General features: G+C 30.7%; 15 protein-coding genes across 19 annotated transcripts; 11 read left to right on the top strand and 4 right to left on the bottom strand.

Annotated features, from left to right (window-relative positions):
• The first annotated feature begins 17,643 nt into the window (after positions 1-17,643).
• On the top strand, positions 17,644-18,963 carry LOC123222973 (UPF0481 protein At3g47200-like). Its single transcript, XM_044646047.1, has 3 exons — positions 17,644-17,647; positions 17,774-18,303; positions 18,399-18,963. The coding sequence occupies exons 1-3, from the start codon at positions 17,644-17,646 to the stop codon at positions 18,954-18,956; spliced, it is 1,092 nt and encodes a 363-aa protein (XP_044501982.1). The 3' UTR covers positions 18,957-18,963.
• A 13,840-nt stretch (positions 18,964-32,803) lies between these two features.
• LOC123222886 (UPF0481 protein At3g47200-like) lies at positions 32,804-33,961 on the top strand. Its single transcript, XM_044645934.1, has one exon. The coding sequence runs from the start codon at positions 32,804-32,806 to the stop codon at positions 33,953-33,955; it is 1,152 nt and encodes a 383-aa protein (XP_044501869.1). The 3' UTR covers positions 33,956-33,961.
• A 6,165-nt stretch (positions 33,962-40,126) lies between these two features.
• Positions 40,127-40,582, bottom strand: LOC123222734 (secreted RxLR effector protein 161-like). The gene has a single exon (XM_044645701.1). It carries the CDS (start codon positions 40,580-40,582, stop codon positions 40,127-40,129), a length of 456 nt encoding a protein of 151 aa, XP_044501636.1.
• A 3,442-nt stretch (positions 40,583-44,024) lies between these two features.
• On the top strand, positions 44,025-44,732 carry LOC123222661. The gene has a single exon (XM_044645586.1). The coding sequence runs from the start codon at positions 44,025-44,027 to the stop codon at positions 44,730-44,732; it is 708 nt and encodes a 235-aa protein (XP_044501521.1).
• A 3,737-nt stretch (positions 44,733-48,469) lies between these two features.
• LOC123194187 (UPF0481 protein At3g47200-like) lies at positions 48,470-49,844 on the top strand. Its single transcript, XM_044607349.1, has one exon. The coding sequence runs from the start codon at positions 48,622-48,624 to the stop codon at positions 49,510-49,512; it is 891 nt and encodes a 296-aa protein (XP_044463284.1). The 5' UTR covers positions 48,470-48,621; the 3' UTR covers positions 49,513-49,844.
• A 6,780-nt stretch (positions 49,845-56,624) lies between these two features.
• Positions 56,625-60,197, top strand: LOC123215106 (UPF0481 protein At3g47200-like). Of its 4 annotated transcripts, none has more exons than XM_044635168.1 (3): positions 56,625-56,751; positions 56,836-56,881; positions 58,756-60,197. In XM_044635168.1, exons 1-3 carry the CDS (start codon positions 56,748-56,750, stop codon positions 60,044-60,046), a joined length of 1,341 nt encoding a protein of 446 aa, XP_044491103.1. In that variant the 5' UTR covers positions 56,625-56,747; the 3' UTR covers positions 60,047-60,197. The 4 variants fall into 4 exon arrangements, with proteins under 4 accessions (XP_044491103.1, XP_044491128.1, XP_044491119.1 ...); XM_044635193.1 differs by having other exon boundaries at positions 56,678-56,751; positions 58,761-60,197; XM_044635184.1 differs by lacking the exons at positions 56,625-56,751; positions 56,836-56,881 and adding an exon at positions 57,419-57,920.
• Positions 60,198-67,177: 6,980 nt separating this feature from the next.
• On the bottom strand, positions 67,178-68,799 carry LOC123214823 (probable aspartyl protease At4g16563). The gene has a single exon (XM_044634823.1). It carries the CDS (start codon positions 68,712-68,714, stop codon positions 67,302-67,304), a length of 1,413 nt encoding a protein of 470 aa, XP_044490758.1. The 5' UTR covers positions 68,715-68,799; the 3' UTR covers positions 67,178-67,301.
• Positions 68,800-78,531: 9,732 nt separating this feature from the next.
• LOC123222587 (UPF0481 protein At3g47200-like) lies at positions 78,532-79,098 on the top strand. Its single transcript, XM_044645467.1, has one exon. It carries the CDS (start codon positions 78,532-78,534, stop codon positions 79,096-79,098), a length of 567 nt encoding a protein of 188 aa, XP_044501402.1.
• An 8,710-nt stretch (positions 79,099-87,808) lies between these two features.
• LOC123222509 (UPF0481 protein At3g47200-like) lies at positions 87,809-89,176 on the top strand. The gene has a single exon (XM_044645367.1). It carries the CDS (start codon positions 87,809-87,811, stop codon positions 89,174-89,176), a length of 1,368 nt encoding a protein of 455 aa, XP_044501302.1.
• Positions 89,177-104,196: 15,020 nt separating this feature from the next.
• On the top strand, positions 104,197-106,004 carry LOC123222441 (UPF0481 protein At3g47200-like). Its single transcript, XM_044645243.1, has one exon. It carries the CDS (start codon positions 104,510-104,512, stop codon positions 105,809-105,811), a length of 1,302 nt encoding a protein of 433 aa, XP_044501178.1. The 5' UTR covers positions 104,197-104,509; the 3' UTR covers positions 105,812-106,004.
• An 8,142-nt stretch (positions 106,005-114,146) lies between these two features.
• Positions 114,147-115,594, top strand: LOC123195189 (UPF0481 protein At3g47200-like). The gene has a single exon (XM_044608840.1). It carries the CDS (start codon positions 114,166-114,168, stop codon positions 115,453-115,455), a length of 1,290 nt encoding a protein of 429 aa, XP_044464775.1. The 5' UTR covers positions 114,147-114,165; the 3' UTR covers positions 115,456-115,594.
• A 2,771-nt stretch (positions 115,595-118,365) lies between these two features.
• LOC123194135 (cytokinin riboside 5'-monophosphate phosphoribohydrolase LOG7-like) lies at positions 118,366-121,388 on the top strand. Its single transcript, XM_044607305.1, has 7 exons — positions 118,366-118,537; positions 119,228-119,325; positions 119,841-119,871; positions 120,278-120,377; positions 120,500-120,570; positions 120,842-120,985; positions 121,087-121,388. Exons 1-7 carry the CDS (start codon positions 118,403-118,405, stop codon positions 121,189-121,191), a joined length of 684 nt encoding a protein of 227 aa, XP_044463240.1. The 5' UTR covers positions 118,366-118,402; the 3' UTR covers positions 121,192-121,388.
• Positions 121,389-124,422: 3,034 nt separating this feature from the next.
• Positions 124,423-128,126, bottom strand: LOC123223522 (2-Cys peroxiredoxin BAS1, chloroplastic). The gene is made up of 7 exons (XM_044646703.1): positions 127,782-128,126; positions 127,077-127,151; positions 126,810-126,891; positions 126,639-126,718; positions 125,575-125,700; positions 124,824-124,937; positions 124,423-124,737 (listed from the first exon to the last, which is right to left on the bottom strand). The coding sequence occupies exons 1-7, from the start codon at positions 127,989-127,991 to the stop codon at positions 124,621-124,623; spliced, it is 804 nt and encodes a 267-aa protein (XP_044502638.1). The 5' UTR covers positions 127,992-128,126; the 3' UTR covers positions 124,423-124,620.
• Positions 128,127-128,261: 135 nt separating this feature from the next.
• LOC123223516 (transcription termination factor MTEF1, chloroplastic) lies at positions 128,262-129,418 on the top strand. The gene has a single exon (XM_044646690.1). The coding sequence runs from the start codon at positions 128,404-128,406 to the stop codon at positions 129,397-129,399; it is 996 nt and encodes a 331-aa protein (XP_044502625.1). The 5' UTR covers positions 128,262-128,403; the 3' UTR covers positions 129,400-129,418.
• Positions 129,419-135,385: 5,967 nt separating this feature from the next.
• LOC123210563 (putative HVA22-like protein g) lies at positions 135,386-138,027 on the bottom strand. 2 transcript variants are annotated; one of them, XM_044629014.1, is made up of 7 exons: positions 137,807-138,027; positions 137,652-137,707; positions 137,454-137,552; positions 137,023-137,079; positions 136,887-136,950; positions 136,580-136,783; positions 135,386-136,403 (listed from the first exon to the last, which is right to left on the bottom strand). In XM_044629014.1, exons 2-7 carry the CDS (start codon positions 137,681-137,683, stop codon positions 136,155-136,157), a joined length of 705 nt encoding a protein of 234 aa, XP_044484949.1. In that variant the 5' UTR covers positions 137,684-137,707; positions 137,807-138,027; the 3' UTR covers positions 135,386-136,154. The 2 variants fall into 2 exon arrangements, with proteins under 2 accessions (XP_044484949.1, XP_044484941.1); XM_044629006.1 differs by having other exon boundaries at positions 137,817-138,026.
• Between the last annotated feature and the right edge of the window lie 6,152 nt (positions 138,028-144,179).

Here is a 144,179-nt window from a genome sequence, read left to right as displayed (position 1 = left end):
GCAAGAAGAATGTCTGCCAGTGTCATCTAGGTCAATGTACTGGGAGCCAATTTGCCTTTTTTTTTAGACCTCATGATGTGTTTATAAGAGGAAACTCTAATGAATACTTTATGGTATACACTAGCCTCCAAGTCTCGTCTCTTTGATTGGCATAACTTTTTTATCAATCTTGAGTCTGTTTCATCCTCTGTTTAATCAATCGAATGTCTTCAATCATTTTCTAAGTTAATTACAGTTTAAGTAACTATACCAAATAATCTTTCTTGCCCAACTCATCCCAATGTAGAGGAGAACAACACATTTTACCATATAATGTCTCACAGGTCGTTATCCGAATCGTTGTATGATAATTGTTATTATAGTTGAACTCTACTAACAACAACATCTCAACTTAGCTAACCCTATGATCTAAACATCATGCTCACAACATATCTTTTAGCACATGGTTGGCCCTCTAGAACTTATGGGTCACACATAATAAAGAGTTGCATGCTATGACTTAAAATGTTTGACTTTATTACATATATAGAGTGGATCACCTCGAGTTTCCATGAACATGATGTATTTAGATGTCTATTAGCGTGTCTTGATATTTAGGAATAAATATAAGACACTTTGTTGTGCCTAATTGAGAGAAACTAAAATTTTGGGGCTGAAATTTAATGACCTAAAATTTAGAGGCATGGAATGTAACATGTGTGTCTAAGGTTATGAGAATGTTTCATATAAATTGAATACATTCTCATAACTCATAAAGTTTTGTCGAATTTATGAGAGAGAAGAAAAATTCATTGTCTTTTCTTCAATCCAAAAAGAATATATACTCAACTGAGATATCTCCAACTCTTTCCCATTGTTCATGGTGTCGTAGTACCTTCATGTGGATGAGTGGGAGCTTTGTCAACTTATGAAGAAAATGTAAAACACATCCGGGGCAAAATCTTGCTTGGTGGAGCCTTCAAATGCAGATATCGAGTGTTAAACTTGAAAAGTCATATGTATAATGTCCCCTTAATCCTAAGGGATAAATTATCAATCTCATTTTTATGTTTTAAAATTGCTTCCACTACTATTTTTATTGAATAATTGAGATCACACACACTTTCACTATAAATATTTCTAGAATTGCCAGTATATATGTGCATATGATTCTTATGATCAAGACACACATTGATTTCCTCATCACAATCTATTATTTCAAAAATATTCATCTTGAAATATAAAATATATGTAAAGCATGTGACGAAGAAGTGTCATTATTATTAGTTATAAACATAACATTGTGTATACAAGCAATACAAATACATTAGCCAAAATAATTGGCTTAGAGCACCCACTTCATAAGCTACAAATTTAACATTTCGAATAACTCATTGCTTCTCTAGACTTAAGTTTTTGAAATACAACCATACTCTTTTCTTTTTACAAGAAGTACACTGCAGTTGAAAAACTTAGTCTTCTCAGTTTACTTAGCAGGCTTTTGCTATTAGCATGGCTACAAAACCAACTCACTCCTTGTCGCCAGCCCATTCCTTTTCTATTAATAGTGCAAGCTGTCAATTTTTTAATCCATATAGTCTTAGAGAAACAACCTTCAAAGAACAGATGAGGAATATTTTCACTAGCTTGATTACGAAGTACACATTTATCATCATCAACAACTTCCACTTTGACAACCTACTTTGGTTTAAACCTCGTTACGCTTGAAGTCAACTACGAGATGAAGCTACGTTTGGGATAAAAGCATTACCCCAAGATAGCTTAGCCCAAGCTGCCATAGCTGAACCTATACTAAGCCTATCCCAAGCCAAAGCTACTGAGAAACGACCACTCTTTTGACCCTTCCATTGGATTTCATCACTCGCATTAGTATCAACTTTAAAGTTATTTTGTATGTAGTTCTATGTTTGTCAGGTATGGTCATCCATTGGGTGTGGCAAATGCCATCTCCCATTCCTCCACACATCATAAACAAGTGCAGTATCTCTAATATAAAAATCATGTATGAAATCATTTGGGAATCTATCAACCACTTTTTGACCTTAAATTCATGGTCAAACCAAAACGAGAAGCGCCTTCCATCTCCCAACTAATGCTCATAACACCTCTTAACTTTCACTACTAAATTTTTACTGATGTCTCCAACTTTAGCCCTAAGATAAAGAATGAAATTATGTGTTCAAACAATTTGTACAAATTAAGGTGATAGTTTGTGATTGGGTGATGAGATTACTTATTTTATATTTCACTTCAAAATCATTCAATAAAATGTTATCATATCAGATTGTATAAATAATTTATTTATATATATAGTATTACTATACAATGTTTTGAAAACTTGACTGGATCAGTTGGTTCACCCATTTCAACCAGAAATTGATCCACAATCCGATCGGATTCTCATAAATATATGGATTGGTTAAAAACTTAGTCAAACTCAATCAAAATCAGTGAACTAGATAAATTGATCAAAATTAGTAAAACCAGGTTTGACCAAACTTTTACCCATTTTTTAGTTTTTGCAAGAGTAGGAGATAAAAAATCCAACCCATCACTTGATTAAGATGTCATCTCTCTCTTTAATCTCGATCCCTCTATATTTTAATTTTTTTACATAATTTTGTTTTATAACTTTTGTCTCATATATAGTAGATCATTATTTTGTATTGAATGAAAGTTTAAAAAATCAAAATTTAATCTTAAAATATCAATTTAAAATATAAAATTTAATACCCTGATTACCTTCCTTCCTTCCTTCAATTCTATTGCAAAGGAAGTCGTGAAAATCAAAATAAAGTGCGAAAGATTTAATTAACATATTTAAAATTGTTTTTTAAAGTTATTTTTATTTTGATGAATTGAAATTTGTATTTCAAATAAACATATATACTTATTTATTATTGATAATCATACAAAGTTGTTTCTAATAAACTTCACATAGTTTATGTTTAAAAATTGTATTAAATGGTTAATATTATTTAATAAATTCATAATAATGTGATAATAGATTCAATTGACCAATTGAACCAACCAAACTATAAACCAATGGGATAATTGATTTTAACACTAATTCAATTTTAAAAATATTATTACTATAAGATAAAAGATGCGTCATTCCCATAAACTCAGAAAGTTGAGTATATATTCCAACTGATCCCCTTAGCCCATAAAGAACTTCTTTCAATTACAAGCCCGCATATGTGCTTTGCCATGGCAACTTTGTTCTAGATTATGATGTCTTTAATGCCAAGACCACTCTCAGTTTTTTCCCTACAAACAACTTTGGGACTGTTAACACATTTAATTTGATAATGTTGATGGAGCATTATTCCAACGAAGTTATTTGAGTATCGGCGTATTTGGGAAGAACAATATTTTCTCACCCAAGTTACCAATTTGGAAATTAATAACTTAGATGTCTATCTCTAGTTGAAAAAACCAAAACCTTAACCGATGCTAATCCAGTTTCGTTGGAATCGTATCATATTAGGTGTGATCTAGGTGGATCACTCCATTACGGGTGCGATTTTGGTCAAATCACACGATTTTAGGTGTAATATAGTCAAGTTCTCACCTAACTAGTTTATTGGCCATGAATATCATTGATAATTAACTTTTTATAATTATTAATATTATTTTTTTTATAATTATTAATCCTAAAAAAATATAAGCCTAGGGTGAAAAACACATTTAATAAATTTTTTGGGATCAACTGTTATTAAATTTTAGTAAAAATTACAATGCCGGAAAAGATGTTTTCATCTTTTTAATAAATTTATTTTTTCAATTAACAAATTTTATTGTCAATCGTAACTTGACAATAGATGAGAAATTAATTTTCTATAATTTTTGGGTGGGAAAATGTAAATGCAAACCTTAAGTCTCTTTTTGTAAATTATCAAACCTAAAGATTTTAGTGAGTCCATGTCTTCCATACCACGGCAAATTATTTTTATAGTAAAACAATTTTAAGCATGGTTCACATTTTAGTCTTTCAAACATATACTTTTATTTTTATGATAAAACACCTTACCTTATGATTTGATTAAATAATGTTTAGCATAGTAAACATCTCCGTTATAACGGGGCGTTGGCCTCTTTTTATTTGACATTGAGTAAATAATATTTTCTCATCCAAAGTTTGGCTTTTGTTTAAAAATACTTTTCTATTTTTAGTTGACAAATAATATTTTTTGGCCTAAACTTAAGCGTTGCTAAAAAATTAATGACATAAAAATAAAATAATAATTTTATTATCTATTAATTTTAAAAATTAAAAAACAACAATTTTTTATTCAATCCAAACATTTTAAACATAACAATTTAGACCTTACTAAACTTTGTTGCACTTTATTTAATTATTTACAATGTAACTGTCATTTTAAAATGACTAGAGGGCAAACTAATAGTTCAAAAATTTTTCAAAGACCCTCAAACTTTTTTCAAATTTCTAGTAACCCCTTAAAATTTTCATGAAGACTCTTAATATTTTTAAAAATTATAGTTTACCTGAAAATATGCAATTATATAACAAAAGACATTAACATTTATAAGAAAGGAGAAATGATGAAGGTGAAAAAAAAGAAATAAAAAGTTTTTTATATAAATTAGATATTTAAAAGGGTTATTTTTAATTTTTGTTAATTTAGTGTTATATAATCATTTTGAAAAAAGAATTAGTAGAGATAAAATAGTAAATTTATTCCTTAATATTGTTGTTTCATTAATATGTTTTAATTTTGGATGAAAAAAATTTATTTATAAATGATTTTGGGTCGAAAAATGTTATTTATACTAATTAAAAGGTAGAAAAGTGTTTTAAAACTAAATCTTTGGTGGAAAAATATAATTCACTTTGGCATTATTATGTGAAAAGAAAAGGAATAATATTATGTGTACAATTTTTGTATATAAATAATAATGTATTATTATATGATTAAATAGTTTAAAATTAAAAATAAAATAATATTATTTTTTATATATAAAAATTCTACATATAATTTTATTGAAATTAAAAAAAATCATATCTACATTTTATTTTAAGGGTAAGTTAGTAGTTTATTTAAATTTCATGGTCAATCAATTTCTTGCCTAAGCGGTGGCAAATGGTTTTAGCCGTTGTCACCTAGAAACAATTCTCTGAGGTCGAGTACAGTGTATTTAGGAGAAAAATTCACCTCCCTTTCGGTCCACCAAAATTCAATCGCCGCCTGATAATCATTCAGAAGGAGAAAATGGTGGGAACTTAGCATGAAATTATGGGAATAATGATGGTTTGTTTGTTTGTTTGTTTGACCCAATGAAGCGCAGTTGATTAGCAATCGAGCACGTGAACAACACGTGTAGTTAACGTTATGAAATTGAACGAGCCTAAATTTTGTAACAGAAGAAGCATAGGGATAAGAAAATATATTGTATTTTAGCAAATTATGTTGAAATGGATACCATAAATATATTATTCTTTTAATAGGGATACTAAATTAGGTTAATTTTTTTTTTTGTATAATCAGGATACCTAATCTAGTTTGTCGACCAGTAAACGTTAAAGCATAATTATTAGATCTACAATCATTACTTGCACTAGATTCATTTGAGTTCGTCTTGCATAGTAATTATTCAATCTCAAACTAATCAGTCTAAGTTTCTTTCACATGAATATCTTTCTTTACTCATATTATTCGAATTCTGACCTTTTACTATGATGTCTTTTACTTCTACCACTAAAACTAGTTTTTTATGTCAGAAACTTAAATCTATTAATTTGGGAGGCAGAGTGAGGGCTTCAAATTCTAGGAAAAAATTCATATGTTTTTAATCAAATAAATTATAATAATAATTTAATATATAAAAAAATTTATGAAATTTCTTTGCATCAATATCCGGAATGTTTTTTCATTTTTTAATGTATAATGAACATTTTAATTATCCCATGCAAAAAATAATTTATTCTTCTGCTGGTGTTCATAAGTTAATGAATCAGCATGGCAAACAACTATTTTTAACTTTCATACAAATTATTGAATTAAAATAAATCATTGATTAAAATTTTTATACAATTTATTGATTTTTTTTTGTTTTTAATAAGTTTTGCATGTAATCTTAACCTACATGTTAAAAATGTGAAATAAATAATTTTTTTATAAATCAAATAAGCAAAATACTAGATTTAATTTTTAATCATTTTCTTTATTTTTGAGAGTTTTTTGCGAAACCACAAAATGCTTGAGTTATTCATTTTCTTTATTTTCATTTTGAGAATATTGTTATATCTTTAAGATTTATTGGAAAAAATTAACAATCATTTCCTAGGCAGACATTTTTGTTTTGATTGACTAACTGTTCACAGTAAAAATTAGCTTCTATTTATTCCTGAAATGCCAAAATTTGAAAGACAATTATATGTCAATATTAGAATAAAATACAAAAAATAATTATAAATTACATTTATTTTAATTTTAATTTAGCATACCACATCATGGAGCGTGGGCCATCAATTCGCGATGTAACCCAGAAAGCCGAAACAAAAAATTGGAGCCGAGCCCATATATAGTTATATGTATTTTATAATATATATATATATATATATATATATATTATATATATATATATATATATATATATATTATATAATATAATATAATATAGAAGAATAATAATACGTATAATAAAATATAACATAATTAATATAATATAGTAGACGTATCATACGATTTAATATATATCTTATGATATGATATATATTTCTAATATAAATTGATATATTTTTTAGAGAAAATGATGATATAATAAAAGTATATATGAAAAATTTTAAATTTTTAAAAATATTTATCATATTACTCAAAATGATAATGTATCAATTATATTTTTAGATTATTTAATTATTATTTTATTTTTAAAAATTATATAATATAATATAATATTCGATATACAATATATAAAATTAGATTTTTAATATATAATATAATATATAATTCAACTATTATAACCACGTATACACTAGTGATGATATTAGTGCAACGGATGTTTTCGAATTTGTATTGATTTAACAATTGGTATTGAAAATGACAGAAAATAATATCAATTGACTAAAATTTTATTTAATAAATACATATAAATAATAATATATATTTTTATTAAATAAAAATATTAATATGAATAAGAAAGGAAGCCTGAGCTTAAAATTAAAGAGACATGCGGCCACATATTGTACTAATGCCAAAATGTTTTTCCCATCCTGTCGTTATAAACAGTACTATAAAAATCTCACTTTAATTTTCAATTAATTATCATAACGCTAAAATAATTTTTTTTTTTTAAATCTCTAGCCTCTCCATTGATCACATCAAGTTTATATTCATAACAACAATAAATTTTTTTTCATATAATTGTTTTTATACCAGATTGATTTTTTTTTTATCGGACTCAACTCTTCATATTCGTTATTCTTAAAATAAGTAAACTTTCATTGTTTTTTCTTTTAATTGTTTGTAATTTTGTCATATTTATAATTTTTTAATATTTGATATATGAATAGATGTGAAACATCGATTATTTATTAATCTTGTTGCATATTCATTTGATGGTTTAATGATTGAATATAATGTATTATGTTATATTAGCCTTAATAATCAATTAAATATTTTACATTTGAATTATTATATTTATTTTAACTATGGATCCATGAAATGTGTTAAAATTATTATTTATATTATTATAGTTTTATAAAAGTATTATTGACAATGTACCATATTAAGCTCACATATATGCGCTCTGAATTTTTTTCCTATACAAATTTTATGACCCTTTTTTATAAACGTATTTTTTATCATTCATCGTATCATACTCGTATAATTTCCATACCCTTTTTTTCTTATACTCGTATTTACTAACTAAGAGTATAATTACTGCAAGATAATCACCAATCTTATAGTGTCCAAGTTGTATGAGAATTTTTAGAATGTTGTGTAATTTGATTTGTGTGTTGTGATGTACTGTGTCATTTGAGTGAACTTGATGCAATACATTTAGAAGTTACAAGTTAGAACTTCTAAATGGAAATAGAAGTTCTATGTAGTATGGAATTAGAAATATGGAAACATAAACACGGAAACATATTTTTTAAAAGATATAAGAAACGGAAATGTGAAAAAATCTATAAATATAAAAAAATATTTGAGTTATTTTATAAATACTAACTTCTTATTAAAAAAAGGAAAAGAAAATTGAAGAAGGATAAACACCAACAGAACTAGCAGATTTTTTTTTTTTAATCCAGTATCAATTGGAGCTGCAATTCTCCCTAACTTAAACCCTAACACTAGATTTGCGATACAAAGGGAAAATAAGAGCCTGCTTGTCCTCATGATCATAATGAGAATTACGAAGCTCTTGAACTGTGTGTGAAAGTGCAGAACTGTAGAGAAGAAGAGCAAAAACAGAGATACCTAGAGAACGAAGACTAACCACTTTGCATGAAGACTTAGCCAATGAAAGGAGAACCACAAAAAAGCAAATGAAGTAGTGGGAGTAGTATTAAAAGGTTAAAGGAATTTTCTACCAATAGGCCCGAGAGCAAGTATTGAATACTAATGAAGTTTGAAGAGGAGACTTAAAGCCGCTGGAGAGGAAAGGAGTTGGAACGTTGGATGCCGCACTGGAGTCGGAGATGGAGAGGAGTCCAGACGCTTAGGACTGGAGAGGAAGATTATTACTGGCGCATGAAATTGGGAATCTTTAACATATGAAACATGTTAATGGAAAAGAACGCATTTCATATTTCTTTGAAATAACCGAAATGGCCCTAAAATGTTTCATATCAGTTTTAGGTCATTTCAAAAACTGAAACGTTTCAGAGACATTGAAACGCAACATCTTGTGCGTTTCCATGCTTCCTTGAACAGAATGGGTATTATTCCAATTGTGACAGAAGACCAAAACAAGTTGTTTTAGAGATTGTCTCAAAAGTACCCAGGTTTAAAATGTGTGTTCATTCAAACAAACGATCATCCCATTACAAAATTTTATAAATCTCAAAACTTTCAAGTTTTAGGTTTAATTTTTCTGTCTCTTTTTGATTACTTCATTTCTAGGCTTTTCTAAGACTATTTAAAGGATTATTTAACTTTAAAAACATAGAATTTGATGAATTTTTATTCTTGATTGATTCTCTTATAATAAAGTTAACCAAAGGATTCTTTTATTTATCCAATATTCAAATCTAGATACAAATTGATAGTGGTTTATTGTATCATTCATTTTATAGATTGTTCAATCATCTTTTGTTAATGGTCCAAAATTTGAGCCTGAGACGTAAGAAACAAACTGTGAAAAAGCTTCTCAGAGAGAAGAACACAAAATTAGAGATGTTGGGAATGTTATGTTTGTCACATAAATTTAGGTGACTTGGTGGATAGCAAGATGTCTAATTCCAAAGCTTATTTTAAATTTGAGGACAAATCTCTTTTTAGCAGGAGAGAATGATGCAATAAATTTGGAATGAGTGTTCTACTTGTGACAAAAGACTAAAATGGGTTATTCTATAGATTATTCTAAAAACATCTTTAGTAGTTTTTACTTAGAACGTATATTCCTTTGAATGAACGACCAATTCATCAAATTAATAAATTTGAAATGTGTGATTTTTGTTATTGATATACGTATAAACACCCTTTTTCGTTTTGAAATGTATATTATGTCTCATAGAATTATACGTATATTAATATCAAAAATTACAAATTTCAGATTATAAATCCAAATTAAAAATTAAAATAATCACATTCTACATTACAAATAGAAGTTAATAGGCACATTACACATTTGGAAATCTAAATAAATAATTAGTTAAAATTTTAGTGTTTTGTGTAAGTAATTTTTCATTTGTCTAAAAGGGGTACTTTTGTTATTTCATTACAAATTTAAAAGCTAACTAGCTCTTCAAGATCTCGGCTATCCCATAACCCATTCAATCATAATTTTCTATTTCGGAGCTAGCGAAATGGTCAAATATTTAAGTATCCGGGGAAATAAAAGCTATGGCCCATGCATGCTTTGTCAATGGCTTGATTAAGACAAAGTTTAAGAATTTATAGGCTTTTTCTGTGACCATCATGCGTAACGTTACATACACTCAATAATTTTTGGTTAAGCATAAACTAAGGGCTACTTTATGCCTTATGAGATGAAAACAAAGCTTAGAAACATAGATCATATTGCATCTTTTCTTTTTCCTTTTTCATGCTTCGAAATTAATGCTGAAGCTTTTTGGTACTTTATTTGCTTGACATGAGATTTAGGAATATATACATATATCGGCAATTGTACATTGTACACGCCGTTAGTTTTCAATGAATGTTTTATTTTATTTTGGTCAAAGGATTATTTCCCACTCAAGTTTAATACAAAGATAAATACATATCGGCAGAGTTTTAAAAACTCAAATACCTACTTATGAGTCATTTTCTATTAAAATTTTCAATTATGATTAAGGGTAAAATTATTATTTTAATAGTAATATTAAAAATATATAATTTTATCTCATTTTCACTTTAAGATTTTAGAAACTAACAACTTTACTCCTGCCTAAATATTTTTAGTTTGGAACAGTGTCATTTTTCCCCCACCCCTAGTTTTTCTTTTCTTCCCTCTTCGGTCACCACCAATCTCTGGTGACTCCTCCTTTTTCCTCTATTCAGTCGGTTGTCTCTCACCATCAAAATGGTTGGTCGGTGCACTAGGTGTAATGAAGAGACACGAGACGAAAAGATCTTTGGGACAATGCGCGACGAGGAGAAATAGTGTCGCATCGTCATTAGGTAGCTTCAATGCTAGATAGAAGCAAAGGTCGACATCTATTCAATCGACGTAGGGAGAGTTCACCAGATTTTTAAGTAGTTTGAAATTGAAGAGGGGGGTCAAATTAAAGTTTTCAAAAGTTTGGGCGGACGACTAAAATAGGAAAAAGATGAAAACCATAGGTTTGGGGGGGGTAAATGTGACTTTTTAAAGTTAAAAAACTTTAGATAGGGATGAAGTTAGTTTTTAATACTTAGAGAAAAAATGTAATGAATTATATATATTTTTAATATTATTGTTAACATAATGATTTTACTCTTACCTTAACTAAAAATTTTAACAAAAATTGACTAATGGGTGAATGTTTAGGTTTTTGAAACTTTATAAGTATACATTTGTCTTTGCATTAAAACTTGGGTGGAAAATAGTACTTTGGCTTTATTTTTCTACCATCCTTTTCTTTTAATAAACATATATATTTCTCATCAAACCAGTAGACAAAAAAAAGTCTCTGTCATTATATGGGGAATACTTCAGCTTTTGAGTTGGACCAATGAAATTAATGGCTTCCAAGGTGTTAAATTTGGGGCAAAAATTTGAAGTGCCGATTGAGAATCTAGAGAAACAAAACAAAACAATTTATACTTTTTTAGGACTACCTGTAGAAGAAAGGAATGATCAGTTCTATTTAAGGGTCAGATTTAGTTAACTAGTTCATAATGTCCTGAGGTCAAAGAAAAAAATACTTCTTATAAGAGATATGAAGCAGTTGGCCATCGAAACACTTTGAGTACACAATTGTTTTATTTTCCTCCTATTCTAGGTAAAGATCAGGATGGAGGTTTCGATAGATATCCAAGGAGTTGAGCAAGACAGTACCCGCATGTAAGTACATTTTGATGATAAATATTTATGAAATTAAAAAAAAAAAAAAGTTTACCGTTTATTTGAAAACCGCACTATAGGAAATAGTATTTAGTATATAAGTTGGTTTAGAAAACAATCGAGATAAATGTCATAATTCTGAAATCCATGATAATTAAATGGAAAAAATAAAACAACTGTGAAGCTTCTTAATTAAATTAAGTTTGCTATAAATTATGCTACCTCGTTATAGAAGGGGTTTAGAGGTTAAATATATAGTATCACTGGGTTGCCATTAGATTATATTTATGTTAGCATTTTTTAATGTTTTATTTGATTTACGCATGCACAGTAGTAAACTTTGGTGCCCGCTAGATATTGGAGTTAATGTTAAAAATGCTTCAGATAATGTATCATATATAGTAGAGAAATTATATATTCACAAAAGATTCATATTAATACGAATCCAAATTAACGTTACTATTATTACTTATCATATTTTGGCGTAATATCGTTGATATAAATGTCAGCTAGCGTTTAATATAATTATTTTTCCTGTCATTGAAGTTGAATATAAAATTTATCATACCGAGTTAATTGTTTACCATGTTGGAATTAATCGGTAGGGAAGAACAATCAAAATCTTCGAGGACGCCGTGGACACATTTGGAAAAGAAGCTAAATGAAATGCCAAAATTGACCTCATCCTCAAATTGTTGCATCTACAGAGCATCGAAGCATCTGCGCCAACAAAATGAAAAAGCTTATTGTTAGAACTAATTAGGATTTGTTAAGAATATTCTTGTAGATTATTCAGATTACCAAGTAACCAAACAGAACAATCCAGAATACGAAATCAACAAGAACAGGAACAAAGAACACAAGAAATACTTGGTTCGAGTTTCGATTTGAAACCCTACATCCAAGGCAGAGACAAGTCTCTAGTCGAATCCACTATAGAACACAAGCGATTACAGCTTACAGAATACCCTCCGATGAACCTCTCACGATATCAATACACCGCAAGATAATGCCTCCTAACAAGCCTTCTACCAGACTCAAGACAAATACACAATCAGAGAAAACAAGGAGATTTCTCCTTCGGCTCAACTAAATCAGAGAACCAGAACAGCAAACCCTAATCGCAAACCAGAGCAGAGCAAACCAGGGAGCCGACTCACATCAATCAAATGAGCGCTCACCTTAATATAGTTAGGGTTACATTTCAGTATAAGACCATACTGCCCTCAATGTACAAAATGACATTAATAACCCTAATAAGTCCTATAATGACCAAACTCTCCTTAATACGTTTTTAAGCCATATTCCACATAACTCCACCTTGGCTTAAATTTGGAGATGAAATGCATTCCACTAGAAAACCTTCTCTGCAGTTTTATTTCTGTCATAGCTTTTGACAGATATTTAGAGAGTTCAAGGCTTCCTTGAACTTGCTCACAGGAACTGCTTTAGTCAAAATATCTGCTGGATTCACACTAGTCATGATTTTCTCAATCAATATTTGCTTGCTGGACAGCACATCTCTGATGAAATGAAGTCTCACATCAATATGCTTAGTCCTCTCATGATATGCACTGTTTTTAGAAAGATGAATGGCACTCTGTGAATCACTGTAAATCACAGGAATATCTGAACTCAAACCCAGTTCAGATGTGATTCCCTTCAGCCACATAGCCTCCTTCACAGCTTCTGTCAAGGCAATATACTCTGCTTCAGTGGTGGATAAAGCCACAATAGACTGCAAATTGCATTTCCAGCTCACAATATTTCCACCATAGGTGAAAATATAGCCAGTTAAAGATCTTCTTTTATCCAAATCAGCTGCAAAATCTGAATCACAAAATCCTTTTACAAGTAAACTGTTAGTAGGATCAGATGTGAACAATAACCCAAGGTCTGCAGTACCTTTGAGATATTTCATTAACCATTTTACAGCATACCAATGATCTTTGCAAGGATTGCTCATGAATCTACTTACTAAGCTAATAGCATAGGCAATATCAGGTCTTGAACCAATCATTGCATACATCAAGCTACCTACTGCATTTGAATAGGGTATTTTATTCATGAATTCAGATTCAATAGTAGATAGGCTGACAGTAGATTTTAATCTAAAATGAGCACCCATAGGAATACTAACAGGCTTAGATTCAGACATATTATATATGCTTAAAATCCTTTTAATGTATCCTATTTGTGATAAAAATAAAGATCTTTTTGTTCTATCTCTTTCAATATCCATACCTAATATTCTTTTTGCTGACCCTAAGTCTTTCATAACAAATTCACTTTTCAGCATTTGTTTCAAGGTTATCAAAGCAGACATATCTTTGGAAGCTAGAAGCATATCATCAACATATAAAAGCAAGTAAACATAGCATCCAGCATCAGACTTTAAATAATACACACAATGGTCATAATTGCATCTTAAAAAACCAATAGACAGAACAAACTCATCAAACCTCTTGTACCATTGTCTAGGAGACTGCTTTAGCCCATACAGAGATTTGTGAAGTAGGCAGACTTTGTTTTCAGCTCCAGGTTTTACAAAGCCTTCAGGTTGCTCCATCAGAATTTGTTCTTCCAAATTTCCATGCAGGAATGCTGTTGTAACATCCATCTGTTCCAGTTCCATATCAAATAACACAACAGCAGATAATATGAGTCTTATAGAGGTATGCTTCACAACAGGGGAAAATACTTCATGGTAGTCTATCCCTTCTCTTTGTGAGAAGCCTTTTGCCACTACCCTTGCTTTAAATCTTGGCTGTTCTACTCCTGGAATACCTGGCTTCCTTTTAAAGACCCACTTACATCCAATTACCTTTTTCTTCAGAGGTCTATCAACCAGAGTCCAGGTGTTATTCCTTTTCAGAGATTCTATCTCACTTTCCATTGCTCTTAACCAATCTGAGCTATATTTACTTTCACAGGCTTGGGTGTAATTCAAGGGTTCACTCATCTCAATCAAGTCTCCAATTTGAAAAGCATAAGAGATGAGATCAGCATGAGCATATCTAGAGGGTGGTCTTATTTCTCTTCTTGGCCTATCTCTAGCTAATTTATAGTTAGAGAGATTTTGTTCTCCTGGGCTATGAGGACATTGAACTTGACTTTGAGGTGAGAGTTGCTGATTCAAGTCTGAGATTTCGTACTTTGAAGTACGAATTGAATCTAAACCCAAATCAGGTCCCTCACCAGACTCTATAGACTGAGATGCAGACTCTATAGCACTATGATGTCTAGACACAGGTGTCTCCACCTCAAACTGAACCTGCCCAGTTTTCCTTTCTGAAGAGAAAAGATCTTTGTAGAATTTTAATTCATTAAAAGTAACATTTCTACTCACAACACACTTATGCTCTTCTAACAGCCATAGTTTATAGCCCTTAGTGCCTGTGGGATAGCCTAGAAAGACAGCTTTTAAAGCTCTTGGGTTCAGCTTACCTTGACTAACATGCACATAGGCAAGGCATCCAAAAGGTTTCAAGTGATGTAAGGAAGGTGGTCTTTTTGACCACATTTCAATTGGAGTCTTAAACCCAACTGCTGATGATGGTGACCTATTTATTAGATAGCAGGCAGTTGCCACAGCTTCAGCCCAAAATTTCTTGTCTAATCCAGAATCAGCTAGAATGCACCTAACCTTATTTAGGATAGTCCTATTCATTCTCTCAGCCAGGCCATTTTGCTGTGGTGTTTCACTACATGTTCTGTGCCTAAGAATTCCATGTTTCTTACAAAAATCATAAAAAAGTTTGTTGCAATATTCAAGGCCATTGTCAGTTCTAAGCACTTTAATTTTCTTGTTAGTTTGATTTTCAACTAGATTTTTCCAGTCTTTAAAGCACTCAAAAGCCTCATCTTTTTGTTTTAGGAAATAAACCCATACTCTCCTAGAGTAATCATCAATGAGTGTCATAAAGTAGTGTGCATGAGATAATGAATCAGGAACATGAGGAGAACCCCACAAATCAGAATGCACATACTCAAGTATATCATTTGATCTACATGTGGCAGTAGAAAACTTTAACTTATGAGATTTACCAAGCACACAGTTTTCACAGAACTTCAAATCAGAAAGCTTATTTTGATCAATAAGTTTTTGTTTACACAATTCATTTAAGCCTGCCATACTAATATGCCCAAGTCTTTTATGCCACAAGATTGTTTCATCAAAATTATCATGAGCAGAATGCATATTATCAGACACCACACTACCATCTAATATATATAACCTATTTGATAATTTTCCTTTCATTACAACTAAGGAACCTTTCATGATTTTTAAAACTCCTTTTTCAGATTTATATGAAAAACCATTCAAATCAAGTGAACCAAGAGAAATCAGATTTCTTCTTAACTTAGGCACTAGCCTGACATTTTCAAGAGTTTTTATAGAACCATCAAACATTTGGAATTTGACATTACCAATAGCAGTCACATCACAGGAGTCATCATTCCCCATCAAAACTTTCCCACCATTTATGTATTTTAAATCAGTAAGCCATTCTTTCTTAGGAGTCATATGAAAAGTACAACCTGAGTCCATTACCCACTCTTCATCTAACCCTATTTCAGAAAGAACTAACACTTCTGCACTTTCATACCCCTCAAGAAAATTTGCTAGTTCTAGATTTTCAGTTTTATTAGAAAGGACCTTCTTTTTCTCTGGACAATTTCTTTTGAAGTGACCCTCCTTATGACATAACCAGCAAGTTTTCTTAAATCTAGATTTTGACCTAGATGTCTTCTTGTTAATAGCATTATTCCTCTTTTCTTGTCTGCCCCTAATCTGAAGACCCTCCCCAATGGATTTCCTCTCAAATTTTATTTCTAAGTCTTTAGACCTTAGGGCTCCTAGGACTTCATCCAATGACAAGGAATCCCTCCCATATTTAATAGCAGCCTTAACATCCCTAAAAGATTCAGGTAAAGCATTCAAAATTATTATTGCCTGATTTTCATCTGATATTTTTTCATCAATACTGTTCAGATCAATAACAATTCTGTGAAACTCATCAAGATTATCATCTAAAGACTTAGAGGGGTCCATTTTAAAACCAAACAACTGTTCTTTCAAATATATTTTGTTTATCAATGATTTAGTCATATATAGGGATTCAAGTTTTAACCATATTTTTGCAGCAGTATCAGCATCATCAATTTTCCGCAACACATTATCAGACAGATGCAAAATTAATAGACTATAGGCTGTTTCCATTACCTCAGCTATTTCAACATCAGTCATACCTTCCGGGAACTCAGATGGTTTTCCCAATGCCTTCGCACATTTCTGATGCACCAGTACCGCATACATCTTCTTTTTCCACATGTTGAAATCGCCTTTGCCATCAAATTTATCGACATCGATTCTGGTTGAACCCATTCTTCCTGTCTAACAATTTACTTTACAATCTTTAGGCAAGAAGCAAGATTAGTAATATCAGAAAGATTATATTAAAGCAAAAAATTCAAAGATATCACCAGAAATCGATCACCAGAACATTCACAACATAAAACCCTAACTAGCTCTGATACCACTTGTTAGAACTAATTAGGATTTGTTAAGAATATTCTTGTAGATTATTCAGATTACCAAGTAACCAAACAGAACAATCCAGAATACGAAATCAACAAGAACAGGAACAAAGAACACAAGAAATACTTGGTTCGGGTTTCGATTTGAAACCCTACATCCAAGGCAGAGACAAGTCTCTAGTCGAATCCACTATAGAACACAAGCGATTACAGCTTACAGAATACCCTCCGATGAACCTCTCACGATATCAATACACCGCAAGATAATGCCTCCTAACAAACCTTCTACCAGACTCAAGACAAATACACAATCAGAGAAAACAAGGAGATTTCTCCTTCGGCTCAACTAAATCAGAGAACCAGAACAGCAAACCCTAATCGCAAACCAGAGCAGAGCAAACCAGGGAGCCGACTCACATCAATCAAATGAGCGCTCACCTTAATATAGTTAGGGTTACATTTCAGTATAAGACCATACTGCCCTCAATGTACAAAATGACATTAATAACCCTAATAAGTCCTATAATGACCAAACTCTCCTTAATACGTTTTTAAGCCATATTCCACACTTATACACCTCAATTAGTCTCCATTGGCCCTCTTCACCATGGGGAACCACACTTGGAATTTCTGGAAGAAGAAAAACGAAGATACCTGCAAGACTTTCTTGAGCGAACTCGTTTAAGTGTCGAAGAACTTTATAAGTTGATAAGGGGGAAGGAAGACACATTACGTAGTTGTTATGATGAAACAATCAAATTTCATAGCGATGCATTTGTGGAAATAATTCTGGTGGACGCCGCCTTCATCGTTGAACTCTTTTTGAGAGGTAGTTTCGTAGAAATGAGAAAGACAGAAGACCGTATATTTAGGCGCTCATATTTGTCTTTATTTATACGGTTCGACATGTGGTTGCTTGAGAATCAAATTCCATTTTTCATTCTTGAGGAAATTTTTAACCTACAAAAAGTGAGTAGCATATTTCGGGCGTCGAAGCCACAGTTCATCAAGCTTACATACAAATTTTTCGAGGTTTTTCAGGGAGTAAATGGGCAATTAGGGAAATTTAATGGTCCTACAAAGAAGGTAAAAGTTAAACATTTACTTGATTTCATAAGAATTTGCCATCTACCATCCGATGTGCAGGAAAAAGTGAAAGAGTTTAATCAAGAATCTAAAAGAACACAAGAAAAGCTGTGATTGCACCGAGTGTGATCCAACTCCATAATGCGGGAGCCAACTTCAAACCGAGCGAAAGGAAAGACTCATTTCACATAAATTTCAAGAAGGGGACTTTGGAAATTCTACCACTGACGCCACAGTATCATACTGGATCGTTGTTTCGAAATTTGATTGCTTTCGAGCAATGTCATTGCTCCGATAATTACATAAATGATTATGTTTTTATCATTCATCATCTTGCCAACACTCCCAAGGATGTTGAGTTGCTTGTTGAGAAACAAATTATCGAAAATTGGCTGCCGGATAAAGAAGGAGCATCAACTCTTTTGAATGACCTCTCAAATGTGACAACTTTGAATCCTGATCATTTTTATTTCTCAGATCTTTGTGAAGAAATGGAAAATTACCGTGCAAAAAGCTGCAACAAGTGGAGAGCGATATTGATACAGAATTATTTCAGCACTCCATGGGCTACCCTTTCCCTGTTCGCCGCTGTTTTTCTGATTCTACTTACAGTCATTCAAGCTGTGACTTCTGTTCTCCAAGTGACGAATTAACAAAATGCCGGCTCTACCACCAAGGGTAGCTTAAACCCTTGAGTGGTAAAAGAGGAAATTTTATTAAAAAGAGAATCCGAGTTTCAGTTTTGGTGAAGTTCTTCCATAAGAAAAATGCCAGACTCTTGGACTCATTATATTCCCTCTGTTTTCTTCGTTGTTTCGTTTGTTTGTTTGCTTTTTTTTTTGGATATTTTAACATGGCTTTGTTTATTTTTAATTTTACCTCGTGAGTTGTTTTAAAGCGTTTTAATTTGTGTTTTTGTGGGTTTTTCCTTGTATTGCCTGATGTTCAATTAATTAATAATTATAGCTATTTCATTCACATTTATGATAGGATTTTTAATTTAAATAACCATAGAGATGGGGTTTTTATGCAAATAATAAAAACTTGGGCCCTCTAGAAATTAATTTCTTCAGTTAAATATTATTTTACAAGCATTCTTTGTTGGAAATTTGTCTAATTGTGAGCTAAAAATATTTTATTTTGATTTAATCTAATTAGATAAGAATATGATTCCGGGTTTATTGTGATCTTTAAAAAAACTCAATACACTTTTTATTTACTGGTCTCGATTTTTGTGTGCATCATCCTGACTCCTGAGTCATGTTTTTATCTTCTTCTTTTTTTTTTTTTGCTGAAAATTGAATTTCTGATTTTTATATATACTCAAGTTTAATTTTTGGACACTTTTATTATTTATTTGGAAATTTATATTGATTTTACGTAGGTAATTAATTAAACAAAATATTTTTGGAATTTAGTGTAAGAATTCTAGTGATGGTATTCACTCTCCCTTTAAATTGATTAAACAGTCTTTGACATATAATTTTTAGTAATTTTGCATTAAACTTTAGTGATTGTTGCTTGATAAATGCAATAGTATTTTTTTCGTAATCTTTGGAGGAAATTAAAAGTGGAACCTCATTTAGTTTTTCCCCTTTTTGATTTTTTGTGATCACATGTAAATATTTTTTTAAATGAATAAAATTATGTGTAATTTATTTATACAAATTAAAGTAGTAGGATTTGATTGGATAATATGATTGTTTTTATTTTCTTTTACTTCAAAATCATTTAATCGTATGTTATCATATTAAATTGTATAAACATGTTATTAAGATTTGTTTGTACATATAATATTATTATGAATGAATTTCGGACAATTTTAACTCTTGAATTGATATAGACTGAGTGAGATAGTTGTGAAATTTTGTTTAAATATAGTAATTGTTAAAACATTATCCAAACTATAGTAATTATTTATATCTAATAATCTTTTAAGTAATATATCTTTAAGGTAATCTTTCAATTTTAGTAATAAAAAATTATCTAAACTAAACGCCCTTTAAAAGATAGTAATTGTTTATACTCAATAATCTTTTAAATAATTTATCTTCAAGGTAATTTTTCAATTTTAATAATAAAACATTATACAAACTAAACGCTCTTTAAAACATTTGAACAAATTTTATTAAATATAGTAATTGTTTATATCTAATAATCTTTTAAGTAATTTATCAAATTTTATTAAATATAGTAATTATTTATATCCAATAATCTTTTAAGTAATTTATCTTTAATTGAATATTTCAATTTTAGTAATAAAACATTATCTAAACTAAACGTCCCTTAAAAGATAGAACTAGTTAACACTACAAATGAGTCAAGTCACTCGTAAATTACTTAGCTCCACTCAGTTATTAACAAGTCAAGTTTGAGCTCAAGCTCGAGTGACTCAAGTATTATACTTGGGTTGAACTCGATCTCATTGTTTTTCTACTCAATGATTCACAAGCTCATGGTTCGCTCAAGTATAATATAAATAAACTTTAAAATTTATATATATTTGTATGGTAACTCTTTAAGTTAAAATTCGTATATACAACTCAACTCAACATTGAACCTTGGATATAAGGGGTAATTAATAAATGAATAAGCAACATGATTTAATTATATTTCTCAAATCAAGTTTGAGTCAATAGCTCTTATCTCAAGCTTAAGCTACAAACTCTATTAAGCTTGAGTTTGAACATTACATAAACTTAATCAACTTAAGCATGAACCAGTAACATTCAATTCAGCTTAACATGATGCATGACCATTCATGACATTTGGAATGCCTAAAATCTATTGTTTTCAAAGGCTAATCATTACCAAACAATCTATAATACTTAAGTGTATAATTTAACAAGATTTTTCATAACAAAGCATGTCAAAACACATTATCAATCAACATATATCTTATGAAACTTTAGGGGATAAATTTCAAGCCCTAGTTATGTTTCTAAACATTCGATATCCAACCAAATCATACTCATCATCCCACATATAAATAACTCAAAGAAAACTCATTCAATGTACTTGTGACCTGTTATAGGTGCTACATAAAGAGACACACGCACACATACACACATATACACACATAGAGAAATATCATCATAATTTATATTTACACACACACACACACACATAGAGACATATCATCATAATTTAAATAAGCAAAACACCACTCAATCAACAACGAAACAATCATTATCACCATCATATAATACTTACACACTTAACAACTTATCAGAAACCTTAGGTGAAGTTCCTACTTACCTCTTTGTAGAACTCGTCCCCTCTTTATATGATTTTCCCCTTCAAACCTTGCTGGAAACGTCACTTATAGATAGAATTTGCAAAGTTAAATTTCTTCTCTCAAGCACACCCTAAAGTTTTATCTTGATGCGTTTTTATATTTTGGTGTTATCCCCCAAAATCACAACAACATGCATAATTTAAACACAGTTTTCATAATCAAATGAATAAATGTTTAACCTACAAGAGAACGGTTGTTCATCATGTTTAAAATTGCAAAGATGGCTTTTATCCTTTATGCTAATATGGAAGGCTACAATCGATTGTCCATGGACCTATGAATGGTTGTTTATAGGTTGAAATTGAATTATTATTTAATTTCAACTTATTTCAGTTCACAATCAATATTAGCCAATATTTAATATTATAAATGACTATTTTACCTCTAATCATACATGTCGATGTGATAATAAAGTAGACAATAGTCATTCCAATAGGCAAAACTCCCATTCTAGTGAACTAACCCAAGAGAGGCTAAGGATGCTATGAGCTATGTGCAAAAATTTAATATTTGTTTAAAGAATAAGTCGTATAAATGCACGAATAGTGACTATGGTGTAAGTTGAGAATATGAGAGCTAAATGTTGTCAGGTTTTGACTCGACTTGGTTTAAGTAAGTCATATGTGTGATCTATAGTAAGAGTTGTAAGTATGCATGTTATAAAATAATTCTCTAGACGAATACTCTACAAAGAAAATATGCATTCAAAGTAGAGATGGCAATGGGTTGGGTCGGGTTGGCTCTAGCTCGACCCATTGGGTTAATGGGTCGGGTCTGAGGCCCAAACAGTAATGGGCCTTTGGACCGGGTCAGCCTATTGAAATATAAAGGTCCAAAGCCTGACCCATATAATAATGAGCCTTAATTGGGTTGAGTTGGGCTTTAATCAGGTCGGTTCAACCCATTTAATCAATATTTTTAAAAAACTTTAATTAAAATTTTTAAACACAAATTATTTTTCAATTATTAAAATCGAGGATAGTACTCCGAATATTTTATTTATAATCCCTCACTTGTGGTGGAGAAATACTGTAGTTACATGATGAAAAAGACCAAATGACTATTTCCCACCCAAGGTTTGATGTTTTCTCAAATGTCCCCCCTTTAACTATGGAAACACCAAACACCCACCTATGGCCTGTTAAATTTAACAGAACCCTAATGCCTGAAAATTTTATCTCTTTTTGCCGCCCTAATGTTTGAAAACTAAAATTTTCTCTCAGCCTAAGTTTTAAAAAATGATAGTTTCACCATAGGGTTTGGTTTTGAAATCTCCGGCGACCTCTCCTGCTCCGTTGCCAACGACCTCTCCCTCCCGAAGAATCCTCTCCTTTGGGTGATCCCTTTCCTCCAATTTGGAGGTCCGATCAACGTCAGAGACGCCTTGGGAGATGAGACGAAGTTCTTCGTCTTCTCGTCTTCCCAGATGAAGACGAAGCCGTCGTCTTCTTCTGGGAAGATGGTTGTCTTCCTAGAGGTCTTCTTCTGGGAAAGGGATCACCAGAAAGAGAGGATTCTTTGGGAGGGAGAGGTCATCGGCAACGAAGCTGGAGAGGTCATCGGCAACGAAGCCGGAGAGGTCGTCGGAGATTTCAAAACCAAACCCTAAAGTGAAACTGCCATTTTTTAAAACTTAGGCTGGGGAAAAATTTTAGTTTTCAAACTTTAGGGGGGAAAAATAGATTATATTTTAGTTTATTTTTTAATATTATAGAGAAAATGACAATTTTACCCTTACCCCCGTTAATTTTAACTACTCATGGGTGAGTGTTTGGTGTTTCTATAGTTAAAGGGGGTACATTTGAGAAAACATCAAACCTTGGGTGGGAAATAGTCGTTTGGCCGATGAAAAATATTATAAATTGATAACATAGTACAAATAAATTAATTTACATATTGTATAAATTATAAAACATAAATAAAATATATCTATTATATAACATTTATCTACTCATCTTCTACATCTAAATCTCTGAATTCTTCAAAAACATCTTCTGCCACATGATTCTGTAATTTGAAATCAGCTTTAACCCAATCCTTCATACACATTATCACTTCGACATATTTGAATGTAAATTAGATCGTCTATCATCTAGCACGCATCCACATGTACTAAAAGCGTATTTTGATGCTACAGTTGACATCAGAGGTATTAGTAGATCTCAGGCCATGGCTACAAGCACAGGAAAAGTTTCTGTCTTGTCTTTCCATCATGCCAAAACATTTAGTTTTTCAGCATTATATCTTTGAACAATTTCAGGATAATGGTCAATATTGATATAATTATAAAATTGACTATAATTTATATTTTGACTATCAGTTTGTTTACCTTTACACAACAGAGACTATATGCGTGACTTTTTTTTACCTGAACTTACATCTGGTGTAGAATTTTGTCCAGTTTTTCCATATTTTTGTTCATAAATACTATACATATCAAGTAAAAAATCTTAAACATATTCAACATAATTTATATTGCTATTAATTGACAAATTTTTATTAACAACATCAAATAAATTTTGTAATCCATTAGTTTTTGCCCTAATATCTAAAATAGTAGCTGCAAAATAAAGTAAAAGAATTTCACTCCAATATTTTTAAAATTTTTGTTCTATTTGCATACATATATTTTAAAAAGTATGATGAGAGTGATGATACCTATATTCTTTAAAAATATCACTTATTTCTACCATAATATATATTATAGAACAAGTTGTTGGATAATATACACTTGAGCAATGATCTATGACTGTCTTCAATGGCTCTAACAAGTTCATTAAAGCCATAGCTATTTCCCAATCTTGATCTGTAAAAAAAAATAGGATCTTGCAAATCTTTTAGTTGGGTATTGAAGTATCATGTTATAGGAACTTCATACCTTTCATATGCTTTCAATATGAGATATGTTGAATTTCATCTAGTTCTAATATCTATTTTTAATTTTTTTCGAAACCGCTTAGACCTCCTACTGAAGTGGCACCTGGACCAATGGATCGCGATCTGGTGAATGCAATTTGTTTTTGTCCTCTAAGCTCACGTGAAATTTTTTTACAGTAATCAGTAACATGTTGGCAAAGATGTCTCGTCCCACTTGTGCTTACACATGTTAAACAAGAACCATAATGTTTACATACTGCTCGATGAATTAATTTTTCGTTTATTGTTTCCTCTATTCTATCGAAGTGCTCTCATACCATTAACGTTTGTTTTCTTTTTCTCTCTATTGAATAATGCGAACCTGTACCTGTACCACTTTCACCCGTTGGTGTTCCATCTATTCCACCTTGTGCATCATCAATAATATCATCAGCACTAACATGATAATATTCAAATGGATTGAATTCATTTGACATTGGATTCATTTGTAATATTTTGTAATGATAAAATTAAAATAAAATAAGATTAAAAATATAATAAAATAATTAAGATTGAGAGTTTGAGAAATTTGTAATTGTAATTAAAAGTGAAAATGAAAAATTGAATAGGTTTTTATAGAGAAAAAATAAATTAATTAAAAATTTAAAAAAAAAAATTAAGCAACGACTTCTATCATTTGGTAGAAGCAACTTCTGCTAAGTGGCAAAATGGTAGAAGCAAGAAAAAAAATAAAAAAATTTATTTTTATTTTATGAACAGTGTCAAGTCAGGTCAGGTCGGGTTAACCCATGGGTCTAATATTAAAGTCTTAAGCCCGACTTGATAGGTCCATGGACCTGGCCTAACACTCTATAGCGTCGTGCCAAGTTTTATCATGCCCGGGCTTTTTTTTGTGCTTCGAGCCAGACCTCCATTTGGCTCGACCCAATTGACGTGTCTAATTCAAAGAGAACCACACTATAGCTGGATTCGAGTCGAGTCGAGCTCGAGCTCGGCTTGGTTTACATATAGCCGAGCTTGAGTTCAAGCTTGAGCTCGTTGAACTCGTGAAAACTAAGCTCAAACTCGATTCAAATTCGGTTCGACTTGTTGTTCGTTATTAAAACGATGTCGTTTTAATACATATTAGTCAAAACGACGTTGTTTTATATCAAATTTTTTAATTAGAAAATTTAGTGAGTAGCTCGAGTTTGATCAAGCTCGGCTAGGGTTGATTCATTTCGGGCTTGTTCAAACCAAGCTCGAGCTGACTCAGTTCGAGTCTAGCCCTAAACCACGCTAGCTTACTTTACAAATCATGTAATTAAAAAAAATCATAACATACCAAATATAAAAGAAATCCAAACTTTTAATTAAGCATTGATTAAACTTTATAAACGTACGTGCAAAATGTGTCAATACACAAACACTTGAATCATGTTCTCATAAAAATAATAAATATGCAAATACATTATGACATAAATAAATAAATTAGACCAAATCAGATCTTTTTAATTTGCATATTTTTGCAAACTAAAGTTAATAAAACTCTTCTCTTGACCCATCCTAAGATGATTAAATACACTAATCATATTCTTAACTTCTTATGAAAGCATGGTTATTCTTTTTTATCACAAACACTTTACTGTGCTTATTTTGTTTTTTCAACCAGACTAGGCTGTAAAATAGGTAGACGCCCTAACCACATGTGCTAATTTTGTCCTACATGAAACTAATGACTATGTGAGTATAAAACCCAACCAATTGGTTATATTTAAACAGACCCTAATTTGTGATTATCTTAATTGATATCCCATAAAATTATACTTATATTAATAACAAAAATTACAATTTCACATTCTAAATCCAAATTAAAAAATAAAAAAATCACATTATACATTACAAATGGAAGTTAATAAGCACACTACACATTTGGAAATCTAAGTAAATAAATTAGTTAAAATTTTAGTGTGTTGTGTAAGTAATTTTTAATTTTTCTAGAAGAGATATTTTTGTTACTTCGTTACAAATTCAAAAGCTAACTAGCACTTCAAGATCTTGGCTACTCTCCCAAAAACCCATTCAAAGATAATTGCCTATTTCGGTGCTAGCGAAATGGTAAATTATTTAAATATCCGGGGAAATAAAAGCTACGTGTGGCCCATGCATGCTTTGTCAATAGATTGCTTAAGACAAAGGTTAAGAATTCATTGGCATTTCCGTGATCATCATGTATAACGTGACACATTATAATAATTTTTTGGTTAGGCATAAACTAAGGGTTACTTTGTGCTTTATGCGATGAACGCAGAACTTAAAAGGCCAAGTGACAAGGTCCCACCCAAGGTTTGGTGCAAACTCACTTTTCATCCGTTAACTATTGAAAATTCAAATACATACCTATCTATTAAATTTTACTGTTATTATTAAAGATAAAATTATTATTTAACAAAAATATTTAAAAAAATTAAAAATTTATCACATTTCCACCCTCCAAATTTAAAAACTAACTTCCCCCACCCAAAATTTGAAAAACTTACATTTTTCCCCTAAAGTTTTTCTAGCACGTTGTCAACAGTTAGAGATGATGACGTTCTCCCTCCCTCCTAGCTTCTCCCTCAATCCTGTTTCATTTTCGACTGTCACTGACTGAGGAAACCAGTTGACAAAGACTATTTTTGGTCTCCAGATGAAGACGCGATTCGTTTTCGTCCTAACAAAGACAAGTCTCTCAGATGAAAACAAATTACATCTTTGTCTGGAGACGAACAATTCATCTTCATTGAAAGATGATGATTGAAAATGAAGCGCAACTAAAAGAGAAGTCAAGAGAGAGGCAAAATATCGTCGTTGCCGTCTTCGATCTCTTGTAATGGTGGTTGGAAAAACTTTAAAGGGAAATATTGATTTTTCAAACCTTGGGTGGAAAAAATTTGTTAATTTTTAAACTTAGAGGAAAAAGTGTGATAAATTTTTAGTTTTTTAAATATTTTAATAAATAACAATTTTACCCCTAACAATAATAGTGAAATTTAACAATTGGGTGAGTTTTTAGATTTTTAATAACTAACATATGAGAAATTGAATTTGCACCAAATCTTGGGTGGGAAATAGTCATTTGGCCAGCTTAGAAATATATATCATATGCATCTTTTCTTTTTCTTTTCAATGCGTCAAAATCAATGCTGAAGCTTTTTTTGGTGCTTTATATATATATATATATATATATATATATTACCAGATCGAACTAACTGAATATCCATGGAAATGTTTTATTTATTTTATTTTTTTATCCTTTTCTTTTAATAAACAAATATAATTATAAGTCATTATGTCGGGGAATACTTCAGCTTTTGACTTGGACAGATAAAATTAATGGCTGCCTAGGTTTTAAACATCTCGAGTTAATAAAACAAAAGAATTTATACTTGTTTAGCACTACTTGTAGAGGAAAGGGAAATTCTATTTAAGGGTCAAAATTGGTTTACTAGTTCATAATATCCTAATTCCTAAGAAAAAAAAAAAATACTTCTTGTAAGAGACCAGAAGCAGTCGGCCATCGAGACACTATGAGTATGCAATTACTTTATTTTGCTTTTTTTTTTTTTTCATTGTTTATCTTTACTTGAAAATACATACTAAATTTCTCCGAATCCAGGAAAAGATCAGGAAGTTTGATAGATATCCCAGATAGTACCCACATGTAAGTATGCATTCTCATTCTCATCTCATTTGTCAAAATTTTTTTACATTTTTATTATATAAATTTAATTAAGTTTGCTATAAATTATGCTACCTTGCTAGCTAGAGAAGGGTTTTAGAGCTTAAATATATAGTATAACTAGGTTGCCATTGTTGTGCAGCGGAAATACAAAACACAACTTCTATACCATTGAATATAATAAATAATTAAAGCAGAAAATAAAATGCAGAAAAATAAAAGAAAGAGAACACAGGAATTTACGAGGTTCGATAAATGTACCTACGTCCTCGGCGCCGCTGACTACTTTCACTATCTTCAAAGAATAGTTACAAAGGAAAAATAAACTATTAGAGATCCCTAAATAATAGGATTCTCTCGATACAATTGTGTTTGACTACAACTGTCTTAGGGATGATTTTGAACTAAAATTAAAATCTCTATTTATAGCCTTTAGTAAAATACAAAGAGATTAAATTAATAGATGTGCGACATAAAGAGCCACTTATTTCAACAATCTCCACCTTGGCGATTTAGCGAGTCCCACCAAATTTCCTTTATACTTTCTTCTTCAGCGATGACTTCAAATGCGCCTTTCGGCGCAATTTAAGCTTGCAGGATATTGATCAAGTTCAAACAATGATTGAACTTGATCGTTGTTACCACCTTAGTCATCATATCTATAGGATTCTCAGCAGTCTCAACATACAATAATAGATAAATGAAAAACTCATCTTGTAGCCTGCGAAAATATACACAATTATCATACTTGCTTCTTGTGTACCTATGCTCCATCATAAATTGATCAAATCGCATGTACCATTGTCTTGGTGACTGTTTCAGTCCATAAAGCGATCTCTTCAATTTGCAAACCCAATTCTCTTTATCAGCAACCTTAAATCCTTCAAACTGAGTCATGTAGATTTCCTCTTCCAAATTACCATGTAGAAATACAGTTTTCATATCAAGTTGAACTAGTTCAAGATTCAATTATGCTACCAAGGCCAACAAAATTCTAATAGAGGAATGCTTAACAACTGGAGAAAATACCTCATCAATCCCTTCCTTTTGAGCATAGCCTTTTGCTACCAACCTTGCCTTGTAGCGAATATCTTCTTTGTTAGGAAACCCATCTTTTCTTGCATACACCCACTTGCACTCAATTGTCTTCTTGTTCTCTGGCAATTGAACTAATTGCCAAGTTTCATTCTTCTGAAGGGATTGTAATTCCTCATCCATGGCTTTCTTCCACTTTTCAGCTTCTAGACTTTTGACTGCTTCTTTATAAGTGGAAGAAATATCATCATCTACAATTGGAAGTGCATAGGCCACCATATCAGCAAATCGAGCAGGCTTACGTATTTCTCGTTTTGGCCTATGTGATGCAATTGATTCTTGTTGTTGTTGAGGTTCTTAGGTTGAAACCTCTTCATCTTCACTTTCTACCTCTGCCACTGGAGTATCACTATCATTTTCAACAACTCTAACTGGGTTTATTGTTGTGATTGTCTTAAACTCCACCTGTTGCGAAATACACTCCACCTGTTGTTGAGTATCATCGATCTTCTTTGTTACCTTTTTTAATATGACAGATTCATCAAAGGTAACATCCCTACTGTGAATGATTTTCTTCAACTTTGGACACCACAGACGATATCCTTTCACTCCAGAACTAATCCCCATAAAGATTGCTTTCTTTGCTCTTGGATCTAATTTAGACTCCCTTGTATGATAATAGGCAGTCGAACCAAACACACGTAAGGAATCATAGTCATTAGCAGGTTTTCCAGACCATACCTTAAGGGGTGTTTTCCCTTCAATTGCAGTGGATGGTAAACGATTAATGAGATGACATGCATATGTAACAGGCTCAGCCTAACATGGTTTGCCCAACCCAATATTGGACAACATACATCTAACCTTCTCCAACAAGGTTCGATTCATGCATTCAGCCACCCCATTATGTTGTGGTGTTCCTTGAACTGAGAAATGACGTACAATACCTTCAGCCTGACAAACTTCAAAAAACGGATCACTAGTGTACTCACCACCATTATCAGTTCTTAGTCGTTTGATCTTTCTGCCAGTCTGAGTTTCAACCATCTTTTTCCATTTCAGGAAAACACCTAATACGTCATTCTTCTTCTTTAAAGTGTACACCCATGTCCTTCTAGAAAAGTCATCAACAAAAGTAACAAAGTAGTGTCTACCTCCCAAAGAAGCTGTTTTAGTAGGTCCTCACATATCAGAGTAAACATAATCCAAAATACCTTCAGTATTATGAATTATAGTACCAAATCTTATTTTTGTTTGTTTTCCCAAGACACAATGCTCACAAAAATCTAACTTGTAGGTCTTTGCTCCTTTCAATAAGCCTTGTTTCACCAAACTAAATAAGGCTTTTTCCCCTGCATGTCCCAAACGCATATGCCAAAGTCAAGTTGCTTCATCATCTACGTTTTTTTCAGATACTACAACTGCTGATTCAAAATTTGTACCACCATTATAATAATACAAGTTATTTCTTCTTGTACCTTTCATCACTACAAGAGCACCAGAAATAACTTTCAAGACTCCATCTTACATTGACACCTTGAAGCCTTTGGATTCCAAAACTCCCAAAGAAATGAGATTTTTCTTCAACTGTGGTACATGTCGAACGTTTGTCAGAACTCTAGTTGATCCATTATGATTCTTTAAACGGATTGAACCTATCTCCTCAGTTTTGCAAGGATTATCATTACCCATGAAAACAACTCCACCATATAGTTTTTCATAATTGAAGAACCATTCCTTGTGTGGACACATATGATACGTGCAACTTGAATCTAGAAGCCATTCATCATACTGAGATGTCGTTGGTAGACTTACTAGAGCAAAATCTGACTCATCTTCTTCAATTTCAGCTACACAAGAAGCAACTTTGGGCTTCCCTTTATCTTTCCTTTGTAACTTCGGACAATCTTTCTTCCAATGTCCCTTCTCTCGACAAAAAACACATTCATCTTTACTAAGTCTTTTCTGAGATCTACCCCTTCTTTCTTGCTTTCAACTTTGACTTCGTCCTCTTGCAGTAAGGGCTTCAATAGTTGTTTCTTTATTCTCTTGTTGATCTTTCTTTCGAATTTCATTATTACTCAAAGCAGCACATACCTCATCGTAAGTCACTTTCTACTTTCCATGAAGTAATGTAATACTTAGGTGATCTAATTCTTCAGGTAGAGATCCTAGTAGAAGCATTGTTTTATCTTCATCTTTGAAAGTTTCATCCAGGTTCAGTAAATCAGCTATCAATTGGTTAAAAGTATTAATATGATCACTTATACTTGTACCAGGTTTCAATTGAAGACGGAACAGTCTTTTCTTCAAATAAAGTCTATTCTCATTGCTCTTTTTCATATACTTGTTCTCTAATGTCTTCCACATTTTACTTGCAAACGTCTATTTCATGAATGGATATTTCTGCTCTCTACAAAGACACGTACGAATTGTACCACAAGCTTGACGGTTGATCCTCACCCATTCTTTGTCATCCATCTTCTCTAGTTTTTCCTCCTCCAGAGCTATATCAAGATTTTCTTGACATAGGGCGTCCATCACCTCATATTGCCACAAGCCAAAATTGTTGCGGCCATCAAATTTTTCCACATCAATTTTTGCGGTTGTCACAATTGTCTTTGTTGATGTCGATGTCATTTTCTGCTGACTATGATTTACTTGGTAGATAGTTTTTCAAATAACCAAGTTTCACAAATTTATATTCAATAGCTAAAACACAATTACTATAACCTAGGATAGTAGTAAGTGTCCAAAAATGATAATATATGCACCAAGAAAGTACCCAGGAAAGATTGGTGGGGACAAAGCCTCCTTAAAAATCAATCTCCTTAGACAGTATTTTCCTATACATGCACATAACCATATAAATAGCTACTCACTGTCATAAACCTAGGCTCTAATACCACTTGTTGTGTAGCAGAAATACAAAACACAACTTCTATGCTATTAAATATAATAAATAATTAAAGCAGAAAATAAAATGCAGAAAAATAAAAGAAAGAGAACACAAGAATTTACGAGGTTCGGTAAATGCACCTACGTCTTCGGCGCCGCTGACTACTTTCACTATCTTCAAAGAATAGTTACAAAGGAAAAATAAACTATTAGAGATCCCTAAATAATAGGATTCTCTCAATACAATTGTATTTGACTACAACTGTCTTAGGGATGATTTTGAACTAAAACTAAAACCTCTATTTATAGCCTTTAGTAAAATACAAAGAGATTAAATTAATAGATGTGAGACATAAAGAGCCTCTTATTTCAACAGCCATTTGATTATATTTATGTTATCATTTTTTTAATGTTTTATTTGATTTACGCATGCACAGTAGTAAACTTATGCTGAAAATAATGTAAAAAATGCTTCAAATAATGTATCATATATAGTAGAGAAATTATGTATTCACAAAAGATTCATATTAGTACAAATCCAAATTAACGATAAAATATCGTTGATATAGATATCAGTTAGCGTTTAATATAGTTATTTTTTCTCTCATTTATCTTCAATATAATATTCACCGAGTTAATTGTTTACCATGTTGGAATTAATTGGTTGGGAAGAACAATCAAAACCTTCAAGGATGCCGTGGACACATTTGGAAGAGAAGCTAAATGAAATGCCAAAATTGACCTCGTCCTCAAATTGTTGCATCTACAGAGCATCGAAGCGTCTGCGCCAACAAAATGAAAAAGCTTATACACCTCAAATAGTCTCCATTAGTCCTCTTCACCATGGGGAACCACACTTGGAATTCCTGGAAGAAGAAAAACGAAGATACCTGCAAGAGTTTCTTCAGCGAACCCGTTTAAGTGTCGAAGAGCTTTATAATTTGATAAGGACAAAGGAAGACACATTACGTAGTTGTTATGCTGAAAAAATCAAATTTGATAGCAATGCATTTGTGGAAATTATTCTGGTGGACGTCGTCTTCATTGTTGAACTCTTCTTGAGATATAGTTTAAGTTATCTGCGAATGAGAGAAGACCGTATATTTGGACAGCCATATTTGATTCAAGATATATGGTACGACATGCGGTTGCATGAGAATCAAATTCCATTTTTCATTCTTGAGGAAATTTTTAACCTAGAAAAAGTGCAAGCCGCTGTCCCAGACGGACCTCGGTTCATCGAGCTTACAAAATCCAAAACGATGAAAAGAAAAGTTGTGACTGCATCTGCACCGAGTGTGACGCAACTACTTAATGCTGGAGCTAAGTTCAAATTGAGCGACAGCAACGACTCATTCCACATAAATTTCGAGAAGGGGACTTTGGAAATTCCACCATTGAAACTACAGCTTGAAACTGAATCGTTGTTTCGAAATTTGATTGCTTTCGAGCAACGTCATTACTCCGAAACTTACATAAACGACTATGCTTATATCGTTCATCGTCTTGCCGACACTCCCAAAGATATTGAGTTACTTGTTGAGAAGCATATTGTTGAAAACTGGCTGCCGGATAAAGAAGAAGCATCAACTGTTTTGCATAACCTCTCAAGTGGAACAACTTTAAATCCCGATAGTTTTTATTTTTCAATTCTTTGTGAAGATATGGAAAATTACCGGGGAAAAAGCTACAACACCTGGAGGGCAATATTGACACAGAATTATTTTTGCACTCCATGGACTACACTTTCCGTGGTTGCTGCTGTTTTCGTGATTCTACTTACAGTCATTCAAGCAGTGTTTTCTGTTCTCCAAGTGACGAATCAACAAAATACCTGCTCTTAGATTCATTATATCCCCTCTGTTTTTTTCTCATACTTTGTACTTTTTTTCGTGTTGTTATAACAAGGCTTTGTTTGTTTTTGATTTTACCTCTTGAGGTGTTTCAAAGCGTTTTAGTTTGTGTTTTTGTGGGTTTTTCCTTGTATTGCCTGATGTTCAAGTAATTAATAATTATAGCTAATTCATTTACATTTATGAAAGGATTTTCCATAGTTATATATTCTCGATCGATAGTTACATTTATGAAAAATTTTATTTCTTAATTACCTAAAAGTTTAGAAAATATAAAAATTGAAACTAAAAAGATTTAATACGGACACCCGTGGGTATACCTGTACCCACAAAGATTTAACCCAATCCGACTCCCCACTTGCCACTTCTACAGAGAACATTTCCAGTAACAGAATTCACGTCTTTCCCATCAATCCCGCTCTTTGTTTTCTCCAATTTATTTGTCTCAGTCAGCCAAACTCTGACGGTTGTTTTTGGAAAAGCCAAGAGACAACTCAAGCCTTTCTACGCTTTCTCTTTGTGGCAGGAGAAGAGGATGCTTCATATTCTCGTTCTCTTCTATTCTTCTTGTCTTCGTAGAATTACTAGCGTGCTTGGGCGAATCCTATTCTGAACCTTCCATTCGCAGCCATTCACAGCCAATTCAATGAGCACAAGGACAGACTAAAAGAAAGAAATTGGGTCGTCTCCATTTATAAACATTTGAATTATCTATCTATAAATTTCTATGAAACTTTTCTTTATTTATCTACAAACAAAAGAGGTTCGCCAACATCCTTACAGAATTATTCAGTTTGAGGATTTACTTTTTGTTTCGGACTACATTGAATCTTGCTGGAGCTTGTTTGCTGTGTTTAATCAGTTGATTTTTGGAGTTGATTTGAGGATTTGTTTGTGATTGTGATTGGGTGTTGGAATTGGAGTTCTGTGCACACAAGGTGTTTGTGGAAAATCCAAACGGTCTCCAATTGGGTTGATTTTTGTATAGAGGGATATGAATGACAAAATTTTTAAATTTTATCCCTATTATAAAAAATTATATTAATTTTAAATGTTGTTTAATTTAGTTCTTTCTGGAGCTCTAATTTTTAAATAACATATTTTAATTAAAATTATATTAATTTATGAAGTCATTTTTGTTAAGGGTAAATTAATAATTTAAAATAAAATTAACAAAATTGGATAGGTGGGTATTCAAATTTTCTAAACTTAACGGGTTAGAGTTGGGCAATAGAATAAGCTTTGGGTACGACAAGTCTTTTGGCCTTTTATAAATGCAAGTAATTTTTTTAGTAATCTCTGGAGCAAATTAAAAGTGGACTTCATTTAGTTTATGATTACATGTAAATATTTTTTTGGAAGTATAAAATTATATATATAAATAAATATTATTCTGTAACACCCCAAATTTTAAACCTATTTAACTAGAGTACTACTTATTTGAGTTTTATTTGACTTCTCTTAACCAATCTAAAAAATCTATTTTGCAAAATGATGGAAACAAAAAATGGGTTGTCAGCTCAATAAATAAAAATAAACATAATATATAACTTTTTTTATAAACGTCCTATCAAAAGAACTTTTTACTTTCAAAAATTTAGTCATCAAGAAAGGCAATAATAAAACTTTTTATATTCCCCAATCATAATGCAAATAAAACATTTTTATATTTATAGATTATAAGAAAAATAGTGTAAATAACTTCATATTTATTATCACGAGGAAAAGCAATCATAAACATTTCATATTTATCAATCATAATGACAAAACAAAATTCTTCATTTTTCGTAAAAATAATCTTAAAAGAATCCATATCTATTATTTGTAAAATATAAAATTTATAAGCTCACAAATAGAAAACATAAAATTTGTATTTAATCTTTGTCATGTAGTATCATATGTATCCCTATTAACCTAATCGTATTTATCTTAAGTCTGTTGATTTTTCATCATTCATATTCATACTCTTATAAGTTCACAAACCATTCATCATATTCATATTTGTATTCATATTCATAACAAGTTCGTAGACCCTTTATCGTATTCATATTTATATAGATCCGCAGACCTTTCATTATTTATATTCATAATTGGTTTGTGGACCTTTTATCATTCAATATATGTTCTTGGATGTTTTATGATCCTGTCATATATATTGATTTATAAATCCGTCAATTTCTCATCTTTCTACGGACATTCACCAAAAAGAATTTTATAAAAATTTTCTTATATGTCGGTTTTAATTTTTCCAAATTTTGTGAATTTATGATGAGTGACTAATTTATTAAAAATAATGTAATTACAAATGTCTAAGGAAGAGTTCATATATGCACAATAGGTTTTGATGGAATGTATTATGATTTAACACTAAGATTATGATTTGTAAGATTTAAAGACTATTAGATGATACTTATAAAATTAAGATTTAATAGTATTAAGTTTGATATAATTTAAATAAGGAGACAATTATCATCACCATCATAGTACTTACACACACACACACTCTTAACAACTTACCAAAAATCCTAAACAAAATTCCTACTTATCTCTTTGTTTTAGTTATTTCATTGATTGTTTAGATTGTTCAAAGACATCTTTAGTCATTTCAAAGACATGGACAATTTTTTTTTCTAACAAGAGAGAATGATGCAACAAATTTGGAACGAGTGTCCTAGTTGTGAGGGGAAACCAAAATGGATTGTTCTATAGATTGTTCAAAGACATCTTTAGTCATTTCAAAAGCATCCAAACTTAGAATAAACATTCATTTGAACGAATGACCATTCTATCAAATTAATAAATTTGAATTATGTAATTTTTGTTATTAATATACAAATAAACACCCTCTGTGATTTTGAAATGCATATTAGGTCCATAAAATTAGAGAAATGCTATGTATATACATTTTTGATACATAATTATATTATCATATGATTGAATGTTATTTTATTATTAATTCAAAATCATTTAATCACGTCATGATATATTTATGTGTACATATTTGTGTATAAAAAATATATACATATAATTGTATTCATAAAATTTTACGTATATTAATAACAAAAATTACAAATTTCAGATTATAAATTCAAATTAAAAATTAAAATAATCACATTATACATTATAAATAGAAGTTAATAGGCACATTACACATTTGGAAATCTAAATAAATAAATTAGTAAGAATTTATTGTGTTGTGTAAGTAATTTATAATTTTTCTTAAAATAGGTATTTTTGTTTGTTTTATTACAAATTTAAAAGCTAATTAGCACTTCAAGATCTTGGCTACTGTCCCATAAACCCATTCAATCATAATTGCTTATTTCGTTGCTAGAGAAATGGTTGAATATTTAGATATCCGGGGAAATAAAAGCTATGGTCCCATTCATGCTTTGTCAATAGCTTGATTTAGACAAAGGTTAAGAATTTATAGGCTTTTCTGTGACCACCATGTGTAACGTTACATATACTATAATATTTTTTTCGGTTGGGCATAAACAAAGGGCTACTTTGTGCTTTGTGAGATGAAAACAAAGCTTAGAAACATATATCATAGTGCATCTTTTCTTTTTCTTTTTTCATGCTTCGACAATAATGTTGAAGCATTTTTTGGTGCTTTATTTTATATATATATATATCAGAAATTCTACATTGTATATTTTGGTTGTCTTGATGATCTTATATATTACTAAATCGAACTACCAGAAAATTGATGATCTTATACATTATGAACTAACAAAATAGTAGATATAATTTTTAATTATTTTCTTTATTTTTTAGATTTTTTTTTTGTGAAACCACAAAATACTTGAATTATTCATTTAATACCAAAATAATTATATATACATATATAACTATTTTTATTTCGAGAATATTGTTTAAATCTTTAAGATTAATTAAAAAAAAATTAGCAATCATTTCCTAGACGGACATTTTTGTTTTGATGGATTAATTGTTAACAGCTAAAATTTGAGACAATTATATGTCAATATTAGAATAAAACATAAAAAATAATTATAAATTACATTTTATTTAATTTAAATTTAGCCTACCACACCATGGAGTATACCAGTAATGATATCAATGCTACGGATGTTACCGAATGTGTATTGATTTAGCCATTGGTGTTGGAAATGGCAGAAAATAATATCAATTGGCCAAATTTTTATTTAATAAATACTTATAAATAATAATATATATTTATGGGAAATTATAATAAATGTCCAAAACTAGAGGGTGTTAAGCGAAATTATCCAAAACTCTAAGGTTTAAGCAAAAATGCCCTTAATTTGGGAAATGACCAAACTGTCTTAATATATAAACCCCACATTTCCCACGGATTTATTGTTCAAAATCAGAGAAAATTCAAATCTTCCACGGGTCTCCCACGGACGCAACGGGTTTTCATCTTTTCTGTCAACTTTTCGTATTTTTTGACAACTAAAAATGACAAATAAAGATAGTACATCATCCCACTTCTTGTTTGAATCAATTTATTGTTAGAATTATTGAGATTTGAGGGAGATTTTGAGGTTTGAATGTTTAGGGTTTCGATTTTGAACAATATATAAAATATTTTGATTCTTGGTTGTTTTGCTTGAATTTCTTGAAGAGTTTTGTGTTATTGGTGTGTAGATTTGATTTATGTTGAAATTAGAGGTTGAAATGATGATTTTTGATTGGAAAATAGGTTAGATCTGCCAGTGCTGCGATAATCTCTCATGGGCACCCGTGGGGTGGGGGGGAGGGAAATTTAACGTTTTCAAAATTTTAGGGGGAGGGGGAGGGGGAGGGGGAGGGGGAGGGGGAGGGGGAAGAGGGGAAGATCCATGGGGGTCCGTGGGAAATTTTACATTGAACCATGGGGCAGTCCATGAAAACCGTGGGTTGGGTGAAAATTAACTTTTTTAAAACTATAGGGCTCATATGAGACAGACTTTAAACGATCATAACTTTTGATCCGAGAGGAGTTATAAGGCCTGTAATATATCATCGCGAAGCTCATTTTGAGCTCTATAAAACAACCAGCTGTGTTGGTTGTGCCAAATTTGGAGGCCAAAAAAAAACTGTTTCAGTGTGTATTATGCAGTTTTTTTGTTTTATCAAATTTAGGATTTTCAGTTTTTATAATTTTGAGCTTGTTTGTAACCGGGCTAGACTTTTTGGATATATAGTTTTCAAATTTGACATTTTTAATTATGATGTGCTTTTCTAAACACGTTTTACGATGTAATTACGAAATTTCATATCAATTTTTCGATTTTTTCGTTCATAAGCTATTTGAACGTGTAGTTTTTAAAATTCAGATATGTTTTTCACATTTTCGAGTGATTTTTTAATTATTGACATTATAGGATATTTCAATATATTTATTTATTCTTAACATGTTATTTTTAATGTAGTTTTCACGAATTAATTTTTTTCAATTCGAATTTCTTCCTTCTGAATTAACCCATAGTAATTGATATTAAGTAAAAATAAGAGTGAGAATGAGTGTTTAAATGATATAAGAAGTGTATGTAATGAGAGTGAGAGTGAGAGGGTTTATATAAATGTGATGAAGGATAATTTTGATATTTAAAAAAAAAATTAGGACATTTTTGCTTAGGAATAGGAGAAATGGGCATTTTTGCTTAAAAATAGGAGAAATGGGCATTTTTGATTAATAAAAGGGTAAAATGGGTATTTAATATAATTTCCCATTTATTTTAATTAAATAAAAAATTAGTATGAATAAGAAAGTAAGCCTGGGCTTAAAATTAAAGAGAAATGCAGGTACATATTGTCCTAATGCCAAACAAAATTTTCCTTTGTGTAATTATAAATATTACAATAGTGGCCCCAAGATACAACCCAAAAACTCTAAGCACCTCTTCTCGATGGGTATAATTTTTGAAAGATACTTATCAAGTCTTATAATGTCAAAGTTGTATAAGAATATTTAGAGTGTTTTGTAATTTGAGTTGTGTTTTGTGTTGTATCGTGTTTATTTGAGTGAATTTGATGCAATACATTTAGATGTTGCAACCAAATCTTTGATGAAATGGAGGTGAATATCAATATGCTTTGTTCTCTTATGGAAAGTTGGATTTCTGGTTATCGCAATTGTTCCCTTGTTGTCATAAAAAATGCCAGTTGCAGTTCCTTCCTTTTGATGAAGATCTACAAGAATTCTTTAAGCCAGACTGCTTGACAGGCTGCTGAAGATGTTGTAACATACTCCACTTCTGAAGAAGACAACGTTATTGTATCTTGCTTCCGTGAACTCCATGTGATTGCTCCCAACCCAAGATTGAAGACACTTGATGAAGTACTTTTTCTATCATCCAACAAACTTGCCCAATAACTATCTGTGAAACCACACAAGCTGAAGTTGGAAACCTGTGTATACCAAATTCCATAATTTGTAGTTCCAACAATATATCGTAGGATCCTTTTTGTTGCTCCCAAATGATGTTTTGTGGGACTTTGCATAAACCTGGAAATTATGCCAACAGAAAATGCAATATCTGGCCTAATTTCAGTTAAATAAATTAAACCTTCTACTAAGCTTCTAAAACTTTTTGCATTGGCCTCCTCTATACCATCTTCAAGTTGTAGCTTCTCGTTCATATTCATTGGTGTAGCAATTGGTTTGCAATTGAGCAAATTTATTGCTTGAGAAGATCAATTGCATATTTCCTTTATGAGATAAAAATCCCATTAACTCCTTACTTCACCTTAAGACCAAGAAAATGATGCAACAATCCCATGTCTGACATCTCAAATTTCTTCATCATATTAGACTTGAATTCAGATATGAGAAAATCGAAAGAGCCCATATATATAATATCATTAATATAAAGGCTGACTATAATAAAATCATCTCTACCTTGTGTCTTCACATAAAGGGTAGACTCATTTTTACTTCTTGTGAAACCATTTTGACAAAAGTAACCATCAATCTTGTTGTAACCTGCATGCGTAGCTTGTTTTAGCCCGTAAAGTGCCTTCCTCAGCTTGTACACCTTCATCTACTTGCCTTCTACCACAAACCCTGTAGATTGATTGACATAAACATCTTCTTCCAAGTCTCCATTTAAAAATGCAGACTTGACATTGAATTGATAAACAAGCTAATGTAATTGTATAGCCAAAGTTAAAACAATTTTCATCATTTCAAATCTAGTAATCGGAGAGAATGTTTCTTCATAATCAATACCTTGTTGCTGCGAGTAACCTTTAGCAACGAGCCGAGCTTTGTGTTTTTGTATGGTTCCATTGGCATGGTATTTGGTTTTGAACACCTATCTGAGGCCAATTGCATTCTTGCCTTTAGGTAGATCTACCATCTCCCACGTTTCATTCTTTTGAATTGCCATTAACTTTTCTTTCATTGCATTTTGCCATTCTTTTTTTGTTGTTGTTTCTTCAAATGTTGTAGGATCTAAAACAGAAAGAGTAAATTGACAAGACTCATAAATCTCTTACAAGGATCTAACCTTTCTCAGAGGAGTTTCATCAGAGGATTCTTCTAAGGAAGATGAGTTATTACCTCTTAAAGTTGCAGGAGAAAAGTTTGAAGCTAGAGAATTCATAGGAATTAGATCAACTTCTTTAATTGGTGACATATCACTTTTAAATGGACTCTACCCTTGAATAGCTTCATTGTTGCTATTCCAATCCTAACTTGCATTTTCATTGAAAATTACATTTCTACTTATAATTATTTTTCCACTAAGAGGGTCATATAATTTATATGCTTTGGATTAAGTACAATACCCAACAAAAATACATTTTTTAGATTTCTCTTCAAGTTTATGACGCACTTGAAAGTTTACCAAAGCATAGGAAATACAACCAAAAACTCTTAAGTGGCTTACCAATGGCTTTGTACCTCTCCAAGCTTCATGTGATGTTTGATTCAAGAAGGCCTTTGTTGGAGAAAGATTCAACAAGTAAACTAATGTTGCTATTGCTTTAGCCCAAAAAAGATTTGGTAGTCCTCTAGCTTGTAGCTAACTTCTAGCCGTTTCCACAACCGTGCGATTATTTTGTTTTGCTACACCGTTTTGCTCCAAGGTGTAAGATGCAGTCAGCTCCTTATGAATGCCATTTTCTTTACAAAAAAGATTGAATTCGTTAGATAAAAATTCTCTACCATGGTTTGTGCATAGTGTCTTTATACTAGCACCACTTTGCTTTTCCATAAGAGCCTTGAATTTTTTGAAATTCCCAAAAGTCTCTAACTTGGTTAGAAAATACACCTAACTCATTCGACTACAATCATCACTAAAGAGCAAAAAGTACTTACTCCTACCAAGTGATGTAGTTTTCATAGGCCCACATAAATTAGTGTGCATCAACTCAAGGCATTTAAAGGCTCTCCATGATTGCCCACTAGGAAAGGATTGTCTTGCTTATTTTCCATAAATACATCCTTCACATAAATCAAGTGAACCAATTTGAGGCAAGTCATGAACCATACCTTTTTGACTTAATGGCTTCAAGCCTTTTATATTGAGATGCCCATATCGTAAATACTATAATTTCAACTCGATCTTTTTGCTAACAACAAGAGCTTGATTTTCCATATTAGAAATTTTGAGTGGAAACATCTTGTTATTAGTCATAGGTAAATTCACCATAGGCTACCCATATTTATCTTTAATAATACACTCTCAATTGTTAAACAAAATTGCATATCCATCAACCATTAATTGTCCTACACTCAACAACCTATGTGTCAAGTTACGAACAAAGAAAACATCAACAAATAATTTTACTTTATCATAGCTTGTCTCCATTGCAACTGTGTCTTTCCTTTCAACTTGCATGGGCTTATTATCTCCAAGTCTAACTTGCAACTTCTATGACTCATCAGGATCTTTAAACAATGATCTATTGCCAGTCATATGATTCGAGCACCCACTATCAACAAACCAAACATCACTTGGAACTTTGTTAGTATGAAAATGAGCCATAAATAACTTACTTTCTTGATTTTCTTCCTCCACATAGCTTGCTTGATTCCAACAGTCTGTCTTCACATGCCCAAACTTTTTGCAATTAAAGCATTGGACAATATTCTTGTTCCATTTTTACTCTCCCATGGGTTACCTTTCTTGCCCTTGGAAACGACCTCTACCTTGTCCTTTACCGCGAAAGTCGCCTCTTCCAGATCCTCTGCCAGCGGGCACATCTTTTTTGTTTTCCTCCCCCTTCACCAAAAATGCCTTTTCTTCACTCTTCTCTAATGATCTATTTAGCCTTGCCTCATGAGTTTGCAAAGAACCCATTAGTTCATCAAAGGAAAAAATGGACAGATCCTTAGATTCCTTAATTGCAGCTACAACATGATCAAACTTAGGAGTTGAACTCCTCAAAAACTTCGCAACGATAGTTTGATTAGTTATTTGGTCTCCATATGACCTCATTTGACTAATAGTTGCTGTAACTCTAGACAAAAAATCCTGGACTGATTCATTGCCTTTCATGATTAAAGTTTCAAACTCATGCCTAAGAGTTTGGAGTTTCACGAGTACTACCTTCGATGAGCCTTGAAACTCAGTTTGCAAAATTGTCCATGCTTGCTTTGAAGTGGTAGTTGCTGCAATTCTTGAGAAAACAGTCTCATGAACTGCTTGTTGGATGAAGAACAATGCCTTTGAGTCCCTCCTTCAATTGATTCTCTTCATCTAGATCAGCAAACCCATTCTTTACTAAGTCCCTCAGGTCTTGAGACTTAAATAGAGTCTTCATTTTGATGATCCATAACTCATAACTCTCTCCTCTAAAAATGGGGATGATAGGCTGTAAAAATGGGGACTCAACTACATGGAGAATTACTAGGCACGTAAATAACAGAAATCTCACATAATGTCGACCACATTCAGTTACATAACAAACTAAAGAAATACTAGCACATGATAAATAAAATCTTAAAGACCAGTTCAAACAACATTAACATGTAATTTTGGATCACTCTTCAACATTGTTGAGATATAGTGTCAGAGAACTGCAATTGAGAGAAGACCGTATATTTAGACAGCCATATTTGATTCGAGTTATATGGTACGACATGTGGTTGCTTGAGAATCAAATTCCATTTTTCATTCTTGAGGAAATTTTTAACGTAGAAAAAGTGAGTGACGCTATCACATTCAGGCTTCTGAAGCCGAAGCCACGGTTCATCGAGCCTACAAACGAATATTTCAAGAGTTTAGAGGCAGTAAATGGCAAATTAGAGAAATTCAAGGATGCAACAACTGGGGTAAAAGTTAAACATTTCACTAATTTCTTAAGAATTTGCCATCTACCATCCGAAAAGCAAGACTATGAGATAACTCACAGGTTATTTTTTAATTTCGTAAGATCCAAAACGAAGAAAAGAAAAGTTGTGATTGCACTGAGTGTGATGCAACTCCATCATGCAGGAGCCAAGTTCAAGTTGAGCGAAAGCAATGACTCATTCGACATAAATTTCAAGAAGGGGACTTTGGAAATGCCACCACTGATACTACAGCTTGAAACTAAATCGTTGTTTCGAAATTTGATTGCTTTCGAGCAACGTCATTACCCTGATAATTACATAAACCATTTTGTTTTAATCATTCATCATCTCGCCAAGACTCCCAAAGACATTGAGTTGCTTGTTAAGGAACAAATTATTGACAGTTTGCTGCCGGATCAAGAAAAGTTATCAACTCTTTTGCATAACCTTGCAAGTGGGACAACTTTGGATCCTGATAATTTTTATTTTTCTTATATTTGTAATAAAATTAGATAGTAATATAATTCAATGCGATTCTATTGGGTTTAATGTGATCTTTAAAAGAAACTTAATACACCTTTTATTTACTGGTCTCGACTTTGGTGTATATGGTGCGTGTGCATGATAATCCGGTTAGGCATAAACCAAGGGCTTCTTTGTGCTTTATGAGATGAAAACAGAACTTAAAAATATATATCATATTGCATCTTTTCTTTTTCTTTTTAATGCTTCAAAATTAATGCCTAAGCTTTTTTTTGGTGCTTCATTCGCTTGAGATGAGGTTTAGGAACATACATACATACATACATACATACATATATATATATATATATATATATATATATTATTTTTTTATCCTTTTCTTTTAATAAACAAATGTATTTCTCATCAAACGGGTAAAAAAAATCTGTGTCATTATCCTTTTCTTTTAATACTTCAGCTTTTGACTTGGACCAATAAAACTAAGGGCTGCCAAGATGTTAAATTTGCGTCAAAAAATTAAAGTGCCGACCGAGAATCTAGAGTTAATAAAACAAAACAATTTATCCCTTTTTTTTTTTTTTTAAGTACTACCTGTAGAAGAAAGGAATGATTAGTTCTATTTAAGGATCCGAAGAAATAGGTACATGTTGTTAGAGACGTGAAGCAATTGGCCACAGGGGCGGAACTGGCCCTTTTTAGGGTAGGCCTAGCCCATCCTTAATTTCTAAAATTCTTTAAAAAATTTAAGCTGGCCCACTCTTGTTTTGCCTTGTTGGGCCTATCCTTAATTCCCTAACTCTGGTATTTTTTTAAGTTTAAGAGCCCAAAACACAAGTTTAAATGCCTAACCTGTCAACCGAAATCCGATTCAACACACTTTTTTTATTTTCCTTCACTCATTCTCCCTCGCTAATCATTCTCTCAAGAACTTCATGCTCCATTGCTTCCAATTTTACAGGTAAAATTTTTTGTCTGTAACAATTTCATGTTGATATTCTGGTTCTGTTTTATGAGAAATAAATTGTTGTGTCTCAATATATCCTTGTCGGTTTCTGCTTGTGGGTTGTTAATTTTTAGCCTGAAAATGATGAGTTTGTGCTGTTTTAATGGCTGTGTTATTGTTGGCGTTATAAATAGTTAGATTCGCCAAGTCAAGCTTTCTTTTCTTTACTTTGAGCTTTGAGCTGTTGATTCCCAGGAGAAGAAGAAAGTATCAAAGTTCTGAAAAAACCTATGAAAAAAGTAGTGTATACAAATAGCTAGATATATACAAAAATATTAAATAATATGACTTTATACTTAACCGAGAAGGGTAGGTAGTTAGACTAGGATTTGATTCGAATCAAGCTTAAAAATGAGTTTAGCTAAAACAAACTCAAGTTTGAGTTCGAGGTTGATGATTAAATATTTTCAATCTTGAATTTGTGTGGTGTCCGGTTCGCTAAATCCATAAGTTTAAAAAAATTCGATACAAATAAACTAAAATGATATCGTTTTGACTAATATACATAAAAATAGTGTTGTTTTAATTTTTTTTTTACTACAGTACTGAACTGAAAGCAACTTTGAATCTAACTCTAAAAGCAACTTTGATTCATGACATGATGGGTAGAACATATTCCGTATATTCCGTTTGGATTAAATTAAACTAAAAATGGTTACAATTACTAGTACACATAAAACTCTAAAATAGAATTGAAGCATTACTATTGTTATTTGAACTTTAATTAACTATGTTAGCATGTTAAATTTAAATTTATAAAATGAAACAAAGAAATGTTCCTCTTGAGAATCCTTCATGCTACAAATCTAGTGTGTGGGCTATACTTTGTGAATCCCAACTTCAATGAGATTTTATGTGTTTGGATTTTGCATATTTATGTCTTAGATGTATTTCAATATTTCGACTTTTGTGATTTGAGTCCGGACTAGGATTATAATTATATATTTAAAGCTATTAAGCTTTTTAATTATACTTAAGTAAGAAATAATATGTCCAAGATAATGCTTGAGTTTGTGTATGTTATTTCAATTATGTGGTTAAGTCTTTGTTTTAACTTAGTGAAATTGATTATGTGATGTTTTGTTGCTAACAAATTGTCAAGTTTGATGTACATAAAGTTTCTATCTTTTTATTTATATTAATATGAGTTTATATGGTGATTTATATTTAAGTTTGTATTTATCAGATGAGTTTGGTGGTATTGTGCATGCAATTAGAAAATTATCATTTTTTGTGTAAATTTAATGTTTGATCGAGTGTTATTCTAAGGTAAAATATATGTTGATTAGTAAACAATGACGGAGCCGTAGAGACCCCCCCTTAAAGAAAATCCTGGTTCTGCCCATGGTTGGCTATCGGGACACTATGAGTATGCAATTATTTTATTTTATTATATTTTTTTCTTTTCATTGTTTTTCTATTCTTGAAAATAACATTAAATTTCTCCGAATCTAGGTAAAGATTAGGAAGGTTTGATAGATATCCAAGAAAATCATCATTTTTTGTGTAGATTTATTATAGATTTTTACGATAAATATTTATAAAATGAAAAAGAGTTTACGGTTTAATTGAAAACCATACTATAGGAAATAGTATTTAGTAAATTATTATTAGGTTTGCTAAATTGCTATAAATTATGCCACCTTGCTAGATTTGATTATATTTATGTTAGCATTTTTTTAATGTTTTATTTGATTTAAGCATGCACAGCAGTTAAATTTTTGGTCCCTACTAGATATTGGAATTAATGTCAAGAATGCTTCAAATAACGTATTATATATAGTAGAGAAATTAAGTATTCACAAAATATTAATATTAATACAAATCCAAATTAATGTTACAATTATTGCACTTATTATATGTTAATGTATTATAGTTAATATAGATATCAGCTAGTGTTTATTATATTTAATTTTTTTTCTTATTTATATTCAATATAACATTTATAATAAAATTTTGTTACCCACTCTTGACTAAATAAACGTATACACATATTTTATAAATATTATTTCCTTTTTTTTTTATATGAACTTGATACACAGATTTTATAAGCATCAAGTTCATATTCATAACATTAGTGAAAAAATTTTCATATGATTTGTTTACACCAAATCAATGTTTTGCTTTTCGTCAGACTCAACTTTTCATCTTCGTTATTCTCCGAAAATGTGAACTTTCAATGTTTTTTCCCCTGTTTGTTTGTAACTTCGTCATGTTTGTAATTCTTTTAATGTTTGATATACAAATTGATTTGAGGACTGATTTTTCATTAATCTTGTTACATATTCACTTGATAGTGCAATAACTCAATATGATGTATTATGTTATATTAGCTTTAATAGTTGATTAAATATTTTATATATGAATCAGTCTATTGATTTTAATCAGGAGATCCATAAAATGTGCTGAAATTATGGTTGATATTGTTATATTTTTAAAGAAGTATTATTGACAATGTATCGTATTAAATCCATGTATACACATTTTGCATTTTTTCTGTTTTTAAATTTTATAACCATTTTTTTATAAACATATTTTTTACCGTTCGACAACTCATACCTATATAATTCTTCTACCCATTTTTTTTTTTTTGTTCTCATTTTTACTAACTAGGGGTATGTCGTCATATGATTAAATTTTATGTTTTCATTAATTCAACATTATTCAATCACATAATGACATATCATGTATATATTTATCATTCCGAGTTAATTGTTGTTTACCCTGTTGGAATTAATGATAGGGAAGAACACTCAAAATCTTCAGAGATGGCGTCGACGCATTTCAATGAGAAGCTAAAGAAATTGTCAAAATTGACCTCACCCCCAAATTATTGCATCTACAGAGCGCCTAAGCGTCTACACCAAGAAAATGAAGAAGCTTATACACCTCAAATAGTCTCCATTGGCCCTCTTCACCATGGGGAACTACACTTGGAATTCATGGAAGAAAAAAAGATACCTGCAAGAGTTTCTGGAGCGAACTGGTTTAAGTGTCGAAGAACTTTGTGATTTGATAAGCACGAAGGAAGACACATTACATAGCTGTTATGCTGAAACAATCAAATTTGATAAGGATGCATTTGTGGAAATAATTCTGGTGGACATGGCCTTCATTGTTGAACTCTTGTTGAGATATAGTTTCAGAGAACTGCAAACGAGAGAAGACTGTATATTTGGAAAACCATGTTTGATTCAAGATATATGGAACGACATGTGGTTGGTTGAGAATCAAATTCCATTTTTCATTCTTGAGGAAATTTTTAACCTACAAAAAGTGAGTGCCACTATCTCGGCCATACTTAAGAAGCCGAAGCCACAGTTCATCAAGCTTACATTCAAATATTTCAAGAGTTTAGAGGCAGTAAATGGCAAATTAGAGAGATTCAAGGATGCAACAAATGGGGTAGAAGTTAAACATTTCACTGATCTCTTGAGAATTTGCCATCTACCGTCTGAAGAGCAAACGAAAGAGCAAGAAAAAAAGAAAAAGTCAAATGAAGAATCCGAAAAGAAGAAAAGAAAAGTTGTGACTGCACCGAGTGTGATCCAACTCCTTAATGCTGGAGCCGAGTTGAAATTGAGCGAAAGCAAAGATTCATTCCAAATAAGTTTCAAGAAGGGGACTTTGGAAATGCCACCACTGAAATTAGAGCTTGAAACTGAATCTTTGTTTCGAAATTTGATTGCTTTCGAGCAGCGTCATTACTCCAGTAATTACATAAACGATTATGTTTTTATCATTCATCATCTTGCCAACACTCCCAAAGATATTGAGTTGCTTGTTGAGAAACAGATTATTGAAAATTAGTTACCAGATACAGAAGGAGCATCAACTCTTTTGAATAACCTCTCAAAAGGGATAACTTTGGATCCTGAGAATTTTTATTTTTCTTATCTTTGTGAAGAAATGGAAAATTACCGTGCAAAACGCTTACAGTCATTCAAACAGTGTTTTCTGTTCTCCAAGCGACGAATCAAGGAAATGCCTGCTCTTAGATTCATTATATCCCCTGTGTTGTTTCTTATACTTGTACTTTTTTTGTGTTGTTATAACAAGGCTTTGTTTGTTTTTGATTTTACCTCTTGAGTTGTTTCAAAGCGTTTTAGTTTGTGTTTTTGTGGGTTTTTCCTTGTATTGGCCTGATGTTCAAGTAATTAATAATCATAGCTATTTCATTTACATTTATGATAGGATTTTTAATTTAAATAACCATAATGACAGGGTTTTTATGGAATTAATAAAAAATTTGGCCCTATGGTAATTAATTTCTTTAGTTAAATTACATGCATTCTTTTCCTTGTTGGAAATTTGTCAAATTGTGAGCTAAAAATATTTGATTTTGATTTAATAAAATTAGATGGTAATATAATTCAATGCCATTTTATTGGGTTCATTGTGACCTTTAGAGAAAACTCAATACACCTTTGGTGTATATGGGGCGTCTGCATAATCCTGAGCCACGGTTTCATCCTGTTTTTACCTGTTGTGCTCAAAATTGAATTTCTGATATTTATATATTCTCAAATTTAATTTTTGGACACTTTTATTATTTATTTGGAAATTTTATGGATTTTAAATAAGTAATTAATTAAACAAAATATTTTAGAAAAAAATTTCCGAAAATTATTGTTTAGTGTAAGAATTCTAGTGATGGTGTTCACTCTCCCTTTAAATTGATTAAATAATCTTGGACATATAACTTTTAGTTATTTTGTATTAAACTTTAGTAATTATTGATTTATAAAAGTCAATAGGCTATTCAACTTACAGTTTTTAAAATTCTAAATATCCATTCATCACTTACTAAAATTAATAAAAAATTTTAATATTAATAATATAATTTATTTAATAAATAATATTAAAAAAATAAAAATTTATCTCATTCTTTCTTCTACACCAATCACCACAAAGAATTAAACTTAATAAATTAGATGAATTGTCTATGGGTATCCATTCAAATCGTGGATACGAGTTTTAAGTTTTTATATGGCCGAAGGACTTATTCCCCCCACAAAGTATGTTGATTTTTCAAATTTTTCTCAGTTAATTTTAAAAATCTCATTTATCTACTCATAGACAGTTTAAATTAACTGAATCTGTTAGTTATATTATTTTTCCCCTAAACCCTAAAAATTAACAATTTCTCCCAACCTAAGTTTTCAAAAACTATATTTTTCCCCTAGGATTTTTAAACTTTCAGATCCAATTTTTATGACGATGACCAATGATCTCTAGGAATTGTCTTTTCCTCTTCAATGCGTTCTCCTTCCAACGCCGTGAGATGTCGTGATCAACAAAAACCACTTGTCTTCATCGACAAAGAGTCTTCGTTGTCTTCGTTGACAACGATCTCTCATGATTTCAAGAGCAGCACGACTGAAAAGAGAACGCACTGGAGAGAAAGAGACAATGTTTAAATATCGTCGGTTGTTGTCGAAAAATTAGATCTAAAAGTTTGAAAACCTTAGGGGAAAAATACAATTTTTGAAAACTTGAGTTTGAGAAAAATTATTAGTTTTTAAAAATAAAATCAAATTTAAGTTTATTTTTAATATTAAATATAAAATGATGATTTTATCTTTAAAACTAATAGATTTAAATGGCTATAGATGGGTAAATAGAATTTTCAAAATTAACAAAAAAAACTTGAAAAAATAACATACTTTAGGTGAGAATAAGTCCTTTGGCCTTTTTATATTAGTTCTTACAAAATATATTTTTTTGGTGGACAGATTAAGTATACCTATAGATATCCGTGTAACGCGCATTATTTTAAAAAATAAAACTTTTTATTTCTTGACTGACCCCAAATAAAAGAAAATCTCATTTCTCAGCTTCACTAAATCAATTGTCATTCTTCCTTCTACCAGTATTAAGTCCATCATCTTCTTCCTTTCATCTTTCAGTTTAAACCATTTTTTTGCTGTAACTATTCTTCTACCAACTCAAAATTTTTTCTTTTTCATTTCTCATTTCTCATCTTTCTCATTTCTCAAAAATTTTTCATTTCTACCACTATTCTTTATGAACACCGGATAAAGAAATAAAAATTAACCTTTTCTTTTAATATAAAAAAGTCAGAAAGAGAATATTGTAGTGAGATTTGGAAGAGGCAGGCGCTATTTAGAGAATTAAAAGATTATAAAATAGTAATATAAGCTTCAATTATTGTTATTTTTACGTTGCCTTTAGCCTTTCCAAATTCCAATTATAAGGCATGAAATTCCCACCGACGCTCTATTTTTTTTTTATAAAATTCAAGAGGTCTAGAAATCATCAAGGTCTTGAAAATAACTTGTGATTGTTTTCCAACATTAATTTTCCAAAAAAAAAAAATGTTAACTATTAAATAACAAGGGTATACTCTCGGCCAAATATATTGATGTACATTCACCTAGATCTAGCACTTTGTATCATTAGTTGTATTCATATCATGTCAATTTAGGTTTTATGTTAGAAACTTTTAGCTCTAATTTGATCTGAATTAGAATCATTTCGAAATTTTTTAATCTTAAACTAACCCTTAAATATTTGAATTGATTAGGCCTAACCTAGATTGACATAAAATTATCTATTATTTTTACTTTTCAAAGTGGTTTTGCTATTTTAATTTTTTCACCAAATTGCTTAAACCTACTATTAATAAAACACAAAATATAATATTTTGTCTTGTTTACGAATTTTCTAAAAATTACATACAAAAACCTTTAAAACACATCAATAATCTAACCAAATCACATTTTCACTACTTAATAATAAAATAAAAAAATAAAAAATAATATAAGTAATTAATTACAATTTCAACTACTCTTGATATTGTCTTTTGACATTTTTATAATTTTTTTCTTACGAATTGTATTAAAATAACATTTTTTCAAAACATTCGAGTCAATTTGAGTCATTTCAGATTACTTTTGTATGAATTTTAACAGTATCTGATTTAATTTTAAATCTTGTTAGATTAGTATAAAATAAATTTTATATAAAAAGAACTTAATCCTAACATAATACTTTTTGTATCATATTATATCTAATTAATAGACCTGGTTGAGAATTACAGGCTCTATAAATCACTCTCAATTACTATAAAATATAAAAATTAGCAACCTCTTTCTGCTATCATTAAAATCTTTATAAAATTGTTAAAAAAATATTGGCCGAATGATTATTTCTAAAATTCTAACCCATTCTCGCTTCTTAAATTTGATGGACACTTGGCAAATGGTTTTAGTCGTTGAACACCTAGAAAAAATTCAATAAGGTGGCGTACGGTGTATTTAGGATAAAAAATTCACCTGCTTTCCAGTCCACCAAAATTCATTAACGGCCTAATCATCAATCAGAAGGAGAAAATGAGGGACCTTAGCATCAAATGACGAGAATAATGATGTTTGTTTGTTTGGTTGACCCAATGAAGCGCATTTGAATAGTAATCGAGCACGTGAATAACACGTGTAGTTAACGTTATGAAATTAAACGTCCCTAAATTATGTAATAAACAACAATTTGACGCCGAGTTTTTAACCGGAAGAAGCATATGGATCATTTATTTTAAAAAATAAAATGGCAATAATAATAAAAATAAATTGTTTGTTCCCATGGTGACGTTATTACAAACATGATAATGCAGACTCCAATGTAATAAGAACAATAATAATACAAACTCTTATGCAACAAGGACAATGATAGTATAGGCTTTCACATGATTCGTACAACTATAATAATAAAGCTGGTAAAAGTAATTTTGGTACAAAGCTCAAATATGTTGTGTTATCATTCACCTCCGTTATCTTGACTATTATTTTTTTTTATCGAACTATCTGTAGTTAAATCAAGCGATTCTTCATTGAAGTTCACTTTTATATTTTGTTGGCGTAATTCAGCTTTTGAACTATCCAATTTTATATAATAAATAAATTTAATTATATAAATAAATTATATGATTAATTATGAAAGATAATAAAAAAATAATAAATCAAATTAATTATAGGAATAAATTTTATAATTAATTATGAATTATATAATAAAAATTAAAATTGAAATTAATAAAAAATAAAGAAAGAATTTAATTAAATTTGAGAGAATTTGATTGAAAGATTAAGAAAGTATTAAGAATTGAAAGGGTGAGAATGAGAGTAAATGAAAGAGTTTGAAGGATTTAGTGTGGAAGAGTTGAGAGATTAAATGGATATATATAGGAAAAATAAAAATAAAAAATTTTAAAAGGAGGGGGGTGAAACAAAATTTAGAAAATATGCAGGGGACCTTCCCTGTAAAAGATTTTGAACCCATGCAGGAGCCGTTGGTTCTTTTTTTTTTTAATTGAAAAAAATCAAAAAAATCAAAAATAAATACCGGTTCATAAGAATGTAAACCGCCGATTCATAAGTCGGATGTGAACCAGCGGTTCTACGGTTTAAAATTATATAAACCGAAACCGAACCGTCAAAATTCGGTTTCGGTTTCGGTTCAATCCGGTTCCGGTTCTGATTTTATCCGGACTAGTTTCAGTCCGATTCATGGGCCGAACCGGCCGTGGCCAGGTCTACACCTTCTATCATGAGAGCCATGCTGCCACGTAATGAGAGGCGTCGGCAGCTTATTTTGTCTGCAAACCATAGGTGGTTGGTTGGGATTGGGAATGATGCATCCACTGATTCAGATCAAACCTGAATTATCCCAGAGATGAACTATTTTCCGCCAATGTTGAGTTGAGCTATCAACAAACGTTTTTTATTAATTCATTTGAAACTATATATATATAACAGAAATTCTACATTGTATACACCGTTAGTTTTCAATAAATGATTCATATTTTGGTATTCTTGATGATCTTGTATATTACTGAATATCCTTATCCTCTTTCCAAAACATTATTTTTGGATAAGAGGGTTGAAAATAATCACAACTAGAGGAAGAAGTATTGATGAAGGAAAAGTGTTGTTTAAATTGGAGCAACGCATAACTCTGGCCATGAGAGCAGAGTTTTGCAGAACTGTGAGAACACAAAAATAACAATTGAATGCATAAAATTTGATAAGCCCACATTAGACAATCCATTTTGAATGATGAAACCACAGGAACATACAGAGTTTTAAATAGAAAAAACAAAATATGAAGAGTCAATACTGTCACCGTTATGCTGTTATGATGTCACGAATTCTTTCATGTTATTTTAATGGCCAAACGACTATTTCCCACCCAAGGTTTGATGATTTCTCAAGTTTCCATCCTTTAACTATGGAAACACCAAATACCCACTCATGGCGGTTAGATTTAACAAAACCCTAACGATGGTAAATTTAATCTCATTTTCCCCCCTAAAAGTTTAAAAACTAACATTTTTTCCCTAAGTTAAGTTTGAAAATATCGCATTTCCCCCCCTAGGGTTTATTTCCAAACCCTTTCGCTTTCTGCGGCGCCATCACTGGCCGTCTTCCCCTCCCGACAGTTTCTCTTCCACCGACGGCCGCCCTAAACTCTTGCACTACTCATCCGACGCAGAGAGAAGTCGTTTGAGAAGAGAAATCATCTTCCCAGACGACGAAGACGAGATCGATAGAAATCGTCTTCGTCGTCTAGGAAGACGATCGTCTTCCCAGATGAAAATGAAGACGACGACGATTGCAGTTGTCTTCATCGTAGTTGGAAGATGAAGACGAAGATTAAGCTCGATCGCAGTTAGAAGATGAAGACGACGACGACTGGGAAGACGAAGTTCTTCGTCTTCCCCGACGAAGTTCTTCGTCTTCCACGGCTTCTTTGACTCCGATAGGACGTCCAAATGGGAGGAAAGAGATCGTCGGAAGGAGAGGATGTTTCGGGAGGGAGAGACCGTCGGCAATGGAGCCGAAGATGTCGTCGGAGATTTCAAAAAGAAACCCTAGGGTGAAACTGCGATTTTTTAAAACTTAGGCTAAGGGAAAATTTTAGTTTTCAAAGTTTAGGGGGGCAAAATAGATTCTATTTTAGTTTATTTTTAATATTATAGAGAAAATAACGATTTTACCCTTGTCACCGTTAGGGTTTTATTAAATCCAACTGGTCATGGGTGGGTGTTTGGTGTTTCCATAGTTAAAGGGTGGAAACTTGAAAAAACATCAAACCTTAGGTGGGAAATAGTCATTTGGCCTATTTTAATTACTAATAAGATATAGTTATTGAAGAGCTTTTTGCCGTTTTAATTAAATTACTTATTTTTAAAAATTCAGTGTAGAGGCAATTTTTATTTTATCTCAAATTATATTACACATTCTTAGTTTCAGATTTTTTTGTTGACTGGCAATTATTCAAAGTCCAAGTATTATTTTCCAAATGGGCCATGCGAACGTGATTAACATGTGGAATATTCACACACTGAGAAACACGTTGGAAGACTTCTGCCATAACTTTCAAAGTGCGTATCAATTATTGATTTGACGTTACCCTCATGCATGCCGTTAGAAATGGGCAAGAAGACTTCGCCAATTGCTTTCTGTATACATATTTCTCTTACATTCTTATTATTTTGTGAAATATTTTACCGCACCCTCCAGTTACAATTCATTCAAAGAAGTCTATCGCTACAACAAACTTCAAAACACCCCCAAACATTTTTGAATTTCTAAAATATCTTTGAAAATTTTCTTTAACACCCCAAATATTTTTAAAAATTTTGTACCCCTCAAACTTTTGAAAATTGAAAATAAAAAAATAAGAGGAAAAGACAAATAAAAAGAATACTGATGAAAAGCGAAATTTTGGGTTAAAAAAATCTTTTAACAAACAAATATATTTCTCATAAAAAGGTTCAAAAAATCTGTCATTGATTGGGTAATACTTCAGCTTTTGACTTGGACCAATGAAATTAATGGCTTCCAAGGTGTTGAATTCGGGGCAAAAAATTAAAGTGCCGATTGAGAATTGAGAGAAACAAAACAAAATGTTGAGGAAAGGAAGTTCTATTTAAGGGTCAAAATTAGTTTACTAGTTCACATGTCCTAATTCCCAAGAAAAGGAATACTTCTTGTAAGAGATCTGAAGCAGTTGGCCATCGAGACACTATGAGTATGCAATTTTTTTATTTTGCTTTTTTTTTTTTTCATTGTTTATCTTTACTTGAAAATACACACTAAATTTCTCCGAATCCAGGTAAAGATCAGGAAGTTTTGATAGATATCCCAGACAGTACCCACATGTAAGTATGCATTCTCATTCTCATCTCATTTGTCAGAAAATTTTTACATTTTTATGATATAAATTTAATTAGGTTTGCTATAAATTATGCTACCTTGCTAGCTAGAGAAGGGGTTTAGAGCTTAAATATCTAGTATAGGCCAAAAGACTTATTCTCACTCAAGGCATAGTAAAAGTTCAAACTCATACCTCCAATTTTTTAAAGTTTACTATACTTTAAATGGGAATAAGTCTTTTGACCCTTTTTAAAAATATAAATATTCACTTATCACTTATTAAAATTAATAAAATCTATTAATATTAATAATATAATTTATTTAATTAATAATATTAAAAAAATAAATTTTATTATATTCCTCCTTCCTTCGTATCCATCCCCACAGAGAATTAAACTTGAGAAACTGGATGGTTCGCTCATGACCATTTGTGAGTATTAATACTTGTTTAGACCTGTATCCACAAAACAATTGTTTTTTGTAGGTAGGCGGCATATACCCACGAGTAACCCGCATTATTTTTAAAAAATAAAAAATTTTATTTCTTAATTGATCTCACATTCTCACTTGATCTCACATTCTCATTTATCCAATGAAGGGTTTTTACCTACGTCCGTTTTAACCCGATCCGACTCCCCCATTTGCCTGTTTTACTAAGAGCATTATCATATCCAGTAACAGAATTCACGTCTTTCCCATCAATCCCGCTCTTTGTTTTCTGCAATTTATTTGTCTCAGTCGCCAAACTCTGACGGTTGGTTGTTTTTGGAAAAACCAAGAGACAACTCAGGCCTTTCTACGCTTTCTCTTTCTGGCAGGAGAAGAGGACGCTTCATATTCTTGTTCTCTTCTATTCTTCTTTCTCTTCGTAGATTCACTAGCGTGCTTCTGTGCACACCAGATGTTTGTGGAAAATCCAAAGGGGTCTCCAATTGGGTCGATAGATATCCAAGGAGTTGAGCAAGACGGTACCCGCAAACAACAACGCTCCTTCCCCATATGGAGTTCGGAACCCAAAGGCAATCGTTGAGTGAACTGTATCTAGTATATACGTTCGGAACCCAACGCTCCTTCCCCATATTTATCATCAAAATGAACTGTAAGTACATTTTCCCCTAAGGTTTTTGCAGCATGCTGCTAGCGATCGAAGATGATAGCGACGACAGTGTTCTCTCTCCCTCTCAGCTTCTCTCTCAGTTCTGCTCCATTTTTTGTTGTTACCGATTGAGGAAATTGACCAACAAAGAGACGATGATTTGTCTTCATCAATAGGTTTCATCGGCCAATGATGGTTGAAAATGGAGCATGACTGAGAGAGAAGCCAAGAGAGAGGGAAACGTCACTGTTGTTGTCTTTGACCGGCAGCAATGGTGGTTTGAAAAATCTTAGGGGAAAATGTTGATTTTTTAAACCTTATGTACAAAAAATTTATTAGATTTGTAAACTTAAGAGAAGAAAATATGATAAATTTTTATTTTTTTAAATATTTTAATAAATAACAATTTTACCTTGACAATAATAATAAAATTTAATGGATGGATTGGTATTTGAATTTTCAATAGTTAACGAATAAGAAGTTGAGTTTACACTGAAACTTGGGTGAGAATAGTTATTTAATCTATTTAATAAACCTTAAGGTCCACGTTAGTGTTTTTTATCCAAATTATAATCTTTTAAATTTATTTTTATCAATCAGTTCAGTCCAACTATAAAATATTATTAGATAATTCAATTACTTGATTTTCAAATTATATCTTTGGTTATTGATATTATTTAACTGTATGGTATTTGTACTCAAAATGTATTCTATTGTTGTATATCTTTCGTAACTCTCCTCTTTGATACAGCTAAAAGCTAATCTGTTGAGAATTCTTGTCAGGAAAGAAAACAAAATGCTGTTGGCAGATCTTGACAATAAGTTATCCAAGCTGACTTCATTCACCTCCCCCTCGAGTTGTTGCATCTACAGAGTTCCGGAGCGTCTAAGTAACATAAGTGAAAGAGCTTACACGCCTCAGGTAGTCTCCATCGGTCCTTTCCACCGTGGCAAGGAAAAATTGAAGTTCATGGAAGTAGAAAAACAGAGATACCTGAAGGAGTTTCTCGATCGAACGAAAATAAAATTGGAGGAGCTTGCTAACTTAATCACAGTTGATATGGAAGCGAGAATACGAAGCTGTTATTCTGAAGAAATACCAATGGATCGCAAAACATTTGTTGAAATGATCCTGCTGGACTCCATCTTCATCATTGAAGTCTTGTTGAGGAACACCTACCCGACACTGAAAAATGAGAAGCAAGATCACATTTTTAAGCAGCCGTTTTTGATACAAGACATTTGGTATGATATGTGGTTGCTTGAGAATCAAATTCCATTCTTTATTCTTGACGAATTTCTCAACCTGAACGACGTTGTTAGCACTATCCCTGAAGAGACTTACTACCCAACAATCATCTATCTTGCTTACAAATTCTTCGAGAGTTTGGAGGCAGTAAATGGGAAATTAAAAAAGTTGGCGGATTGTAAGGAAGAAGTGAAACATTTCACTGATTTTTTGAGAATTTGTCATCTGCCATCGGAACAGCCGCCTCGCCCGAGAGAAAAAAGGGTTATAACAGCGCCAAGCGTGACACAGCTTCATCAAGCTGGAGTCAAATTCAAATTGAGCCAAAGCAATGAGTCATTCGACATAAAATTCGAAAGGGGCACTTTGCATATTCCGCAAATGAAGGTCCAGCTTGAAACTGAATCGTTGTTTCGAAATATGATCGCCTTTGAACAGCGGCATTGCACTGACAATTATATCAATGATTATGTTTTCATCATTCATCAGCTTGTGAATACGCCCAAAGATGTGGAACTACTTGTGGAGAACCAGATTATTGAGAATTGGCTGCCGGATAAAGAGGGACTATCGAAGCTTATCAACAGCCTTTCAGGCGGGAGTACTCTGAATCCACAGAACTTCTATTTTTCGAAGCTTTGTGAAGATTTGATAGAGTATTGCGAGAAAAGATACAACAAGTGGAGGGCAATTCTGAAGCAGAATTATTTTAACACTCCTTGGTCTGTCATTTCAGTCTTTGCCGCTATTTTCCTGATTCTGCTCACTGTTCTACAAGCTGTGTATTCTGTTCTCCAAGTGCAGCTTAAATCAAACGGGTGTTGATTATTGAATCATCACTACTCTTTCTGTTTCTTGTTATCCTGTTAATTCTCATTCTAAGAAAAAACATTTAATAATTTGTGTTATGTAAAAATCATATCAGATCATGATATCATTCCAGTAATAAAAATTTTATGTTCATTTCTCTCTCTCAGCCATTCCTAAGTCTTTCATGGTATCAACGCCTTCTGACTAATGTCAAAATGGCAAATCTTTCCACTTCTCTTCTTATACATGCACACTTAAGAAAACACATTAGTTTTGGACCTGCTGTGTCTCAATTTTACTGCAATTTGGTAGTTTTCCAGTGTCAAGTTAACTGGTAGTAAATTGCTATCATAAGGTAGTGTGTCAAAGTGCGTGGAAAAACCGGTCGCATTGCTCTGCAATGTTATCATTGGTTTGATATTACCCGTACTGGTGAAACACATGGTTCACTCATGCAAAACAACTTATCTATTGAGGTCACTAAATCACAGTCATCCACACCTTATCCAAACAAACAGTTTCACTCTTAAACTTCACTCTACATTCGCAATTTCAACAAATATTATGAACTTCAAGCAACTCTTAATTCTCATAATCAATTATCTATTGATGAAACCAACTACTCTTTTGCCCAAGTAATGTATCCAACCAACAATACTACTACTCCTTACTCATCCAGCTTAAGACATAAAGCCACAAGTACCACAAATCCTATAACATTCTTAGCCAATTCAACCATTGTTACAGACCTTAACTACTACATGGATTCAATATTATTAACAGATCATATAACCCTAACTGTAAATATACTTGATGTAAAAATTAATTACACCAGGAAACAACAACTTCAAGTTAGTAGTGGGGAGTGTTTTCTATTCTGTTGTGTGTTCTTTTTCTTTTCCCTCTTCATTGTTTAAATGAATATTTGCATCTGAAACATATACTTTGTGTTCCAAAAATTACAAAAAATCTTCTTAACGTTTCGAAACTACTTGAAACAATAATGTCATAGTTGGAGTTTAATTCTGAGTATCGTCTTATTAAAGACAATGAATCCAAGACAATACTAATTTGAGAACTGCTTAGAGATGGACTATATCATTTGTCCACATCATCTAATTTCAAAACAATTGCATCTTTTGTGCTTGCATCAATTTCAAGCATAAAAAATAAATCTCTTACAAAGAAATTTTTTTCAAACAAACAAAGTGGATTTCCCTAGTTGGCGCAAAAGGGTTGGATATCCAAGTAGCTTAGTTCTAAAAAAAGTATTCAAAGAACTATAGTTTTCCATTGATAATATGAAGATACAAAACAACAGTCTTTGTTGATTGTCAGTATGGAAATTATCATAAAAATTCATGTCTTGTTCCAAATTCAGAAGCTAATTCATAAAAATTAGAGTTTTCTTTTTACCTTAATTAGAAAGAAACAGAATCAACTTTAGGCATCTCTGTCCACATATACATCAACAAAATGGTAAGACATAAACAAAACATTAATAGTCGAAACTGGTCTAGTGTTACTATCACTAGCTCGGGTGAATTTATCCTGTTGATGGTCAGCTTTTCAAACATTTGTATGTCTCATAAATAGATTACCTATTCGAACTTGTCAAATTTCCACAAGTGTTATTCAACCAAAAACCCAATACAATAGTTTAAAGCATCTGACAGTGCTTGCTGTCTATATTTAGGATTTAGGGTTCCAATTTAAAGTTGAGTGTTCACAGATTATGATTTAGGGTTCTTAATTAAGGGTAAAATATGTTTAATCCCCTATTATGAAAAATATCATTTTGCCACTATTATTGAAACCTATATTGGAAAATATAGTCTAATAGAAATGAATACTTCTATTGGACTGAATTACATCTATCCCATTCTTTCATGCCCAATTTCAACAAATTTTTCATTTAAAATCTTTTAAATCATTAATACTAACAGCATAATAATCAAATAGATGACTTTAGATCTCCATTTATTTAAGTTTCTTGTTTGATTACATATTGTTTAATTAAAAATCGATTAATGAGAGTTAGAATTGATGTGGTAAATAGTGTTAAGACACTCAAATTGTTCAAAAGTGAGTGATACTGACAATCTTGACATTTTTTAAGATGTTTGACTGTAATTTGTATAAGGTCAAAAGACTTATTTTCACGTAAGTATAATAAAATTTCAAAATCTTATTCTTTAATTTTTAAAAACTCAAACACTTATTTATAAGTAAATTTCTGTTAAAATTTTCTATTATGATTAAGGGTAATATTGTCACTTAATGATAATATTTAAAAAAAATAAAAGTTTATATCATTTTACCTCCTTAATTTTAAAAACTAACAATTTTTCCTCCCAAAATTAAGTTTTAAAATGTGACATTTTCTCTTATCTAGGGTTTCAATTTGTGCCAGCGAACAATGGGTGATCTCTCTCCCTCAGATGCTTTTCCTCTGATCGACAATATATGGATTTGACAAAATCTAGAAGAAGAGTCGAAATTCTTTGTGATGATGAAAGCCGAGATGAAGAGTTTCGCTACTTAGTCTGGATTTCATCTGAATTTTATTGAATTCAAACATCGTTGGTTGGAGGGAAAGCGTTGAAGGGAAAGACATTGTCAAGAGGGACAGAGATTGGCCATCGTTTGTCGGAAAATCATCGACGAAAATTGAAACCCTAGGTAAAGGAGGAATGATACATTTCAAAACTTAATTTTGGAGGAAAATTGTTAGTTTTTCAAATTAAAAGAGTAAATTAATATAAAATTTTATTTTTTTAAATGTTATTGTTAAATGACGATTTTTCCTTTGAATCCTAACTAAAAATTTGTTTATGAACGAGTGTTTAGGTTTTTAAAAGTTTGAGAGCGGCACTTTAGATTTCCAGGCATTTGTATAATTATTGACTGTTGGTTAAACTGACCCAAAAATTGTTAATTTAATCTGTCGCCGTAAAAATATCATATCGGAAAGGGAGACGAGCTGCTGCTCAGACCTTGAGGCAGCGCCTGTCATATCCAAAGCCACTACAAAATCATCAAGCAATCATCCAAATCGCTTCAGCATCTCCATATCCAACCCACTGACCACCAGTGCTAACCACTACCAAAACGATGGCCACTCACAAGCAAAAGCAAAAGCAAAACCACCTATCTTACCACATGAAGGTAAAGCAGCAACCCCAATCAATCACCATGAAATTTGCATTTCCCCGACCAACAGCTCCCACTCCCACATGACAATAATTGACCCGACCGAAAAACCATTGCTTATTTGCAATAGGCCAAAAGACTTACTCCAACCCAGCGTATAGTGAATTTCCAAATTTCCACCCACCAACTTTCAAAAACCTAAACACCCACCAACAATCAAATTTCTGTTAAAAATTTCAATTAACGTTAGAGGTAGAATCGTCATTTAGTAAAAAATTAAAATTTTATCATATTTTTCTCTCCCATATTTAAAAACTTATATTTTCCCCTCAACCTAAGGTTTGAAAAGTGACAAAAACTCCCCTAGGGTTTGTTCCTCTTCCTCCGGCACTGATCTCTCCTTCCCCGGCCATCGACCGTCCTCACTTCCCCTCTTATCTCTCCTCCGATCTCTCTCTATAGCCTCTCCGGTCATCTTCGATCGGAGATGAAGACGAAGACAAAGACGAATCAAAAGAACTTGGACCAACCTAAATTGAGCCGAATCAACTTTTAAAACCGAACCAATTCGGATTATATCCAGACCATATTAAAAATTGGAGGTCGTCCCATTGCAATATCTAGTTGAAACATTTAAAAAATGACATCTTTATTTAGATGATGAAAGACATAAATAAAATCTAGAGAATATGAAAATGTGAAATGTAAGTTTGAAGATAATTTAATAGAGTTCTTACTGTGGTGACAATGGAGTCCCTTGTAACTAGAGCAAGAGTATCTGTACAAGAAACTACACTAAGGTATTCTTCAATCAAGCTAAATCGAGTTGAACACCTTTTAGCTCAAGTTCGGTTATAATTAAAAAACGAGTCAAATCTTTTAGCTAGAGTTTGACTCGAATTTTAATTAAACGAATTTGAGCCAAGCTAAATCAAACCAAATCGACTTTCAAAATCGAGCCGACTCGGATCATATCCAAGCCTATCCACAAGCAATTCACTCATTTACCAAGTATATTTTATGGGCAGTGGTGTATCTATCATATTGAAGGTCGATCTATATGTTATAGATATGTCTACTCACTATATGTTACACGGACTCTAGTTACCAAATATGAGTACTATATATGTTCATCGTATTTTATTATTTTAAACATATTTCATTTTACTTTTATACTCAAAACATATAAAACACATATTTATATTTAACAATCGCATTGTCATTGTCCTTTTTTTTAATTGTTTTTTGACAACATGTTAAGTATTAAAAAGACTATAATTGAATTTTGTTTATGTATTGTATTTGAGAGTTTTGAGACTATGATTTGAACTTCAGTTATATACTATATTATATTTGGTATAATAGTCAGTTAAAATATTTTATATTTGAAATATTATATTGATTTTAACCAATTAATTTATGAAAAAAATATTAAAATAATGATAATATTATCATATTTTTAAAAACATATTTTTGATAATGTATCGCATTAATTAAATAAATAAATAAATAAATAAATATATATATATATATATATATATATATGTTCCATATTTTTCTTACATGGTTTTATTGTTGTATTTTTACAATGTAATTTTCGCAATTTGTCTTATCATACTTGTAAAATATATTGTTGTAAATTTTTTATCTATTCATGTTTACAAACTTAGAAACATAAAACTGACATCCTTAATTATAACTCTTGAGGTATGTTTGATTTGGGTATTATTTTATTGTCAAAAATAAAATATTATCACATGTTGTTTAATAAAAAATTATAAATGTAAATAATTATTATGTTTTATTTGATATAATAAAAAATATTAAAATATTATTTTACTTAATCATAACAAAATTTATTAGATATAATTATTTTAAAATATTTATTATGTTATTTTTTATATTGATTAAAAATTATGATATTTTTAACTTAAAAAATGAATAATTAATGATAAAATTATAACAAAATTAAAACTTACTTTAATAATCTTTTTAATATTTAAAGTGGATATAATAATTATGTTACTCTTATATTAATTATCACATCATTATTGATAATAAAATATTATTAAAATGTTTTATTATCTTACAAAACAAAAAAAAAGTAAGATTAATAATAAAATATAGTAAGGGTTGGGTACCGTGTGAAAATTTGGGGAATGGAAACCTAGAACATTTGAGATAACTCTTACCTAAAATAGAACTTCTAGGTTTCAGATGGGATCTGATTTCTATCGAAAGCCTGTACTATATTAAATGGTGTAACATAATTCAAAAAATGATAAACATGTTCGGTTCCGGGTAATATGTCGGATTGAAAAAAGAACAAACAACATGCTACAGATGACACCAATCTAAATTGGCAGTGTTGTGAGCATTTCTTGAGTCTCATATGAAGTTATTGGGACGAGGCAATCTACAACACTCTGGTCAACTGGTGCCACAGCAGCAAATACTAGTATTAACATGAAGGCAGGCATGAAATCTATATGGCACAGTTGCTAATCTTTTAGCAAATTCAAGTGGCTCGGTTTTATATATTAGGAACCAGAACCTACTTAAGATAAGTCAGTTTCGGATAGGAATAATAACAATTCTAATTTTGGTTCGATTTTTTGTTCATCCTTAAAAGACAGATTATCAAATTAATTTTGTATACCCTAAACCAAACACTCCCTTATGTGCATTTTGTTAAAGAAAGTTTGAGCTTTATAATTATAAATTAAGAATAAAGAGGCTTCTTTAACAAGAAAGGGAAAAGGACAAACAGCACCGGCCACAACGACGACTAGCTAAGATGCTTCTTGCCTGGAGTGTGAAAGTGAAAGAAAGATTCTGTTGACATTTTAGATCATTCAAATTCATTTTAGAACAGACTTATAATTTAAATAATAACTTAAAATTTGTGTAAATAATATAGAGCTCTTAGATTAATTACAAATAAGATTATCAACTGTGCTTATACTTATAATTTATTACAAGAATTATACTAAATTAAGATTGAATCATCGAATCTCTTCAAAAGGCTAAAAATTAACATAACAAACTTTTAATTAGGGTTGGTATTACATTTAAACTGAATTAAATTTGAATTTGATTTAATTTGTATGAAATCAGGTTCAAGCTTAAGTTCGAGTTTAATTTGTTTCAAAAGAGTCAAACTCAAGTTCAAGCTTTGAACTTGTTTTGTTATTAAAACGATATCATTTTAATGTATTTTAGTTAAAATAACATCGTTTTACATCGAGTTTTTTAAGTTTATTGAGTTTGATAAGACAAACACTTTGAAGTTTAAACTTGAAAATATAAAATTTCCAGGTTTGAACTCAAACTTGCTTAAGTTAAGTTCGTTTTAGACTTATTTGAATTGAGTTCGAACTTAAACTCAAACTCAAACAAACTTAGTTCTAATCTAACTCTACTTTTAATTAAAATTTAAAAAAAAAAAGGCACATAATGAGTTAAAAGTCCCCAGTCTTTTATCATTTTCACAATCGCATCCCAACCAAGTACGTCCACAATTCTTTTTATTTTAACTCATCCATCTCATGTAATCCACTCAATCTCACCCACCATTTTTGACATCCTATAATATTCAATTTTATATTTTAAAACCATGTGACATTGCATCATCGGAGGGAGAGACGGCCAAAAAAAAATCACTAGAAAATGTAAAATTTAATAAGAGAAAAATATAATTTTTTTTTTAAGTTTAATTTTAGAAAAAAAATGTTAATTTTTTGAACTTAAGAAAAAAATAAATAATATTTTATTAGTTTTAATATATTATTAATTAAATAATAATTTTAACTTGAAATTAATTATTTTTGTTGTTTTTAATCATCTATGAGTGAAAATTAGATTTTCTATAATTAACAGGTGAAAGATTGATTTATATTAAACTTTGGTGGGAATATGTCTTTTGGCCTTCTTTTAATTTTAACTCATTCATCTCTTCTGTATTCCACTCAACCTCACCCACCATAATCGCCATTCTATAATATTTAATTTTTTATTTTGGAACCACGTTACACGTCACCGTTTCATTTTGCTCGTCACAAATTACAAATAACAAGAATTAATACAACATTAATTTACGCTCAGTCAAAACGCTACTTCACGAGCATTTCTTTCTTGCGAATCCGAATTTTTCACTGGCCAAATTAAACTCAACGTAAAAATCCTGAACCTGGAAACTCCCCAGAATTATCGCCGGTCCGGTGCTGCTGAGCCCGGCTTCAACCGAGTTATCGGTAAGAATCATCAAACAAATGGTGCTTTCATTACCATAAGCAAAATAATTCTCCAATGGTAAAGCCATTTTTGCTCCACCTTTGAATTGGAAAGTCAGTTTCGGAATATTGCCCGATTTATCGCCCGAAATCTTGAAACATGGCCTTAAACCGGACTGAATTTCCTCCTTTGGTGCTCTGCTGTTGTTACCCATTTGTTTTATGAACTCCTCTGCCACTGCCTCGAAAATGGGTTTCTCCATGAAAGTTAACGTTGAACCCGAATCCACAATGGTTCCTCCGTTTCTGTCGGATCCGGGCGCCAAAAACCGGTGTGGAACCTTCACGTGACGATTTCCAACAACGATTTTTCTTAAAAGCACGTAATAATATTCTTCAAAAGCAGAATTGTCCCCCTTTGGGTTCTTCAGAAACGGCGTGTAGCGCACATTTGAAGCGGTGCCGGTGGTATTACCCGAAACCGACCCGCTTTCCAAAACCAGGTTACTACTCACCGATGTGTCATCAAAATTGCGAGAAAGTAAGCAATATGAGAATTTACCAGCACCCAGTTGAGATGGCAGCGATTCCTTGCCACGACCGAACCCGGCAATGCCGGCGGGTTGTCGGTTTGAGACAATGGAGCATCCGACGAGGAAATCGGGTCGTTTTTTGTTGGGAAAATCTAGAGTTTCAGATAACAAAAGTCCCGCTGTGGAACCTAAACCGTACTGAAGAATATAAGGAGGACAAATTTGGGAGCATTTTTTATCATTAGGCCCACAGCTTTTGCACTGGGCGGCAACTTCTGACCCGAAAATCCAAGCACATTTCGGACTGCGGCAGCTAATGAATTTCGAGGAAGAAGAATTTTTGGGAATGAAAGTAGAAATGTCAGATGGGTCAACGTTGGGAAAAGAACAGCCAGAACAAAGATAATGGGTGGTGCAGGGGAACCAAACGAGGCTACTACCAGTGTCGAAAATGAGAGGCATTGTTTGAGGAGGAGTGCCGAAGCTGAGAGAGATGGCGTAGCCACCATAGCTGTGAGCAGTTAAAGGAGTTGAAAGAGTAGAAGAAGAGTTTTTTCTTATTTTGATTTCTGATTTAGATTTGAGGTGTTGGGCTCTGGAAAGTGAAGAAATGGCTAAAGAGTTGAGGAGCTTATAGGGATCGGAAGAAGCGTGCTTTATTGCTGAAGGAGTGAGTGGGATTGTAATTGTGGTGGTGGTGGCGGCGGCGGCGGCGAGGAAACAAAGGAGAGGAAGGAGACAAGAGAGAGCCATCAGATTAGACATGAGCGTGCGTGAGTGACTCAGAAAAGAAAGTGATGAAAATGACTTGTTTTTTCCGTCAGTTGGTTGATACAGGGAGATGGCAAACTGGCAGCAGATTTATAATAACATGTGAGTCCTTTGCTCCTTTAAAATCAGGAACTACCGAGTACCCCCTCAAATTTCACAATTTCCTGATAGCAACACATCTATGCCCAATTAATATGTTACTTTCTGAATAAGATGGATGAATATGTCATTTTATCTCCATATTGGGACTTCAAAGTAATTCTTCTGGGAATGTGACATGTTGGTAACGGATAGAAAGACTTTGGAATTATGTTCCGTCAGTGAAACATATTTTCTTCTAACATGATAATAATGGTTGAATCACTATTTCCCATCAAAGCTTTGATGAAAACAATTTTTCACCTTACTGGTCTGCTCTACTATCTCATCCGGTAATGAAGGACCCATAAATAAAACTTTGGGATGTCAATATTAGAATAATATAAATAAATTTTAAATTAAAATAAGGTCAAAGGACTATTTCCTACCCAAAGTATCATATAATCTCAAGTTTCCACTCCTTAACTTTAAAAGTCTCATTTACTCACTTATAGACTATTAAAATTAACGAAACTCTAACCCTTTAAAATTTTATCTTTTTCCCTGCTAATCTTTAAAAACTAAAAGTTTCCTCTTAACCAAAGTTTTCAAAAATGATAGTTTCCCCCAGGGTTTAGTTTCCCCCAGGGTTTAGTTTCCAGATCTCTGGTGTCATTGTTGACAGTCTTTCTCTCCTGAAGCTTTCTCTCCCTCCAGCGGTCTCTCTTTACTCAATTGAACGTCTAAAGCTCTTGGTCTGAGAAGACATAGAGTTTCATCTTCCCGATGAAGCTCTTTGTCTCCTATCATCTCCAAAGCTTCATTGGACGCCGATCAGACATCCAACTAAGTGGAAAGAGACCACCAAAGAGAGAAAAAGCTTCAAGAGAGAGAGGCCATTGGCAATGATGTCGGAGATATGGAAACTAAAACCTTAGGGGAGAACTGTTATTTTTTAAAAGTTGGGTTAGGATAAAACGTTTAGTTTTTAAAGTTTAGAGGAGAAAAAGTAGATTATATTTTAGTTGATTTTTAATATTATAAATAAAGTAACGATTTTCCTCTAAAACAGTTCATTTTAATCAATCATGAGTAGGTATTTGAGATTTTCAAAGTTAAGGGGGGAAACTTGAGAAAGCAACAAACTTTGGGGGGGAGAGGGGAATAAGTCCTTTGGCCTTAAAATAAACACAAATATTTATATTAATTAAACATTTATTAACTAATACATTTATAATGTGATTTCATTTTTTTAAAGTATTGTAGAATAATTTTATTATCAATACTATCAAATACATCATTCTCTATATAAACAATATGAGTTGAATCTAAATTGAGTTAACTCAGTCTCGAAAGTCGGCTCGACTTGTTTCAACTTGGCTCCAATTTGTTTAGTTCAAAATCGAGTATGAAGATTTGATTGGTTTTTGAAACCGAGCTAACTCAAGCTAGAGATGTTTAGCTTGAGTTTAACTTAAATTTATAGCTCGAATCTATAGTTTAGATTTATAGATCAAGTTTAGTTCAAATTTATAATTTGAGTTTGTGGCTCATTGAAAAGATATGACGTCATTTTACCTTCAAAGCACTAATCTGAATTACAAATTTGAGCTACTAATTTGAGTTATGAATTCAACCTGAACTCGAATAGAATTAAATTAAACCATTTTTTATTTTAGTCAAACTTGAGTTATCCAAGTCGCACTATTTTTAATTTAAGTTAAACTCGAGGTAAGGGTTGTTTGAGTTTGGTCTGGTTCGTATCCACCCCTATAAACAACTAAACTATCATTGAACTATGGATCAAATTCATTAGACCACAAAACAATATATTCAAACAATTCTAGATATTTTGTTGGAATATCATGATGTGATTTCATTAACATGATATCATTTATTTTTCCAAAACAAGCTCAATGTGATTTCATCTATGGGGTAGACTGTAAAAGTTGTTTTGTAGGAATCTTTGACATAAGTGTGTTGGAATTTTCAACACTTAGCACTAGTAGAATTGGAGAAAAGAGAAGTGGTTGGCAAGAACTTTCATTTTGAATGGAGAGAGTGAAAGCATAACATTTTTTGTCAATACGGAAAGAGGAACATGTTATATTATACAATTGAAACTAATATGAGAGGTAAACTTGAAAATTTATCTAAATTTGTGGATTTTTTAAAAAAAGGCAAGAAGAATGTCTGCCAGTGTCATCTAGGTCAATGTACTGGGAGCCAATTTGCCTTTTCTTTTAGACGTCATGATATGTTTATAAGAGGAAACTCTAATGAATACTTTATGGTATACACTAGCCTCCAAGTCTCGTCATCTTTGATTGGCATAACTTTTTTTATTGATCTTGGGTCTGTTTCATCCTTTATTTAATCAATTGAATGTCTTCTATCATTTTCTAATTAATTACAGTCTAAGTAACTCTATCAAATAATCTTTTTTGCCCAACTCATCCCAATGTAGAGGAGAACAACACATTTTACTATATAGTGTCTCATAGGTCGTTATCCGAATCGTTGTATGATAATTGTTATTATAGTTGAACTCTACTAACAACAACATCTCAACTCAGCTAACCCTATGATCTAAACATTATGCTCTCAACATATCTTTTAGCACGTGGTTGGCCCTCTAGAACTTATGGGTCACACATAATAAAGAGTTGCATGCTATGACTTAATATGTTTGACTTTATTACATATATAAAGTGGATCACCTTGAGTTTCCATGAACATGATGTATTTAGATGTCTATTAGCATATCTTGATAATTAGGAATAAATATAAGACACTTTGTTGTGCCTAACTGAGAGAAACTAAAAATTTGGGGCTGAAATTTAATGACCTAAAATTTAGGGGCATGGAATGTAACATGTGTGTCTAAGGTTATGAGAATGTTTCATATTAATTGAATACATTCTCGCAACTCGTAAAGTTTTGTCAAATTTATGAGAGAGAAGAAAAATTCATTCTCTTTTCTTCAATCCAAAAAGAATATATACTCAACTGAATACATAGACTAGCACTTATAAGATATCTCGAACTCTTTCCCATTGTTCATGGTGTCGTAATGCCTTCATGTGGATGAGTGGAAGCTTTGTCAACTTATGAAGAAAATGTAAAACACATCCGAGGCAAAATCTTGCTTGGTGGAGCCTCCAAATGCAGATATTGTGTGTTAAACTTGAAAAGTTATATGTAATGTCCCCTTAATCCTAAGGAATAAATTATCAATCTCATTTTTATGTTTTAAAATTGCTTCCACTACTATTTTTATTGAATAATTGAGATCACACACATTTTCACTATAAATATTTCTAGAATTGCCAATATATATGTGCATATGATCCTTACGATCAAGACACACATTGATTCCTCATCACCATCTATTATTTCAAAGAAATTCATCTTGAAATATAAAATATATGTAAAGCCTGTGATGAAGAAGTGTCATTATTATTAGTTATATACATGACATTGTGTATACAAGCAATACAAAATACAAATACATTAGCCAAAATAATTGGCTTAGAGCACCCACTTCATTAGCTACAAATTTAACATTTCGAATAACTCATAGCTTCTCTAGACTTTTAAGTTTTTGAAATACAACCATACTCTTTTCTTTTTACAAGAAGTACACTGCAGTTGAAAAACTTAGTCTTCTCAGTTTACTTAGCAGACTTTTGCTATTAGCATGGCTACAAAACCAACTCATCCCATTCCTTTTCTATTAATAGAGCAAGCTGTCAATTTTTTAATCCATATAGTCTTAGAGAAACAACCTTCAAAGAACAGATGAGGAATATTTTCACTAGCTTGATTACGAAGTACACATTTATCATCATCAACAACTTCCACTTTGACAACCTACTTTGGTTTAAACCTCGTTACGCTTGAAGTCAACTACGAGATGAAGCTACGTTTGGGATAAAAGCATTACCCCAAGATAGCTTAGCCCAAGCTGCCATAGCTGAACCTATACTAAGCCTATCCCAAGCCAAAGCTACTGAGAAACGACCACTCTTTTGACCCTTCCATTGGATTTCATCACTCGCATTAGTATCAACTTTAAAGTTATTTTGTATGTAGTTCTATGTTTGTCAGGTATGGTCATCCATTGGGTGTGGCAAATGCCATCTCCCATTCCTCCACACATCATAAACAAGTGCAGTATCTCTAATATAAAAATCATGTATGAAATCATTTGGGAATCTATCAACCACTTTTTAACCTTAAATTCATGGTCAAACCAAAACAAGAAGCGCCTTCCATCTCCCAACTAATGCTCATAACACCTCTTAACTTTCACTACTAAATTTTTACTGATGTCTCCAACTTTAGCCCTAAGATAAAGAATGAAATTATGTGTTCAAACAATTTGTACAAATTAAGGTGATAGTTTGTGATTGGGTGATGAGATTACTTATTTTATATTTCACTTCAAAATCATTCAATAAAATGTTATCATATCAGATTGTATAAATAATTTATTTATATATATAGTATTACTATACAATGTTTTGAAAACTTGACTGGATCAGTTGGTTCACCCATTTCAACCAGAAATTGATCCACAATCCGATCGGATTCTCATAAATATATGGATTGGTTAAAAACTTGGTCAAACTCGATCAAAATCAGTGAACTAGATAAATTGATCAAAATTAGTAAAACCAGGTTTGACCAAACTTTTACCCATTTTTTAGTTTTTGCAAGAGTAGGAGATAAAAAATCCAACCCATCACTTGATTAAGATGTCATCTCTCTCTTTAATCTCGATCCCTCTATATTTTAATTTTTTTACATAATTTTGTTTTATAACTTTTGTCTCATATATAGTAGATCATTATTTTGTATTGAATGAAAGTTTAAAAAATCAAAATTTAATCTTAAAATATCAATTTAAAATATAAAATTTAATACCCTGATTACCTTCCTTCCTTCCTTCAATTCTATTGCAAAGGAAGTCGTGAAAATCAAAATAAAGTGCGAAAGATTTAATTAACATATTTAAAATTGTTTTTTAAAGTTATTTTTATTTTGATGAATTGAAATTTGTATTTCAAATAAACATATATACTTATTTATTATTGATAATCATACAAAGTTGTTTCTAATAAACTTCACATAGTTTATGTTTAAAAATTGTATTAAATGGTTAATATTATTTAATAAATTCATAATAATGTGATAATAGATTCAATTGACCAATTGAACCAACCAAACTATAAACCAATGGGATAATTGATTTTAACACTAATTCAATTTTAAAAATATTATTACTATAAGATAAAAGATGCGTCATTCCCATAAACTCAGAAAGTTGAGTATATATTCCAACTGATCCCCTTAGCCCATAAAGAACTTCTTTCAATTACAAGCCCGCATATGTGCTTTGCCATGGCAACTTTGTTCTAGATTATGATGTCTTTAATGCCAAGACCACTCTCAGTTTTTTCCCTACAAACAACTTTGGGACTGTTAACACATTTAATTTGATAATGTTGATGGAGCATTATTCCAACGAAGTTATTTGAGTACCGACGTATTTGGGAAGAACAATATTTTCTCACCCAAGTTACCAATTTGGAAATTAATAACTTAGATGTCTATCTCTAGTTGAAAAAACCAAAACCTTAACCGATGCTAATCCAGTTTCGTTGGAATCGTATCATATTAGGTGTGATCTAGGTGGATCACTCAATTACGGGTGCGATTTTGGTCAAATCACACGATTTTAGGTGTAATATAGTCAAGTTCTCACCTAACTAGTTTATTGGCCATGAATATCATTGATAATTAACTTTTTATAATTATTAATTTTATTTTTTTTATAATTATTAATCCCAAAAAAATATAAGCCTAGGGTGAAAAACACATTTAATAAATTTTTTGGGATCAAATGTTATTAAATTTTAGTAAAAATTACAATGCCGGAAAAGATGTTTTCATCTTTTTAATAAATTTATTTTTTCAATTAACAAATTTTATTGTCAATCGTAACTTGACAATAGATGAGAAATTAATTTTCTATAATTTTTGGGTGGGAAAATGTAAATGCAAACCTTAAGTCTCGTTTTGTAAATTATCAAACCTAATGATTTTAGTGAGTCCATGTCTTCCATACCATGGCAAATTATTTTTATAGTAAAACAATTTTAAGCATGGTTCACATTTTAGTCTTTCAAACATATGCTTTTATTTTTATGATAAAATACCTTAGGATTTGATTAAATAATGTTTAGCATAGTAAACATCTCCATTATAACGGGGTGTTGGCCTCTTTTTATTTGACATTGAGTAAATAATATTTTCTCATCCAAAGTTTGGTTATTGTTTAAAAATACTTTTCTATTTTTAGTTGACATAAATAATATTTTTTTGCCTAAGCTTAACTATTGTTCAAAAATTAATAACGTAAAAATAAAATAATAATTTTATTATCTATTAATTTTAAAAATTAAAAAACAACAATTTTTCATTCAACCCAAACATTTTAAACATAACAATTTAGACTTAATAAACTTTGTTGCACTTTATTTAATTATTTGCAATATAACTGTCATTTTAAAATTATTAGAGGGCAAACTAATATTTCAAAAATTTTTCAAAGACCCTCAAACTTTTTTCAAATTTTTAGTAACCCCTTAATATTTTTAAAAATTATAGTGTACCTAATAATATACAATTATATAACAAAAGACATTCACATCTATGAGAAGAAAGGAGGAATGATGAAAGTGAAAAAAAAAAGAAATAAAAAGTTTCTTATATAAATTAGATATTTAAAAGGGTTATTTTTTATTTTTGTTAATTTGGTGTTATATAATCATTTTGAAAAAAGAATTAGTAGAGATAAAAATAGTAAATTTATTCCTTAATATTGTTGTTTCATTAATATATTTTAATTTTGGATGAAAAAAATATTATTTATAAATGATTTTGGTGTCGAAAAATGTTATTTATACTAATTAAAGGTAGAAAAGTGTTTTAAAACTAAATCTTTGGTGAAAAAATATAATTCATTTTAGCATTATTATGTGAAAAGAAAAGGAATAATACTATATGTATAATTTTTATATATAAATAATGATATATTATTATATAATTGAATAGTTTAAAATTAAAAATAAAATAATATTTAATTATATAATGATATATTATTTTTTATATATAAAAATTATACATATAATTTTATTAAAATTAAAAAAAATCATATCAACAATTTATTTTAAGGGTAATTTAGTAGTTTACTTAAACTTCATGGTCAATCAATTTCTTGCCTAAGCGGTGGCAAATGGTTTTAGCCGTTGTCACCTAGAAAAAATTCTATGAGGTCGAGTACAGTGTATTTAGGAGAAAAATTCACCTGCCTTTCGGCCCACCAAAATTCAATCGCGGCCGGATAATCATTCAGAAGGAGAAAATGGTGGAACCTTAGCATGAAATTATGGGAATAATGATGGTTTGTTTGTTTGTTTGTTTGACCCAATGAAGCGCAGTTGATTAGCAATCGAGCACGTGAACAACACGTGTGGTTAACGTTATGAAATAGAACGAGCCTAAATTTTGTAACAAACAACAATTTGACCCTGAGTTTTTTACCATAAGAAGCATAGGGATAAGAAAATATATTGTATTTTAGCAAATTATGTTGAAATGGATACCATAAATATTTTATTCTTTTAATAGGGATATTAAATTAGGTTAATTTTTTTTTTTTATATAATTAGGAAATCTAATCTAGTTTGTCAGACCAGTATACGTTAAAGCATAATTATTAAATCCACAGCCACTACTTGCAATAGATTCATTAGAGTTCGTCTTGTATAGTAGTTATTCAATCTCAAACTAATCGGTTTAAGTTTCTTTCACATGAATGTCTTTCTTTACTTATGTTATTCGAATTCTAACCTTTTACTATAACGTCTTTCATTTCTACCACTAAAACTAGTTTTTGAGGTCAGAAACTTAAATCTATTAATTTGGGACTGAATAGTTCCCATGCAAGGCTAACAATGTTAATGTAATGATTGTAAGTTCAATTACTATACCCCAACTTAGGTTATCCATTATATTGATTCAAAGGTTTATAAGTAGGTAGAGTGAGGGCTTCAAATTTTAGGAAAAAATTTATATGTTTTTAATCAAATAAATAATAATAATTTAATATATAAAAAAATTATGAAATTTCTTTGCATCAAGATCCGGAAGGTTTTTTCATTTTTTTAATGTATAATGAACATTTTAATTATCTGCTGGTGTTCATAAGTTAATGAATCAGCATGACAAGCAACTATTTTTAACTTTCATACAAATTATTGAATTAAAATATATCATTGATTAAAATTTTTATACAATTTATTGATTTTTTTTTTTTTGTTTTTAATAAGTTTAACATGTAATCTTAACCTACATGTTAAAAATGTGAAATAAATATTTTTTTTATAAATCAAATAAGCAAAATACTAGATTTAATTTTTAATCATTTTCTTTACTTTTGACAATTTTTTGTGGAACCATAAAATACTTGAGTTATTCATTTTCTTTATTTTCATTTTGAGAATATTGTTTATATCTTTAAGATTTATTGGAAAAAATTAACAATCATTTCCTAGGCAGACATTTTTGTTTTGATTGACTAATTGTTGACAGTAAAAATTAGCTTCTATTTATTCCTGAAATGCTAAAATTTGAAAGACAATTATATGTCAATATTAGAATAAAATACAAAAAAAATTACAAATTGTATTTATTTTAATTTTAATTTAGCATACCACATCATGGAGCGTGGGCTATCAATTCGCGATGTAACCCAGAAAGCCGAGACAAAAAATTGGAGCCGAGCCCATGTATATATATATTATTTAATATGATATAATATAGAAAAAAAATAATATTTATTATAAAATGTAACATAATTAATATAATATAGTAGACGTATCATACGATATGATATATATCTTATGATATGATATATATTATCGATATAGATTGATATATTTTTTAGAGAAAATGATGATGTAATAAAAGTATAAATGAAAAATTTTAAATTTTTAAAAATATTTATAATATTACTCAAAATGATAATGTATAAATTATATTTTTTGATTATTTAATTATTATTTAATTTTTTAAAAATTATATAATATAATATAATATTTAATATACGATATATAAAATTAGATTTTTAATATATAATATAATATATAATTCAACTATTATAATCACATATAGACCAGTGATGATATTAGTTCAATGGATGTTTTCGAATGTGTATCAATTTAGCAATTGGTATTGAAAATGACGGAAAATAATATCAATTGACTAAATTTTTATTTAATAAATACATATAAATAATAATATATATTTTTATTAAATAAAAAAATTAATATGAATAAGAAAGGAAGCCTGAGCTTAAAATTAAAGAGACATGCGGGTACATATTGTACTAATGCCAAAATGTTTTTCCCTTCCTGTCGTTATAAACAGTAATATAATGGCTCCAAGATGCAACCCAAATATGCTATGTGACTCTTCTTAGGTGGGTATAATTCTGTTTAATTCGTGTATTGAACACAATATTTTGAATTTTTAAACCCCTAATGTATTAAATGCATATTTTACAGATTTTCTGTATTAAACACATATTAAACAGTCTTTCTATTTGTTTTTCCTTTTTTCAAATTTAAAAAAAAAAAGAAAAGTTGTGACTGCACCGAGTGCGATGCAACTCCATAATGCTGGAGCCGAGTTCAAATTGAGCAAAAGCAACGACTCATTCCACATAAATTTCGAGAAGGGGACTTTGGAAATTCCACCGCTGAAACTACAGCTTGAAACTGAATCGTTGTTTCGAAATTTGATTGCTTTCGAGCAACGTCATTACTCCGATAATTACATAAACGATTATGTTTTTATCATTCATCATCTTGCCAACAGTCCCAAGGATATTGAGTTGCTTGTTGAGAAACAAATTATCGAAAATTGGCTGCCGGATAAAGAAGGAGCCTCAACTCTTTTGAATAACCTCTCAAATGGGACAACTTTGAATCCTGATAATTTTTATTTCTCAGATCTTTGTGAAGAAATGGAAAATTACCGTGCAAAAAGCTACAACAAGTGGAGGGCGATATTGATACAGAATTATTTCAGCACTCCATGGGCTACCCTTTCCCTGTTCGCCGCTGTTTTTCTGATTCTACTTACAGTCATTCAAGCAGTGACTTCTGTTCTCCAAGTGACGAATCAACAAAATGCCGGCTCTACCACCAAGGGTAGCTTAAACCCTTGAGTGGTAAAAGAGGAAATTTTATTAATAAGAGAATCCGAGTTTCAGTTTTCGTGAAGTTCTTCCATAAGAAAAATGCCAGACTCTTGGACTCATTATATTCCCTCTGTTTTCTTCGTTGTTTCGTTTGTTTGTTTGCTTTTTTTTTTTGGTTATTTTAACATGGCTTTGTTTATTTTTAATTTTACCTCGTGAGTTGTTTTAAAGCGTTTTAGTTTGTGTTTTTGTGGGTTTTTCCTCGTATTGCCTGATGTTCAATTAATTAATAATTATAGCTATTTCATTCACATTTATGATCGGATTTTTAATTTAAATAACCACAGAGATAGGGTTTTTATGCAAATAATAAAAACTTGGGCCCTCTAGAAATTAATTTCTTTAGTTAAATATTATTCTACAAGCATTCTTTGTTGGAAATTTGTCTAATTGTGAGCTAAAAATATTTTATTTTTATTTAATATAATTAGATAGGAATATGATTCCGGGTTTATTGTGATATTTAAAAAAACTCAATACACTTTTTATTTACTGGCCTCGATTTTTGTGTATATGGGGCCCGTGCATCATCCTGACTCCTGAGTCGTGTTTTCATCTTTTTTTTTTTTTTTTTTGCTGAAAATTGAATTTCTGATTTTTATATATACACAAGTTTAATTTTTGGACACTTCTATTATTTATTTGGAAATTTATATTGATTTTACGTAGGTAATTAATTAAACAAAATATTTTTGGAATTTAGTATAAGAATTCTAGTGATGGTATTCACTCTCCCTTTAAATTGATTAAACAATCTTTGACATATAATTTTTAGTAATTTTGCATTAAACTTTAGTGATTGTTGCTTGATAAATGCAATTGTATTTTTTTCGTAATCTTCGGAGCAAATTAAAAGTGGAACCTCATTTAGTTTTTCCCCTTTTTTATTTTTTGTGATCACATGTAAATATTTTTTTAAATGAATAAAATTATGTGTAATTTATTTATACAAATTAAAGTAGTAGGATTTGATTGGATAATATGAATTGTTACTACTTTCTTTCACTTCATAATCATTTAATCATATATTATCATATTAAATTGTATAAATATGTTATTAAGATTTATTTATACATATAATATTATTATAAATGAATTTTGGACAATTTTAACTCTTGAATTGATATAGACCGAGATGAGATAGTTGTGAAATTTTGTTTAAATGTAGTAATTGTTAAAACATTATCCAAACTATAGTAATTGTTTATACCCGATAATTTTTTAAGTAATTTATCTTTAAGATAATCTCTCAATTTTAGTAATAAAAAATTATCTAAACTAAACGCCATTTAAAAAATAATAATTGTTTATAACTAATAATCTTTTAAGTAATTTATCTTCAAGATAATTTTTCAATTTTAGTAATAAAACATTATCCAAACTAAACGCCCTTAAAACATTTGAACAAATTTTATTAAATATAGTAATTATTTATATCTAATAATCTTTTAAATAATTTATCTTCAAGGTAATCTTTCAATTTTAATAATAAAACATTATCTAAACTAAACGCCTCTTAAAATATAGAACTAATTAACACTACAAATGAGTCAAGTCACTCATAAATTACTTAGCTCCACTCAGTTATTAACAAGTCAAGTTTGAGTTCAAGCTCGAGTGACTCAAGTATTATACTTGGGTTGAACTCGATCTCATTGTTTTTCTACTTAGTGACCTCACAAGTTCATGGTTTGCTCAAGTATAATATAAGTAAACTTCAAAATTTATATATATTTGTATGGTAACTCTTTAACTTAAAATTCATATATACAACTCAATGTTGAACCTTGGATATAAGGGGTAATTAATAAATGAATAAGCAACATGATTTAATTATAATTTCACAAATCAAGTTTGAGTCAGTAGTTCTTATCTCAAGCTTAAGCTACAAACTCTATTAAGCTTGAGTTTGAACCTTGCATAAACTTAATCAACTTAAGCATAAACCAGTAACATTCAATTCAACTTAACATGATGCATGACCATTCATGACATTTGGAATGCCTAAAATCTATTGTTTTCAAAGGCTAATGATTACCAAACAATCTATAATACTTAAGTGTATAATTTAACAAGATTTTTCATAACAAAGCATGTCAAAACACATTATCAATCAACATATTATCTTATGAAACTTTAGGGGATAAATTTCAAGCCCTAGTTATGTTTCTAAACATTCATTATTCAACCAAATCATACTCATCATCCCACATATAAATATCTCAAAGAAAACTCATTCAATGTACTTGTAACCTGTTATAGGTGCTACATAAAGAGATACACGCACACATACACACATATACACACATATAGAAATATCACTATAATTTATATTTACACACACACATAGAGACTATCATCATAATTTAAATAAGCAAAACACCACTCAGTCAACAAGGAAACAATCATTATCACCATCATATAATACTTACACACATTTAACAACTTATCAGAAACCTTAGGTGAAGTTCCTACTTACCTCTTTGTAGAACTCGTCCTCTCTTTATATGATTTTCCCCTTCAAACCTTGTTGGAAATGTCACTTATAGATCGAATTTGCAAAGTTAAATTTCTTCTCTCAAGCACACCCTAAAGTTGTATCTTGATGCGTTTCTATATTTTGGTGTTATCCCCCAAAATCACAACAACATGCATAATTTAAACACAGTTTTCATAATCAAATGAATAAATGTTTAACTTACAAGTGAACAGTTGTTCATCGTGTTTAAAATTGCAAAGATGGCTTTTATCCTTTATGCTAATATGGAAGGCTACAATCGATTGTCCATGGGCCTATGAATGGTTGTTTATAGGTTGAAATTGAATTATTATTGAATTTCAACTTATTTAGTTCACAATCAATATTAGTCAATATTTAATATTATAAATGATTATTTTACCTCTAATCATACAAGTGGATGTGATAATAAAGTAGACAATAGTCATTCCAATAGGCAAAACTTCCATTCTAGTGAAGTAACCCAAGAGAGGCTAAGGATGCAATGAGCTATGTGCAAAAATTTAATATTTGTTTAAAGAATAAGTGGTATAAATGCACGAATAGTGACTATGGTGTAAAGTGAGAATATGAGAGCTAAATGTTGTGAGGTTTTGACTCGATTTGGTTTAAGTAAGCCATATGTGTGATTTATAGTAAGAGTTGTGAGTATGCATGTTATAAAATAATTCTCTAGATGAATACTCTACAAAGAAAATATGCATTCAAAGAGAACCACACTAGCTTACTTTACAAATCATGTAATTAAAAAAAATCATAACATACCGAATATAAAAGAAATCCAAACTTTTAATTAAGCATTTATTAAACTTTATAAACTTACGTTGCAAAATGTGTCAATACATAAACACTTAAATCATGTTATCATAAAAATAATAAATATATAAATACATTATGACATAAATAAATAAATAAATTAGACCAAATCAGATCTTTTTAATTTGTATATTTTTGCAAACAACTAAAGTTAATAGAACTCTTCTCTTGACCCATCCTATGATGATGAAATACACTAATCATATCCTTAACTTCTCATAAAAGCATGGTTATTCTTTTTTATCACAAACACTTTACTGTGCTTACTTTGTTTTTTCAACCAGACTAGGCTGTAAAATAGGTAGACACCCTAACCACATGTGGTAATTTTGTCCTACATGAAACTAATGACTTTGTGGGTATAAAACCCAAAACAATTGGTTATATTTAAACAGACCCTAATTTGTGATTATCTTAATTGATATCCCATAAAATTATACTTATATTAATAACAAAAATTACAATTTCACATTCTAAATCCAAATTAAAAATAAAAAAAATCACATTATACATTACAAATGGAAGTTAATAAGCACACTACACATTTGGAAATCTAAATAAATAAATTAGTTAAAATTTTAGTGTGTTGTGTAAGTAATTTTTAATTTTTCTAGAAGAGATATTTTTGTTACTTCGTTACAAATTCAAAAGCTAACTAGCACTTCAAGATCTTGGCTACTCTCCCAAAAACCCATTCAAAGATAATTGCCTATTTCGGTGCTAGCGAAATGGTAAATTATTTAATTATCCGGGGAAATAAAAGCTACGTGTGGCCCATGCATGCTTTGTCAATAGATTGCTTAAGACAAAGGTTAAGAATTCGTAGGCATTTCCGTGATCATCATGTGTAACGTGACACATTATAATAATTTTTTAGTTAGGCATAAACTAAGGGTTATTTTGTGCTTTATGCGATGAACGCAGAACTTAGAAGGCCAAGTGACTATGTGCCACCCAAGGTCTGGTGCAAACTCACTTCTCACCTGTTAACTATCGAAGATTCAAATACACACATATCTGTTAAATTTTACTATTATTATTAGGGATAAAATTGTTATTTAACAAAAATATTTGAAAAATTAAAAATTTATTACATTTTCACCCTTCAAATTTAAAAACTAACATTCCCCCACCCAAATTCATCTTCGTTGAAAGATGATGACTGAAAATGAAGTGTGATTGAAAGAGAAGTCAAGAGAGAGGCAAAATGTCGTCATCGCCGTCTTCAATCTCTTGTAATGGTGGTTGGAAAACCTTTAGAAGGAAATGTTGATTTTTCAAACCTTGAGTGAGAAAATTTTGTTAATTTTTAAATTTAGAGAAAAAAATATGATAAATTTTTAATTTTTAAATGTTTTAATAAATAACAATTTTACCCCTAATAATAATAGTGAAATTTAATAATTGGATAAATTTTTAGATTTTTTAATAATTAACAGATAAGAAATTGAGTTTACACCAAATTTTGGGTGAGAAATAGTCATTTGACCAGCTTAGAAATATATATCATATGCATCTTTTCTTTTTCTTTTTCTTTTCAATGCTTCAAAATCAATGCTGAAGCTTTTTTTGGTGCTATATATATATATATATATATATATATATATATATATATATATATATTACTAGATCGAGCTAACTGAATATCCATGGAAATGTTTTATTTATTTTATTTTTTTATCCTTTTCTTTTAATAAACAAATAAACTTATAACTCATTATGTGGGGGAATACTTCAGCTTTTGTCTTGGACAGATAAAATTAATGGCTGCCAAGGTGTTAAACATCTCGAGTTAATAAAACAAAAGAATTTATACTTTTTTAGTACTACCTGTAGAGGAAAGGGTAGACCTGGCCACGGGCCGGTTTGGCCCGTGAACCGGACCAAAACCGGCCTAGATAAACCCAGAACCGGAACCAACAGACCCGGAACCGGACTGAACCGGAACCGAAACTGTGGCTCTACGGTTCGGTTCCGGTTCACATAAATTGAAACCATAGAACCGCCGGTTCACACCGGTTTATGAACCGGCGGTTTACTGTGCTGAACCGAAAAAAATTTGAAATTTTTTTGATTTTTTTTGAATTTTATTTGAAAAGGCAACGGTTCTCTGCGCAGTGAACCGTTGCCTTTTGAAGGAAAATTTGCAGGGGACCGTTGATCCCCTGCAATTTTTGGAATTTCAATTCACCCCCCCTATTTCTAATTTTTTTCAAAAAAGTTTTTTCTATATATACCCCTTTAAATTCTATTCTCTCAAATCTCAATCTCTCTACTCTCTCACTCAATCCTTCAAACTCTCATTCTCATTCTTTAAACTCTTAATATTCTCTCAATCTTTCAATTCAATTAAATTTTTTTAAATTTAATTAAATTCTTTTTTAATTTTTTATTAATTTCAATTTCAATTTTTTTTATACAATTCATAATTAATTATAGAATTTATACAAGAAGCTATTTCTTTAATGAAAACAAAATGGTTAAATTACTATAAAATAATTCCAGAACTTTTTCTTGTTGCATATTTTTTTGATCCTAGATTTAAATTAGATGGTGTCACAGATTATTTGACATTATATTATGAATGTTTGCAATTAGATGAAGTTAATATTTCATTAACTATAACTAATATTATGAATTTAATTAAAGAAATTTATGCTGAATATGCATTAATTTATGGTGGTTCTTCTTCCTCTCTACCACCTATTGCCCCATCATCAACCCAAAATATGAGTTATGGTGATCGTATTATGATGCAAAGGGGCAAAAAACCAAGAGGAACATTAAGCTCCACCTCGAAGCTTGATATTTATTTAACTACTATTTTTGAGTTTGGTGACAGCAATATAGGTAAAGACTTTCCAGTTTTAGAATGGTGGAGTCGACACGCATCAACTTTTCCAATATTGACAACTATTGCTAAACAAGTTATAGCAGCACCGGTAGCAACTGTCGCAATAGAACAAGCTTTTAGTCAAGGGAGTAATATATTGGATGAGAGACGATCAAGTTTGGCTCCCGAATCTATTGAAGCTCAAGTATGCGTGGACGATTAGACAAGAGCCGAATTACAACAACAAGAAATGAAAGTGGACTTCAATGAAGAATCGCTTGATTTAACTACGGATAGTTCGATGACGATAGGAAATAATACTCAAGATAGTGGAGGTGAATGATAAGGTAAGGGGGTACTGTCAGCTATTAGATATGCAAAGGTAAGAGAACTACGTAGGTTTTGATTCTTCTAAACCCCAAGAAGATACGTAGGAAGCTTAATTGAAAAATTAAGTCCAAGCCTTTCTTTTAAATTTCAATTATTGTAATTAATAATTTAAAAATTAAATCAAGATCATGTATTAGAATTGACGGTTCAATATCGGTTTCGAATCGAAACCGTCGGTTCCGAACCGGGGCCGTGAACCGGAACCGGCGGTTCCGAACCGTGGACGAACCGTCCTGTTACGGTTTCGGTTCAGGGTTCTTATATTTTCGAACTGTGAACCGACGGTTTCGAACCGAAACCGCTGGTTCATGAACCGTGGCCAGGTCTAGGAATGGGAAGTTCTATTTAAGGGTCAAAATTAGTTTACTAGTTCATAATATCCTAATTCCTAAGAAAAAAAAAATACTTATTAGTTTACTAGTTCATAATATCCTAATTCCATCAAATCAATAAATTTGAAATATGTAAATTTTGTTATCAATATAGGTATAAACACCCTATTGGTTTTAAAATGCATATTATATCCTATAAAATTATAAATATATTAATAACAAAAATTACAGATTCCACATTATAAATCCAAATTAAAAATTAAAAAAAAAAATCACATTATACATTACAAATAGAAGTTAATAGGCACATTACATATTTGGAAATCTAAATAAATAAATTAGTTTATATTTTAGTGTGTTGTGTAAGTAATTAGTTTAAATTTGTTAGTTCATTACAAATTTAAAAGCTGACTAGCACTTCAAGATTTTGTTGACTCTCCCATTAACCCATTCAATCATAATTGCCAATGTCGGTGCTAGAGAAATGGTCAAATATTTAAATATCCGGGGAAATAAAAGCTATGGCCCCATGCTTGCGCTATCAATAGCTTGATTAAGACAAAGTTTAAGATTTTATAGGATTTTCTGGGGCCATCATATGCAACGTAACTTATACTCAAATTTTTGGTTAAGCGTAAACTAAGGGCTGCTTTGTGCTTTACAAGACGAAAACAAAGCTTAGAAACGTGTATCATATTGCATTTTTTCTTTTTCTTTTTTCATGCTTCGACAGTAATGCTGAAGCATTTTTTGGTGTATCATATTTGCTTGCAAGGAGGTTTATGTATACAAACAGAAATTCTACAGTGTATACACCGCTAGTTTTCAATAAATTATTTATATTTTGGTATTGTTGATGATCTTGTATATTACTAAATCAAACAAATTGAATATTCATGGAAAATGTTTTTTTGTTTATTTTTATATCGTTTTCTTTTAATAAACAAATATATTTCTCATAAACAATTTAAAAAATCTGTCATTGAATGGGGAATACTTTAGCTTTTGACTTGGACCAATGAAATTAATGGCTTCCAAGGTATTAAATTTGGGGCAAAATTAAAGCGTCGCTTAATATTATAGAGAAACAAAACAAAAAAATTTATACTTTTGTACCACCTGTAGAGGAAAGGAAAGTTCTATTTAAGGGTCAAAATTAGTTTACTAGTTCATAATGTCCTAAGCCTAAGGAAAAAATACTTGTTGTAAGAGATCTGAAGCGGTTGGCCATCGAAACACTATGAGTATGTAATTATTTTATTTTGCATTTTTTTTTCATTTTTTTTATTTACTTGAAAATACACACTAAATTTCCCCGAGTCTAGGTAAAGATCAGGAAGCTTTGATAGATATCCCAGATGGTACCCACATGTAAGTATGCGTTCTCATTCTCATCTCATTTGTCAACAAATTTTTACATTTTTACGATATAAATTTAATTAAGTTTGCTATAAATTATGCTACCTTGCTAGCTAGAGAAGGGGTTTAGAGCTTAAATATATAGTATAACTAGGTTGCCATTTGATTACATTTATGTTATCATTTTTTTAATGTTTTATTTGATTTACGCATGCACAGTAGTAAACTTATCCTGAAAATAATGTAAAAAATGCTTCAAATAATGTATCATATATAGTAGAGAAATTATGTATTCACAAAAGATTCATATTAGCACGAATCCAAATTAACGTTAAAATATCGTTGATATAGATATCAGCTAGCGTTTAATATAGTTATTTTTTCCCTCATTTATCTTCAATATAATATTCACCGAGTTAATTGTTTACCATGTTGGAATTAATTGGTAGGGAAGAACAATCAAAACCTTCAAGGATGCCGTGGACACATTTGGAAGAGAAGCTAAATGAAATGCCAAAATTGACCTCATCCTCAAATTGTTGCATCTACAGAGCATCGAAGCGTCTGCGCCAACAAAATGAAAAAGTTTATACACCTCAAATAGTCTCCATTGGCCCTCTTCACCATGGGGAACCACACTTGGAATTCCTGGAAGAAGAAAAACGAAGATACCTGCAAGAGTTTCTTGAGCGAACCCGTTTAAGGGTCGAAGAGCTTTATTATTTGATAAGGACAAAGGAAGACACATTACGTAGTTGTTATGCTGAAAAAATCAAATTTGATAGCAATGCATTTGTGGAAATTATTCTGGTGGACGTCGTCTTCATTGTTGAACTCTTCTTGAGATATAGTTTAAGTTATCTGCGAATGAGAGAAGACCGTATATTTGGACAGCCATATTTGATTCAAGATATATGGTACGACATGTGGTTGCTTGAGAATCAAATTCCATTTTTCATTCTTGAGGAAATTTTTAACCTAGAAAAAGTGCAAGCCTTTGTCCCAGACAGACTTCGGTTCATAGAGCTTACATACGAATATTTCAAGAGTTTACAGGCAGTAAATGGCAAATTAGGGAAATTTAAGGACCCAAAAAAAGCGGAACAAGTTAAACATTTCACTGATTTCTTAAGAATTTGCCATCTACCATCTGAAGAGCAAAAGGAAAACCGACGCGAAGAGAGAATGCAGAGGTTATTGTCTAGTATCATAAAGCCCAAAACGATGAAAAGAAAAGTTGCGACTGCACCGAGTGTGATGCAACTCCATAATGCTGGAGTCGAGTTCAAATTGAGCAAAAGCAACGACTCATTCCAGATAAATTTTGAGAAGGGGACTTTGGAAATCCCACCACTGAAACTACAGCTTGAAACTGAATCGTTGTTTCGAAATTTGATTGCTTTCGAGCAACGTCATTACTCCGAAACTTACATAAACGACTATGCTTATATCATTCATCGTCTTGCCGACACTCCCAAAGATATTGAGTTACTTGTTGAGAAGGATATTATTGAAAACTGTCTGCCGGATAAAGGAGCATCAACTGTTTTGAATAACCTCTCAAGTGGAACAAGTTTAAATCCCGATAATTTTTATTTTTCAATTCTTTGTGAAGAAATGGAAAATTACCGAGGAAAAAGCTACAACAACTGGAGGGCAATATTGGCACAGAATTATTTTAGCACTCCATGGACTACACTTTCCGTAGTTGCTGCTGCTTTTGTGATTCTACTTACAGTCATTCAAGCAGTGTTTTCTGTTCTCCAAGTGACGAATCACCAAAATAACTGCTCTTAGATTCATTATATCCCCTCTGTTTTTTTCTCATACTTTGAACTTTTTTTGTGTTGTTATAACAAGGGTTTGTTCGTTTTTGATTTTACCTCTTGAGTTGTTTCAAAGCGTTTTAGTTTGTGGGTTTTTCCTTGTATTGCCAGATGTTCAAGTAATTAATAATTATAGCTAATTCATTTACATTTATCAAAGGATTTTCGATAGTTATATATTCTCGATAGCTAATTCCTTGTATTGCCAAATGAATTTTCGATAGTTATATATTCTCAAATTTAATTTTTGGACACTTTTATTATTTATTTGGAAATTTATATTGATTTTACGTAAGTAATTAATTAAATAAAATATTTTAGAAAAAAATTACTGAAATTATTATTTAGTGATGGTATTTACTCTCCCGTTACATTGATTAAATAATCTTTGGCATATAATTCTTTGTAATTTTGTATTAAACTTTAGCAATTATTGTTTTATATAAATTAATAGGCTTTTTCTGATTTTTAAAAATTTTAATATTCACTCATCACTTATTAAAATTTATAAAATCTATTAATATTCATAATATAATTTATTTAATTAATAATGTTAAAAGGATAAAATTTACCCCATTTCTCCTTCTACATCAATCATCACAAAGAGTTAAATCTAACAAACTGAACGATTCACTTGTAAGTTTAGACTGAATATACCAACGGTAACCCGCATTATTTTTAAAAAATAAAAAATTTTATTTCTTAATTACCTAAAAGTTTAGAAAATATAAAAATTGAAACTAAAAAGATTTAATACGGATACCCGTGGGTATATCTGTACCCACAAAGTTGGGTGTGAATTTATTTTTATGTCGGTATAAGCCAATCTATTTTTATCCGTATCCGTTTTACTAACATCGTTTTAACCGGATCCGACCCCCCACTTGCTACTTCTGCAGAGAACATTTCCGGTAACAGAATTCACGTCTTTCCCATCAATCCCGCTCTTTGTTTTCTCCAATTTATTTGTCTCAGTCAGCCAAGCTCTGACGGTTGTTTTTGGAAAAGCCAAGAGACAACTCAGGCCTTTCTACGCTTTCTCTTTGTGGCTGGAGAAGAGGATGCTTCATATTCTCGTTCTCGTCTATTCTTCTTGTCTTCGTAGAATTACTAGCGTGCTTGGGCGAATCCTATTCTGAATCTTCCATTCGCAGCCATTCACAGCCAATTCAATGAGCACAAGGACAGACTAAAAGAAAGAAATTGGGTCGTCTCCATTCATAAACGTTTCAATTATTTATCTATAAATTTCTATGAAACTTTTCTTTATTTATCTACAAACAAAGGAGGTTCGCCAACATCCTTACAGAATTATTCAGTTTTAGGATTTACTTTTTGTTTCGGACTTCATTGAATCTTGCTGGAGCTTGTTTGCTGTGTTTAATCAGTTGATTTTTGGAGTTGATTTGAGGATTTGTTTGTGATTGTGATTGGGTGTTGGAATTGGAGTTCTGTAGTTGGAGTGTAGTGTTTCTGTGCACACCAGGTGTTTGTGGAAAATCCAAACGGTCTCCAATTGGGTTGATTTTTGTGTAGAGGGATATGAATGACAAATTTTTTAAATTTTATCCCTATTATAAAAAATTATATTAATTTTAAATGTTGTTTAATTTTGTTCTTTCTGGTGCTCTAATTTTTAAATAACATGTTTTAATTAAAATTATATTAATTTATGAAGTCATTTTTGTTAAGGGTAAATTAGTAATTTATAATTAAACTAACAAAATTAGACAGGTGAGTATTTGAATTTTCTAAACTTAAGGGTGAGAGTTTGGTCATGGAATAAACTTTGGGTGAGACAAGTCTTTTGGCCTTTTATAAATGCAAGTAATTTATTTATTCATCTCTGAAGCAAATTAAAAAAGCACATATTAATTAAAATAGGCAGTCGCTTTCCCGCTTAAACGTTTTTCTGCAGCAATTCATACGTTTTACCTTTTTAAGCAAATTAAAATTTTCATTCCAAAAATACCCTCATTTAATTTCTCAACGTTTACCGTAGTATTTCACCGATTAATTACTTAAGTTTAACTATACGCATTAAAATTAATTTATCTATAATGAATAAAATCTATAGATTGAAAAACAGATATACTACAGATTAAATAAAATCTATAGATTGAAAATGTTAATCTATGAATAAAATTGAAAAACACATTGAAAATCTATAGATTGAATAAAATTTATGAATAAAATCTACAAATTTTATAAATTTTATTTTATAAAATATATAAATATTTAAAATAATTAAATTTAAAATTAATTGATATATATGAAAAATAATGGATATATTGAAAACGGTACGTTTTTCTCAAAATGGTGCGTTTTCTCAAAAGGGGTGCAAGAAAGTGTTAAGGGGTGCGGGAAGGGAATGAAAATATAAACAAGTGTGTGAAAATGTAAAGGGGTGCGTGAAAATACAACGGGTGCATGAAAATACAAAACAAGTACGTAAAAATATAAACAGGTGCGTGAAAATGTGAAAAGGTGCGTAAAAATATAAATGGATGCGTGAAAATGTGAAAGGGTGCGTAAAAATATAAATGGATGCGTGAAAATGTGAAGGGGTGCAGAAATTGACTAAAAGATACGGGTGCGTGAAAGGATGCAAGAATTGGTGCAGATAGGTGAAAGGGTGCGAGAATTTACTAAAGGGTGCGAGAATTTATTAAAAGGTGCGTGAAATTGCACCCCTTTATATAATATAAAGGGGTGCGGGACCCTCCACGCACCCCTTTATATATAAAGGGGTGCAGTGTGTATATATATATATATATATATATATTATTAATATAATATATATTTTTTATATTTCATGCACCTGCACCCATTCCCGCACCTCTTCACACACCCGCACCCTTTCAGAAATTGTCGCACCCTTGATATATATATATATATATATATATATATATATATATATATATATATATATATATATATATATATATATATATATATATATATATATATAGCACCATTTTATATATAAAGGGGTGCGTGGAATTGACTAAAAGGGTGCGCCAATTGACTAAAGGGTACAGGTGTGTGAAGAAGTGCGGAAATGGATGCAGGTGCATGGAATATAAAAAAATATATATTATATTAATAATATATATATATATATATATATACTGCACCCCTTTATATATAAAGGGGTGCGTGGAGGGGTGCAATTTCCTGCACCCCTTGATATAATATAAAGGGGTGCAATTTCACACACCCTTTAGTAAATTCTCGCACCCTTTAGTAAATTCCCGCACCTTTTCACACACCTGCACCAATTCTCGCATCCTTTCACGCACCCGTACCCTTTAATCAATTCCCACACCTCTTCACATTTTCACGCACCCGTTTATATTTTTACGCACCCCTTCACATTTTCACGCACCCGTTTGCCCGTTTATATTTTTACACACTTGTTTTGTATTTTCATGCACCCGTTTATATTTTTACGCACCCCTTTACATTTTCACATACTCGTTTGTATTTTCATTCCCTTCCTGCACCCCTTAACACTTTCCTGCACCCCTTTTGAGAAAACGCACCGTTTTGAGAAAAACGTACCGTTTTTGATATATCCATTATTTTTTATATATATCAATCAATTTTAAATTTAATTATTTTATAAATTTATAGATTTTATAAAATAAATTTTATAAAATTTGTAGATTTTATTCATAAATTTTATTCAATCTATAGATTTTCAATGTGTTTTTCAATTTTATTCATAGATTAACATTTTCAATATGTAGTATATCTGTTTTTCAATCTATAAATTTTATTCATTACAGATAAATTAATCTTAATGCATATAGTTAAACGTAAGTAATTAATCGGTGAAATACTATGGTAAATGTTGAGAAATTAAATGAGGGTATTTTTGGAATGAAAAATTCAATTTGCTTAAAAAAGTAAAATGTATGAATTGCTGCCGAAAAACGTTTAAGCGGAAAGCGACTGCCTATTTTAATTAATATCCCAAATATTTCACTTCTCTTAACCAATCTAAAAAATCTATTTTACAAAATAATAGAGACAAAGAGCGAGTCGTTAGTTCGATAAGTAAAAATAAATATAATATATAATGTTTTTATGAACGTCCTATCAAAAAAAATTTTTACTTTCAAAAATTTAGTAATCAAGAAAAGCAATAATAAAACTTTTTATATTCCCCAATCATAATGCAAATAAAAACATTTCCATATTCATGGATTATAAGAAAAATAGTGCAAATAATTTCATATTTATTATCACGAGGAAAAACTATCATAAACATTTCATATTTATCAATCATAATGACAAAACAAAATTCTTCATTTTCCATAGAAATAATCTTAAAAGAATTCATATATATTATTTGTAAAATATAAAATTTATACGCTCACAAATAGAAAACATAAAATTTGTACTTAGTCTTTGTCGTGTAGTATCACATGTATCCCTGTTAACCTAATCGTATTTATCTTAAGTCTGCAAATTTTTCATCATTCATATTCATATTCTTATAAGTTCACAAACCATTCATCATATTCATATTTGTATTAATATTCATAACAAGTTTGTCGACCCTTTATCGTATTCATATTTGTATAGATCCGTATACCTTTTCATTATTCATATTCATAATTGGTTTGTAGACCTTTTATCATTCAATATATGTTTCTGGATGTTTTATGATTCTGTCATATATATTGATTTATAAATCCGTCAATTTCTCATCTTTCTATGGACATTCACCAAAAAAAATTTTATAAAAACTTTCTTATATGTCTGTTTCAATTTTTCCAAATTTTGTGAATTTATGATGAGTGACTAATTTATTAAAAACAATGTAATTACAAATGTCTAAGGAAGAGTTCATATATGTACAGTAGGTTTTGATGGAATGTATTATGATTTAACACTAAGATTTAAAGACTATTAGATGATACTTATAAAATTAAGATTTATTAGTATTAAGTTTGATATAATTTAAATAAGGAGACAATTATCATCACCATCATACTTACACACGCTCTCTTAACAACTTATCAGAAAGCCTAAGCAAAATTCCTACTTACCTCTTTGTTTTAGTCATTTCATTGATTGTTCAGTCATGTTTTATCATTATTTCAAAACTTGAGCCTAAGATGGAAGAAACAAATTGCTAAAAAGCTCCATGGAGAGAAGAACACAAAATTATGAATGTTGGTAATGTTATGTTCATAAATTTAGGTGATTTGGAGGATAACATGATGACTAATTTTAAGGTTTATTTAAATTTAAGGACAATTTTTTTTTTTTCTAGCAAGAGAGAATGATGCAACAAATTTGGAACCAGTGTCCTAGTTGTGACGGGAAACCAAAATGGATTGTTCCATAGATTGTTCAAAAACATCTTTAGTCATTTCAAAAGCATCCAAACTTAGAATAAACATTCATTTAAACGAACGACCATTCTATCAAATCAATAAATTTGAATTGTGTAATTTTTGTTATTAATATACATATAAACACCCTCTTTGGTTTTGAAATGCATATTAGATCTATAAAATTAGAGAAATGTTATGTATATACACTTTTGATACATAACTATATCATCATGTGATTAAATGTTATTTTATTATTAATTCAAAATCATTTAATCACGTCATGACATATTTATGTGTACATATTTGTGTATAAAAAATATATACATATAATTTTATTCATAAAATTTTACGTATATTAAGAACAAAAATTACAAATTTCAGATTATAAATCCAAATTAAAAATTAAAATAATCACATTATACATTACAAATAGAAGTTAATAGTCACATTACACATTTGGAAATCTAAATAAATAAATTAGTAAGAATTTATTGGGTTGTGTAAGTAATTTTTAATTTTTCTTAAAAGAGGTATTTTTGTTTGTTTTATTACAAATTTAACAGCTAATTAGCACTTCAAGATCTTGGCTACTCTCCCATAAACCCATTCAATCATAATTGCTTATTTCGTTGCTAGAGAAATGGTCGAATATTTAGATATCCGGGGAAATAAAAGCTATGGTCTCATTCATGCTTTGTCAATAGCTTGATTTAGACAAAGGTTAAGAATTTATAGGCTTTTCTGTGACCACCATGTGTAACTTTACATATACTATAATATTTTTTTCGGTTGGGCATAAACTAGGGGCTACTTTGTGCTTTGTGAGATAAAGACAAAGCTCAGAAATATATATCATACTGCTTCTTTCTTTCTTTTTCCATGCTTTGAACTAAATGCTGAAGCTTTTTTTGGTGCTTCATTTGCTTGAGATGAGGTTTAGGAACATATATATATATATATACACAAAGGTTAAGAATTTATAGACTTTTCTGTGACCAACCATGTGTAACGTTACATATACTATAATATTTTTTTCGGTTGGGCAGAAACTAAGGGCTACTTTGTGCTTTGTGAGATAAAGACAAAGCTCAGAAATATATATCATATTGCTTCTTTCTTTCTTTTTCCATGCTTTGAACAAATGCTGAAGCTTTTTTTGGTGCTTCATTTGCTTGTGATGAGGTTTAGGATATATATATATATATATATATATATATATATATATATATATCAGAAATTCTACATTGTATACACAGTTAGATTTCAATAAATGTTTTATATTTTGGTTGTCTTGATGATCTTATATATTACTAAATCGAACTACCATAAAATTGATGATCTTATACAGTATGAATTAACAAAATAGTAGATATAATTTTTAATCATTTTCTTAATTTTTTAGATTTTTTTTTTGTGAAACCACAAAATACTTGAATTATTCATTTAATACCAAAATAATTATATATAAAAAAAACTATTTTTATTTCGAGAATATTGTTTAAATCTTTAAGATTAATTTTTAAAAAATTAGCAATCATTTCCTCGACAGACATTTTTGTTTTGATGGATTAATTGTTAACAGTACAAATTAGCTCCTATTTATTCACGGACAGCTAAAATTTGAAAGACAATTATATGTCAATATTAGAATAAAATACAAAAATAATTATAAATTACATTTTATTTAATTTTAATTTAGCCTACCACATCATGGAGTGTACCAGTAAATGATATCTATGCTACGGATATTATCGAATGTGTATTGATTTAGCCGTTGGTGTTGGAAATGATAGAAAATAATATCAATTGGCTAAATTTTTATTTAATAAATACTTATAAATAATAATATATATTTTTATTAAATAAAAAATTATTATGAATAAGAAAGTTAGCCGGAGCTTACAATTAAAGAGACATGCGGGTACATATTGTCCTAGTGCCAAACAAAATTTTCCTTTGTGTAATTATAAACATTACTATAATGGCTCCAAGATGCAACTCAAAACTCTAAGCGACTCTTCTCGATGGTATAATTTTTGAAAGATAATCATCAAGTCATACAATGTAAAAGTTGTATGAGAATATTTGGACTGTTTTGTAATTTGAGTTGTGCGTTGTGTTGTATTGTATTATTTGAGTGAATTTGATGCAATACTTTTAGATGTTAGAATGTTTTCTAATAGCAAAATGGGCATCCCGATTATGAAAAAAAATTGAAACATGTTCTAGAGATCCTCGCGAAAGCACCAAAACTCAAAATGTGTGTTCATTTGTCGAGAGAAGGACACAAAATTAGGGACAGTGGGAATGTTGTGTTTGTCACATAAATTTAGGTGACTTGGAGGATAGTGTGACACCTAATTATAAGGTTTATTTAAACTTAAGAACAAATCTTTTTCTAACAGGATAGAGAATACCAAAACAGTCTAATACCAGTTTATAGATGGGTTTAATTGATCTATAAAAATAAGTCTTATAAACTTAAAAATTATAATCTGAGTGGACAACACAAGTGTTGACCTTAAGGATTATTGGACCTTGAAGAGAGATCAATTAACCTATTATAAATTGGCTAAGTCTTTGCTCCAAAATCTAATGCAGTATGACTACAGTATAACTTATTCATACAAAGTTATCATTCAAGGAGGTTTCTGGAATAGAAGACTAAGTCACGTCGAGAGGTGATATTGATAGGTAATTTTAGGTAATTCATAAAAGTTTCATGTATTCAGGTTCCATGACGATTCGTGTATTTCTAAAACCCTAAAATTTAATTTAATATTTTATAATCTATGCGTTGATCTTGAGATTATAGTTATTTGATTTATTTATTCAAGTTTATATGAATAAATCTTATATGTGGTAATGAATTATTCTATAAACATTTTTAATTGTTCTAAAAACATCTAAGTTAAGAATGGACAATCTTTTGAACAAACAACCATTCCATCAATTCAATAAATTTGAAATGTGTAAATTTTGTTATTAATATAGGTATAAACACCTTTTTGGTTTTAAAATGCATATTGTATCCGATAAAATTATAGAAATATTAAAATGCATATTGTATCCTATATTCATACAAATGTGTAAACATTTGTAAGAATATAGGTATAACTTATTCATACAAAGCTATCATTTAGGGAGGTTTCTGGAATAGAAGGCTAAGTCACATCGAGAGGTGATCTTGATAGATAATTTTTGGTGATTCATAAAAGTTTCATGTATTCAGGTTCCATGACGATTCGGATATTTCTAAAACCCTAAAGTTTAATTTAGTATTTTATAATCGATGCGTTGATCTTGAGATTATAGTTATTTGATTTATTTATTCAAGTTTATATGAATAAATCTTATATGTGGTAATGAATTATTCTAGAAACATTTTTAATTGTTCTAAAACATCTAAGTTCAAAATGGACATTCTTTTGAACAAACTACCATTCCATCAATTCAATAAATTTGAAATGTGTAAATTTTGTTATTAATATAGGTATAAACACCTTTTTGGTTTTAACATGCATATTGTATCCTATAAAATTATAGATATATTAAAATGCATATTGTATCCTATATTCATACAAACGTGTAAACATTTGTATAAATATAGGTATAACTTATTCATACAAAGCTATCATTTAAGGAGGTTTCTAGAGTAGAAGGCTAAGTGACGTCGAGAAGTGATCTTGACAAGTAATTTTAGATGATTCATAAAAGTTTTATATATTCAGGTTCCATAACGATTCGGGTATTTCTAAAACCCTAAAGTTTAATTTAGTATTTTATAATCTATGTGTTGATCTTGAGATTATAGTTATTTGATTTATTTATTCGAGTTTATATGAATAAATCTTATATGTGGTAATGAATTATTCTAGAAACATTTTTAATTGTTCTAAAAACATCTAAGTTTAGAATGGACATTCTTTTGAACAAACAACCATTCCATCAATTCAATAAATTTGAAATATGTAAATTTTGTTATTAATATAGGTATAAACACCTTTTTGGTTTTAAAATGCATATTGTATCCTATAAAATTATAGATATATTAAAATGCATATTGTATCCTATATTCATACAAACGTGTAAACATTTATAAGAATATATGTATAACTTATTCATACAAAGCTATCATTTAGGGAGGTTTATGGAATAAAAGGCTAAGTCATATTGAGAGGTGATCTTGACAGATAATTTTTGATAATTTATAAAAGTTTTATGTATTCAGGTTCCATAACGATTTGGGTATTTCTAAAACTCTAAAGTTTAATTTGGTATTTTATAATCGATGCGTTGATCTTGAGATTATAGTTATTTGATTTATTTATTCAAGTTTATATGAATAAATCTTATATGTGGTAATGAATTATTCTAGAAACATTTTTAATTGTTCTAAAAACATCTAAGTTCAAAATGGACATTCTTTTGAACAAACAACCATTCCATCAATTCAATAAATTTGAAATGTGTAAATTTTGTTATTAATATAGGTATAAACACCTTTTTGGTTTTAACATGCAGATTGTATCCTATAAAATTATAGATATATTAAAATGCATATTGTATCCTATATTCATATAAACGTGTAAACATTTGTATGAATATAAATATAACTTATTCATACAAAGCTATCATTTAGGGAGGATCTAGAATAGAAGGTTAAGTGACTTCGAGAAGTGATCTTGACAAGTAATTTTAGATGATTCATAAAAGTTTTATGTATTCAGGTTCCATGACGATTTGGGTATTTCTAAAACCCTAAAGTTTAATTTAGTATTTTATAATCTATGCGTTGATTTTGAGATTATAGTTATTTGATTTATTTATTCGAGTTTATATGAATAAATCTTATGTGGTAATGAATTATTCTAGAAACATTTTTAATTGTTCTAAAAACATCTAAGTTGAGAATGGACATTCGTTTGAACAAACAACCATTCCATCAATTCAATAAATTTGAAATGTGTAAATTTTGTTATTAATATAGGTATAAACACCTTTTTGGTTTTAAAATGCATATTGTATCCTATAAAATTATAGATATATTAAAATGCATACTGTATCCTATATTCATACAAACGTGTAAACATTTATAAGAATATATGTATAACTTATTCATATAAAGCTATCATTTAGAGAGGTTTCTAGAATAGAAGGCTAAATCATATTGAAAGGTGATCTTGACAGCTAATTTTTGGTAATTTATAAAAGTTTTATGAATTCAGGGTCCATAACGATTTGGGTATTTCTAAAACTCTAAAGTTTAATTTAGTGTTTTATAATCGATGCATTGATCTTGAGATTATAGTTATTTGATTTATTTATTCAAGTTTATATGAATAAATCTTATATGTGGTAATGAATTATTCTAGAAACATTTTTAATTGTTCTAAAAACATCTAAGTTCAAAATGGACATTCTTTTGAACAAACTACCATTCCATCAATTCAATAAATTTGAAATGTGTAAATTTTGTTATTAATATAGGTATAAACACCTTTTTGGTTTTAACATGCATATTGTATCCTATAAAATTATAGATATATTAAAATGCATATTGTATCCTATATTCATACAAACGTGTAAACATTTGTATAAATATAGGTATAACTTATTCATACAAAGCTATCATTTAAGGAGGTTTCTAGAATAGAAGGCTAAGTGACGTCGAGAAGTGATCTTGACAAGTAATTTTAGATGATTCATAAAATTTTTATGTATTCAGGTTCCATAACAATTCGGGTATTTCTAAAACCCTAAAGTTTAATTTAGTATTTTATAATCTATGTGTTGATCTTGAGATTATAGTTATTTGATTTATTTATTCGAGTTTATATGAATAAATCTTATATGTGGTAATGAATTATTCTAGAAACATTTTTAATTGTTCTAAAAACATCTAAGTTCAAAATGGACATTCTTTTGAACAAACAACCATTCCATCAATTCAATAAATTTGAAATGTGTAAATTTTGTTATTAATATAGGTATAAACACCTTTTTGGTTTTAACATGCATATTGTATCCTATAAAATTATAGATATATTAAAATGCATATTGTATCCTATATTCATACAAACGTGTAAACATTTATAAGAATATATGTATAACTTATTCATACAAAGCTATCATTTAGGGAGGTTTCTGGAATAGAAGGCTAAGTCATATTGAGAGGTGATCTTGACAGATAATTTTTGATAATTTATAAAAGTTTTATGTATTCAGGTTCCATAACGATTTGGGTATTTCTAAAACTCTAAAGTTTAATTTGGTATTTTATAATCGATGCGTTGATCTTGAGATTATAGTTATTTGATTTATTTATTCAAGTTTATATGAATAAATCTTATATGTGGTAATGAATTATTCTAGAAACATTTTTAATTGTTCTAAAAACATCTAAGTTCAAAATGGACATTCTTTTGAACAATCAACCATTCCATCAATTCAATAAATTTGAAATGTGTAAATTTTGTTATTAATATAGGTATAAACACTTTTTTGGTTTTAACATGCATATTGTATCCTATATTCATACAAACGTGTAAATATTTGTATGAATATAGGTATAACTTATTCAAACAAAGCTATCATTTAAGGAGGTTTCTAGAGTAGAAGGCTAAGTGATGTCGAGAAGTGATCTTGACAAGTAATTTTAGATGATTCATAAAAGTTTTATGTATTCAAGTTCCATAATGATTCGGGTATTTCTAAAACCCTAAAGTTTAATTTAGTATTTTATAATCTATGTGTTGATTTTGAGATTATAGTTATTTGATTTATTTATTCGAGTTTATATGAATAAATCTTATATGTGGTAATGAATTATTCTAGAAACATTTTTAATTGTTCTAAAAACATCTAAGTTTAGAATGGACATTCTTTTGAACAAACAACCATTCCATCAATTCAATAAATTTGAAATGTGTAAATTTTGTTATTAATATAGGTATAAACACCTTTTTGGTTTTAAAATGCATATTGTGTCCTATAAAATTATAGATATATTAAAATGCATATTGTATCCTATATTCATACAAACGTGTAAACATTTGTATGAATATAGGTATAACTTATTCATACAAAACTATCATTTAGGGAGGTTTCTGGAATAGAAGGTTAAGTGACGTCGAGAAGTGATCTTGACAAGTAATTTTAGATGATTCATAAAAGTTTTATGTATTCAGGTTCCATGACGATTCAGATTTTTCTAAAACTCTAAAGTTTAATTTATTATTTTATAATCTATATGTTGATCTTAAGATTATAGTTATTTGATTTATTTATTCGAGTTTATGTGAATAAATCTTATATGTGGTAATGAATTATTCTAGAAACATTTTTAATTGTTCTAAAAACATCTAAGTTCAGAATGGACATTCTTTTGAACAAACAACCATTCCATCAATTCAATAAATTTGAAATGTGTAAATTTTGTTATTAATATAGGTATAAACACCTTTTTGGTTTTAAAATGCATATTGTATCCTATAAAATTATAGATATATTAAAAACAAAAATTACACATTCCACATTATAAATCCAAATTAAAATTTAAAAAAATCACATTATACATTACAAATAGAAGTTAATAGGCACATTACATATTTGGAAATCTAAATAAATAAATTAGTTTATATTTTAGTGTGTTGTGTAATTAATTTTTAATTTATCTAATTAAAGGGGTACCTTTGTTAGTTCATTGCAAATTTAAAAGCTGACTAGCACTTTAAGATTTTGTTGACTCTCCCATAAACCCATTCAATCATAATTGCCAATTTCGGTGCTAGAGAAATGGTCAAATATTTAAATATTCGGGGAAATAAAAAGCTATGGCCCATGCATGCTTTATCAATTGCTTGATCAAGACAAAGTTTAAGAATTTATATGCTTTTTCTGTGACTATCATATGTAACGTTACTTATACTCAGTAATTTTTTCTCGTTAAGCATAACTAAGGACTACTTTGTGCTTTATGAGATGAAAACAAAGCTTAGAAACATAAATCATAGTGCATCTTTTCTTTTTCTTTTTTCATGCTTCGACAATAATGCTGAAGCATTTTTTGGTGCTTTATTTGCTTGCAAGGAGGTTTAAGTATACATATAAACAGAAATTCTACAGTGTATACCCCACTAGTTTTCAATAAATGATTTATATTTTGGTATTGTTGATGATCTTGTATATTACCAAATCGAACAAACTGAATATTCATGGGAAATGTTTTATTTATTTATTTACATATCGTTTTCTGTTATTAAACAAATATATTTCTCATAAAACGGTTAAAAAAATCTGTCACTGAACGGGGAATACTTTAGCTTTTGACTTGGACCAATGAAATTGATGGCTGCCAAGGTATTAAATTTGGGGCAAAATTAAAGCGTCGATTAAGAATCTAGAGAAACAAATCAAAAGAATTTATACTTTTGTACTACCTGTTGAGGAAAGGAAAGTTCTATTTAAGGGTCAAAATTAGTTTACTAGTTCATAATATCCTAAGTCCCAGTAAAAAAATACTTCTTGTAAGAGATCTGAAGCAGTTGGCCATCGAAACACTATGAGTATGTAATTATTTTATTTTGCATTTTTTTTCATTGTTTTTCTTTACTTGAAAATACACACTAAATTTCTTCGAATCCAGGTAAAGATCAGGAAATTTTGATAGATATCGCAGATTGTACCCACATGTAAGTGTGCATTCTCATTCTCATCTCATTTGTCAACGAATTTTTACATTTTTATGATATAAATTTAATTAAGTTTGCTATAAGTTACGCTACCTTGCTAGAGAAGGGGTTCAGGGCTTAATTATTTAGTATAGACCAAAAGACTTATTCTCATTCAAGGTATAGTGAAATCTCAAACTCATATCTCAAACTTTTAAAAATTTAAACACTCACTCATCACTCAAAATCTGTTAAAATTTTCTGTTATAAATAAAAGTAAAATAATTATTTTACCAGTAATATTAAAAAAATTATAATTTTATCTTACTTTTCTCCTTAGATTTTAAAAACTAACAACTTTGCTCATGTCTAAACATTTTTAGTTTTGAAAAGTGACTATTCCCCTCTTCCCCCACACCTAGGTTTTTCCTTTCTACCCTCTCTAACCACCACTTTGTCACTAGCAACTTCCTCTTCTCACCCTCACAGTCAAAATCATTTGGATGGTCATTGTGGAGGCCATCCTATAAAGAGACGTTGTCTTGTTGTCACACAAGCTTTCAAGGCGATCGACTGACGAAGAGACGTTGTCTGTTTATCGCACAGTTTTCCACGATAGTCGACCAAATGATTTTGACAATGAGGATGGGAAGAAGAAGACACCGGTGACGAAGTAGTGGTCGGAGAAGGGAGAAGAAAAAAAAACTAGGTGTGGGGTGGGGGGAATAGTTACTTTTCAAAACTGAAAATGTTTAGGTAGGGGTGAAGTTATTAATTTTTAAAACCTATAGAGGAAAATAAGATAAAATTGTAATTTTTTTAATATCAATGACAGTTTTACTCTTGACTCTAATATAAAATTTTAACAAAAATTGGGTAATGGATGAGTGTTTGAGTTTTTAAAAGTTGGGGGATATAAATTTAGGATTTCCCTACACCTTAGGGTAGTGGGAACAAGTCTTCTGGCCTATAGTATAACTAGGTTACCATTTGATTATATTTATGTCATCATTTTGGGTTTTTTTAATGTTTTATTTGATTTACGCATGCGCAGTAGTAAACTTTGGTGCCCACTAGATACTGAAATTAATGTAAAAAATGCTTCAAATAATGTCTAATATATAGCAGAGAAATTATGCATTCACAAAAGATTCATATTAATACGAATCTAAATGAACGTTAAAATATCGTTGATATAGACTCAGCTAGCGTTTAATATAATCATTTTTCTTCTCATTTATATTCAATATAATATTTATCATGCCGAGTTAATTGTTTACCATGTTGGACTTAATTGGTAGGGAAGAACGATCAAATTGTTGCATCTACAGAGCGCCGAGGCGTCTGCGCCACGAAAATGAAAAGGCTTTTACACGTCAAGTAGTCTCCATTGGCCCTATTCACCATGGGCAACCGCACTTGGAATTCATGGAAGAAGAAAAACGAAGATACCTGCAACATTTTCGTGAGCGAACTCGTTTGAATGTCGAAGAGCTTTATTATTTGATAAGGGGAAAGGAAGACACCTTATGTAGCTGTTATGATGAAACAATCAAATTTGATAGCGATGCATTTGTGAAAATAATTCTGGTGGACGCGGTCTTTAACGTTGAATTCTTACTGAAACATTGTTTCGGGGATTTGCCCCAGAAAGAAGACCGTATATTTGGAAAACCACATTTGATTTACGATGTATTGTTCGACATGTGGTTGCTTGAGAATCAAATTCCATTTTTCATCCTTGAGGAAATTTTTAACCTAGAAAAAGTGAGTGCCGCTATCCCAGCCATACCTCAGAGGCCGAAGCCACGGTTCATCGAGCTTACGTACGAAAATTTCAAGTTTTTAAATGAAGTAAATGAAAAATTAGGAAAATTTATGGATTCTACAAATAAGGTAGAGGTTAAACATTTCCTTGATTTCGTAAGAACTTCCATTATACCATCCGAAGTGGAACAGAAAGAAAAGAAAGAAAAAGAGAAAAAGGTTAATCAAGAATCTAAAGAGAAGAAAAGAAAAGCTGCGATTGCACCGAGTGCGATCCAACTCCTTAATGCTGGAGCCAACTTCAAACCGAGCGAAAGCAACGAGTCATTTCACATAAATTTCAAGAAGGGGACTTTGGAAATTCCACCGCTGCTACTACAGGATCCTACTGAATCGTTGTTTCGAAATTTGATTGCTTTCGAGCAATGTCATTGCTCCGATAGTTACATAAACGATTATGTTACTATCATTCATGATCTTGCCAACACTCCCAAGGATATTGAGTTGCTTGTTGAGAAAAAAATTATCAAAAATTTGTTGCCGGATAAAGAAGGAGCATCAACTCTTTTGAATAAGCTAATAACTGGTGTAAGTACGGATCCATGTAACTTTTATTTCTCCACTCTTTGTGAAGAAATGGAAAATTACCGTGCAAAAAGCTACAACCAATGGAGGGCAATATTGGTACAGAATTATTTTAGCACTCCATGGGCTACCCTTTCCGTAGTTGCTGCTGTTTTTGTGATTCTACTTACAGTCATTCAAGCAGTGTTTTCGGTTCTCCCAGTGACGAATCAACAAAATGCCTGCTCTTAGATTCATTATTTTCCCTCTGTTTTTCTCATACTCGTACTTTTTTTTTTTTTGTTATTTTAACATGGCTTTGTTTGTTTTTAATGTTACCTCTTGAGTTGTTTTAAAGCGTTTTGGTTTGTGTTTTTGGGTGGTTTTTCCTTGTATTGCCCGATGTTCAAGTAATTAATAATTACAGCAATTTCATTTACATTTATGATAGGATTTTTAATTTAGACAACCATAGTGATGGGGTTTATAGTAATTAACAAAAAATTTGGGCCCCATAGTAGTGGACTTCTTTAGTTAAATTAATTTAACCTGCATTCTTTGCTGGAAATTTTTCTAATTGTGAGCCAACAATATTTGATTGGCGTAATAAAATTAGACAGTAACACGGTTCAATGCGATTTTATCGGGCTTAGTGTGATCTTTAGAAAAACTGAAAATACACCTTTTATTTATTGGACTCTGACTTTGGTGTATATGGCGCGTGTGCGTTGTCTAGAGGGCCAAGCGGCGATTTCACCTCCACGTTTTGATGCATTTTTTAAGTTATTAAAAAAATCAAGTTCTATATATACGCTAAGTAGGATTAAAATTTTCTATTGGAGATAAGGATAAAATTATTATTTTATTAATAATATAAAATATATAAAATTTATTATATTTTCTCTCTAAATTTTAAAAATTAACAATTTCATTCTTACTTAAAGTTTTTTAGCTTTGAAAAGTTATAATTTTTCTTCGAACATAAGTTTTTTTTCTTTTCTCTAGCCATCATCTCTGACACTGACGATCTCCTATCTCTTTCCTAAAACATTAGTCAGCGTCTCCCCTATTTAGATCTCTTCATCTCTATCAGATATGGTGGTCGGATGGGTAAAAGAAAAAACCTTAGATTGAGGAAAAAATGGTGACTTTTTAAAATGGCCAAATGACTATTTCCCACCCAAGGTTTGATATTTTCTCAAAAGTCCCCCTTTTAACTATAGAAACACCAAATACCCACCCATAGCCGGTTAGATTTAACAAAACTCTAACGGTGGTAAGAGTAAAATCATTATTTTTGTTATAATATTAAAAATAAACTAAAATAGAATCTAATTTTGCCCCCCTAAACTTTAAAAACTAAAATTTTCCCCCAGCCTAAGTTTTAAAAAATGGCAGTTTCACCCTAGAGTTTGATTTTGAAATCTCCGACGACCGTTCTGGCTCCATTGCCGACGACCTCTCCCTCCCGAAGCAGCCTCTCCTTCCGGCGAATGTTTTCCTCCCATTTAGAGGCTCGATCGGCTTCGTCTTTCCCTTGGGAGACGAATAACTTCGTCAGGGAAGACGAAGTTCTTCGTCTCCCCAGACGAAGACGAAGTCGTCGTCTTCGTCTGGGAAGACGGTCCTCTTCCCAGAGGTCTTCTTCTGGAAAGACGATCGTCTTCCCAGACGAAGATGACGGCTTCGTCTTTGTCTGGGGAGACGAAGAACTTCGTCTTCCCCGACGAGGTTCTTCATCTCCCAAGGCTTCTCCGATGCTGATCGAGCCTCCAAATGGGAGGAAAACATTCGTCGGAAGGAGAGGCTACTTCGGGAGGGAGAGATCGTCGGTAATAGAGTCGGAACGGTCGCCGGAGATTTCAAAACCAAACCCTAGGGTGAAACTGTCATTTTTTAAAACTTAAACTGAGGGAAAATTTTTAGTTTTTAAAGTTTAGGGGGGCAAAAAGAGATAAAATTTTCAAGTGTGAGAGTTTTGTTAAATCTAACTGGCTATGGGTGGGTATTTGGCGTTTCCATAGTTAAAAGGGGAATTTTGAGAAAACATCAAACCTTAGGTGGGAAATAGTCATTTGGCCTTTTAAAATTATAAAACTTTAAATAAAATTGAAATCGTTAGTTTTTAAAACTTAGGATGAAAAATATAATGAATTTTAAAATAAAATTTATTTTACTAATAATGTTGAAAAATAAAATTCATTTGTAAATGATTCTTGGTAATTAGATGAGATAATGAATTCGTGAATATTTTATGAAAAAAATATAAAAATTAAAATTAAAAAAAATTAATACGGATACCGTGGGTCTATCTGTACTCACAAAATTGGGTGTGAATTTATATTTTTCTATCTGTATAAACTAATCTATTTTTACCCGTATCCATTTTACCTATGTCCGTTTTAACCCGATCCGACTCCCCCATTTGCCAGTTTTACAAAGAGCATTATCATATCCAGTAACAGAATTCACGTCTTTCCCATCAATCCCGCTCTTTGTTTTCTGCAATTTATTTGTCTCAGTCGCCAAACTCTGACGGTTGGTTGTTTTTGGAAAAACCAAGAGACAACTCAGGCCTTTCTACGCTTTCTCTTTGTGGCAGGCAGGAGAAGAGGACGCTTCATATTCTTGTTCTCTTCTATTCTTCTTTCTCTTCGTAGAATCACTAGCGTGCTTCTGTGCACACCAGATGTTTGTGGAAAATCCAAAGGGTCTCCAATTGGGTCGATTTTTGTATAGAGGGATATGAATGATATAATTTTTAAATTTTATCCCTATTATAAAAAATTATATTAATTTTAAATGTTGTTTAATTTTGTTCATTCTGGAGCTCTAATTTTTAAATAATATATTTTAAAATATTAATTTATGAAGTCATTTTTGTTAAGGGTAAATTAGCAATTTAAAAATTAAACTAACAAAATTGAATAGGTGAATATTTGAATTTTCTAAACTTAACAGACAAAAGTTGGATAATAAAATAAACTTTGGGTGAGACAAGTCTTTTGGCCTTTTGTAAATGCCAGTAATTTTTTTTAGGAGTAATACTATGTGTATCCATTTTTGGTACATAATTCATGTATACAGTGATGTGTCATCATGTAATTAGATGATTTTAAAACATGTATCATCATATGATAAAGAAATATCCAATCACATGATAACACCTCATCTGTGTACATAAATTGTGTATCAAAAATGGGTACATATAGTTTTATTGTTTTTTTAGTGATCTTTGGAGCAAATTAAAAGTGGACTTCATTTAGTTTATGATTGCTTGTAAATATTTTTTTAAATAGATAAAATTATGTGTATAAATAAATATTATTATTATAACATCCCAAATTCTAAATTTATTCAAACTGGAATGGTACTTATTTCCATAACTTTATTATAAACAAGATTAATTCAACATCATACCTCAATCTAAATTCTTCATAATAATAGTTTCAAAAGTAATTACACATAATCAAAACCTTATAAATAATAATCCATAATTACATAGTTTATAAATAATAAAACCTAGATATTTAAACCCTTCAATCGCTCAACTCGTCTTAACTTTGTCTTATTTCACTCCTTTTAACTAATTTAAAAAATTTATTCTACAAATAATAAAGATAAGTTATCAGTTCGATAAATAAAAATAAACATAATATATAACTCTTTTATAAACATCCTATTAGAAAAACTTTTTACTTTCAAAAATTTAGTCATCAAGAAAAGCAATAATAAAACTTTTTATGTTCCCTAATTATAATGCAAATAAAACATTTCCATATTCATAAATTATAAGAAAAATAGTGTAAACAATTTCATATTTATTATCATGAGGAAAAGCAATCATAAACATTTCATATTTATCAATCATAAGGACAAAACAAAATTTGTCATTTTCCATAAAAATAATCTTAAAATAATTTATATCTATTATTCATAAAATATAAAATTCATAAGTTTATAAATAGAAAATATGAAATCCGTACTTAGTCTTTGTCATATAGTATCACATGTATCCCCGGTAATTTGATCGTATTTATGTTAAGCCTATAGATTTTTTATCATTATTATTCATATCCTTATAAGTTTGCAGACCATTCATCGTATTCGTATTTATATTCATAATAGATTCGTAGACTCTTTATTGTATTCATATTCATATAGATCTGCAGACCATTTATTATTCATATTCATAATTGGTTTGCAGAGTTTTCATTATTCAATAGATGTCCCTAGATGTTTTATGATTCTGTCATATATATTGATTTATAAATCTATCAATTCATCATCTTTTTATGGACATTCAACAAAAAGAATTTTATAAAAAATTTCTTATATGTCTACTTTAATTTTTCCAAATGTTGTGAATTATGATAAGTGATTAATTTATTAAAAATAATGTAATTACAACTATCTAAGGAAGAGTTCGTATATGATTTAACAATAAGATTATGATTTGTAAGGTTTAAAGAGTATTAGACAATACTTATAAAATTAAGATTTAATAGTATTAAGTTTAATTTATGATTGCTGGGATAACATGAGATTTTTGTATCTTATTGGACAATTAAAGACGTGGATAAATATTGTCTACTTTTAAGATAAGTAAAAGTTTACATAATATGTAATGATTTTTGTTTTATATTGAAAATGTTATATATAATGAATTATGTTATGAAATTATTTTTACAAAGATGAATAAACTATTTTATGATTTTATTATATAAAAATATTTCAAAAGTGTTTTTTTTTTTTTGAATAAAATGAAGAATTTCAAAAGTATCTATTTTTTTTTATCTAAAATATTTTTAAAAGTTTTTTTTTTAATTTTCTATAAAAGGAAACGTACATTATTTTATATGGTTGTTAAGGCAAAAGTATTGAATGAATTTTAAGCTTGAGTTTAAACATTGCATAAATTTAATCTACGCAAGCTTGAATCAGTAACACACGGTTCAGTTTAACATAATGCATGATCGGTCATGACATTTGAAATATCTAAAATATGTTGTTTTTAGAGACTAATTATTACCAAACAATCTATAATACTTCAGTACATAATTTAACAAGATTTTTCATACCAAAACATGTCAAAACATATTATCTTCTTAAACGTGAGGAGATAAATTTCAAGCCCTCATCATGCTTCTAAACATTCAATATCCAGTCAATACTCATTATCCTATGTATAAATATCAACATCAAACCATCATCAAAATAACTCAAAGAAAACTTGTTCAACATACTTGTGACCTGCTATAGGCGCTGCATAAAGAGATCATCACACACACACACACACACACACATATATATACACACACACATATCATCATAACTTAAATATCACCATCATAGTATTTACACCTACACCTTTTATTGTGAACTAAAAATATTTGTAATAAAATTAGATAGTAATATAATTCAATGCGATTCTATTGGGTTTAATGTGATCTTTAAAAGAAACTTAATACACCTTTTATTTACTGGTCTCGACTTTGATGTATATGGTGCGTGTGCATCATCGTCAGCTAAGTTTATACATTTAGTATTATTCATTCTGAATGATTTTTGGGCATTTTTAATTCTTAAGATGACGTAATTGTGAAAATTTTGTATTTTATATATTTTCTAAGATTTGTTAAGAATGAGAAAATATTAAATATATTAGTTAATGTTAGACTGTTTATTTTATATTTTCCATTTTATGCTGTTGAATTAATTTTGGAAAATATCTCAAAATCCTAATGTGTGGATTGAATGTTGTGGCATCACTGGACCAAGCCTACTAAAGCAATATCCTCAGAGAAAAAATGTCTCTATTGCACAAGAAATTTAATTCACGTTCTTCCCACAAGATACGGCAATACGTTGGACCTGTTATTGTGTAGCTAAAAGAATTGTTTTTCGAATCAGTTATCTTATTAGTAGGACACTACACATTTCACATTATAAATCCAAATTAAAAAATTTAAAAAATCAGATTATACATTACAAATTGAAGTTAATAGGCACATTACACATCTGGAAGTCTAAATAAATAAATTAGTTAAAATTTTAGTATGCTGTGTAAGTAATTTTTAATTTTTCTAAAGGGGTATTTTGTTAGTTCATTACAAATTTAAAAGCTAACTAGCAGTTCAAGATCTTGGCTACCCTCCCAAAAACCCATTCAAAGATAATTGCCTGTTTCGGTGCTAGCGAAATGGCAAATTATATAGATATCCGCGGAAATAAAAGCTATATATGGCCGTGCATACTTTGTCAATAGCTTGCTTAAGACAAAGGTTCATAATTCGTAGGCTTTTCTGTGATCATCATGTGTAACGTGACATATACTATAATAATTTTTTGGTTAGGCATAAATTAAGAGCTACTTTGTGCTTTATGAGATGAAAACAAAACTTAGAAATATATATCATATTGCATCTTTTCTTTTTCTTTTTCTTTTCAATGCTTCAAAATTATTGCTGAGGCTTTTTTTGGTGCTTCATTTGCCTGAGATGAGGTTTAAGAATATTATTCTTTTGTCCTTCTTCTTTTAATAAACAAATATGTTTCTCATCAAACGGGGTAAAAAAAATCAGTCATTATATGGGGAATACTTCAGCTTTTGACTTGGACCAATAAAATTAAAGGCTGCCAAGATTTTAAATTTGGGTCAAAAAATTAAAGTGCCGATTGAGAATCTAGAGTTAATAAAACAAAACAATTTATACTTTTTTAGTACTACCTGTAGAAGAAAGGAATGATCAGTTCTATTTAAGGGTCAAAATTAGTTAACTAGTCCATAATGTCCTAAGTCCTAAGAAAAAGATACTTCCTGAAAGAGATCTGAAGCAGTTGGCCATCGAGACACTATGAGTATGCAATTATTTTATTTTGCTTTTTTTTTCCTTTTAATTGTTTTTCTTTACTTGAAAATACACACTAAATTTCTCCGAATCTAGGTGTAGATCAGGAAGGTTTCATAGATATCCAAGGCAGTACCCACACGTAAGTATGCAATCTCCTTATTCTCATCCTATTTGTCGAAAAGATTGTACATTTTATGATAAATATTTATAAAATAAAAAAGAGTTTGCGGTTTAATCGAAAACCGTACTATAGGAAATAGTTTTTAGCAAATTATTTGGTTTAGAGAAAAATCGAGAAAAATTTCATAATTCTCAAATCCATAATAATTAGATGAAAAAAAAAAAAAAAGAACTGGGAAGCTTCTTAATTAAATTAAGTTTGTTATAATTTATGCTACCTTGCTAGAGCAGGGCTTTAGAGCTTAAATAGTATGACCAGGTTGAGATTTGATCATATTTATCTTAACATCTTTTTATCTTTTATTTGATATAAGCGTGCACAAGAGTAAAACTTTTGGTGCCCACTGGATATTGGAATTAATGTCAAGAATGCTTCAAAAAATGTATCATATGTAGTAGAGAAATTAAGTATTCACAAAAGATTCATATTATTACAAAGGCCAAAGGACTATTTCCCACCCAAGATATGTTGCAATCTCAAGTTTCCACTTTTTATCTTTGATAATATCAAATACCCACTCATAAGCAGTTAAAATTAACGGTGGTAAGGGTAAAATCGTTATTTTCTCTATACTATTAAAAATAAACTAAAATATAATCTCTTTTTACCCCCAAAGCTTTAAAAACTAAAATTTTCCCTAGTCTAAGTTGTAAAAAATGGCAATTTCACCCTAGGATTTCGTTTTGAAATCTCCGGCATCATCTCTAGCTCCATTGCCGGTAGCCTCTCCCTCTCGAAGCATCTTCTTCTTCCGACTATCTATTTTCTCTCATTTAGCTGTCCGATCAGCATCGAAGAAGCCGTGGAAGACGAAGACAAAGTTGTCGTCTTCATCTGGGAAAACTGTCGTCTTCCTAGAGGTATTCTTCATCTTCCACGACTTCTCTAATGTCGATCAAGCGTCCAAACGGGAGGAAAGAGACCACCGAAAGGAGAGGATGTTTTGGGAGGGAGAGGACATTGACAATGAAGCCGAATATGTCACCGGAGATTTCAAAACAAAATCCTAGGGTGAAATTGCCATTTTTTAAAACTTAGGCTAGGGGAAACGTTTAGTTTTTAAAGTTTAGAAGGGCAAAAAGAGATAAAATTTCAAGGGTTTAGAGTTCCGTTAATTTTAACTGCTCATGGGTGGGTATTAGGTATGAGCACTGCTATATGTACCCATTTTTGGTACACAATTTATGTACACAGTGATGTGTCATCATATAAGTAGGTGATTTTAAAACATATGTCATCATATGATAAAGAAATATTCAATCACATGATAACACCTCATCTGTTTACACAAATTGTGTACCAAAAATGGGTACACATAATTTTATTGATTTGGTATTATCAAAGATAAAAAATGGAAACTTGAGATTGCAGCATACCTTAGGTGGGACATAGTCCTTTGGCCTATTACTAATCCAAATTAAAGCTACAATTCTTACTTATCATTTGTTCGTGTAATATCGTCGATGTAGATATTAGCTAGCGCTTATTTTATTTGTTTTTCTTCTCATTTATGTTCACTATTGTTTACCATATCTGTTGGAATTAGGGAAGAACAATCAGAATCTTCAAAGATGCTGGAGAGAAATTTGGAAGAGAAGCTAAATAAATTGTCAAAATTGACTTCACCCTCAAATTGTTGCATCTACAGAGCGCCAAAGCGTCTGCGCCAAGAAAATGAAAAAGCTTATACACCTCAAATAGTCTCCATCGGCCCTCTTCACCATGGGGAACCACCGAAATTCATGGAAGAAGAAAAACAAAGATACCTGAAAGAATTTCTTGAGCGAATTCATGATTTAAGCGTCAAAGACCTCTGTCATTTGATAAGGAGGAATGAAGACAAATTACGTAGCTGTTATGCTGAAACAATCGAATGTGATAGCGATGCATTTGTGGAAATAATTCTGGTGGACGCCGTTTTCATCGTTGAACTCTTACTGAGATATAGTTTCAAAGATTTGCGAAAGACAGAAGACCATATATTTGAGCGGCCATATTTGATTCAAGATATATGGTACGACATGTGGTTGCTTGAGAATCAAATTCCATTTTTCATTCTTGAGGAAATTTTGAACCTACAGAAAGTGAGTGACGCTATCTCAGCCAAACTTCAGAAGCAGCCACGGTTCATCGAGCTTACATACGAATATTTCAAGAGTTTAGAGGCAGTAAATGGCAAATTAGAGAAATTCAAGGATGCAACAAATGGGGTAAAAGTTAAACATTTCACTGATTTTTTAAGAATTTGCCATCTACCATCCGCAGAGCAGAGGGAAAAGCAAAAGCAAGAAAAAGAGAAGAGGAAAAGAAAAGTTGTGACTGCACCGAGTGTGATGCAACTCCATAATGCTGGAGTCGAGTTCAAATTGAGCAAAAGCAACGACTCATTCCAGATAAATTTTGAGAAGGGGACTTTGGAAATCCCACCACTGAAACTACAGCTTGAAACTGAATCGTTGTTTCGAAATTTGATTGCTTTCGAGCAACGTCATTACCCTGATAATTACATAAACGATTATGTTTTTATCATTCATCATCTTGCCAACACTCCCAGAGATATTGAGTTGCTTGTTGAGAAACAGATTATTGAAAACTGGCTACCAGATAAAGAAGGAGCATCAACTCTTTTGAATAACCTCGCAAGAGGGACAACTTTGGATACTGATCATTTTTATTTTTCTTATCTTTGTGAAGAAATGGAAAATTACCGTGCAAAACGCTTGAACAAGTGGAGGGCAATATTGAAACAGAATTATTTTAACACTCCATGGTCTACCCTTTCCGTTGTTGCTGCTGTTTTTCTGATTCTACTTACGGTAGTTCAAGCAGTGTTTTCTGTTCTCCAAGTGACGAATAAGTAAAATGACTGCTCTTAGACTTATTATAGTCCCTCTGTTTTCAAAATACTTATACCTTTTGAGTTGGCCTTATCTAAAGCCTTTCAGTTTGTGCTTTTGTGGGGTTTTCCTTGTATTGCTTGGTGTTCAAGTCATGAATAATTATCGCGAATTCATTTACATTTATGATAGGATTTTTAATTTAAATAACCACAGTTATGAGGTTTTTAGGTAATTAATAAAAAACCTTGGCCCTATAGTAATTAATTTCTTTAGTTAAATATTATTCTTTGGCTAAAATGACCAGATCCTACATAGATTTGTGTGACAAATTTGACTATTTTAATCAAATTTTTGAAAATAAGTCAAAATGATGTTACTGCAATTTATAAGATATAAACAAAGCCAAAGAGCTTATTCCCATTTAAAATATATTGTTTTTTCAAGTTTTCACTTTTTATTTTTAAAAGTCTCAAACATCTACTCATAGATAGTTAAAGTTAACAAAACTCTAACTCTTTAAAATTTTATCTCTTTTCACCCCCCTAAACCCTAAAAAACAATAATCTCCCCCCTTAGGCCAAGTTTTGAGAAGTAGCAATTTCTTCTCTAGGGTTTTTTTTTATCCAATGACATCTCTGACGCTTCCCCGACAACATCTTCTTTCAGTTTCTCTAGTGATGGCTCCCTCACCATCTTTCCTTCTCACCAACAGTCTTGAACCCACTAAAAAGATGATATTGTCTTCCCTGACAAAGACAAGATTTCTCGTCTTTATCTTCTTCGAAAAAAATGATATATCTCATCTTCGTTGGGGAAGACAAATAGCTTTAACTTTCTAATGAAGTTGGGAGTGTTTTTTGGCATCAATTGATGTCGTCCAAGCTTCAAAATGAGAGAAGCTTGGCCATCGGAGTGAGAGGAGGCGTTGAGAGATCTTTGTCATCGGTGATGGTATTGGGAGATCTTTTTCGCCAGCAATGACATTGATTTGACACCAAAGATCTAGAAACAAAACCCTAGAGGAGGAATATCATTTTTTAAAATTTGCTCTGAAAGAAAATTTTTAGTTTTTAATGTTTAGGGAGAGAAAATGATATTAAATTTTAGTTTATTTTTAATATTACAGATAAAATGATAATTTTATCTCTAAAACTATTAATTTTAACCATCCATGAGTAAGTATTTAAGATTTTCAAAGATAAAATATAAAAATTTGAGAAAACAATATATTTTAGATGAGCATAAGTCCTTCGGCCTATAAACAAATCAAAAGGATGTGTTTTGTCTGGTCTCGGTGCGGAGTTTTAGGCAAGCTAGCCAACAATGGTTAACGATTGATTTTCTCACCGTGAATTTATCAGCTGATATCCTTACAAATCATAATCACATCTAACAAAGTGAATTCACGCAAAAAAATATAAATTTTTCGTGTATATTTAATATTAAGAAAGGTTCATTCGACGATAAAATATTAATTTATCTGTTTTTCAAGTGATAATTTCATATTAATGCTATATTACTAATATAAATATTATAATGCAAATTCAAGATATTATTCATTTAAAAATAAAAATTTCAAATGAAACGTGGAAGATTTTCTAACTATCTTAATGGAGAAGTTAGTACTTATAGATTATAATAGTAAAATGATGTCAATGATATATAATCATAATTTTAGATATGAATTTAATTTTTGAAAATATTATTGGTGTGAATGGAAATTTTTTTTGAAAATTTAAAAAAGTTTGAGAGTATTTTTAAAATTTAATATACCTCTTGATAATTTTAAAAATAGCAATTACACCTCTAAAATATTTAACATAACACAAGATTCAATATATTTTTGGTTCATTGTATTTTTAATGGCTATTGGTGTAACGTTGAAAGCAACATAAATTGATGTAATCTCAGCATTATATTAGCGATTATTTGAAAGAGAAGTTATAAAATTTCCACGTTTATTATATATATATTTTTTATTTTTATTTTACATGTTTATTTCATATAATAAATAACTAAAATTTAATTATTATTATTTATCAAATAGGAAATTTTTTTAAATGAATGATTTTTAATAAGCTTAACTATGATCCAAACCAAACTACCCTATATCCTTTTCAATTTGAAACTTTAAATGGTTTAATTTGTTTTAAAAAAAATTTTAAACTGTTTTTTCTCGGTTTGGTTTGAAAAAATTATTAAATTGCACTAAATTGATTCATGAACATCCTTACTATCAGTAATTGAATAAGAATTATATAATTAATTATTAACAAAGCCATTAATTTTAATCTAATTTCAATATTACCAATCAATGTTGAGTTGATTTTGTTTTATTATTAATTTTTAAACTCCACTCTAACAAAGATTGACAGTTACAAAGAAGATAAAAATAACTGGAAGGAATAAAGAGATAAAGTTGAGTTTACAAAAAAATTAATTTACAATTAATCAAGACTTGCTCCTTAAAATAGATTATTTAACTTAATCTCATTGTCACCATTAAAACTTAACAACGTACAAATGTACCGTATTAATTTTCCCCAAAATCATCAGAAAAACGTGTTCACTAAAAAAATAAGCCCAAATTTAAAAAAATAGCTTAATCCCAACTAAAACCTCATCTTCATCGATTGAGAAAATTCTAATTTATTAATTGATTAAAATTTATTTATAGGGGAGAGACTACTTCCCACGCGACAATAGTTGAAAAAGGACAAGAATTCACCTTTTTCGGGGATAATATACTTTGCGAAGCAGTAGATTATGTCTTGTTGCATTTATTTAATAAATAAAAAAGGTTCCTTCTCTATTTATACCAAAAACTTGGCGAAGGTATCATTGAGTTAGAGAGAGAAGTAGGTTATACAATAATAACTATTAGTGGCATAAAAACAAATACTCATTTTGTTCTCATTCTCAACCCTCTTCCCTTCTTCCCGGAGATCATATTTTTCCAAGAAAAGAGATGCAAAAACAAAGCCAAAAGAGAGATATGGAAGTGGCAAAATCAAGATTCCGAAGAATCTGTGTTTTCTGTGGCAGCAGTTCTGGAAACAAAACTAGCTACCAAGAAGCCGCAGTTGCCTTGGGCAAAGAACTGGTAATAACTCAAAAACTCTTAATTTGTTCTGTTTTCGTAAATTGTTTTACATGAAATTAATGTTTTCATTTGTTAAAGCTTTGATTTTGAATCCCATTTACTTAGTTTTTGTCATGCATTTCCCTGGAAAGCTCATTCAGTATGAATCTTGCTCATGATTGAGCAAGAATTTTCTGTTCATGACATGAAATGATTTGATTAAGTGCATTGAATGTTGTTGTTCTCATGTGGCTTTGTTTGGTTTGTGGTTGTGTTTATTAAAATGAAAGAATTAAAGGTTATGAACGTGGGGTTATGATTGTTAATGGAGAAAATAGTAGCTAGAAGAGAAGATTTAGGGTTTATGTTTGGCATGAATGAATGAAGCTAGCTGTAACCTGGCTGTCAGTTGAGCAGCCTTTTTGCATGATCTTAAGTTTGTAATTTTATTTTAAAACAAAGAAAACAAAAACAAAAAATATGAAACATTTTTCTCTCTCTCTCTTCTCTCTCTTGCTATTCTCTAGAGAAGAAGTAAATGTGCTATCTAGTTATCATGACTCTTTTGAGAGTGTTCTTTGTATTGTTCACTTCCATAAGCATCCATTACCAAACCTCCGTGGTTTTTATTTATGGTTTCAATGTAAAAATGTTAAATAAATGGGTTATTATAATCGGGATTTGTAAAAGGTGTGTTGGTTTTCAATGAAGGTGGAGAGAAACATTGATTTGGTATATGGAGGAGGGAGCGTGGGTTTGATGGGTCTCGTTTCTCAAGCTGTTCATGATGGCGGGCGCCATGTTCTAGGGTTTGTTTCTCAACATTATTACTCTTATTATTTTCTTTTTTTTTTTATTTGAAGTTTTCCATGCAAGTTTTTTCTATTTTCTATGAAGTGGGTTCTCAGAAATAACGCTTCTTCAGGAAAATGAAAATAAAAATTTGGTTATGTGAACCTTTACTATAACATGGATTTAATAGTTAAAAAAAGATTGAATCTTCACAATTGGTGGAGAGTTTTTGATAGATAGTAAAGTTTTTTGTCCTTGAATTTGTCAGTCCACTCTGGGATTTTTCTGTTATAAAGAGAAGACATTGAAAAAGCTAGTTTGATATAAAGTTTTCGAAATTTTTAGGAGCGCCTCCTTTTTCCTTTCAATCCAAAAAAGAAACTTTATAAAGTGACATTTTGCCCGTTAAGGCCTAAATCATTGAGTTCTTTTGGTTTGATATATATTGTCCCAGTTGATTCAATAGCCTAGAAGCCTTTGACCAAATAATGGTGCTAATTTTTCGTCTTCTTCATGTTGTGTTGTTCTGCAGAATTATTCCCAGATCTCTAATGCCTAGAGAGGTAATTTATATTAAGAATTCTTTAAAGCTAATTAATCTATTATGTTTTATATTTTTGTGCGTGTAATTTTCTGTATGAAGTAATACGTTCCTGCTGAATTAATCTATTCTTTAAAGCCTTCAGTCATGGGACCTTGTATCTTTATTGTGCTTGATTGTACGAAAGAAATGTAAATTAAACCATTATTAATATGTTCCATATTTAATCCATTCGGATTCTTAAAACAATAACTCGACCATGTCAGTAGTTAGTTATTTGTGAGCATGTGCTTATTTAATTAATCAATGTTCTGAAAAATGTGTAAAATGGTTTAGAAATTTTACCCCCAAAGCATTGTTCTACGTTACGATAATTATAAAAGTCTCTTCTTATCGATGACAAATTTCACGGTTTTCCATTATTATAGATAACTGGGGAGACAGTTGGAGAAGTTAGAGCTGTCTCTGACATGCATCAGAGAAAAGCCGAGATGGCCCGACAAGCCGATGCATTCATCGCCCTACCCGGTATTAGCACCCCCTTGGTTTGACAGTTTCCTTTGTCACATGATGATGCTGTATACTATCGACATAATTATTTATATACTTAAAAATATATATACATAATTTTACTAATTTTTTATTTACAGGCGGGTATGGCACCCTCGAAGAATTGCTGGAAGTCATAACATGGGCACAGCTGGGAATCCACGATAAACCTGTATGCAACACCGCCTTCTTTCTTTATGTTCAATTTGCCTTGGTTTATGAGTACACTAATAATCAAAGAAAGCTTTACTTGACCAGTTTCAGATAATAAATCTTATTGATTGTGATGTATAAATAGAAATATTAGATTCCATGCATGTGCAATATCAAACGGATTCACATGGAAAGATAGTCGAAGATTTGATAATCCAAAAATGATCACGTTAAATGATTTGGAAGACTTGATTAACAGAATCTCCGTTTGTGTTGGAGAATTATTGCAGGTTGGTCTTTTGAATGTTGATGGCTTCTACAATTCCCTATTGTCTTTCGTGGATAAAGCCGTCGATGAAGGCTTCATCTCACCGACCGCACGTCGCATTCTCGTATCTGCCCCAACTGCAAAACAATTATTTAGACAGCTCGAGGTAAATATATACACCTAACTAAACTATAATTGTTTAACAACTATAATTCAAATCAAACTTTAGACATTTATTAAATCTTGTTTGTCTTTGTCATGTATTAGGAGTATGTTCCTGAATATGATGAAATAACTTCAAAGTTGGTGTGGGAGGAAAGGCTTGCTTATGTTCCTGATCAATCCAGTGTTGCCACGTCATATGTCATTTGATTGACACATCGAAATGATATCTTTTTTTGCGTATTTATTATACAGGTATATACGGTCTTTATACCGTAGATGGTTAGCACAGTAACTTCTTGTTCCTTTTTAAATTGAGGCAGCATACAGTCTCAAACACAATACAAAAGTGTTAAAAAGATTTTAAGAGAATGAATTATTATTAGTGCTCCCTTTTGTTGATGATACTTTCAATGCTTCTCAATTGTACATATAATTACATACATTGAGGGGGTTAGATTATAGTATTGGGATAGTGTATAGTAGAGTTATAATATCGAGTAGTAGATTTAATTCTCGCATGGCGTGGGTTATTTTAGGTAATTAGATAGATATTAAAGGATCAGATTATAATATTTGTAGAGTTAAAATATTGAATTATTAGATTTAATCATTGCATTAAGTGGGAGACATAATAATAGAAAATTCCCCTTATAAGATTAAATAATGAATTTGTAGAATGTTAATTCTTCTAGTATATTCTTACTGTTTGAAAATTTCTCAATTACATAATTATAAAATTTAATTATTTTACCCGATTTCAATTCAAACACAACAGATTATAAAACATTGTAATTCGTATATTAAGGATATAAACAAATCTCTTTACGTTATTTTGTTACTGAAAATTGATATAGAAAGAATTGATTGTTGATCCTTAAGCAAAATCCTCCTTCCCAATCTACAGAATGCTTTTACAGATTGGGCTGCCAAAATGTTATGCATAAATTCATGGGAGAAGGGGACCCTGCCTTTATTTTTTCTTCTTCAATAGCAATTCTTTTTCTTCTTTTTCATCTTCGACAACTCATCTTATTTTTATGCAACTTTATTCTTCTTTTTCGACGATACTGTTTAGTATTTGAACAAACCAAACAAGATATCTAGTTACATATTCTAGAATCATGCTAAATTTGAACTAGTCTTTATTTAGATTTGATTCATCATAAATCTATTTTGAGCAATGTTATGTGTACCTATTTTTTATACACAATTCATGTACACAGTGATGTGTCATCATATAATTAGATGATTTTAAAATATGTGTCATCAGATGATAAAGAAACATCCAATCATATGATAACACCTCATCTGTGTACATAAATTGTATACCAAAAATAGGTACACATAGTTTTATTGATCTACTTTATATTTGTTAGAATTATAATCATAGAATCTAACCCTAATCAAAGTATATATATTTATCTCATACACTTTAAGGATGATGAGAAAAGATATATTTTACATCTTAGAAGGGCAATAATTAGAAATAACATTGTTTATGGTACAAAAGTTCGATAAAATGGGAAATACCCTAATTTTAGAGCAGTTTGAACCATTGATACTTTGGCGGATCAAGTATCCTAATTTCAATTATAAGCATTCAATCATTTAGGTAATTTAATTAATGATTTTATAAATTGCGTGCTTAGTAATAATAGTTGAGTTTTGGTCTCCTTTAATAAGCCGCATTTCGCAATTTAATATTAGGCCAAAACACTTAGTTTGCCTAAGGTTTAGTCAATTTTCAAACTTTTACTCATAAAATTTTAAAAATTGAAATACACATTTGTCATCTAATTTTTATTAAAATTTTATATTAATTATAAAGATAAAATCATTATTTTATTATTAATATTAAAATAAATAAAATTATGTCTTATTTTTCTTTCTTAGTTTAAAAAATTAAGAATTTTTCCTCACCCAAAACTTTGGAAAGTTACACTTTCACCCTGTTAGGGTTTATTTTCTTACTTTTACTTCTTCAGCGACCAGGTTGCGGCCAAGATCGTCTTCATCCTATTATTCTCCTTTTGCTGATGACAAACAAAGAAGCCCCAACACGACGAATTAAAGATGAAAAGTTTTCATTGAATCAACTCCAAACGATGAGAATTGGCTTCGACTTTTGTTGAATCACACAACATAAGCTTCATCTAGAGCCAATTCGATGAAAAATATTGATAGATCTGCAAAAGTTGGTTGGGGTTCTTCGTCTTCGATTCGTCATCAATCGAGGCTTCTTCGTTGTCATTGGGCTTTGTCAACAACGGCAAAAGGAGAAAGATGAGATGAAGATGGTCTTGGCTAGAGTCCAATTGTTGGAGACCAATCATCGAAGAAGGGAAAGAAAGTAAACTCTAGTATGGAAAAAATGTAACTTTTTCAAACTTTTGGGTGAGAAAAAATTGATAGTTTTTTAAATTAAAGGAGAAATGAGATATAATTTTATTCATTTTAATATTAATGATAAAATAATAGTTTTACCCTTATAAATAATAGAGAATTTTAACAGAAGGTTAATGGCAAATAGGTATTTAAGTTTTTAAAACTATGTTAGTGGGAGTTAGAAGTGGGGAAAACCTTGGGTAGGAATAAGTCTTTTGGCCTTTAAAATTATATGGAAATTAATGTAGTTTTAACATGTTAAGAAGTGGGAAAGAAATAATGTTGCAATAAAGCCAACAAAATTTATAAACGAAGTAGTATTATTAGTCAATTTATAGGTTATGGATTGATCAACAATTATATTGTATCAATCCATGCGCGACTCATGATAGGATATTGATCATCAATTTATAATTTTTTATTTGATTAGTTAGATCTTATATCATACTCTGAAGCTCTTTTCAGGTTAATTAATAATTTGGTCAATCAATCTATGCTCGCATTTTGTCACAAGATAATCAAACTGTAAGATTGCATCCCACAAATTAGCTAGGACCTAGATTTCTTATGTTTTATTTATGACCACAGAAAAATATATATCAGATCAAATTCACATAATTTAATATTGAATCTAATTATAGATAAAATTGTTCATTTGATGTTTTAAAAAGAAAATTTTGTGTTAAAGAGGCTTTTCCCCTGACTCTCACCAAGTTTTTCCAGATTGAAATCTATAAACGTAGTAGATTTTCGTGGCATTCGCTAGTGACATATAAGATAAATGTAACCATCTTTAAGAAAATTTTACGTAGTCAAAGTACGAAAGAGATTATGGGTTTATAAATACATCTAATATCACTTGAAAATGCTAATCCAAATTGATGGGTTATGGTAGATATTTTCATTTCATAACCTCCTTGATCTAACATTTCAATTTACCCAAATCCATTTACTTCCCAAAACCATTCATTATATACAATATAACAAGCTATTTACAACAATGCTCAAAATAACATAGCTCATCCATGCAAATACAAACATACAAGTCATGAGTGGGCATTAACAAGAGAGATTGTGTATTCATTCTAAAAGATAAACAAGGGATAAGTTGCATTATAATCCAATGCATTTATTCTCAGAGATTGCTCCGCAAAACTCAGAATTGGTAAAATGATATTACATTAAAACAAAACTCGGCTACACTTCCCTAATCAACATAGATATGCATCTGGGAGATTGATGCCAACCCCTCTATATTGCAGCAAAGTATTCCTTGCTGAGTTTTGGGTCTGGCTTCATTGACTTCTCACCAGGCTTCCACCCAGCTGGGCACACTTCGTCGGGATTTTCTTGCACATACTGCAAGGCCTGAAGAGAGCAACAAAGTATTAGCACAAAGAAACAATAATTTTTTGAGCATGCTTAAAAAGTCAAGAATATATCAGGAATTTTACCTGGAGTGTTCTCATTGTCTCATCAACACTTCGGCCAATGGCAAGATTGTTGATGGTGGAGTGCTGGATGATCCCTTCCTTGTCAATAACGAACAGTCCTCGCAATGCAATCCCCTGTATTCAAATTAAAATTATGCAAGCGTTTATACTATCCACGTCATTATAAATACCAAGGGAAACTGCTACAACGAGAAAATGTTAAATTAAACATTTTGTACAAAGAATTTGAAACACAAACACACACCCTGTCTATGATAAGTTTGACATGAAAACCTTTCCCATATTGCTGAGAAATTGCTTTACAAGTGACAGATCCTAGCACTGGTGGGCTCTTAGTAAATCCAAAAAAGTGAACCATACATCCTTTCCATAAATAACCAACTTTTTTATAACCATTTTGTACTCTAGCTCTTGAGAACATGATTTTGAAAAGAGAGCCCTCCAAAACATCAACCTTGCCGTGCAAGCTCATTACATCCAATGACTCTCTGGCAAATATGGTTTTTGAAAATTAATTTTAACTTGGAACACGTTGATCAGTGTTTGCTAACAATCTTGAATTAGATTCTTCAGACCATAACTTTCCTTGAATACATTGACTCCCTTGTCAGAAGAAGATTTATAAACAAACATAGAAAAAAATTCAAAAGTGATCCACAAGACAGCCAGACATAGGCAAAATCCATCATTTGGATAGACACTAACTACATTTTAGGGAAATGTCTCACTGAAGATTCGGGTCATCACGTACCTGATCAGGGATGAGAACTCCAAAAGACTTTGAAATTGACTTGGTGATATCAGAAATCAATGGATATTTCAAATCACCAAGACCACCAGACTTTCTGTCAGTTTGGACCCATGCCAGATGTGAGAACTGTAAAATATCAGGGGTTGATCATGATTTAAAAGTAATTCATATTTCAGAACCAATGGTTATCATGCAAGAGATAAACACTTCAAGTAAACATTTCAATTTCAAATTCAAATTCCGAAATAATAACTCCCAAAATATGAAAGCTGTTAATAATCTGGACTAATATAAAAATTAAGCTTGTAACTTGCAGTCACCAATTACTTGCTCTGATGAAAAAAAAAATTACAGTTAGATTTGATTTTTGGTGATGTAAGGTAAACCAGATTTCTTTTCAAGCATGTTAAATATAATTTCTCTCTTTTGCTATTTCTAGCATTCTCCCTTGGCACTTTAAGCTACTCTGCATCACTAAGTACAAGCTCAACTATGAACAAACACTACCATACACACACAAAACATGTAGTTATGCTTACGGAAACATACTAGCATCATCAATCACTCGATAGACCTTATGTTGTAGTCTTTTTTTTAAACCTTAAGAAACAACATTATTGCACAAAAACAGTCGAATGCTAAATGACTTTTCGTCATACTATATACGTCTCTATACATCTGCAAGCAATAACTAGTCCACTTCAATTGATAATAACAAAATAAGTTATCACAATTACCCATACTGGAAAAAAATAAAAAGCATTAAAGCTCATATCTCCATTTTGTGTCAGAGAAACAAAGCAATACCATTTCCAAGCTAAGGCAATGATTTAGCAATGGCCAGACATCACCAGCAAATGTTATTATCTTATAATAGGCAAACAAATGAAAAAACTCACAACATAAGGGAGAGATATAAATAGAACTGATAGGAATTTTCAGAGGTAACTCATGATAAATGATACAGCTAGAGAAAACTACATGCACACTGAACTTTCAATCTAGTACCATATAATTGCAGGCTAGCAGCATGAAGTCTTTGGAATCTTCTGCAAGTAACTTACCACACTGTCAGTTGAGACTCCTAATATCTCTGTGTTTAGCTTCTCGAACTCTGCATAACGGTCACTGAAGGCAGTGATCTCTGCAAGGAATAAATAGATGAAGATAAGAACATTTTAACTTCCACCGTCATCTAAACTCCAGCTTTAATCAGTTCAAACTTTTAAACTAACCTGTAGGACAAACAAATGTGAAGTCCAATGGGTAGAAAAATAGAATTACATATTTCTTCCCAATGTATTCTGAAAGTTTGACCTGAAGTGATGGTGCATCAGTTGGAAAGGACAATCATACACAGTAAGTGATATGTGTTAACCACATAAATCCAATTCACCACAGGATATCAATTTTCGCATAGAAGTCCAAAACAATTAAGAACAACAGTTAGCTATCACAATATTCTTCTAACCTATTTACCGAAAAATAAAAAATCTTCTAACCTTGATGAACTCCTGATCAAAAACAGCCTCTGCTTCAAAATCAGGTGCCTTATTTCCAACCAATGGCACATCCACCTGCAGATGGAAATAAGAAGCAACATAATCAAATCAATGCCATACCAGTAACTTTACAATCTTATCCTGAATTAGACATCTCCTCCCCCTGGAAGATCACAATTACATTGAACATTCATCTTCACACACATTACCCATATTAACTATTTAGATTACATATATGCACTGGATACAGCATTTCTTGAAACCGTGTGATATTAGAAATGCAATAAATTTACCCATTTCAAGCATTATAGAAGCATACAAGAGGGTATTAAACGATTAAAACTAAATGCCTAATTCATATGGACTTCAACCAACCTAAACTACATAAACAAAAATTTACAATTTAGAGACTTACAACTCTAAAAACTGAAACTTTACACTGTCGATCCAATTCATTCAACAGACCAAAGAGTCAAAAACAAAAATGAAATCACATTAACCAAAGAAACAAAAAAAAAAAAAACAGAAAGAAACAGAAACCCGCTTTCTTAGACAATGGAGGACGGAAACAAAAGTTTACAATTTAAAGATTCCACGACTCTAAAAATTGAAACTTTGCACCAAGAATTTAAAAAAAAAAAAAACAAAAGTGAAATAATACTAACCAAAGGGAAAAAAAAAAAACCCGGAAAGAAAGAGACTTACGTTTGCTCTGACAACGAAGGACTTTCTGGAATGGGACCCACGGGAGAAAGAGACGGATTTTGAAACCCGGGATGAGCGGAGGGGATTACGGAGGCCGGAAAAGGAGCGAGGGATGGTTAGGGTTTGTGAAGAAGAAGGGGGGAGGCATGGTCTGGGGGGGTTTGAGGACATGAAAGAGGCGGTAGTGGTGGTGGCAGCAGAGCAAGCCATTGAAGCAGAGAGTGAGATGGGAGATGAGTGAGCGTTGGATGAGCAAGAGGATAAGTAAAAGGGGTTTAGGCTCCGTGGTTCATGGATGAATGGTTGTTGGATTTCAAGGTTTTATCGGGGTTACCGGCTCCACACATTGAGCGTCACCGGAAATCTAGGTTATATCTTCGAGGACAAATGAAGCCCACTTAATTAATTCTCAAATAAAATGCCCATAGCCCATAAGAGCTGGGCTTGCCTTCATCTCTTTCCCAAAAGCACAAACAACAGTTTAGCTAGAAAATTCTTCAACTCTGAGACTTTCAAATAGCACAGCTCTTATCCTTTTCTCCTCTCTTTCCTTATATTCCCTCCTAACCAAGCAAACCAAAAAAAATTTCTCCACCATTAATCATGAAGTAGCCTAGATGCAATGCAGGAAACGCTTTCTTCTCCATTTTCCCACCCTAAACACCTTTTCCCCTCCCCCCACCATGATTTTCGCTCCCTTTCCCGCCCCGGAAACCTCCATTTTCCCTCATTTTCTTCCAAAACAATCACCCCTCTTCCACTCATACCCCCCAAAATCTCGCAAATTCCATCTATAGCCGCACCTCCTTCTACAACCCACGACTCCCACTCTGATTTCCAAGAAAAAATGCTCTACCTTGACTCCATTGGCCTCGATTTTTTCCAACTAATAAACAGTCATTCTCCCATCATCACAACCTCTCTACCCGACATCAAATCAACCGTTGATTTACTCACCTCTATCAACCTCACAAATTCCGAGTTCCGCCGAATCATCTCCATCTGCCCCCAAATTTTAACTACCAAGGCCTCCGATATTCTCCCAATTTTCACGTTTCTCCTCCGCGAAGCTAAAGTTAACGGCTCTGACTTAAGAAGAGTCATCAACCGACGGCCCAGATTGCTCGTCTGCAGCGTCAAATCCCGCCTGCGTCCCACCCTATACTTCCTCCAAAGCATTGGAATCGCCGAGGTAAACAAACACACTTACTTGCTTTCCTGTAGCGTCGAAGAGAAATTCCTTCCTCGTTTCGATTACTTCCAAAATATTGGCTTCTCACGGCGCGAAACGACGGCTATGTTCCGCCGTTTCCCGCAGCTGTTTAATTACAGTGTTAAGGAAAATTACGAGCCGAAATTGAATTACTTTGTGGTGGAAATGGGGAGGGATTTGAAAGAATTGAAAGATTTTCCACAGTATTTTTCATTTAGTTTGGAAAATAGGATAAAGCCGAGGCACCAAGCTTGTGTGGAGAAAGGGGTTTGTTTTCCGCTGAATGTATTATTAAGAAGGAGTGAGGAACAGTTTCGCCACAGATTGGAGGTGTGTTGTAAGGCTTCTTTGCCATTAAAAACTTCGCCTTTGTCCTCCGTAAAATGTGATATCGATTCAATATAAAGCATATTTATTGTTCTTATATTTTGTGTTATGGAGCTGTTCTGTTTAGAGATTTTTTATTAATTCTACGATGAAATTTTTTTCTTTATTAAAGATTGGTCTTTGTTGCAATAGACCATCCTGTCTGCTGAGGTTACTCTTTTGCTTTGAATTCGGGACATCTACCACCTCCGACTGATTTTTCAGGCTAGTATTTTGTGGACTCTTGGGTTGCACTCAGTGGCTCTTATGGGGGAGATTGCCTTAGTTTTGTTAGCTGGCCGTAGATGTTGGAGAGCCATTTCTACAATTTAGGTAACTCAAGAAGCATATCTATGGAGATCTCTGAACGAACTCCTGTTTTGCTTACATACACTTTCGAAGCAAAAGATTATGTGGAGTCATTCAGACAGCATGGTCTATCGCACAACTGGAAGCCGAATAAGTGACATTTAACAGTAGAAACCAACAACCAATGAAATTAGAAAAATCATTGAAAAGCTTTGCGTGGAGTGTCAGAATGTCCTCCTCTTTCCAGTCTTAGTTCACACTGTTAAAGAGCCTCGGCTGATTCTGAATCTGATGAAACCTTCCATGCAATCTTCTCTTTACAAATCTGTTTGGCAGTAGACGGACAGTCAATTCTGCAATATTAATCTAGAAAACCTCTTGCACTTCCATACTCACAATGAGATATTTTTATGGCAGCAGATTAGAGGTGACGTGGTAATGATATCTGGTCGAGATATTGGTGCATTATTCTTTTTTACTAATTTCAACTTACAAAATAAAAAAAAGGATAATATAACCCTTTTTACTAATAGGCTATTCTATTATCAAGATATTATTTATTTATATTATAATTTTATATAGACAGATCTAACATCTCTCAAATAGATTTAATCTCTCTTGTGTTTCGTTGATATAAGATTTACATAAGAGTATCATATACACCTCTTGTACGGGATAAAACATCTTTGCACATCTTTCGCTGATATGGAAATTATCTAAGGTTCTCACATACATCTCTTTTATGAGACTCAGTGTCTTAGCACATCTCTCAAACAAACCCATCATTTCTATTGTGTTTTGTCGATGTGAGATTTGTTTAACGATATCGTATACACCCCCTTTATAAGACTTAACCTCTTTATTGAGGTTTGCCCCATCAGAGCCTCTTTGATATCATTTATAACATATCTACTCTAATAGTCCAACCCATTATCAAAATATTGTTTATTTTGAACACACAGTTTATCATGATTTTGTTTCTAGGGTTTATAACTTAAAACGCGTCTTAACAATTTGAGGAACTTATAAATTATATAATTAGTCAAATCTTTTTATCTCTAACTAATGTGAGATGTACAAACAGAGTATAGACAAACTCAACATATCTTTGATGTTTTGTCGATGTAGAATTTATCTAAGAGTATCACAGATATTAATTAAACCAACCAATTTAAAGGGGTTTATATGATTTTAATCAGTATTCTAGGTATTATAAAAATATAATTATTAAATTACACTTGAATGAGTTCAAGCTTGTATATAAGAGTTTTTGCAATATGCATGATAATAAAACTATATGTACCGATTTTGAGTATATAAATTATACACATTTATATGTATAACTATATAAGTAGGTTATTTTGAAATAAGAATAAAATAATACTCAATCATATAATAATACATATAAATATGTGTACTTAAATAAATATACATAGTATTACTTTAAACATAATCATATTAACCCAAAAATATTACAAAGATTGAGAAATTCTTTTTAAAAAAAAAAAAAATCATCATCATTCAAACTAAAATTTATTTTAAATAAGTTAGAAGCTTAGTATTAAGTGTAAATAATTATATTATACTATAGTTTGATTGTGACTTTTAAATATTTATTGTAGTCTGCGTTTTATGGTCTATGGTTGAATATTGTGTTTTTTAAGGAAAATTACTTCAATGTTGACCTAGTTTTGATCTATGAAGGATTATGGTGTGATTTTTAGTGGATAAAATAGTATTGCACAAGGAAATTGCAGAAAACCCGTTGGTAGACTTGATTTGCCCGGTTAAGTGTGATCATGCCTATTAGGCAAATCCTTCTACGAATGGGTTTTCAAATAACAATGTTATGTATATATATTTTTTATACATAAATATATATATATAAAGATTTATTATCATATAATTAAATGTCATTTTATCATTAATATAAAATCACCCAATCACATAATAATATATTCATATGTGTATATATTTGTATATAAATAAATGTATATATAATTTTATTGTTTCACAAAAATGGGTTAAAGATATTTTGTGGTAGGTGTTTCTTCATGGGTCTAATGAAATTATGGTAGACGAAATGATGCCAAGAGGGAGGACGATATATTTTATAGGCAAAATAGGAGGTTAATTAATATTGTGCTAGGTGCTAACACAAGCTGAATGGGACACCAACCAAATTTAATCTAAACTAGAACTCCTCACTTGCACTCACTTTGAGTACCTCTCGCATTAAGACAAATTGCGCTAAAACTTTCATTAAATCAAGACTCTTCCCAACTCTAAAACTTTTCAAAACAAGTTATGTTGAAATTTTTTGTATGTTGATTAGCCAATGTCAATTGTATTTTTACGATCACATCATGATGACTTTTAGTGATAACTTGAGCTTTAAAATAGCAAGAAGCTAGAAACCATTCTAAACCAACAATTTTTTTCAAGCTTCCTTTTCTATCTAGAAAGCTATATTATTAAATGTAATCGAATACTTTTCATTATATTTGTACATTATTTAATGTAATTGCAAAACAGATGTAGAAAATATTAGCTGCCCCTAATGTTGTGATGCTCATATTAAGATGGTTTCTCTCCAAAGAGAGTGCACATCCAGAGAGAGATGTCACTTCTAAAATTAATTAATAAGCATGTGTATTAACTTAATCAAATAGAATACATCTTTAAATCTTGTGAAAGCATTTTATAAAACATTTCTGAAATTTATAATTGACTACGGCAATCGAACTAGGCTAAAGCAGAAATAGTTAGAGTTGGTGTTGTAGAGTTAATCTTTTAACGGTATAAGTTCATAATTAAGTCATAAATACAATTGCTTGTCACATTCCTTATCTATAAGTAATTGCATGTGTATGTTAAGATAAATGTTCTTAAGATGGTACAACCGTGATGAAGAGATGGATACATATCAACTAATTGTGAGAACCCTATGTTCACATGATGTGGTCATTCTGGAACCATCTATAGTTGTGATATTATTTTGACCAATAGTACAAATAATATGGTTATGATTATCATAGTATTGAAAGATTTTACTAAAAAGTGATGATAGATCTCAGATTTCAAAATTGTTCGAAGATCATTTGGTACAACGCATAAGTGCACGTTGTGTAGACATATACACTAAACTAACCCATCAAAAGAAATTTATATGGATAGTTACTCTAATATCTATGTATGTTTCTAACAAATAATGGTATATGTGATCTTTCTAACAAATAAAAGTATGAAGACTATGATGGATCAACAAAAGATTCATTTCTCTCAAGTACAAGAGCTGATATCTCTAATAAGTCTTCAATGACCATTTGAATTTGTGGCTATAGTAGGATTTACTTATTGTTTGGTCTAATACTATTAATCATTAATACATAACTTAGTAAATGCTTAGTACACCTTCGTCCAACTAAGGAAAGCACATAATAACATCAAGTAACAACAAATGAACATAAGTTACATGTCAACAAATTTGAAAAACCATTGTGAAAATCACTTTCTACCTTCTCCTTTTCCATAAAAGATTTAGACTCCGCATTTTTATTTTACATTAGACTTGGAAAAAGGCCTCAACTTTCCTCTTTTAAAAAAAAAAAACTCTAAATAGAACATGGTAAGCATTTACAAGAGAAGAAAAGGAAGAAGACTTTATGTGAGATATACAGTTTAGATGCTTCTCCCTCTCATTTTATAGCCAAAAAGTAAAAGAGTAAAGGATAATTCATCATATTCGTTCGATGATTATCTATGGAACCTGCCAACCATTCTAAGATACAAACAGTGCACATCCGATTGTATTCCATAAGAAAAGTAAAATGATAAGATAAATACACTACTCAAAAGAATTTGGAGTCATGATAATGTTAGTTTGCATAATCTAAAGATATGATAAGATCTCCATGTGGTAGAAGATTTTCAAAGTTCTTGAAGTCATCGTCGTACTTGAAGAATTAGGGGGCAATTGTTATACAATCAAAAAGTCCTCTCTAACGTTAGCCCACGAATATGATTATATTTAGCAATTAGTTATCAACAACTAAGTAAGAATTCTAGCTCGTGAGTTGGGTAAGAATTCTAGCTTGTAGGTTGAAAAACCAATTCTCAATAAGGACAATCTACCTTATACAAGCATCAAAGTGGAAGATAAAAACCACTCACATAACGACCTTAAACAATAACTTCTTTGTTAAATGAATGTCTTCTATTCAATAATTTGCAATCCATTATAATCGTGCTCAAGGTATAGGTGTCTCTACTAATAACTAACGATTAAACAACCTTACTTGGTACTCTACAAAGTACAAAAGTCTCTCCAAGTCATGGCCATAGTTACAATTCACCCGCACCCACCCCGCAAAAAAAAAAAAGGAATTTATCCAAGATTTTCTACAAATGATCCAACAAGAAATTAACTTCCTCCCGAAAAAAAAAAACCACAAATGAATATAGGATTCTTTCTTATTTAAATTCAAATTACAAATATAATCTAGGAAAATCCTAATTTAGTAAAGTTTGAATATATTTTCCTTTCAAAGAATCATGTATATATGTAACCGGGAGAAAAAAAGACAAAAGGCACACAAAAGATGACACAAGGCTAAAGAGGCATATACAAACATACAAGCTACATATCAAAATATCATTACATTGTTATTATCTTGTACTAAACTCACATTAGTAACAAAATCGTAGATATAAACATTATAATCATCAAGTCAAATCACGTTAAAAACTTTGTGCCTCATATATTTTTTCACTTATTTTTATTTTTATTTTTTGAAAAATCATAACAATCTATCTAAGTTTTCTTAGATTGTAATTGTCACTATTATAATTTATCTTACATAAGTTTCAAAATTACGTATACTAGTTAAGTTAAGTTTATGGGAGAAAATCAAGCCAATAAATTAAAGGAGCCTTTTAAATATAACAAATGTCTAATAATAAAATAACAAATAATACGTTATGGCGGTTGAAAAAGACTCTCCTACTTTCCTAAAGAAAATGATAAATAATGTGAAGTCTTTAATAACTAAAACTAGGGCCCCTCAAAATTGACCAATATCATTCGTTAGATTATTCATCCTAGTGGACATTCTTCCAATTTCCATTATTTGCTTCTATCTCAATTCTCTACGTGGCTCCCTCTCATTGGCTTTCATGTATTAAAACTCAAAAGCTGTAAAAAAAAAAATTTTATAAAAATGTACCGCATACGAGGATAATAACGTGCATATTTGGTCGATGGGATTTTACATGATTGTGATAGCATTAAGAAAAATTTTATTAAAAATCAAAGAAATTTAATAATAAATTCATTTTAATTCCAATTAAAAAATATTTCAGTCCGGTATTTTGTTTTTGTTTGAAAAATCTAAAACTAAAATTTTAAAAACTTTTGGGTAGAGCCACAGGAGAAGTGATAGGGCTAAAGTGAACGATTAATTTGTTATCCTTTTTTTTTTAATTTTTAACAAAAATTTTAAATAAAATTTGAGGAAAAAAATGTAATTCTAAAGATATCATACAAGAAGTTCATTAATATTGTTTAAATATAATAAAATTAGATTATTTTTAATAAATTTTTGGATTAAAAACTATCCCAGATTTTTTCATTCCTTTTTGTTGAAATTTTCTTTGACGAGTCTCACAAATGAAATAATAATAATAATAATATTATTATGTATGAAAAGTAAAGAAATTAAAATTAAATTTTTGATTTATCTAATTTATTAATAGTAAGATGGAACATTGAATATATAATTGATACAGTAAAATAACTTAGACGAGATTTCTCAATTTTAAAATAAGAAAAAAAAAGACTCTCATATTGACCAGCCTCCCTCACACATCATACAATGAAAATTTTCAATATCATTCACTTATAATCTTGAGTCTCAAACACTTACGCAACCCATGAATCTTCCTGAACCAGAGCCGCTGTCGATGCTCCAACCACCACAGCTCCGTCGCAGAAACCCCCTTTCGACCATCCAAACAAAACTCACTCTCCCACAAAATGGCTTTGTTTCACCCTCATCCATCGAGCTGGCCTCCCTCAAACCTTCCTCTTTATCCTACACTTCCCTCAAAGACCTCATCCCTTACTCCTCATCCCTCAACTCTCCCACCGCCGCCAACTCCATTAGTAACTGCGTTTTCAAACAGGCCGACGGGGCCTACCTAGAGCCCATGTCCTACTCCCCTGGCTCCTCAGCCCCGCACTTCCCCCACCATCTCTTCACTTATCTCTCCTCCTGTTTACGCTTCATCAATTCTCATATCATCAAGCCCTTATGTCGTTCCATTCACCAATTTCTCGGTACTATATTAGTTTTTCTCAAAAGACAACAAAAATTTACATAAACAAAAAATATTTCAATCAAAGAAAGAAAGAATTTTTATAATAGTTCTAATTTCTTTTTGTGGGTTTTTTTTTCTTTGATGTTTTGTACAATTGGGTAACGATTTCAATTGTGGGGAGTATGACGGCGGAACCGGAAGAGACCTCGGGGCTGGCTGTCGTTGGATGAGGCGGGGCCGGTGGGGGAATCTAGGTAAGGCTGGTCTTCAGGAATAACGGGCTCCCTTGGGGTGCGAGTGTGGAGCTGAGCCAAACTGGGCTTCATTGCCTCGGGTTCTGTCCGGTTGATTGTTCGTGAAAATGACCATTTGTTGGGCTTGGCCGAATCCTGGGCCGATGCATCCCGATTGGATTTCTGCAGTTGTTTTCAGTTAGACTTTGTGTTGTGTGTACACCAAAACTTTTAACATAATGAATTGAAGAGTGCAAGATTTGTTTTTCTTTTGGGCACAAAATTTATTGTTTTGTTTTGTTGGAATGGGGATAGTCAAGACTTGTAAGTAATGTTAAATTGATAGGAGATTAGATTACCTGATTGGTTAACCTTGCAGATTGACCGGCCAAGAATTGAAGCATTTCAAAGAATTTTTCAGAGCCTAATTCTGTGCAATTATGCCAATAGTAAATAGCCAAGTCCCACACCCTTGCTCTCAGTTCCAGAAACTTTCGATCGATGTCCAACTCGTGCTTTGACACAACCGGCCGCAGCAAGGTTTCATACACATACCCAGTTCCCTGAATTCACCAAAACAAAACAAATTCACCTATTACATTAAATACAATCTTTGATGTTTATACAGGCTATCCAATTTATCAGTTTGATTCTGTTCATATTTACCTTTGTTTTCGGATACCACAAGTAGATAAAAAATGCTAGCTTCAACTCTCCATATATGGGCAACCTTTGATCAGAATTAAAATTAGCACAAGATTATGATAAAACTTGATGAATGTATGCTTAAGATTTTGCATACCATGTGAATAAAACGTCTGCAATTCTCTCACAAACTGTCAGCATCGCCACCAGAATCCTGCAAATTTGGTACAAAATCTTGCTAAGATAATCAAATCATTTCTTAGATATTGAGGCCACGATGAGCAGATTTCTTCATGTTCATAAATTCTATATTTGTTTATTTATTTTGGGGAAACCGGAGGGGTTGTGCATATATTAAATAACAAAAATACCCATACAAATCAATTCGTTTGACCTCAAAAAAAAAAAAATTTATTCCAACCCAACTAGCATTGACGGCTTCAAACTCTTCTTATTGAAGGAAAGACTAGTGACCAAGTCTTCTAATTCGGAGAACTTTTTAATGGTAAAAATTTCATCCAAAAACAAAAACAACAATGAAATTAAAAGATAAAGAGTTCATAATAAACTTGGTTTCTAATTCCTTACCAATATTGACACCAGAATCTAAGTTGTTCAATCTCCACCCGATTTTGCTCAATGACTTTATAACATTCAAAAGCTGGATATGCATATCCAAGAATCAATCTGAAACCCACCGAAATCAAGTAGAGAAAATTATAAACAAAAAACAAACAATATCATCACAAAATCAAAAAGAAAAAGAAAAGAAGACGAATTACATACATAAGAAGTCTGGTGATGAATTCTCCCAGCATCTTTCAGCACCCGGAAAGAAAACCCTGAAACAAATTATGAAAAAGACAGAGATCAAAATCTTGAAGAAATGAATACCATTTTGGATTAAAAGAAAATCCTTAGAAGAGATGGGGCTGTTCAACTTGAATAAACCTCGGAGAGAAGAAGAAGGATGATGGATTCTGGGAAATAGTAAACAGAAAAGAGAAATAAAACTTGAGAAAAGAGGAAAAAGTTTGAGAATGTGCGCGTATGTATTTCTCTGAATATTTAGGTGAAGTTTCAGATTAAAAAATGAAAGAGAGAAGAAAGATTAAAAAAGAGAAAAAAAAATGAAGAGGGGATCTCTTGCGCAGGACGCTTCTTTGTTATTTTACACGCAATTTTGCGGAGGGATTTCTTTTGGGATTCTCCAACCGAGTATACCGTTTCTTAACCAGGTTCCAAGGCTACTTTCGTCATTTCACACTCTCACATTTAGCGGCAAAATAATGATGCCGTAAGTTTCCTTTTTTGTTTTAAAGAAATTTATGGTAGATTTTATGTTAAACGTGAAGGTCGATTTTTATACCATTTATCTTTTATGGTAATTTTTTTTTTTTAATTAAAGGGACCTATAAATGCTCTGTTGAAGGTTAAAAGTCTCATGTCTAATAAATAAAATATAAAAATATATTATATAAATGTTGAAAGTTAGACTTTAATATAAATCAATTGATTTTATATAATATAGATTTCAATTTTTATACTTATAAATTCAATATATTTTTGATATGGTATCAAATCACGAATCAAATAATGAGTCTAACAGTCTAAAGTATTCATAAATACAAATGATAATACACCTAATTGAAAATCGACTGAGACAAACGACAAGTCTAATAATTTATGGTGGTTGTACTTGAGTGAAAGTATTAGAGACTAAAAGTCTCACATGTGATAAATAAAGAATATAAGTGTTAGAGATTGAACCTTAATATAAGTCAATTGGTTTTGTGTAATATGAATTTTAATTTTCACACTTATAAGTTCAATATATATTTCTGACATGATCTAATTTGAAAGATTATTCATATTCATGAGCACATCATCAATCAATTTTATTTTATATCTTTATGATAAATTTATCATATTTATTCTTTGAATAATGTTTTATTTGAATCAAATTATCATTTTCAAGACTAAATTAATCATACTGGATAAGATAAGCCGCGGTTACACTTTTTAACCTATTTCACAAATTTTGAGGGAGGGACACTGAAATCAAATATTTGAACTTTAATGTTCCATGGGAATCCATGAAAAGAGAGTATATTTTATTTATTTCTCTGCGCAAAGTTAGTGAAAAAAGAAAACCAATTAAATTACCATGTAATTATTTAATTTAAATGGTTTTGAAATTTATTATGAATCTCTTGAAATTTCTTATTACTTTGCGTAATTAATAAATATAATTGTATACTTTTCTTTGTTGCTTTTGGCTTCTTCAGAATCTTCAAATGGAATAAGGGTTTTCTTTGTTTCTTTTCGCTTCTTCAGAATCTTCAAATGAAATTAGGGTATATATGACAAAGTTGTATTTCGTTGTCTTTGACATTTCTTTTAACCAGAGTTCTGTTCTGGTGAAGGTGACATTTTTAATGGAAAGTGCTGTCTCTCGTCAAAATTAGGCCAGCAAGAAATCGTCATGGTCGTTGAAATTACAATGAAGGCCCGCAAGAAATTGTCATGGTTTAAGTTATGAATATCTAGAAGGCAAAAAGACTTTTTCCCACCCAAGGTATAGTGAATTCTCAATTCCCACCCATCAACTTTCAAAAACCCAAACACCCACTCATGGTTTAGAAAATTAACACCCATCCTTCAAAATTAAGTTAAGATTAAAGATAAAATCATCATTTAACAATAATATTTAACAGTTATATCATTTTACCCTCTTAATTTGAAAAACTAATAATTTTATCCAAAATTAAATTTTGAAAAGTGACATTTTCGCCCTACCTAAGGTTTCCAATTTCACCGGTGAATTTCTGACCAATGATGGTCGATTTCTCTCCCTCCCGATGTCATCTGTCGATCTGGTGTCTTATTTAAGATGAGGAGATCAGTCTCTTCTGGATCGTCGTCATCGTCTAGACAAAGTCGATTCTGTTTGGACGAAAAAGATCCGACGAAGAGTTTCAACTCCTCGTCTGGATTTCATCGAATCCAGACATCGTCGACCCAATATTGAACACTAGAGGGAGAGACGACACCACGAGGGAGAGAGATTGGCCAGAAATTCGTCAGCAAAATTGGAAACCCTAGGTAGGGGGAAATATCACTTTTCAAAACTTAATTTTGGACAAAATTGTTAGTTTTTCAAATTAAAAGGGTAAAATGATATAAATGTTAAATATTATTATTAAACAATGATTTTGCTCTTAATCTTAACTTAATTTTGGAGGGTAGGTGTTAGTTTTCCAAACTATGGGTGAGTGTTTGAGTTTTTGAAAGTTGGTGGGTGACAATGGGATTCACTATACCTTGGATGGGAATAAGTCTTTTGGCCTATCTAGAATTAGGTTGATTTTCGACTTAGTCAAACACTCAAACTCATTAATTAATACTGTATATAAATAATTAATTTTTTTTTTTTAAGTTAACAAGGAATTCCATCTACACTAAACTGTTATATTAGACTAAAATCACCAAAAATAAATCTTGGATTCAATAAATTATCTTACAACCAAATAAATGAAAATTTTAACCTTAAAATATTGTTAAAAGTGACTTAAATCTATAACACTCAAACTACTATTAAGATAAATAATTGAGTATTTTTTTAAGCTTAATTGTTATTTTGCTGGTATCTTTTGTCAACAAGATATTATTATCTTTATGCCCTAATGATATAATTACATCTGTTCTATTTCCAAATTTTAAATCTTTAGAAATGTTCAATGATCCCAGGCATGTCATGATCATAAAATTACCTAATTTTCTTGTGAATTGAGATATAAAGTTGGAAACTTGAGTTATATTCTTTAATGTCAGTCAAGTTTTCAGTTTTGGTCAAATAGTCAAAGTCATGAAACTGTGGGAGGTTGGAATTTATGAGAATTTTCAAATATCAAAAGAAAAATGCAAAGGAACATCGCTATACTTGGGTGATGATATTAATATCATTACCAATTAACTAAAGCAAGTAATTTTTCACACATTCTGTTAATCTGACACAATATAGTACGAATAATTTTAGATTAGGGTTAAGTTTATTGACTCAAAATGTTTAAAATAATATTACTTTAGTAAAATTTGTTTAAAATAAATTATAAAAATATTAAAAAATAATATCAACAATAATTGAAATATTTATAAATTGTATATAATTTTTTATCTTTATTTAAAATTTTATTTTATTATTCGATAGTGAAAATGTGATTTGGTTAGTAAAACTATTAATATATTTTAACGGTTTTAGTGTGTAATTTTTAGACAATTTATAAGTAAAACAAAATATTATATTGTATGTTTTATGAATAATAAGTTAAAGTAATTTAATAAAAAAAATTAAATGTTAAAAATAGTTGGAAGAATGAAAATAATAAGTAATTTCATATCAATTTAAATTATGTCGGATCAATTTAAATATTAAAAAATTGGTTTAAAGTTAAAAAGTTTTAATATAGTTTTAATTTAAATCGGGTTAGAGTCGAAGATCTCTTACCCAAAACCCGGTCGACTATTAACTAAAGTACTAAGATTTATAAAATGCAAATCACCGATCTTTCTATACGATGGTAGCATAAAAATATAATTGATGTGATGTGATGAATTATATGAACTACTACAACAATATAAAATGATGCGTTGTGTAATTAAATAAAACCAATGAGTGACATTGTGGATTTTCCTATAACATATTGACAAATGATTCGTTATAGTAGGTCAACCAAAATCACAGCCACCTTCAATTATAAAAGTACAATTAATTTACTATTTACCATCCATGTTACCTGAAATATAATTTTTTATTATTTTATCTATAATTTAATGGCTTATTGTTTCTTACCTCCCGTGAGAATTTCAGCTGTTCCCATAACATCCCATAGGTTTTCAACTCTCAATTTTCAAAGAATCTCTCTAATCTTCCCTCTTCACTGTTTGCTTACACAATCCATTAGGTTTATTATATTTTCCTTAAGGTAGAACTATCTAAAATCCCCTAACTATATAGAAATTAAAAGAAACCCTCAAGTTTATGTGTTTTCACTACATATTTTTATAAAATAAATTATATTTATTAATTTTCTATTTTGGTGTAATTAAGGGTAAATAAAGTATTTAATTGGTTGCAGATTTGAGAGTGTTGATGAAATTTTTCATCACTAACTGATATACGTGATTTATAATCTTGCAAAAATTAGGTTAGATAATAACGATAATGATATTATTAGACATTGATATTTATTATTATGAGATATGAATAATTGAAAAGAACAAATAAATGTCACAAAATTTTTAACGTGGTTTACCTTGATGGTTAGGATGTCTACATCTGCAGTGTAGTTATAAGTTTATGTATATCTTGTGAAGGTTTAATGTAATGACTAATGTATGTAGTGAATACTTTAGACTTTAAACCCTTGATCTAGGGTGGTATCAAGGGTTGTTTTCCCCTCTTCTTTCTTAGTGGTATTTTATATTTATAAGACTTGCGAGGACAAATTACAATCAAATTAGGATGATGAGGGGATTCTTGATTCAAATATAAGTGTAAAAATTCATTTATATTATAATTGAACTGAAAAAGAATAATTAAAATATCAAAAATATCTTGGTTGAGAAGGAGATGATAGCTTTTTCTTCTTGTCATGGAAGAAAATAGTAAAATCATTATAGAAAATTCTACTAGGCATACATTCTCCCTGCCTTGAATTGGAGAATCTACCCAGGTCCCTGGTCATTTAAAAGGGTTTTGAAATTGTTGATCCTGTTGTTGGTTGCAATTGCCCTTGTTTTCCTTGAAGGGATGCTTCTTGGTGAGATACCATGCAAGTTAGAGAATACCAAATAAAAATCCCCCCCAATTCTTATGTGTGAGGATGACTTCAAGAGCTTAACTCTCATTCTCTACCTTGTATAGATTGGTTGTAGGATGGTACTCTAAAGCCAATAGTTAAGACTAATTTTATAATTACATTAAAACATTGTATTGTATTTTATAATATAATGAAATTGGAAATTATTCATGTATTTTTATTTTTGTATGTATTTATATGTATGTATGATAAATGTCTTTAGAATGATAAAATTGTAAAGAATTGATCAATATGTAACTTGATCTTGAGAACTATATGAACATGTATAATGTCCAATCTAAAACCATCTATAACCTCAATATTATGACCAATAACATAAATAATACGATAAAGTTATCATCATATAAAACAATTTTATTAAAAGATAGTAACAGATATCACATGTCAAGATTATTATTGAGTACATGTTTAGTGGACTAACCCACTAGATAATTTCACATAGATAGTAACCCCAATGTTTGTGAAATAAATCTTCTAATAAATGGTAGTATTTATGATCTTTAGACTTAAAATTACGAGAACATCTTGTATACCAATTCGATCTAGTTTAACGCTAACATAACATAGTCTTTTTTTTATGAGTATTAATATAATAGTTATTGGTTATATCGATAAGTGTAATGATGTTACAGTAGATTGACAAATGATTCATCACTCCTACATATAAGAGAAGATATCTTATGATATTATATGATATATGACTATAACCAATTAAATTTATGGTTAGAATGGAATTGGATCGGTGAATGGATCAAATAATATCTTATTATTGCTTCAAAAATCATATCATAAAATCAAGAGAATTTGAGGTATTGTCTACTTCAAAAATCACATCACGTACTACGCGGAATGTGCTCTTTCTGGTAATGAGAGAGTTCAAAAAGGTAAAATCTGGATATAGTTAAGTAATCAAATGTATGATGTAATTTGGCTTAATTTGTTTTCTTGCATAACATATGACAATAACTATTCAACTGTTTCCTAATTTTGATGGCTTCGTTATTTACCTACTTAACCATGCCACCTTGCTCCTCACAAGGTTATTTTCCTAATTTGTCATTCAAATCCAGAAATATTATGTTGTTCAGTTTTTCTGCTTACTTTTCTAACAAGATGGTAAAATTTATTTACTCCTTTCTAAAGCAGTAAATCTCTTTTCAACTATCTGGAAATCTTATTTCTGCTGGCAAAACCAGTGTACTATAACTTTCTTCAATTATGGTGGATGCGTGTATCATGCTCCAGTTTTGGTAGTCAATTTCCTCTTCGCACATGGCCATCATATATCTGGCTTCATTGCTCATGCACTTCTTTATACTATGTAACTAGAAAGACACTAGCATGATGATGAAATGGGTACATCAAATGATTTTTTTTGACAGTGAACCATTTAATACACTGACAGAAATTGAACTCATGTACTGTTTGCTTA

Source organism: Mangifera indica, chromosome 1 (assembly GCF_011075055.1).
Source record: "Mangifera indica cultivar Alphonso chromosome 1, CATAS_Mindica_2.1, whole genome shotgun sequence".
NCBI classification, from domain to species: Eukaryota; Viridiplantae; Streptophyta; class Magnoliopsida; order Sapindales; family Anacardiaceae; genus Mangifera; species Mangifera indica.
Note: the sequence above shows the minus strand (reverse complement) of the source record. Positions and strands in the feature narration are given on the sequence as shown.

Bases quoted from the DNA above. Each gene is read 5' to 3' on its own strand.
- LOC123222973 (XM_044646047.1), top strand. The intron at 18,304-18,398 runs GTAAAAGTTAAA...AGAATCTAAAAG, and splicing joins TTAATGGTCCTACAAAGAAG to AACACAAGAAAAGCTGTGAT.
- LOC123222886 (XM_044645934.1), top strand. From the start codon at position 32,804: ATGCCGTGGACACATTTGGAAGAGAAGCTAAATGAAATGCCAAAATTG.
- LOC123222734 (XM_044645701.1), bottom strand. From the start codon at position 40,582: ATGAATATGAACGAGAAGCTACAACTTGAAGATGGTATAGAGGAGGCC.
- LOC123222661 (XM_044645586.1), top strand. From the start codon at position 44,025: ATGTGGTTGCTTGAGAATCAAATTCCATTTTTCATTCTTGAGGAAATT.
- LOC123194187 (XM_044607349.1), top strand. From the start codon at position 48,622: ATGGGGAACTACACTTGGAATTCATGGAAGAAAAAAAGATACCTGCAA.
- LOC123215106 (XM_044635168.1), top strand. The intron at 56,882-58,755 runs GTAAGTATGCAT...AATTCTTGTCAG, and splicing joins ATCCCAGACAGTACCCACAT to GAAAGAAAACAAAATGCTGT.
- LOC123214823 (XM_044634823.1), bottom strand. From the start codon at position 68,714: ATGTCTAATCTGATGGCTCTCTCTTGTCTCCTTCCTCTCCTTTGTTTC.
- LOC123222587 (XM_044645467.1), top strand. From the start codon at position 78,532: ATGCAACTCCATAATGCTGGAGCCGAGTTCAAATTGAGCAAAAGCAAC.
- LOC123222509 (XM_044645367.1), top strand. From the start codon at position 87,809: ATGTTGGAATTAATTGGTAGGGAAGAACAATCAAAACCTTCAAGGATG.
- LOC123222441 (XM_044645243.1), top strand. From the start codon at position 104,510: ATGTTGGACTTAATTGGTAGGGAAGAACGATCAAATTGTTGCATCTAC.
- LOC123195189 (XM_044608840.1), top strand. From the start codon at position 114,166: ATGCTGGAGAGAAATTTGGAAGAGAAGCTAAATAAATTGTCAAAATTG.
- LOC123194135 (XM_044607305.1), top strand. From the start codon at position 118,403: ATGCAAAAACAAAGCCAAAAGAGAGATATGGAAGTGGCAAAATCAAGA. The intron at 120,378-120,499 runs GTATTAGCACCC...TTTTATTTACAG, and splicing joins TGCATTCATCGCCCTACCCG to GCGGGTATGGCACCCTCGAA. The intron at 120,986-121,086 runs GTAAATATATAC...GTCATGTATTAG, and splicing joins AATTATTTAGACAGCTCGAG to GAGTATGTTCCTGAATATGA.
- LOC123223522 (XM_044646703.1), bottom strand. From the start codon at position 127,991: ATGGCTTGCTCTGCTGCCACCACCACTACCGCCTCTTTCATGTCCTCA. The intron at 125,701-126,638 runs GTAAGTTACTTG...GATATTTTACAG, and splicing joins GAGTCTCAACTGACAGTGTG to TTCTCACATCTGGCATGGGT. The intron at 124,738-124,823 runs GTAAAATTCCTG...TGCTCTCTTCAG, and splicing joins AGACAATGAGAACACTCCAG to GCCTTGCAGTATGTGCAAGA.
- LOC123223516 (XM_044646690.1), top strand. From the start codon at position 128,404: ATGCAGGAAACGCTTTCTTCTCCATTTTCCCACCCTAAACACCTTTTC.
- LOC123210563 (XM_044629014.1), bottom strand. From the start codon at position 137,683: ATGCTGGGAGAATTCATCACCAGACTTCTTAT. The intron at 137,553-137,651 runs GTATGTAATTCG...GGTGGGTTTCAG, and splicing joins TTCATCACCAGACTTCTTAT to ATTGATTCTTGGATATGCAT. The intron at 136,951-137,022 runs GTATGCAAAATC...TTCTGATCAAAG, and splicing joins GCAGACGTTTTATTCACATG to GTTGCCCATATATGGAGAGT.